The following is a 121,896-nucleotide window of genomic DNA, read 5'->3' on the forward strand; positions in this document are numbered from 1 at the left end:
TTTTTGGTAAATATTTTCTGTATTAAAATCATTTTTGAAAGGCCGCTAGAAAAAATAACACATGTGAAGATAGTCAGTTAATTCGTTAAACGATGTGCTAGTGACATTCTACCATATATATGGGGTCACTGACCCCATATATGTCGTATTAGGTCATTAACACACCATGTAAATAATGTTATACATATTTGTGTGTCTTTGTTTTTCTTTTGTCTGCATACTGATTTCTAACGTTTATGTCAAGATTAGTTAGTAAGATTTATTTCAAATCATAAATGAGCCGTATGGTGAATCAAACCGGAACACATTAGAATGGATATTCCGACGTTATGGTGTCTGGAAAAAAAATAGGATGCAATTTTTTTTATTTTTTGAAGAAAATAATATATGTTTGATGGTATTGCTATTCCACAGAAAATCATTCAGAATACTTCATTCGTTATATTTATAACATTGAGAATGGAAATGGGGAATGTGTCAGACAACAACCCGACCATAGCAAAACAACAGCAGAAGGTCACCAACAGGTCTTCAATGTAACGAGAGAAATTCCCGCACCCGGAGGCGTTCTTCTGCTGCCCCCGAAACAAATATACACTAGTTCAGTGATAATGATTGCCATACTAATTTCCAAATAGTACACAAAAAACTTAAATTAAAATATTACAAGACTTACAAATGCCAGAGGCTCCTGACTTGGGACAGGCGCAAAAATGCGGCGGGGTTAAAAATGTTTATGAGATCTCAACCCTCCCGCCATACCTCTAGCCAATGTAGAAAAGTAAACCAATAACAATATGCACATTTAAAATTCAGTTCAAGAGAAGTCCGAGTCTGATGTCAGAAGATGTAACCAAAGAAAATAAACAAAAAGACAATAATACATAAATAACAACAGATTTCTAGAGGTTAACTGACATGTCAGCTCCAGACTTCAATTAAATTGATTGAAAAGTTATGATTTCATCATATGGGGTTTAGTATCATACCATCATAACATAACTTGAAAATTAAATATAAAACAAAATCATTTTTTCCGCGATAGAAATGTCATTACAAATAGAAAAAAAACATAGCACCCCCTCCTTTTTCATAAACTAAGTTTTACAATAAACTACTTACAAAGTGTCTTGTATTTTTCATACATAGTTATGAGACGGTAACAATCTTTATTAATGCAGTTAGGGAACATATATTTATTCATTCGAGCTTCCCCCAGGCATGCTTGGGGGATGCTTAGAACCTTTTAGAAAAGCTTATTTCATTAAAACACCATTAAAACCCCATAAATGTCAATCAGATTGAGAATCCACGCTGAGTTCAATCAGTAAAAAGCTCATATGAGCCTGTAAAAGATGCTTGTTTATAAATGTGATGTTTAAAAATATATTGGCAATACGTCTTTATTCTGTGTAGTTATTAATATTTTGCAGACATTTCAATGTCTTGGTAAAATGCCTTTTTCAACTTTCTGGATTAATTTACACTGCAAGCTATCAAACTGTGCAATACATTTGGGGGGGGGGGGATATAAAAGAAAACTTTCGATATGTATATGAAATTAAGAAAATTAAATCTATATATTAACTTTATTTAAACCGAATAACAGTTAACATAATTATTCTGTTTTCAATTCTACAACATTTAATGTCCCATGGAATGATGTGCATTTATATTGAGCTTTAATATATATAGGGCAAATAAACTGGTCTTATGAGCTTTTTAGAGAGCATTTGTAAATCTTTATTAGAATATATCGCCATGCATGTTCTATGATATAGCATTTAGCACTTTTTCTTGAATGTATTAAAGTGTACTATGAGTGAACTCTTACCACCGGAATTGTGGTTAATTGTATTTCGGTATTTGGAAGTAGAAGATTTAGTGCGACTTCGTCAAGTTTGTATTTTTTTTAAAAGTGTAACATTAAATCAACATACACTGGGATCTTTTCATTTGAGTAACATTCACATTACGGACATTGATTTGATTAATATTACAGAATCTGTTTACAGATTTTTGGACTTTGATATATTTCATTGTACATCTATAAATGGATCCTTTGCTAATGAAACAGGATTTTGTGAAAAATTCAAGAAACTAGTAAGTCTTAATATAGGCCATACTTCAGTTACTGACACTATTCTAATAAAACTTCTGGATTCTGCAATAAATTTACAATCATTGTACATAAATGATTGCCTGAATATCACTAATAGGTCTTGTTTACAAATATCATCCTTGAAATATTTGCGCAAACTGGTTATTGGATCCATAAACAACTTGATAACAAATGTAGGAATTTTGCAAATAGCAAATGGGTGTAGATGTTTAAGTATGTTAGACATATCAAATGGAATTATTATTTCTGGTGAGGACTTCATAGCAATTCTTTCATACCTGTTGAATCTTGAATACTTTGATGCATCATACTCTGTTATTTCTGATGATGTCCTTATTAATTCTTACAAGACACTGGCAAAATTGACAAACATTAGAATTATTATTTTGTGTTACACACTTGTTACTTCCAATGGAAAAAACTATATAGAAAATAAAATACAGAATGTCAAAGTTCTTATAGATCCGAATACACTTGGGTAAATAATGGATAGTGTATCAAGTGACGATGAAATTGACTGGATGTTCGATAAATCTAACCAAACGCCAGTCAAGCAGTTGGAGGAAGCTACTTCTACAGAAAAATCAACCCCATCTGCTTGGATTTTATCTAGGTCTGGTAATACACCAGACACACCATATAATCTTAAATCAAACACTGTATCATCGCTCAAAGATCAGCGAACTGAACCTGGAAAACGTGGGAGAAAATCGCTAACTTCAATGTTTCCAAATATCGTACCAACTGCAAAAGATTTCATTGAAGAACATGGTTACCAGGCAGATTCGCGTAGACGTTGTGATACAGCCCGATCTTCCGGTGTTACATTAGATCAGATAAAAAATAAACTTGTGGATAAGATTCCAGGTTTAAAGGAAAGAGGAATCCACAAAACCACAGTTCATCATATGTTAGCTCCCCCAGATAAAAGATTAAAATCATCATCGACAGTTTATAAACAAGAGATAGATGCTAAGCTGTGTAGTAAACGAACTTGTGACAATATTAGAAAGGAAGATGCGAATTCTCACTTTTATTCAACCCGTGTGAAATACTCGATGGAATTTGCTTCAAAGTACTCAAATGACTGTGTTTTATTATCTTGTGACAATAAAAATAAAATTCATATAGGAACACTTGCAGTAAGTAGATATCATCAGCTACGTCGGTTTTATCCTTCTGGTGACAGACCAGATTTTCCTGACCATGATTTTCCTTTTCCAGGATATTTAATAACACCATGTGGATATATGTTATTATGTTCAAAATCTTCTGAACAAAACATACAAAATAAATGCCAAGATGAACTGAACAGGGAGCACTATCCCATTTACCGCACCGGACCACTAACTGTAGTGAATAGGGTTTCTCAGTTTCACAAGTCAACTGTTGAAAGTCATACAAATGATCTTATTCCGATTTTAAAAGAACAGTTTTCTTTGGGTAAATCTATATGCATTATCATAAGTGATAATGGCCCAGACTGGACAATGCACTCTTTAACTAATATTTATTTTATGTATAGACTTTGGAAACTTAGTAAATTAGATGCACTAGTATTGAACAGTTACTGTCCTGGTCAATCTGCTTACAATCCAATAGAACATGCATGGTCACCACTTTCTGATGCTCTTGCTGGTGTGATTCTCCCACCAAACATACATGGTGAAGAAAAGGCTCCATGTCAACAAAAGCTTTCTAAAGAGGAGAAGACTCAAAAAGAAGCAGTTGTTTTTGACACTGCAATGAGACGCCTAAATGAATATTGGAATAATCTTAAATTTGACGGTTTTGATGTAAAATCTTTATATCAGCCTTGTTTGGAAGAAGGGGGTCCAACTCGAGATCACTCTCATATACATGAAATACTGTCAAAATCTCCTACAGCTATTAAGAAAAATCCGGAATTATTTGAAGAATTACAGCAATGTATTGGACATATCTATAGACGCATCCATAGCATCACAATTATTAAGTGCACAAAATTAAATTGTATACATTGTACAGAGAACCCAGTGATTAAACAGGAAGCTTGTAGCTTATTAAGAAGATTTAAGGGATTACCTTCTCCAAGACCAGATACTAAGCATGAGGGACATTTTTTTTTAACTTTTATTGATATATGTGACTCAGATGTTACCGAATATGAGGATATACACATGCCGAAGTACCAACAAGCAGAGCTTGGAAAATGTCCTGACTGTCCTCTGTATTGTTTTACAAGTCAGACAGAAAAACAGAAGCACAGAAAGTTATTCCATCAATAGGTAAGTACAAATATCAAACATTAATGTATGGTACAATTTATTCATATGTTGTGTGTGTTTTATTTTTTTTTTGGGGGGGGGTAAACAAATTGTTTGATTCTTAATTTCTTGAAAAAATATTTTGCTTCCTAAGATAAGTGAGAAAGAGATTTTTTGTTCTCCTGTTAATTTAATAGGGAGATATCATATTTAATATCAAGTTAAGTGTAAATAACAAATTATTACTCCTTTTAGTAAAAAAATCATTTATCGAAAAAAATATTGAAATGTATTGTTTGTTCCTAGAAAGAAAAAAATGCCAACACTCCACCACCCAAGATAAAATTTTGGTGCCTTACACAATATTTTATTTTAAACCTTGGTATGAAGCGTGTCATGTAGTGTATTAATTTGAACTTCATTTAAATATTCAAAAAATCTGTTAAAACAACATTAAAAGATCACCGCTAAGACGGTCAAAGGTATTTTTGTGTATTTTGGTTAAGGTAATTAAATGATGACTAAAACTTGTATCAAATAAGATAAATCTTTTCTAGTATAAGCATCAATGAGATTACAACTTTGAAGAATCATAATAGTTCCCACTATACATAATGTCTGTCATCGTGCACCTCGTTTTGACGACTTTCTTCACAGAAACAAAACTATAAATATGTCAGCCATTCTAACTTATCTTAAATCTCTTAATGTTTGTTTTGTTTATCCCAAAACTTTAGTACCATCAGGAATGAATCTGGACGCTTGAAATTGTATTATTATGTATAAATTTATATCGTGACCCTTAAACCCATGCTTTAGAATAAGACTTGTTGTTATTAAGAGTTGGTGTACTGCATTATGTGCTTCACTTAGAAATGGGTAAAAAGTTACAAATTATTTGGTTAGAACCAAAAAGTGATCTTTATGTTAAGAAAAAAATTAAGTACTGGCAACCTGATGACTGATAACCATCATAGCCATAGGTACATGTAACATCAGGGTACCCAAATCGCCCAGTTCGGAGGGTGGTTTTCGACCATTGCAGAGAAAGAGTTGCAACATCATTGTTGATTTTTATTTTGGAACAAGTAGACTACACAATTGTTTTTCACACAAACATTTCGCATGTATACATTTATAAATTTCCTGCATTTTTTCAGGGACCTATATAAGTTATAACTTTGAGTTATACATAGGTCCCTGATTTTGTGTTTCAAAATATTAAAACTACATGTAGTCTATATATTTTTTTATATAATTAGCATGCAGATCCAACAAGTAAATTAAACAGAAGGAGTCAAATGTTTGCATCTTAAACACAATTTAAAAACAAATGAAGACTTTGATGAGGTTCCTGACTTGGGAGAAGAACATGAAATGTGAACCCACTAAAAACTTTTTAGGGAATAACCATCCCCCTTTATAATACCAACTTTACTTCCTTACCCATACTGATTATTTTTTAACAGTTCCATGTATTTTAAATTTGAATGATTTGTTTACATTACTTGTAGGCAAGTCAGTAGAATTTTAAAGAATGCAATTTCAACATGTTCAATGTTGACTTATTTCTTTGGAGAACTTTAATTAAGCACCGATTTTGCCTTACAAACAGCTACAGCCTTTGAACCATGTCATTGATTGTTTTGCATTAGTTACACTCAGTTGGGCTATTAAAGCCTGATTAGGTGTAACTAATTTTACTCCATTATACAAAAATTAATGGTTCAATCTTGATAATTTAGTAGGATGTCTTTAGCTATGCAATATAACCTTAATGCATGATACATGTACATGTAGTCTTTAAATTACATTTAATGGGATCATAGTGAAAAACAAATAATTAAATGATGATAAAATGTGCCCTTCTTATAGTGTAAGACTGCTGACAAAACTACCAACAAACACAGGTGTGTTCCCAAATCATCTAAACAATTAAATAATTATATTATAATTATTTAATATTTACAAATTGCATATTAGTGCAATGACCATTATACTAGTTTTTTCCCCTTTAACATTTTTATATTATATACTGTTGTACAGTACAGTCTAAGAAAGCAGATGACAGGGGGATCTCATATTACTACATTGATTAGTTCCACAGTTTGAATAAAGTAGATCATTAGTCTGACTGACCCCCAGATGTGAGTCATTGATAAAATGATAATAGATGACATGGCATCATTTATACCTGCTGATGGTCTTCATATTAATTATATTTCTAAGAGAGAAAAAAAGAAAAATGTAAACATTGAAAATTTAAATAACTTGCTATAATTTAAGATAAAAAAAAACTTAAAAAGCAGAAAATGACAATAATGCAAAAACATGAAAAAAAATCAAAGAAAAACAAATTATTCACCATGTACAAATTATAAAATGTGTGCATATTAGACAGCATAAAGCAATTTTGAAAAGCAATATTTTGCAAGTAAATGGAGAGATACAAAAAAACATAAAAAGGCAATTACCTACATGTATATATATAATAATAAAACTAAAAATAGCAATATTTGTTGTAATTATATAACTAAGGCTAACTGTATGTTCTCTTGAAAAAATAAAAAAAAAGAAAAGAAGATGTCTAGTAAAATACTACATGTAAAGTTACTATCTGCATCTGACTTGTCTCCCATAGGAATTGCCATGCGTCCTTTTATATTTTGAACTCCATAGAAAATTGACCCTCAGGCTCAAAATACCCCTATGGTAAATTAAACCCCCTGCCCAATGGAAAAATAAACCTTGTGATAAACTGACACTGTATTTTTTCATTCTATATTCTTACTGGAAAATTATATATTATTTAAAAGCTTACTATAGATTGATATTCAGACATCTTAAAAAGTGGTAGGGGGTATGCATGGTATGAGGTGAAAATGCCATAACGCAGAAAAGAAGTAATTCCATATACCTGTACTAATTATTGAAGCAACATACATGTAACTATTAGGGTAAAAAAGTTTAAATTTGTTTTTAAAAATGTTAAATTATTATCAGTAACTTATTTAAACAGTATTTCATGTATACTTTGTTAAACTCACTAGTTGGGGACTTTAAATAAATATACATAACACATATAGTTTGAATTTAGACAGTGAGTCCTTTACTGTTCCCCTTTAAAACTTGGAAAATTACAAAGCTTGGAGAATTTGTGGCATCTTCCTTGACTAAAAATTTAAACCTGATCCTGGACAGAAGGGCTGCCCAGTAAACATAATGCCCCTGTACTATTGGAGGTGGTTCATAAAAATAGTTCATACAAAAATCTAGTTGTCTTGTGGTGTAGAACCACTAATTAGGGCCCGGTAAAAAAGAACCTACCCAAAAGTAGTACATATTTGAGAAAAAAAAGTTCCTATGCATAGCTGTAACTTTGTTAATCTGTAGAATATTTGGTAATTTCTTTGTATCAAATGAAGCTTAAAAACCTGGGATCACTACTGAACCATTTTAGACTGATTATTATGAATATTAAAAAAAAAGATATGTAAATTTTAATTAAGAGGGGTCATTTTGCCCTTTTCTCAGATCTGAAGTACCTGTTTTGGTACTTCCAATGTTCTGGGAACCAGTTCGCTCTTATATACTGGTTTTTTAAGCACCAGTCACAAAAATATACTGCTTTGACAAAAACAGACTGTCACTTTATTTGAACTTAAGATGAATGAGCCACAAAAGCCTAAAGTTGACTCATTTAACATAGAGAGCAAGGGGGATTTAATTAGTGGTTTGTCACCTTTACCAAAGAAACATGGAAAATTAAAAAATCAAAAGTAACAGTCTTACCAAAGAAAATTGGTCTTATTAAATATGTACATTATCATGTTGAATCAACTTTTTAGGCTGAAAATTCTATTGGTGTCAAATAACAACCTCAAATTGCTAAAATATGAATTTTAATAGTGCTTTTTTGGTCATACAGCATGCATTCATTTAAGACTCATTCTGAAGTTTCAGTTTTTGCAGTTTTTGTTACTGAAATCAGTTTAACAATTATATTATGACTTGTCTATAGTTAAAAAAATGGCCTTTGATCAAATTATTTTGTGATTTGTTTACTTTTACTTGTTTTCTTTGTTAACCATTTTGGACTTTGGTATGTACTTGTATAAGAATTTGAATATCTTACTTTTAATGCAAATTCTAACCAAAAAAAGCAACTTGCCTAGGTGCAATCTGTACAAACCGCTCGTGTGTTCCTGTGTGATACAATAAAAGTAGTTTTTTTACCAAAATTCTCTTTTCTAACATAAGGAAAAAAAGGGGGATGGCAAATTTTTGATTTATTTGATATATGAACTTCCTTATATTTATAGAATAATTATTCCTTGGTATAAATATAACAAGCAGGTGGGAACAACACTTTTTAAGTATAAATTAACAAATGGGAAGTGGTCACACAAGAAAAAGTCTCATTTTCTTCACTTGAAATACCCTGCACAGATTTTATTGTACCAATCATATATTACTACAAGTTCAATTTCAGCTTCAATTTAGTAAAAATATGTTTGGACTAAAGGGTTCACATGGTTTTTTATGCTAGGAAAATATCATAGAATAAAATGCACTAAAGCAAAAGTCAATATGGTGAGTTTTGTTCTGTTATAGGTGTTGAACCACTAATTAGGGCCCCGTAAAAAAGAACCTACCCAAAAGTAGTTCATATAAATTGAGAAAAAAAAGTTCCTACGCATAGCTGTAACTTTGTTAATCTGAAGAATATTTGGTAATTTCTTTGTATCAAATGAAGCTTAAAGACCTGGGATCTCTACTGAACCATTTCAGACTGATTATTATGAATATTAAAAAAGATATGTAAATTTTAATTAAGAGGGGTCATTTTGCCCTTTTCTCAGTTCTGAAGTACCTGTTTTGGTACTTCCGATGTTCCGGGAACCAGTTCGCTCTTATATGTCATTAAAGGTATACTGGTTTTTTAAGCACCAGTCACAAAAAGATACTGCTTTGACAAAAACAGACTGTCACTTTATTTGAACTTAAGGTGAAAGAGCCACAAAAGCCTAAAGTTGACTAATTTAACATAGAGAGTAAGAGAGATTTAATTAGTGGTTTGTCACCTTGTGACATGAATAATAATACTGTTGTCAATTTGTTAAACAAAAAGCAATCCTCACACAGTATATGCATATGATTTTATTTTACAAAAAAAGTTTGAAAATTATACACTTTAAAAATAGTAAATTTATGTTAAAATTGCTGAAGATAAAATTTAAAAATTACTTTTTCAATATGAGTTTATTCATTTATAAATAGTTGTATATTAAATATGAAAGAAATTAGTGTCATTTGTGCAGAATTTCAAATATCAGAACAGTATTGTAGATCAAAACATAGTTTACTATGTTAAATCTTGATAATTAATCTAGAATATAAATTATCTTGTTGGGTAATCTTAATGTGTATGTTGCTGATTTTATCAGTGGTGTGTGAGACTGTAACACACAGTGAGAGAAGCACTTATCCTTATCATATAAATTACATTATTTGCATAAAATCAACAAGTGTTTGAATAAATAATATATCAGTAAGTTGTAAATTGGATAATGTTCTGGCTATTTAGCTAATTATGTAACCTAGAATATGTTGTTGATTAACTGTACAGCAATTTAATTATACAAATAGTAGTTTATTACTATTAAATACACTCAGGCACACAATGTGTACAACAAGAGCATTATGATTTAGTATACAATATAAAATAATAAATATTAAAAAAAAAAAGTATGAAAATTAAGAGATACAAAAATGAGATATATTTAGTTTTAATACTTGATTTATAAGATCAAATTATTTCATGGGCATTATGGGGAATGCCTTTAAACAAAAGAAAGAATACATATCGACTTTTTTCTTAAAAACAAATAAACATGCATTTATACAAATTCCAATATATATATGTATGCGTGTCTGTCAACTTTCAAATTAAAAATTGTGAATCTTTGCTGCATAATTAATTTCTCTTTAGGATATTTTTTCCTGAATCTCTCTGTTCTAGTATTAAATGTTCTATTTAATACAAACATAGGTTTATAGATGATAAAAATGTCCACATAGCAACATTTAAATCAATTTTATCCAAAACTATAACCTGGCCTGTTCCTAATTGTGTCCAACATTAATGATACCATTATCATGATGGTGATTTTGATTTGTTCTATAATTTAATACTTTTTTTATTTAAACGAAGTTATCATTATGTCCTGTCCCAGTATAACATTTAAAATTTAAAGAGTGTGAATATTTACATATTTTTTCAAGAGTTTAATTTCTAAGTATTTGCAGGGGAGGTATGAGCTAATGTTTTGTAGAGATATTATTTAAAGGGAACATATATTTATATATATATATATGAATTTCATTTTGTACTAACCCTTTTATTTGAATTAATGAATAATTATTTATGACATCTTGGTGCTCCAAATATATATGAAATCTTATATTAAAATTTTTTAGACCTTGTCGCAAATTAAAATTCAGTTCAAGAGAAGTCTGAGTCTGCTGTCAGAAGATGTAACCAAAGAAAATAAACAAAATGACAATAATACATAAATAACAACAGACTACTAGCAGTTAACTGACATGCCAGCTCCAGACTTCTATTAAACTGACTGAAAGATTATGATTTCATCATATGAACATCAGGCACAATCCTTCCCGTTAGAATATCACCACTTAAAAATTATGGCTTGAAGATGTTATCAGATTATTAATGACTTGAAATTAAAGTTGACCATTTGGAATAAAGATCTGTCTATGTAGCTACTAAAAAATCAAACGAATCTGAGGTTAACATTATTTCAGAGCTTAAATCCCCAAAAGATTCATTTAGCTCAAATTTTATGCTGATTAATAGACTCATTTTTGGTAAATACCTAAACAAATGTTATATTGACCTATAAATCTTTTCCAGTGATTACACAGCTGTGCTAAGTTACATTCCCTGCTAATTTTGTTATATAAAGATAAAATAACAACTCTCCACTCAGGATGTACAAATGTAAAGCAATTAAAGGTAACCATATAGCCTTCATCCCAAAGCAAAAGCCAACTCCACAAAGTGAGCTATAAAGGGCCATAAAATAATCATGATAACCAATTTAAGATAATTAAAAAAAAAAAAAAAAAAACTGATAAATAACTAGAAACTGGCACATATATTATGTGGCAGATTGCAAGTCAAATCCTAACCTGGGACAGTGATGTAACAGTACAGCATGATATAAGAACCCGCTTAACTCATCAGATCAATGAATATCTAACACATACATGTAGACCAGCAAGATAACATGAAATTGTATCACAAGGTTCCATACCACAAAAGGAAGGTTGAGATAAATTCCCCCCCCCCCCCTTCCTGTTTGATAAATTGTAAACGGTTGAGATCCCCACCCCTAAACCATATATATTATTGTAGGGGACAATAAAACAAATCAAATGAAATATAGGGGGGGGGTCACCCCCACCCCTTCCTGTTTGATAACTTGTAAACGGTTGAGATCCCCACCCCTAAACCATATATATTCTTGTAGGGGACAATAAAACAAATCAAATGAAATATAGGGGGAGTCCCCGGGGTCACCCCCACCCCTTCCTGTTTGATAACTTGTAAACGGTTGAGATCCCCACCCCTAAACCATATATATTATCGTATGGGTCAATAAAACAAATCAAATGAAATATATGGGGAGTCCCCGGGGGTCACCCTTACCCCCTCCTGTTTGAGAACTTTTAAACGGTAGAGATCCCCACCCCTAAACCATATATATATATTCTTGTATAGGACAATAAAACAAATCAAATGAAATATAAGGAGTCTCTGGGGTCACACCCTCCCCCCTTTTTTTTTGAAGTCAAGATCCCAACAAAACTCATTAGAAAACACAATCATTTCAAATTTTCATTGTCATCAAATTCTTTATAAGCAAGTGAGATCGGACAGTTATAATGGGAAAATTATAGGGGTAGTACCACAGGGTTTATTATCACAGGGGCTTTGTTTGGGAGACTTTGTAACAGCATCCTGTTACAATTATGTATTTTTTTTAATTTCATTTTATGCGTTTGGGATTTATGGGACTTTATTAGAAAAAGGGGGGGATTTTCAACACTTTGGACAATAACTCAAAAACGCTTTACCAATGTCCATGAAACTTTGGTGAATTGTTTATGTCTATTGATGTAAACTCTTTTTCGTTTTTTTTATTATTTCATTTTATGCGTTTAGGATTTATGGGACTTTATTAAAAAAGGGGGGGGGGGGGGATTTTTCAGTTTTCGGATAGCTCAAATTCCTTTTAACCTTTCCCCACATTTTAATAACACATCATTAGGATTGACAGAAGAAAGCTCCCTTTCAATTTAGAAAAAAAAAATGGCCATGTTGTTTCAGGGTAGTAGTACTTTAACCATTTGAATTAAGGCAATTTTTCACAATTTGTATTTAAGGAAATTATTAATGCCTTCTTTTCCAATTTCTCTATGCCCAATAAGGGTGTATCATGCGCTCTAAGCCCAGCTGTTTATTGATATTTTTGCCCAGTTTTCAAGTTGGTCCAAATCTGGGTCCAAATTAAATTTTGTTGATTTCAACAAAAAAATTGTATTTTTGTGGTTCTTTGATATGCTGAATCTTAACGTGTATTTGGATTTTTAATTTTGGGCCCCATTTTCAAATTGGTCCACATTGAGGTCCAAAGGGTCCAAAATTAAACTTTGTTTGATTTCATCAACAATTGAATTCTTTGTGTTTTTTTTATAAATTATATGCTGATACATACCATGTATATTGGACCATAACAAGTATGTTATGTCATTGATGTTTGTAGACAAAACGCTTGTTGGGTGTGTAAAATTATACCCCTGATATCTTGAAATACTTTTTTATTTGTGTGTCTTGAATGTGTAAATGGGGTCAATCCTGACATTATTGTATTATCTTAAACACTACAATAGAGAAAACAGCAACACATTTCACCTAGATATATGCTACAAATGAGCAAATATAACTGATCATGACTGCAAAAAAGGTGAACATGAATATCAACATAACATTTTGTTAGAAGAGCATTTCATACTGTTAGTAGTCTCTTGCTCTAATGAATTTTAAATGTTTTATATAGTGAAGGAAAAACTTACTTCACATTTGAAATTATTTGCAAAAACTCAGTATATATATACAAGGGACTCTACTCAGTACAAGGGGGAGATATTAATTTTTCCTGCAAGAATAATTGAATGACTTATTTTTTTATTGTATTTCAGGAACTAAGAAAAAGATATCAAATGATGAAGGTGAAGTTGATAATGAACCAATTGCAAAAAAGTCAAACATGACAAACATTATGCAGAACTTGAAGGGAATGCTTCGGATAGTGATGATGAACCTTTGTCAAAATCAAAAATAAGTAACAATGGTGAAACCGGTGGATGTGAAAATTTTATACCTCAACAGCAAAGACAAATCGGTCAATTAAGTCCAACTCAAGAAAATACAAATACATCTGTGTTTGCTGAACAGATAATTTCAGCACAGGAACAAAATGTGAATAATGAAGGTGGAAAACTTGTTCTAAATTCATGTCTATCATCTTACACGGATAATAAAACCACACTGAAGGCCAGGATTCTACAAATGTCTCCATATCAGCCATTAACAGCAGTAATACAACTGATGAAAATACAATTACAACTGTTGTTGCTGAACAGATAATTTCAGCACAGGAACAAAATGTAAATAATAAAGGAGAAGAACTTGTTCTAAATTCGTGTCTAACAACTGACACAGATAAAGTTTACACCACACTGAAGGATTTTACAAATGTCTCCAAATCAGTCAGCAACAGCAGTGATACAACTTTGAAGACACCACTAAAACCTTTGATTTCTCTGTTTCCAAATTTTGATGAAGATCCATCTTTCTATGGATTACAAGATCATGCACAATCTGCACTTGACCATGATTACCATGTTCAAGTGGTAGCAGAACCATATGAGAATATGAATTTCTTTCAATCATCCATGGATTCATGTACATATACCAGCAAAGAGCAAGAAATAATTCAAGATCCTATGCCCAACCTGACCTGTCAAACATTGCAACCACCTGATCAGGAATTTTCAAAACATCAGACATTATCTGAACAGCTTGATTTCATTGAAAAGCAAAATGGAACCAAACTAGAGGCACAGAACATTGCGTTTGAACAAATATCAAATATTTCAATATCTATGGACACTGTACAATCAAATTTACAATATTTAATAAACCTGATCAAATGTAGGAGCACGGTTAAAAGCAGTAATAAACAAACACCTGTGACACCAAGAGGAGATAGAGTTCACCTAGAGAAGACATTAGATATCAACTGTCAGATACCAGTCGTCGTAAGATCAACAATAAACCCAGAGAATATCAGGATAGGCAACTCAAATTTTGAGATGAGCTATGATAAGTACTGCAAAATTTTACAAAGAAACAGTAACCTTCCAACTACATTTGCAGTAAAATTACTTTCTGTTTTGTTCACTGATAACGAACTATTTGAGAGAAATGTCACAGGAAGGGTCATACACGATAATGTCCAGAGGTCAAAACTTAACCCCATAAAGTTAGATGCTATTGAAAACCAACTTCGTTTACAGTTTCCACAATTTATGGATTCTAAGGAGAACAATGACAAAATATGGATTGCAATAAATGGGAAATGCAGAAAAACAACTGCTAAACTTAACAAGACTGTGTTTTCAGATCCAATCTAAAGTTCAATATTTTTCTTAATTAGTTCATGCTTGTTTAACCTCTTGGCAGAGTTTCATATGATCTATTGTAATCATTTTGTTTCAATTTCCAACATGAGCTTTATCTCTGAATTCTTATGGTCAAGTTTAAACATAATTGTCAACTCTGAATTTGCAAGGTCAAGTTTAAACAAAATTGTCAATGTCTGTATTTTAAAGAATCTTAAGAATTAATATTGAAAAAATTCTGGCTTATTTCTATAGGTTCCTGAAACCTCTTATTGGCTGTCCCTCTTTTGATATCTGATCTGAAACACTTGGAGCAATTTGAACTAAAATTATTATTAAATTCCCTGATTGGTTCCCTTGTATTTAAGCACAACTCGTCCTTAACAGCTTGATAGATATTAATGAAACTTTACACAGTTGAAGGACACAACCTGAGAATGTACATGAAGGAAAATAATTCTGGTCTGAAATATTTCAACAGAGACAATTGAACTTACTTATTTTATTAACTATGGGGGGGGGGGGGGGTGGGTATCCTTTAGTTAGTTGACTCACAGTTCTAAATTCCTTTTTTCACATATATATATATAACAAATAAGAAGATGAGATATATATATATATATGGTATGATTTCCAATGAGACAACTTAACTATCAACTAGAGTAGAGACACATTGCATGGATTTGATCAACTTGGGTAACCATAGGACTTTAAACAGTGAGCTATAGATTTTTATTTTATTCAAAATATTAGTAGACACAATAATCTGTAATGGCAGATTCTTGATCCTATGAGTTAAAAGGTACATTGTATTTTATTTGACCTGATGCATAAGAACCCAATATACCAATATACTTCTTTCTTTAATTTAAGAAGCATGTAATGATGGGATGATTCATTAATATTTTGATATTTTTAATGATACTTGTACATGTAATAGTGATTTTAAAGGTAAAAATGTTGGAACATAAGGTAAAATATTTTTTTTTTGTATCACCTTGAAGGAGTCAAAAAGCAAGACATAGGTATATAAAAAAGAAGATTTGGTGTAATTGCCAATGAGACAACTCTTCACAAGAGACCAAATGACATAGAAATTAACAACTATAGGTCACATGCTGTTTATGGCAGCGGTGTCAACAATGTATAAGTTTGGGATTAGGTCTAGTTTATGGTGATTCACTAGTGATAGGTCAATGATATTTGGTACGCAGTTGTCTTAGCTTTGGCACATCTCATTTACATGGAGATTATTTGGCCCTGCCCTCTCAGTTATGGTCTATTGACTCTGAAACGTTTGCTTAAGATACATGTATTAGTTTGTGATTATGTCAGTTTATGATGAACCATTAGTGGTAGGCCAATGTTTATTGGTATTCAGTTGTATAAGCATTAGAACATATCACTTCCATGGAGAATATTTGGCTTCACCCGCTCAGTCATGGTCTATTAACTTTGAAACTTTTGCTTAGTTCACATGTATTTGTTTGTGATTAGATCAGTTTAAGATGAATCGCTAATGTTTAGTCAATGATATTAGGTATGCAAATTTATTGGCATTTGCAAGTCTCTTTTCCATGGTGATTATAATCATGGTTTATCGACTTAGACACTTTTACATAGTTTACAAGTTTATTAATTGTTTAGGTTTGTTTAAAGGCATGGACTTATGATAAGTCAATGGTATTTGGTATGCAATTGAATTAGAATTGGCACATCTTTTATACATCTCATTTCCATGGGGATTGTTAAGCCATGTACCTTCAGTAATGGTACATTGACTTTGAATATTTGAATAACTTACATGTTAAAGTATTGCTATTTTGATTTCAAAATTTGCATTATTAGAATTACAGAAAGGCGAGACATATTTCTGTGTTAACAGTAAGAGAAATGCCAGTTATCAAATATAGCTCATCATACATCTTTGAAGATGGTGAATTATTTCTTTGCTTTTTCTTTTGTACATAAAATATTGAGTAGACTTTTTGTTTGTTTAGCTTTCTTTATTTTATGCATGTCTTTTCTGAAGATTTATGGAATATCCTTTGATATTGTTCAAAATAAAGGCATGTTCAGAATATGTGGATATTTTTAGAGAAATATAAAGTAGCATAATTGTTCAGTAGTTTTGAAGTTTATATCAACAAAATTCTTTATTTTTTGTTTACATTTTTGCTCAGGTGTTTATCATTGTGCAACAACTTGTGTTTAGGAATATTTTTGCAGACATTTCAAAAGAGTTCTTTTTTTCATATTTCCTAAATTAATTCAAATCAAATAGTTATTGAATTACTTCATTGTTTTATGAAGTGAATTACTTCATTGTTTTATGAAGTAACAAATTATACTCAAAAAAGAGAACTTTTCCAGTGTGACAGTACCAGCCATCAACTGGTTGAAAAAGTAAAATCCACATTTAATAGATAGAAAGATATATGTAGTGTGCTATTTTCATTTGCATGTTTCACTTTACTCATTTGGAGTACTTTGAATATATATATATATTCTGAATTCATTCTTGAGATTTTTTAAAATTAAAATATTCATAGTTTTGCAAGTGCATTTGAAGGAGATAGATTTTAGTGGTAGATGTACATTGTTACAGGTGTTGGGTATTATTAGAAGAATTAGTCAAGGTTATTAGATATATGTAATTGATTTTGTTGTTTATTTAAGAATTGAATGCTTCTTTTTGTAAATTTATTGGGGTGTAAAAGCGTTGACCGAAGTACCTTTTGTATGAAGCGCGGAAGCGCTTCATTCTAAAAATGTACTTCAATCAAGGCTTTTACACCCCTATAAAATTACTAAAAGAAGCATTCAATTCTTATAATTACATTTTTTGCTAGAATCATGAGAAAAAACGATTTTATTTAATATTTCTAATATTTGCCTGTGCACTTTTTTGTGTACGCACGTGCTATCATGAATGTTACATCATTGTGCTATGAAGAATGACGCTAGATTGCTGTTAGCCAATCAAATTAGCGGATTATATTGAAATATACATGTAATGTAATTATTCAATAATATATGTTATACATATGTTTTGTTTACATAGATTAGACCGTTGGTTTTCCCGTTTGAATGGTTTTACACTAGTAATTTTGGGGCCCTTTATAGCTTGTTGTTCGGTGTGAGCCAAGGCTCCGTGTTGAAGGCCGTACTTTAACCTATAATGGTTTAATTTTTAAATTGTTATTTGGATGGAGAGTTGTCTCATTGGCACTCACACCACATCTTCCTATATCTATAAACTAAATATGTTCATTTTTATGAAATGCATTTTTAAATAGGAAAGTGAAATTGTCATTTTTTTTTGAATTCACAAAAGAGTAGTTTTTGATGTTTGAATGTGAAAATCTCTGCTATATGTCTGCATTATTATGCCATTATACATTGTATTTGATGGAACTGCTCTTGAAATGATTCAAGGGTATAAATATCAAATAAATACTAACATAAATTTATAAAATTTTGTGAAAATTTCTTACTGACAACAAACATTGAAGCAAATAGTGATTTCAGAAAATGTTAATTTTCAATAATGCTGCTATTTTTTTGTGATGTTGCAATTTTCACAATGATAAAAACATTGCATTAATTTCTGATTTTGCAGTATTGTTTTTTATAAATTGTCAAATGTTTATAATGTAAAACTTTTCAATGCCCCTATTTAAAAACCATTTCTTATCACTAATATCATTAACATCAGTGGAGGTCAGTTGAGGTCAGTAGTCATAAAACTGGCAAATTATCCCATTAATAAAATGTAAAGCACTGTCCACATGTTTTTATCTTTAACACCAAGACGCCATTAAATGTAATCAGATATCCTTCATTTATCATGCTTCACCATATGATAAGGTCAGATTCCTGAAAGACCCCCTTAATTATTAGAAATATATAACTTTGCATCAACCATAATATCTTGGTGTTACTAATTATAATCAGTATGTATTAAAATGACAACTGGTTAGATTGTATCTTCTCTATAGAGTACAGAATATTAAAAAGTAATTTTGATGGTGAAATGTTGTAAAAATGGTTTTTGTAGAGCCTTCGACTTTAGTCGAAAAAGCGAGACTAAGCGATCCTACTTTCCGTCGGCGTCGGCGTCGTCGTCGGCGGCGTCCACAAATATTCACTCTGTGGTTAAAGTTTTTGAAATTTTAATAACTTTCTTAAACTATACTGGATTTCTACCAAACTTGGTCAGAAGCTTGTTTATGATCATAAGATAGTATCCAGAAGTAAATTTTGTAAAAATAAAATTCTATTTTTTCTGTATTTTACTTATAAATGGACTTAGTTTTTTCTGCGGGGAAACATGACATTCACTCTGAGGTTAAAGTTTTTAGAATTTTAATAACTTTCTTAAACTATCCTTGGTTTGTTCCAAACTTGGACAGAAACTTGTTTATCATCATAAGATAGTATCCAGAAGTAAATTTTGTAAACAAATAAATCCATTTTTTCTGTATTTTACTTTTAAATGGACTTAGTTTTTCTGCGGGAAACATAACATTCACTCTGTGGTAAAAGTTTTTAAAATTTTAATAACTTTCTTAAACTATCCTGGGTTTGTACTAAACTTGGACAAAAGCTTATTTATGATCATTAGATAGTATCCAGAAGTAAATTTTGTAAAAAGACAACTCCATTTTTTCTGTATTTTACTTTTAAATGGACTTAGATTTTCTTCCAGTGAACATTACATACAGTCTGCAGTTAAAGTTTTCAAAACATTTATTAGATTCATTAATTATTCTAGATTTTTACCAAACTTGGACAGAAGCTTTTTACAATCATAAGATAGTATCAAGAGGAATATTTTTATTGATTTTTTTTCCTCATTTTTGTTTAGCCTGTGATTTACAGCAAAAGTAGGCGAGACACTGGGTTCCGCGGAACCCTTACAAATTTTTGCAACCTGCTACCCAAATACAAATTTACAAGAAATATATTGATTAATCTAATGGTTTGTACATGGAGTTTATAAGTTAATTGTGAAGAATATAGGTAAGCTGTACAACATGTATTATTATAGAACTGCATGTGATATGAAAAAGCTGAAGTTAAAAAATGAACATGTATATGCTATGATTGTATCTTGGAAATAAACAATGAATATGAACATGAATATCAGTTTTTTATTAACCATTGAAAAAAAAAAAAGCAGTTTGTATAAAAAAGAAGATTTGGTGTAATTGCTAATGAGACAACTCTTCACTAGAGACCAAATGACACAGAAATTAACAACTATAGGTCACCGAACGGCCTTCAACAATGAGCCAAGCCCATACCGCATATATAAGGCCTGAAATGACAAATGTAAAACAATTCAAATGAGAAAACTAACGGCTTAATTAATGTACAAAAATATGAACGAAAAACAAATAATATGTAACACAGCATCAAACGACAACCACTGAATTACAGGCTCCTGACTTGGGACAGGCACATGTATCACTAGCGGATTTAGGGGTGGGGGGGGGGGTTCGGGAAAAACCCCCCGCTTGGAAATCGTAAAAATGTTTTGACCAAAAATTTGTGAACTTACTGTACAATCTTTGTTCAATATCGATTTCCTTCAAACTTTGTATAAATTAAGCTAATTAACAAAGTGGCATGTTATCATAAGACTCTTGTTATATACACAATATCATAATCACATTGACCCCGGGGTATACCTGTTTAATGAGTCCTGGCTACAAATTTAAAGGATTAATGTATGTCATAATTTTTTTTGGTAAAAAAGGGGGTGTTTTTTTTCAAATTTCGTGCCGTATCTCTATTGCTTAAAACTTAACACGTTTATGTTGCGACTGGTTTCCATATACATCTTATATTTTAAAACTTCCTATTGAGCTGTTTATTTTGTTTTTTATGGGTGACGTCTACTCTCTATCAAATTCACATACTGCAGTTTACATTTGTATTTGCTTCTTCTTCATTATCTACTTATAAGAAATGTTTAAAATATTTCGTTATCAAACAATTTTTTTTCTAGCATTTTCCCTAATTTAATTCCATTCTAATATGATTATTTATTTATATGTATGATTGTCGAGAAGGCCATATGTTAAGTTAAATTGTAAGAACTATAACAATCTTTTAATTAGTATTAAATAGAGTAGAGATCGTTTGCACACTATTTTTAATTGCAAGTAACTTTTACAAATTTATCCTGTTGTGATCTTTGATCAAATCATCGTCTGCTAATTTTTGACATGAATTAATACATGTCTAGGTAAACAGTTTACTTAAATTGTATCTCTATCATTTACTGCGGTCAAGCAAAGTTCAATCCTGTATGCATCGCAGCTAGTTGATGAATTACTTTTATTGCTTATGTGGTTTAGATGTGTTAAATGTAAAATCAGCTGCTACTTCATAACTAATCAAAACATTATTAAATGGTATATATATACATGAAATGATTAAAGAATATAAAAACTATTATAAAAAAATTCTACTTGCATGTAACAATAAAAGCGCATTTTAAACTTATTGAATTAGTTATCAAATCTTTGTTTTTGTAATAAATATAACTTGATTGTGCACTAGCATTACATTTTGGAGTGTACGAATCATAAAATATTCTTTGTAAAAATGAACATTTGCAATTTCAAAACAATTCATATGCAGCTTATGTTTACTTAATACTATAAATAACAAGCTTTTTTATGAGCTTATAAAAGCTCTTATAAAAGCTCTTAATAGTAAACTCACAGTTGATTTGCTTTTTGATTGACATTTATTGGATTTTGATTGCTTCTTAATGGAAGAAGCTTCTCTAAAAGGCTCCAGGCATCCCCCGAGCATGCTTGGGGGAAGCTCACTAGAATAAATATATGTTCCCTTACAGGAATATCTTTTCATTGTGTATGGATAATCATTTCTCAGGTTTATATCTAGATTAATAAGTGAGTTTTATTCCATATTCTAAACGAGCCGTAAATTTCGCAAATCTTTGTTTTTATTTTTTTAACGGTTATAAGTCAAGTAATAAAAATTTAAGTTTGTCTCAGGGTGTCATAATTGCCCAAATAAAGACTTTTCTACGGTATCATTTGATAAATCCTGCCACCACTCGGTGTTTCTTTGACCAGGAAAAACCTTAAACTATACATTATCTATAACAAATCTACCGTAAGGTATGGGTTTTCTCATTGTCAAATGTCGCACAGTTCCATATAATTGCTTACATTCACTGTAAATGAATTTTAGTCCATAGTTGTTCTAATTGAAATCATATCACATCACATCTCCTTATTTTCATTTTAAATAGTTTTGCGCGATGTTGATGTCACATATTAAAGTACAATTGTGAGCATTATTTACAGTAATTTGCTGTACGATTTTTTTTTAATTTCTTTTTACTTCAATTACTAATATCAATAATTGGCAGCTAAATTGACTAGGATTTGTCTTCTCAAATTGGAGAAAAATTGTCTGCTTGAAAACATTACCAGAAAACAATTATCATTTGCATGTTAAATAAGAATTAGATTAGAAATAATCTAACTGGATTCATAAACTCCAGGAAATAGTTAAATTAATTTTCAGGTAAACCAATCTCAATAATTACAAATGTAACTTTTTTCATATTATATAATCTGTCTTCAAATATCAGCTTTTAGTTGTAATAAAATACTCTCAATGTTCTCATAGGAGATAATCACGAATACATGTACTCCATCTGGTTTGTATTAGGTAATAACTTAATCTATTGTTCAGTACTTTAGTACTTATAAGTTTGGACCACTCTGGTGAACATTGGCTTCATTGACAATTGTTGTATTAGATCTGTGAGGTATCCTGAATCTGAAATAGATGGATGTACTACACGACGTAGTATTATTTTATCAATAAAACTTTAAAAATGTATGATAACACATATATTATTTCATCAATAAAACTTTAGAAATGTATGATAACACATATAATATTTCAAAAGGAGACATTAAGAAAATAAAGTTGCTCTGTTTCATTTTCATTCAAACAAGTGAAAGAAAGATTTAGCTTTTTTTATTTATACGAACCAGTATCTTGACAATTGTAAACATAACTGCATTACCAAACATCATTCGTTGTCAATCACATATAAAATTAAAGTACATTTTAAAATTATGCGGAAATTTATGGAATAAGATATAACATTGTCAGGAGATTTTTGTTTATTACGACATAACAATTTGAATGAAAACATTTAGTTATAGCTGTACTTTAGTTATAAAAATAGGGACATGTCTTATGATTGCAAAGAGACAACAATCAACTAAACGTCGTATGAAGTGGATTAGAGCAACTATAGGTAAATGACGACCTTCAAGGTGAGAAAAACCAATACCATATAATCGGCTATATAAGATATTGGGTACCATAGACTTATTACTATAACTACCAAAATGTCAAACGCATACCCACCCGAAATTGAGTAATTATCAAAAAAAAATATTGAAATTATAAATATCTAAAGAAATCATTTCTAAAATATTGATGATACACCAAAAAAAGTTAACGGTGGGATTGAAACCTAGTGATCTTTATGTTCAGCCTACTTCATGCTCATATTTATCAATGCTATTAGATGATCAGTGATTGGAATATCATAAGGATAACATTCATCTCCTTTGCCAAATTTACATAACTATCTTGTTTTGATTTAGTTATATTTAGTAGTAAGTTGAATATTATATTACGTGCAACTTTAAAACAAGCTATGGTTTATATGAAAATTCATTTCCATTCAATAAAAAGAAACATAATCATATTTCATGGAATGCATCTCATAATTTTTTACAATAAACAAAATATCATATGTTTATAATATTTTAGAAGATCTTCTTTTCTTGATTTGTCAAGGACGTTTGGCAAGATAAGATAAGAGCTACAGCTGTTTTCATTTTACTTGTATTTCTGCTGCAACTCGGACTTATCAAACGTTTTCAGGGTCAAGACAAACACATAATGAGCCATAATTTTGTTAGACAGCGTCGTGTCCTTTTTCTAAAAATGATTATTGGAAGATATAAAATGTGAAATAATGAAAAAAGGTAAACACTAAGATAAAAAAAATTACTGGACATAGAGTAAAATCAAATCGAAAAGTTCCTAACCAAATGGCAAAATCAAATGAATAAACACACCAAAAACAAAAGCACAACAACTGTCATATTCCTGACTTTGTACATGCATTTTCAAATGTAGAAAATTGCGGATTTAACATGATTGTATAGCGCTAAACCTCCTACTTTGTACGACAGTCCTATCAAATTCCGGTACATTTACAATAATGCGTGAACTAAACAGACATAATAAATAAAATAGTCAAAATATTGGTGCAGCAGTCATCATCATGAAACAAATTTGAAAGAAACAATTTCGCGTGACTGACGTCATGAAATTTATACGTCACATATATTTATCGTTCAACGTACAAACTAAAATTAACCATTTGCAATGTTAGCTTAAAAACAAAATACTACTGGGCTGGTGATATCCTGTTGATAAAGCAGCTGTTGCTCGTACATTATCTTGCCAAACGTCCTTGACAGATCAAGAAAAGAAGATCTTTCAAAATATTATAAACGTATTTTTCATTTTATATTTTATCCAGGGAAGGATATAAAGGCAAGACTTTCTAATGCACGCGCAACATTTGCTAGACTTCATACAATCTGCAAGTCTAACCAGTACAGTTTAAGGACCAAACTGCAAATTTACAACAGCAATGTAAAATCTGTCCTACTGTATGGTTCGGAAACTTGGCGTGTTTTAGTGAGTGATCTTCAAAAAGTAGATGCTTTCCATACTAGCTGCCTAAGGAAAATCAACAAAATATTCTGGTCAAATAAGATCAGCAACAAGAGCCTTTTGAAGAAGTGCAATGCTAAAAGTATAACAGCAGAAATCAAACGACGAAGATTTAGAAGGTTAGGCCATGTACTAAGAATGCCACAACATCGCACACCTAAAACAGCTTTATATTGGACACCACCAGGGAAAAGGAAACCAGGGAGGCCTAGAATTACCTGGCGAAGAACTGTAACAGCAGAATTAGAAGCAATGGGCTACACCTGGGGTTAAGCCTAGTACATGGCTAAGGACAGAGAGAAGTGGAGGCAGTTTGTTGTGGCCTTATGTCCCACTGGGGATGAAGAGGATAAGTAAGTAAGTAATGTTAGCTTACATGGTTAAAAAATCAAAAGTCTGTTAGAATTAATTTTAGAAAAAGACAGAGATTTAAAATGGTCCAAAAGTTCTATAGAATTTATAAGAATCCACAAATGGTTCTTCCACTACGTGCTTAAATAATTTTTACGTTTGTCGTTCCAGGGTAGTTTCTAGTTTATAATAGAAATAAAACATAATGACATATTATAGAACAAAAACATACTGACAGGATTTATTAAAGTACAGACTCACGTTATAAGAACCAACGAAACACAAAAAGTCGCATATATAAAAAACACCAGCAAAATTAAAAAAATGCAATACTTAAAATTGCTTTAGAGGTAGAAAGATGAAATTACTAATCATCGTTTAATTATAATTTGTACGAACGTTCCATGTTGTATTTTTTTAACGAAATCTCTCATTAGACAGTTGGTGTGCATTCGTTTGATGTGTTTAGCCTTTTGAAATTGATATTGTATTAGCGAATTTCCGTTTCAGTACTTGTCTGATTTTATATTTTTCGAAATGACAAGAACCTATTGATATTATAGTTTGTACGAACGTTCCATGTTTTTCTTTAGACAGTTGTTGTGCATTCGTTTGACTTGTTGAGGCTTTTGAATTTGATATTTCAGTAGCGAATTTCCATTTTAAATTTTCTTTGGAGTTAGTTCTTTTGTGATTTTACTGGTTTTTTTCAATGACAAGAACCTATTGATAATTTATGAGGGCATGATTTATTGGTGTATAATCGTACCTAAAAATAGATATATGAATGTCTGTCAATAACACTATAGAACATATTCCCCATTGACAAATACCTGCAGCGATAAAAACGATATTTTATCATTGCTTCTGGAAAGACCATCATGCATATAATTGTCAACACGTTTTTCTGACAATGATGTGAAACGACTAAATATTTGTGTGCTGAGCTTATATTTCTAAAACATTGTGTGACACACTGACATGATTACTGTATTTATTTCTGAAATTAATATCTGCAGTTTTTATATATAATAGCTCTATTCCTATTATCAACATGTGGACAGAGTATTTGTAGACAAGATAGAATAATGAACGCGATGAAAATAAACCATGTAAAATGTATCATCTTTCCTCCTATAGATTTATCGGGATATGATTGGTCAATTGACAACACTTGGAGACTTTGTGTATTTGATATAGGGTGTCCTAAAAATATAGGGTTAGCATCCATACATTGTTAGTTACCATATGGAGTAAGTAAGGAGTTACTTCTCTTTCAAAAAAAAAAGATGCCACAACCCTTCATAACAACACGGTGTGAAGGGAAAATCTGAAACGAATCAACAGACAACGAAATTGATGACAAAAGATTGGAATAAGTTCAAAAAACAGATTTGACGCTAACAAGTTGTTAACAACATTGTTGGCATAACGGAATTACTTCCTTTAAAAAAAAAAAGGAATTTGAAAAGATTCAACAGACGAACAATCGATACATGCTATGAACGAATGAAATAAATTCATAAAACAAATTTAAAGTTAAAACGTTGCTATTTTTGGCATTTGTTATAGACAAATTGAAGCAGGATATCTCAATACTAAGTATTGAGGACTTGATCACTTTGATAGGCCGCATGTGAAGATAGGCAGTAAGATAAATTCGTTACACGGTGCGCTATTGAACTATTATTCGCTCTCACCAAAGATGGAATTTACTGACCTAATATCACCCCATATGGAATTTACTGACCCCATATATATCGAATAAGGTCACGAACACACCATGCAACTAATAATATACAGATTTTGTGTCTTTGTTTTAGTTGTGAATGTACTGATATTATGTCATGGAGATATCTTTTGTTTTTTTAATATGAGTATCCTCATTGGCAAAACAATGATATCCGAAAAAAAGGCAGACGATGTTAAAGATGACTGATATAAACCTTATGTTAAGCTGTATTCGTCAAAATCTCTCAAAAAATTTAGCACTCAATGCTATACAATATCGTTTTAACTTTGTTGGGTCGAACTTCATGATATTTTGATATGAGCGTCACTGGTGAGTCTAATGTACACGAATCGCGCGGCTGGCGTACTTTATTTTAATCCGTGTACCTTTGATAACTATTCACTGAGGCGTTTTTGTAGACCAAACGCGTGTCTAGCATACACAAAAATAAATCAACTATCTTTAATAATATTCCAGCTATGCTGACACTTAAGGTGGAAGCTTCGTTTTGGGACAAAGAACGATAACTCTTTCTAGACGACCCATCGTGTCGTCACTCTCGTTAATCCCGTACGATTTTTTTTAATGGCTGCCAAAATTCTCGTCTCAACGCGATCTTGAAAAAACGGGACAGATCGGAATAATTTCGATGTTAAATACGTCATGAATTTTTATTTGTTTGCAAAAACAAGATTTCAGAAATTTTGGTAACTTGTGTAGTTTATTTAAAATTTATCGTACCACGGAAATTACCGAAGTTAGGACAACAACATCTGACGCCATGTTTCGTCTGCTACAACATTCCATTATCAGTGAGGTCAAAAGAAATCACCTAAATAATCACAGGTACTGCATTTAAAAGTCACAAAATCATAGTAAACGATAACATATTTAGTGTAAAAGTTCCGTCCAGTCATGGGAACACAGTAAAAAACTCTGCAAGTAATACATTTCGGATTTTTTTTTATAATGGCCATGCGGCATGCGGGGTAAACTCCGGTGCACCGGTTGTGGTTGACCATGACTACTTATGTTCACCTGCCACATAATTCCCCATACCAAAGAACAGTGATAATGACGTTGGTTATACTGTTGAATGTGATCACGGTAAGTCATGAAACCACAGACTAATTCAAAACTTATGATTACCCCCCCCCCCCCCATAATTCACAATCTGTCTGTTTTGTTATTTAAAAGTTGGTTAAAAAACTGACAATAAATGTGCAATTTGGGTACTCTCATGTTAGCAACTTCACAGCTACAAATTTATTTTCATGACTTCCTTTGGCAAACTCTCAACAAATCTTTTCACTGATTATGTCACATAGATCCCTTTAATAGATACAGTCCCAGGAGATGGAAACTGTTTTGTTTTCTCTCTCTAAGTTCAAGCATAAAAGGAGACTTGGAAACTTGAGTCTGAGTAGTTCATTTAGGTACAAACTATATATTGTATGCTCTCATATTGTCCAAAATTGGATTTATGGGAAGATGGGAGTTTCATAATATAACCCATGATAATACCATGACTTTGATAGGTATATACATGTACAGGGCATACATTACTTGGGAGATTATCATATTTGTGGGCTACATCCTTAAACATTCAAGTTGCAACAGTCACCTGTATATTTTATGCATCAGTTTAAACCTGATCAAAAAAACATTTTCACTCTACCAAGTACTTTATCACTATATCACTATCAGGTTCACATTTGAACCTATTAAGCAATAAACACTTATGGTTATATAACATTACAGTACCAAAACTGTACTCTGTCTCAGTAACTAAAATTGCACCTATTCACCAAAAAAACCTGGAAATCTTACAATTCTTCTTTGACCATGTGAAGTTATATAATTATCATCTTTTTAAAATGAGTAAATTAAATTTGTTACCAGCATCCTTTTCTTCAAAACATGAAGTTTAAGCATGGTATAATGTCAAATTTATTGAAATATTTGAAGGAATAAAACAAAACATTTGTTTAATTCCAGTTTTAAGGATTTGAAATAAAATGTAATAATGTATGAAATTTGGGTACTGGCCTCATTGCATAATCATGAATTGTTTGGAGGTCAGTTGAAAGCCATTTTTCTATGACTCTGGATGAACTCAAAGTTAAATTGGTGACCGTGTAACTAAATTGTAAACAAGGATAATCTAACAAATAAGCACAGAATAAACTTTTGTCTAGTTCATAGAAAAAGTTGGTGAAAAAAACTCACAATATAGGTGCAAATTGTGTACTCTCATGTTAGCAACTTCACAACAGAACTACAAATTTATTTTCATGACCAAAACAAACAAAAAAGTACAAACCTAAAGGCAATAAAATGCTTTGCCATGCACAGCCTGATACGACCACAGATGTATATTGAGCATATAAATAACACAATTTGTTTTGTCATTTGAAATCAAACATATTTTAATTTTGGATCCTTTAAACTTTAATATGGACTAATTTGAAAACAGGTAGCAGTTAGACCCACATATTTCTATTCAGCAGAAGTCTCTAACTACATAACTCCTTAATTTCATATGATAGTAAGTCCTCCAAAAATATTGAAAATGTGTACATTTAATTTTTTTCTAGCTTCTCTCATGTGAAAGCAGTACCTTTTTGGTCACTATTAATGTGTTGCGTCTAAATAAGAATTGTATCACTTTATAGTGATTGAACAGGTTAAACAAATACTTCTCAAGAAATCAAAAAAAGAAGACAACTTGAAACAGCACAGCCATGCCAGTATATGTATGTATAAAACTCAGATCAGAATAGCATGGACAATATGTTAGTTTTATGTCCTTGTAAATTTATTGTGAGGAAAGTTATCAATAATTCTGCAGATAATGCAATTTATTCAAGTGTTTTGTACATTGCTGTTAAAATTTTCACACAATTATTGAAACATTCAAACAAGCTAAACTGATTTTTTTACTGAAAGTTTCAAACATTGACAAATGTTTTATTTACCAAATAACTCATGTGTTTCTGTGAGAGAAAAAAAATCATGTGCAATTTTTGGAATTAAAGGGAAAGAAGATCCTTTTCTCGCTCTGGTGCATGTCAATTGTGAATATATACTTACGGTTACCAAATATATTTTCTTTATCATGATACTCACATCAACATTATCAAGAAGTACATGTACATCATAGGAAAAATGCACAGACTACAGATAAAATGTTTAAAACACCCTATTTTGAGTGCATCTCCTGCCAAATCTGTACTGGATGAGTATAATTGATATAAATATGATATAATATGAAAGAAAAACCCAAAATAAAAAAATAAAAATACCCCCAATAATGTACTATAACCCCAAAATCAATTCTTATCTTCCTTTTGAGTTTTGTATATGAACCTCCTGGTAAAATTTCATGGAAATCCATTTACTTAACTCAAGTTATTGTATAAACCAAATGTGTTTTTTTTAACATGCTTGTATTTCCCATTTCCATTCTCAATTTTTTTTTGCTGTCATATAAGAACTTGAAAAGTAAGCTACATTATGTACATGTAACAAAAAAAAATGTATGCAAGAAATGACATAAAACCGACTCTGAATTTAATAATACATGATATTGATGTAGAACTCACAAACTGAAGATGATCAGAAATACATTTTTTTTTTATTCGAGTCAGATATTTTTTTACCGAAGCCCTTCAGCGCTATCATTTAAAATTATTTAGTCAAAATTTAACACTAGTATTAAGGTTTATCATAACAAATTGGCAAATTCAGTCTTATTATCACCTAAAAAATGCTGTGTACAGACTGACATGTGCGGTTTGGGAAGTTTTTATGTTTTTAGATATATAAAAGTTAAATTTATTTAGCATATCTGAAAGATAAAATCTTTTTTGGCAAAGATCTGGATTCAAAATTATTTTTTTGTCCTATGCTTTTTTATTCATCAATTTGGGAATCAAAATATTTTTTTCAAATAAAATAGCATTTTCCATCTGAACTTATAATTTTATTTAATACATAAACAAAACGTTATTGTAGCCTTGGACATTCGTTCTGAACATGAATGAAATATTTGCCACTGAACGTTAAACAACCAACAACCAATCAATATCTAGGACATTATAAAGCTGGCATTTAAGGTAGCGCCTTCTTCATATTAAGTGTTATATATTAACACATTGAATTCTTTGTAGTTGATCTTTGTAACTACAATCATTTTTTAAAACGGTGTAAAACAAAGGCAACAGTAGTATGCCGCTCAGTTTAATGTGCTTTGAACTTTTGATATTCCATTTGATTGGGGACTTTCCTTTTTGGATTTCCTCGGAGATTAGTATTTTTGTGAATTTAATTCATACCACTGTTCGAAAGACAAAAATCGATTGAGAAAAAGCAAATCCGGATTACAAACTAAAACTGAGATAAACACATCAACTATAAAAGGAAAACAACGAAACAACAGAAACACTGAAGTGCAACAAAAAACAAAAGCGACAATTCAACAATATTTAAAAATTCGAAAACACCAAGCGTAACCCCGTTATTTACCCTTGTGTCTAGCTCATGTCCTTAACCTCTTCAACAGAAAGCTAATGCATTAAACCAGGTTTAATCCACGATTTTCTTTGAACCAAGTCAGGAATATCACGTTTGTTTTTCATTCGTTTGTCTTTTGTACCTTTAATATCCCGACACTAAGTTATTGTTCTATAATGAAGCCATTGTGTTATTGTTCTATTATAATACTGAAAATACTTTGACCAACAAAATTATTTTATATCTTTTTCTGTGTGACGTAACATTCTCACGTCAAACAAGCGACTATCAACAGAGTTGATATGAATCTTGCAATGCAGTCACGTTTCTGTGTTGATTTTAAATACATATACAAGTAAGCAATGCGTGTGGTTGCTTAATTCTATATAACCCTTTTTGTGCTTATTTGTTTAAATATTTGTGTTTTTTTTTCTGATTGGGATTGTGACACAGTGGTGATTGCTATATTCCTATTTTGACAGTTTTACCTCTTATGTCTGTTGTAAAAATGATGGAATTTGATGCGACTGTCATACAAATGAAAGGTTTTGCGCTATAAAACCAGGTTCAATCCACCGATTTCTACATTTAGAAGTGCCTATACCAAGTCAGGAATATGACAGTTGTTGTCCATTCGTTTGATGTATTTTATCATTTGATTTGCAATTGGATTAAAGACTTTCCGTTTTTTATTTACCCTTGGGTTTGATATTGTTGTAATTTTATTTTCTGATATGTTCAAGCTTTTGAATTTTTTTTAACATTTTATGAAAGACTTTCCGATATGAATTTTCCGTGAAGTGCGGTATTTTTGTTATTTTACTTGTAATGCAGTATAACATGTTATTTTATTTATAGGACAGCAAGCCTACTACAAAAAAACCCACATTAATGTACATTCCTCAACAATAAACAAGTATGAATTCAAGGGGTTTATCTCTATCGAGTGTGTACGCTTATACTTTTACATAACAGAGAAACTATCCATGGTTTGCTGGTTATAATTTCATGCAATGTGATTATACACGAGTTAGATAGATAAACACGTGAATATATCACTGTTCAGAAATGAGAAATTGATGTTATCAAGTTACAAATACTGTTATACAAATAAAACAATTAAAACTTTTAAATAAAATTAAAAAAATGTATAGCACTGATGACACTTTGAACTTTGAATACAAAATGCGCGACTGGTGTTAATTTGATATAATCCATTCTGGTATAAATGATAATTATCATTTCTAAACCTGTTTAATTGAAATCATTATAATTTTTTGTTGATGTTAAATCAAAAACATAAAAACAAGAATTTTTAGTGTATGATTAATACATCATTAATAAGCTACTCTAAATATCAATTTGAATTATTCATTCAAAATACCGTTAGCGATGTAAATGTATACATTTCATCATTAATCTTCTTTGAGCGAGGTCAGGTCAAACTTTAAATGACTGTATATAAGCAATAGAAAGCCATGAAAACAGAAACAGGAAAATAAACACCAGTTAACACAGTAAGTAGATCTTTTATATATGTTTAAATACATTTCTAAATATATTTGGCAATTTCGAAACGAGAAGAACTGTACAAATGTAAGAATGGAAAGTCTAAAAAGTAATGTGCACATTATTTATGTAAAGACATTTTTTCCAAAAGACTGTCCAGTCTTACGGACGTTCGATTCTATGTTTAACACTTTCACGTTCCGCCAAATTGGACGTAAACTTATGGAAAGACACTATCAAAGTTCAATCGCATATAGCATTCGCACTGAGGCTTACATAAAGGTCGTTTTAGGTCCATTTGAGAGATAAATGATAAAATATTTCAAAAAATATAATATATCAGAAATGTTGTCTTTTGAAGTCACGTGTTATCTGTCCAAAAGTCACGTGACTTGCGAAAAAAAAGTAAAAAAATACAAAAGTCTTCCGAAAAAGGTCGTGTGGAGACTTTTATAAGGGCTAATAGGATAAAGTTTAAGTGTCAAAGCAATGTCCTAAGTCTGATAGACACAGGAAAGTTACCATTATGGTATAGTTGGAGGAAATACGTGCTATATGCCCCCCAAACGTGGATGCCCGCAACATGCACAATAACGGTTTTCAGCCGTTTTTTCGTCAAAATCTTATACTTGACACTTTCCAAAATCTTATACTTGACACTTTCCTGTGTCTATCAGACTTGAACATTGCTTTGACACTTAAACTTTATCCTATTAGCCCTTATAAAAGTCTCCACACGACCTTGACACAAATTTAGCTTAAATTATGTTTTTCCAAGCAGCACATGGAATTTTGACTTTGAAAGTAAAGATTCAATGAATTACCAATAATTACTTTGGTGTTTTGGGCCTATGAGGTTTTAGTTTAAGGGGGGGGGGGGGGTGCAATTAGGACACACATTTTTTAAAAACATACAAACATTGTTTTTAAGTTGACTTTTGTATGTATTCATGACCCTCTTTTTGAAATTGAAAGTAAAGTTAAGTTAAGTTTCATTTAAATAGGAAATTATTTTTTCACCTCCGGCTTTGAGGTTCGAACATGCAATCTTCCTGCTATGGGCTAGTGCAGCTTCCCACTGGACCACGGGAATTCCAGTTTAATACTTTGAAATTTTAATACTTAACTCTTTCATAAAGCAACGAAGTGACAGTAAACAAATAATCAGCCTGTTTACTGTTTTCGTTTAGAAATTAAGTCTCGATATAACATAGAATTGTTGTAAAACCCATTATTTTGAGCAAATATAGGATGATATCATACTTTAGTCTGCCATTTTTTTTCTAGACGTTTACCGGTTTCTTTATTTGAACAAAAGTGTTTTCGACATTTCCATAACCAGGCACATCAGAAACAATGTTCTGTTACATCTATTTCAACTTCGAAAAAAAAAATTCATGACTTTTTGTCTTTTTTGTCTTTTTTTCAATTAATTTGGAAAGAAATGACCACAAATTGAGAGTGCATTTCAAGTAAATGATTGCGTTGGTACACTTTCAATAACTTTTTTCACTTGAGTACAAGTTTTAATCATACTTTGAATAGTTTCCCTCAAAAATACACGGCGAAGTTAATAAAAAAAGTCATATTGCCCCTAAAATCAACAGTTTATTTTCCCATACTCGACGGAAATATTAAGTTCAAATCAAAAACAAAAACACGTTTTTTACAGGAGAAAACGTTGTCCGTTAGGGGCGATTTGATACCAAACCGTACTCGGAAGAAGTTTTAGGCACCACTAATCACACAGCTGTGATATAGGGGATTGATTTGAGCCATCAACCACTTCTATACGTCAACAAATGTCAAAGATTCAATACTTTGCGCAAGTTAGTTACCCAAAAATATAGCCCATCGGTACCAGAGTACCGATGGGAACAGGAAGGGGTTAAAAATGAATAGCTTTTCGTAAAACTAGTATATATACTAGAATTGGGATTAATTAAAAAAGCAAAAAAAAAGCCAAATATCTATAGAGGTCAATGTCCTTGTTAACGATATATTAGCTATTGCAATTTTGGCGGGAACATGTTCTGTTAACTTTTCATAGCTTGATCATTGACAGTTAAAATTATCGAAAACTATTAAAAAATAATAAGATTTAACGAGACTTTTACAAATGGCTTAAAATAATACATGCATTGTCAATTAAACCCATGAGAAAAGAAAAATATTTGTACAACGACAGATAACCTAAAATACGTTCAAATTGTATTATCGTAGTGCTTGTGCGTAATTAGAAAAATTGCAGCAAAATATCAAAGTTTTGTTAATAATTTATAATATTTTTCAGCTTATCACATTATGTTTAGATCTACAAGTTTACACGTGTATCTCCTTGTCATACTTGTATGCTATCACTCCTCCAATGCTGCCCGGTGCACAAGTCGTACAACATGTAAATATGTTGATGAACAAATTGCAAAACTGAAAGGCAATCTAGGTGAGTAACACATTTGTTCAAATGTTGGGAATGCTTGTAAAATTTTAAAAGGTTTTGCACAATACAGCTTAGGTGGCAACATGCTAGATTTAAATTTATAAAAACTAGAACACACCCGCGAAATCGCGGGCATTCAGAGCGTATTTGAAAGGATGTAAAGTGTTGTAGGAAGGATTTAGTAAAAGATTTAATGACTTAAGAATTTCAGGAAAAGTATCAAAAGTCATAGTTACTTGGGGACAGGAAAATGGTTTTTTTAACCCTCCTCCTTTTTTTTCCAAAATTGCCATTTTTTTTTCTATTAATTTTATTATGAACATACATTTAGTGTACATGTATTATGAGATTCCAGTCAGGAGCCTGTAATTCAGTGGTTCAGTGATATTTGTTTTTCGCTCTTTTTTTGTACATAAATGATCATAAATAAGGCTGTTAGTTTTCTCATTTGAATTGTTTTACATTGTCATTTCGGGGCCTTTTACATCAGACTATGCAGTATCGGCTTTTTCTTATTGTTGAAGGCCGTAAGGTGACCTTTAAATGTTAATTTCGGTGTCATTTTGGTCTCTTGTGGAGAGCTGTCTCATTGGCATTCATACCACATCTTCTTTTTTTTAAAAACATTTAGTGACTTGAGAATTTCAGAAAAAGTATCAAAAGTCATAGGTAATTTGGGACAGGATAATTGTTTTCTAGCATGCCCCTCCTTTATCCACAAAAATATCCTTTTTTGTTTTGGTGTGTTCTCTATTAATTTTAGCGCGTATCTGTATATTATGAACATTCATTAAAGGGGGGTCGTGGCAGAGGCGGATTTAGGGGACCCGCCCCCCCCCTTTTCTGGAATATAATTGGTTGTTTATATAGGGAATCACTGAAGCATGACCGGAGCGGGCCTCTCTTTTGCAGTCAACGGGCCCCTGCGTATGAAAATTTCTGGATCCGCCAATGCGGAGGGGCCCTGATCCCAATATCCCGGGCTGAAAAACATGAAATCCCGAGGTTCTGAATTCATTATACATATTAAATATCTCGACATCCCGAAATTCGAAAAAAGAAATTCCGGATCCCGAAATTGTCAATCCTGAAATTTCGAACTTAAAAACACCCGTTCCAGACGTCCCGAAATTGTATTTTCTTTTTACAGTCAATTTTCAGTATAATAATTGATCCAGCGGTCATTGATATATTATTCAGACCCTCTCTATTAAATAAAACACGTGACTGCCGTGGATAGTAAACTTGAAAATGATATCAGACAGAAAATACACTTTGTATTTGTTTCAAAGTAAAAAGTAAAAAGACTTAAATTTCGTCCAATGAAGGATATAAGACAGAAAATACACTGTATTCGTAGCATTTAATTAATGTATGTTCAAAGTATACAGAAAAACGCAAACTGGAAGTCTAATCTGACTTAAAATTTCGCCCAATGACGGAAACATATCCGGACGTCTTTTTTCTCGTTTTTCACCCAAAATAACTCAATCTGAATAATCATATGAACGGATGACAAATGCGATTATGCAACGTACCCATAGGACACAGAGGCATCATGATTAATTTATTGTGGAAAGAAGAGAAGCGACACCCAAAATGAGGTCTTCTCGTTTAATAGTATAGATGGCCATATTACAGCTTCTCTAGAAAAGGATGCAAAGCAAACAGTTGATGAACTAGCCTAAAACGTTTGCAAGACAATAACAATCAAAACCCAGGAGTAAACAAAAACTCACAAAACCAACGGACATTAACATCAACAGTTATAAATAAAAAATTTAGAAACAACACGAACTCCACTATAATCCGGGGGTGAAATCATAACAACAGTTAGGTAGTATGTTACAGTCTGAGCGCTTATGAAACACATCAACAAATGACAACTTCGAATAGTCAGTTTTAAACGTTCCCAAAGGAAGGTAAATTCATAAAAGTGGCTATGACAAATGATATTCATAAATTGTTGATTTTTTGTCTGTTATGTCCTGGTGGTCCTTTCCGATGACGGAGCAATACAAGTATATTTAATGTAATCAATAAATAATTGATGTATTGGATATGTTAATCAATATATTATTATCAATCAGGATATGTTGGTTGCTTTGTTGATAAGTTCATAGTGTATATTATTATCCTTTAGCTTATATTTGTTGTTTTGTTGATGAAGCTCATAGTATATAGATATAGGAAGATGTGGTGTGAGTGCCAATGAGACAACTCTCCATCCAAATAACAATTTAAAAAGTAAACCATTATAGGTTAAAGTACGGCCTTCAACACGGAGCCTTGGCTCACACCGAACAACACGCTATAAAGGGCCCCAAAATTACTAGTGAAAAACCATTCAAACGGGAAAACCAACGGTCTAATCTATATAAACAAAACGAGAAACGAGAAACAGGTATATATTACATAAACAAACGACAACTACTGTACATCAGATTCCTGACTTAGGACAGGTGCAAACCTTTGCAGCGGGATTAAACGTTTTAATGGATACAAACCTTCTCCTTTTTTCTGAAACAATAGCATAACATCACAACATAGAAAAACATACGAGAAAATATCAATTGGCAGACTTAACTCAATCAAAAAACGTATGATAACACAATGAACGAATAAATTTGATCTGCGATATCTGAATACAAATGCACAGTTAATTAAATATTAGAGACAAACATTCATGACCAAAACGCTAACAAACAAATTCAAACACAGGACATCACTGAGAAATATTTAACCAATCAATGTTCACTTTAGAAAAAAAACGTTTTTTATAATCTTGAAGTTTATACAAATATTGTAAGAATAAGAGTAAAATTGAAGATATTACAAATAATCAAAGCTGGTGTACAGACAAGATCCAAATAAATAAAAAATAACAAAAAAGCATTATAAACAGTATTAACAGGTCGAATTAACAAGAAAATACGATTTGAGAGTACTTGCAGTTACTGACAGCTAGTTAAAAGCCAAAACCAATTAGTAGTAAAAAATCATGCATCAGAGACTAAAATCGACTAAAACACATCACAGGGATTTAGTATTTTAACGTCATTAATAGTCAAAGAAGACATGACTTGTGCAATGCCAAGAATAAATGTATCGACAGGTAGTAGTATAGTGAAGAGCGACTTCTATAGAAATAAAAGTTAACGTGTCTGTGTCTCTATACATCTCGCCTCATGTTGGTTGTTTTGTTCATGAGTTCATAAATTATATTCTTGTCCTTAAGGATATGTTTGTTGTTTTGTTGATGATAGGATCAGCTCATGGTGTAAATTCTTATCCTTTAGGATATGTTTGTTGTTTTGTTGATGATAGGATCAGCTCATGGTGTATATTTTTAAATCTTTAGGATATGTTGGTTGTTTTGTTGATGAAGCTCATAGTGTAAATTCTTATCCTTAAGGATATGTTTGTTGTTTTGTTGATGAAGCTCATGATTTATATTTTTATCCTTCAGGATATGTTTGTTGTTTTATTGATGAAGCTTATAGTGTATATTCTTATCCTTAAGAATATGTTTGTTGTTTTGTTGATGTAGCTCATGATTTATATTTTTATCCTTCAGGATATGTTTGTTTTTTTGTTGATGAAGCTTATAGTGTATATTCTTATCCTTTATGATATGTTTGTTGTTTCGTTGATGATTGGAAATTAACTCATCATAGATACCATAACTAAATTTAGTATATACGCCAGACGCGCGTTTCGTCTGCAAAAGACTCATCACTGACGCTCGAATCCAAAAAAGTTTACAAAACCAAAGAAAGTTCGAAGTTGGAGAGCATTGAGGACCAAAATTCTTAAAGGAAACGCTCAAAGTGTATATTCTTTTCTTTTAGGATACGTTGGTTGTTTTGTTGATGATAGAAACAGACTCTTCGATACCAAAAAACCTAACAGCAATAATATGACTCTTAAAAGATGTCGGGAGCAATGCCGTGGTTTCATATATGCAGGACTACAGGTTAGTTATGTCGGGAGAAATGTTACAGCTATATGTATGTATGACTACAGATTAGCAATGTCGGGAGATAGGTTGTAGTTATATATATGTAAGACTAACGGTTATGTATGTCGGGAGAAATGTTGCAGCTATATATATATATATGTAGGACTAAATGTAAGTAACGTCGGGAGAATAATCACAACTTCATATATGTAGGTTTTCAGTTAAGTAATGTCGGAAGCAATGTCGCTAGGTCAGTAACGGAATAGACCACAATAAGGAAAACTATACTTGTAGACAATTTAATTTCAATTAATTTTCATGAGATAAAAAACTTTTGTGAATCTGGTATTATTGATGCATTACTTTAGGGGATTTTGTTAGAGTAATATCATATCGATTAAAAATGACAACAGTTAGTTCTTATAAGGATAATACAATTTGTTTACTAACAACTATTGGACTGAGGACAACAATAAAGATAAACGTCTTAAATAGAAAAAAAGAATGTGCCAAAGTGGAAACGCCCAGCCTAATATATCCATACTTTTAATGTTTTTCGGTGTTATAAATTTTCTCATCAGTTTAATCATGTTATTTTACAAATATATATTCAGATATATGAATTGTTAACTAAACACAACGTTTGAAAATATTAGAATACATGTATATTCATCCATAGATTCACATATTTGTTGCCATTTATCCTCTTTTGCAACTGCACATATTTAGGAATGTTCTGATGTGTTCAATGTGTTTGAGAGGTGAGCGATAGAATTATTGTATCTATGAGTATGAACAGGTTATTTTTCATAGTGCGTAAAGTGTCACAAAACGTTGATAATTTAATGATATAACATTAATTTTAATGGTTTGTAATTCAAAGTGTAATTGAATTATTTTCATAATCTGCTCTAAATTATTTCAAAGGCTACTAGAGAATGTTTCTGTGGCAACCAACTGAATGTCAACAGGTATCCACCTAAACAAGAATCGGAATGCAATCGTGCATGTCCCGGAGAAAGTACCAGAAAGTGTGGAGGACATTGGAGGATGTCTATCTATACAGGTAAAGACCCTTTTCTATTTACATGTACTGAATTTGTTTTGTTTTCAACTTTATGTGTTAAAAATAGAAAAAAAACTGGATGTATCATTATTTGATTATGGACTTTTGTTGACGCACAATTTTAAATTATGAAAAAAAAGCATAAAAGAGTCGACAGACCATTAACGAAAAGACAAATCCCATTCGAAAAAAAGGCAAAAGTATTATACAGCTGTTCGAAAGTCATAAATCAATTGAGAGAATAAAACTCTGGGTTTCAAACTAACATTGAGGGAAACACATGAACTTTAAGAGGAAAAAACGGAACAACAGAAACACTGAAGTGCAACAAAAAACCAAACGACATTGCAACACTCGACGAAACTATAGGGTTAACAACTGCTAAGTTCCTGACTTGGTAAAATACATTTATGAGTTAGCAATGCACGTTGTTGTGTAATATGATATATGCTTTTTGTGCTTCTTTTTTGAATATTTGTTTGTTTTTTGTTTTAATTGAGATTGTGACTCAGTGATGACTGCTGTACCACTTTTTTGAAATTTATTGCTACTGGCATAATATATAAATATATATAAAGGAAGATGTGGTATGATTGCCAATGAGACAACTATCCACAAAAGACCAACATGACACAAACATTAACAACTATAGGTCACCGTACGGCCTTCAACAATGACGTATGTTTTGTTCACGCATCTTTTTAATATAACAGAATGTAATACGAATGTCAAACAAGTGAGAGGTTCAACGCTATAAAACCAATATCAATACATTCTACGTTTGAAAATGATTGTACCAAGTCTGGAATATGACGGTTGCTGTCCATTTGTTTGATGTGTTTTATCATTTAATTTGACTATCTGATTAGGGACTTTCCGTTTTGAATTTTTGTCGGAGATCAGTATTTTTGTGATTTTTTATTTTCACTGATACTTTAAGTGGTAGTTTAAAGGGGCACTAGCTACGAGATATATAAAACAAAATAAAGTACGATTTGTTTGGTTCAATCAATAATGAAAGTGAAATAGTGAAATAATAATTCGCTTTTAGCAGCCAAAATTTTGTCAAATTAAGCGAAGAAACATTGATAAATAGTCCACCTCATTAAATGCGTATTCATATGAACTTCGATTTAACTCCTTGCTAGAGATTGACAGCGGATACCTTGTACGTGTACTGTTTTTTTTTCTAAAGAAAAAGAATGTCAACAATGAAAGTGAAACTACATAGAATCATTTGATCACTGATTCATTCTTATATGGTTAAAAACAATGAGAAACATATATTTGTAATCTATAAAATAAACTCAAACAGACCTAAAAAAAAATTCCAATTGCACGTGTTGGTTTTGGGCTTTTTATATCTTTATTCATGTTTACATCGCTTATATGGTAATTTGAGGTCAAATCGATAGTTAATTAGATGGCGTCTGGACTAAAATACACACGAAACGAACCTACATATTATGAACCCCATGCTCTGTAAACTGTTTATTTTAGACTTTTTTGACAGCTAGTGTCCCTTTAAGTATCAAGTTAAGGTACTATTTTATGTATAATATCTTGCTATTTTTAATTTCAGTGAATGTCTAATTTTACAGAAACCAAAGGAAACATCCTGCAGTTCAAGATCTGTTTACAGACTGTGCTGCACATGTTCAAATTCTTTGTAAATACAATACTGATTAAAACAAGACATCATTCAAAGTTGATTTTACTTTTTGATTTGTTAGATATGAAACATAAGATGTGGTAACAACTATAGGTCGTCGTACGGCCTTCAACAATGAACAAAGACCATACCGCATAGTCAGCTTTAAAAGGCCCAGATAAGACAATGTAAAGACAATTTAAACGAGAACACTAACGGCCTCATTTATATAAAACAAAATGAACGAAAAACAAATATGTAACACATAAACAAACGACAACCACTGAATTACAGGCTCCTCACTTGGGACAGACACATACATAAATAATGTGACGGGGTTAAACATGTTAGCGGGATCCCAGCCCCCAATCCCGGGACAGTGGTATAACAGTACAACATAAGAACGATCTATAAAAATCAGTTTCACTCATCAGGTCAAAAATACAAGTGGATGATTTTGTTTCAAAGTAGTGAGTTCGAAAGACCATAGTTTGCCTCGATTATTAAGAATGATGTTAACAGATAGGAAAAAAAGTTTACGTTGAAGAAAAGACATATAAGAAAATTAAATAGAACTATCTTGATAAAATTTTTCTTTTCTGTCCAAAATTTGCCAAAAATAAAAAAAATTACGAAAATTATCAGAGTAATCATGATTTTAACCAGATTTAGGCATAACGAACATTCTGAGTTTTAAATGGAAATGAACTGTTTCCCTCTTCTCGTCGACTTGTTCTCTTATTCCTACGAGACATACTAGACATTGGATGTCTCACTTGCAATGTTACATACAATGAAATCCACGAATAGAATATGCTCTTCCTATCCCTCCGAAGAATCTGAGATCGCCAACGGTTTTTCATGAGGTTCATACTGGTCAGTTAAATGGTTTTTGAAGTAGTAGTAAAAGGACAGTTGAACGCTAACTTTTTTCGTTTATTGTGGTTTTATCTTAATCTCATGTTTTAGTTGTAAAAAGCACAACGTAAGGGGTTACTGCAATTATTATAAAGGGTTTGAATACAATCGGTGTTTAGCACAATATTTTCAGGAATTGAATGGGAACTTCGACGCTCAAAAATTGTATTGAGAAAATTAACAGACTTGGTATGCTATTGAGTCCGTCTTGTAACTCAGCCAATGATACAACCACGTAATAGAATAATTGCGAGATAAAATTAGACGTGGTTAATTTTTGAAAGAGGTAAGCATACGAGGTCGTTGTTTCATATCAAAATTGTATCACTGAGATGACTTATCTACATTTAAACGTTACGCCATGGAATATGCTTTCCAAAGATCCATAGACATTCCTAGGAGTAAAACATGTGCTCCTATCAGTATACGTGTTGATGTTTACATGGGTTTCGTTCCTTTTGAAATTCATAGGCAAATTTCTGTTTGGTTTTTAGTTTGATTTGTCTCTATGTAAAACATTAACGTGATTTCAATATCAACACACTACAGTATTTCATTTTTGGTCTAGTTTTACGGTAAGAAAATATAGATGATTTGCGAATTTGGACGTAAGTTGAAAAAGAAACGATAACCAATCCGCTGTCACATATATTATTTAACAGAGATACACGACGGTTGTCACATCTAAAACAAGATCTAATTACCCTTCAGGAACACCTTAGATCAACACCGTTTTGGTAGAGTTCGAGTTTGTCTTTTTGTTGTCTTTTGTATTTGTTCACCTCGTGTTTTTGTTAGTCCTGTCTAATGAACTTTGCATGTCTTTCCATAGGTTAACAACTGAACAAATATGGATACAAACGTTCCTGTTGTCGATATCTATTAATTAACAAACGTCGGAGTTTCATAACAGAATAAGTATTTGTTGTGTTCGTAACGACGGTAGTATTTACTAGGAAGAAACGGTTCACCCCCAGGAAACCTAATAACAACCCTGAAAATTAAATGAGAATTTCATATATGTTTAACTCCACCACATTATGTAGGGGCTTATTACAAGGCAAGAGCCTGTGATTCCGTGGTTGTCGTTTGATTCTGTTTATCATATGTGTTTGTCGTTAGTTTTTGTTTAAATTTAGAATGCTTTTAGTTTTCCCGTCTAAATTTTGCATTTCACAACCACAATTAAACAGTAAATAATACTCTTGTTTGAAAGCACCCCTTCGTAAATTTTACCGACTCCATCACAAGTTGGTTGATCGTTATGGAATTACCGCTTTACGTATGATATCGGATATGTTCCTAACGTCGTAACTAAAATCTCATGCCCTTTCAAATATGTGACCTACCGAATTAGACTATTTACCGGATTTGATATCACATAAGCAACACGACGAGTGTCACATGTGGAGCAGGATCTGCTTACCCTTCCGGAACACCTGATATCACGCCTAGTTTTTGGTGGGGTTCGTGTTGTTTATTCTTTGGTTTTCTATGCTTTGTAATGTGTACTTTTGTTTGTATATTTGTCTTTTTTTTCATTTTCAGCCATGGCGTTGTCAGTTTGTATCAAATTTAGGAGTTTGACTGTTCCTTTGGTATCTTTCGTCCCTCTTTTACTGATTAAAACACGTGACTTTTAATTTCGTTTAAAAACTATTCACGTTGACATATTAGTAATAAAAATGCGTAAGCCTTAATCTAAAACGGGATTACCCATAATCAAATTAGATTTAAACTTGATCAATATGAACAATCATTTATCAATTATTTGAAATATAAAAAAATCAAAAACAATAAATTAACAAAAATTGAGACATTTATATTCAATATTTTCTTTATGTATTTACCTGTAAAATGAATACACACAAATGTAATAAAAAGCTGCGCGAAAATTTTCTTTTTTTAATACCCAAATGAGTGTAAACGTAATGCACCCCTCAATTAATATATAATTTTTGAATGTAGATTTAAACAACCGTGTAATTATAAGCATTACTAGAACACACCCGTGATATCGCGGGTCCGTGACTGAGTTAAAGTTTATAACTATGCGCAAGACTTATTTTTGTATTAGTATTGTCATCTGATAAAGTCATGCCGATTATAAGATAGTTATCACAGTTTTCTCTGCTTTCAAATCTTTCTGTTTGAACCCGCCTAACTGGAACTTATCAATTATTGGTAATATTAATTATTTGGAAAACAAAAGGTCCTGGGATGGAGTATTTTTTTAATAAACAGCATTGTCCCATATTAGTTATAAATAAAGTTGAATTCTTTGATTCGTTGTTTTACGTCATGCCCGCTAACAAATTGAAAACTGTACCTATACGCCTCATTTTAGTATTCGTATTGTTATCTTATAAAGTCTTACTGATTAAAATACTACAATAAGTTACAATTTGACAATTTAGTAGTGTCAACCCTGTGATTATGACCCGTGTATATAGCATATCCTGAATACACCGTTTGGTGGTGCGCCTGGTCAAATGCGGAACGTACAGATAAGGTAACAGGTAACAGATGAATATACTATTGGTATCGGTATCGGACTCGACCCGGAACTTCTTAATTGTTGGCAATATTAATTACGTGGAAAACAAAAGGGCCTGGAGTGGTGTAATTTTTAATCTACACCTTTGTACTATATTAGTTATATATAAAGTTGAATTCTTTGATTCGTCGTTTTTATGTGATGACGGCTGACAAATTGGACCTCGTAATTTTAGTATTATAGATGCATGTTTTAAAAACAAAAAATAGCAACACACGTTTTTTAGGACAAGAAATCTGTTTTTCTTACTACAATTCTAAAATTCAAATACAGTAAAACATTACAAGCAAGAGAAATCAATATTGTTGACGTGTCAATGATCAACTGTTACAAATATTAGAAACGATCTGTTACACAGGTCACAGTGGTACATTTCTTTCAAGTAAGTTTTCAATCATAATATACAGAAATCTTGGTAAGTGTATCGTCTAAGACGTATGTCGTTTTAATTAGTTGTTGATGGCTTTGGATTACGAAAATGTATCTGTCAGTAACTGCGGGTACTCTCAGATCTTTACTCACTGCATTCTGTTGTTAGAATATACAAGTACCCGTCCACGGTCAGTCTGTGTTTTTGAAAGATGTATTTCTATTTGTATTCATCTGAGGAGTTCAGTCTTTTTCAACTGATTTGTAAGATTTGTTCCTATGTAACATCACTGTCCCCGGTATTTGGGTGGGATCCAGTTTAATAAGGCTGTTTGTTTTCTCGTTTGATTTTTTTTACATTGTCATTTAGAGGCGTTTAACAGCTGACTATGTGGTATGGGTTTTGCTCATTGTTGAAGGCGGTACGGTGACCTAGAATTGATAATTGCTTTGGCATTTTGGTCTGTTGTGGAGAGTTGACTTATTGGCAATCATACCACGTCTTTGTTTTATAGAAAGGTAGCTATATCAATCAAATGTGGCATAAAAGCTTATTATTATATGTATTCAAGTCCGTGAAACATGAAGCGCCATTATATCTTAGTGAACTTGTAAATTTATACAGGCCATCAAGATCATTAAGGTCTGAAAACAACTTAACACTCGTAACTCCTATTGTGCGAACCAAAACCTACGGCAATAGAAGATTTGATCAAGCTGCGGCCATCCTTTGGAATGCATTACCAAAAGAACTTCAAAATGCAAAGTCGGTGCCTGTATTCAAAAAGAACTTAAAAACTCATTTTTTTCGACAAGCATTTTTAATCCCTTAAATTCGTTTCTGTGATACATTGTGCCATAGACGTTAGCCTGCTTTTGATTTATCGAACCTTTCTTTTAACTGGAGATATGTTTCATTTATAATATGTACATTGTATGTTTTAGTAGCACACATATGTTTTCATTTCAGTAATTATATTTTTACGTGGTAATATTCCTTTTTCATCTTTTGAATAAGTTTTCAAATTTTTAACTTGTATTTGATAATTTTTAATAGCAATCTTATTTTAGACTTTTTTGGCTATTTTATTTTACCAACTTTATTCAGTATAATTTTATTTTGATTCATTGATATATATATTCCACTTTTTTGTAAAAATTTCCACATTATTAATCCTTTTATCTAGAAAAGTTTTAACACTTAAATATTTATTTTGTGTGTTCATGTTTTATATTTTTATCACTGTCTGTGTGTATGTTTCGTTTAACATGTGATGTAAAGCGCTTTGAGTAATATTGTTTTAGATTTAGCGCTATAGAAAAATTGTAATAATAATAATATATAATAATAATAATAATTATTATAATTCTATTTTGCAAGTACCTGTGTTTTTTTTAAGTATTAAAATTACATATTCAAAATATGCAGGCAAAATACAACCGCAAAACTATAATATTTTTTAATTTACCAGCACAACAAGTACCCACTTGTTTATCAAGTCGTATCAAATTGATGAAAACGTTGTCTTTTTGTACCAATAATTGAAGTGCTTTTTTCATAATTTAGTTTTATAAACTTATTCATTTTACCATTTGTTACCGAGGAATCCTCGCTATCGAGGTAGGTGGAACTGTTTAGGGTCAAAAGGTTAAGTTCGTGACGTTTTAGAAAATTTCTATTCGGTCAATTTCCGGGCATAGTAAACAACATTTCCGTTAAATTGAGGATGTTCTATCTATACCGTTGCATTACGTTTTTGCGCATTTCCGATAAATTTTCGCGCTTGAATCAATATGTTTGCGTGCATTTATTTGACAGGTAAACTCATGTAAACTCAGGTAAATACAGGTAAAACCACTCATCTATCTATTGATGTATTCACTCATTTACAAATTAGCTTTCCGTTAGTCAAAGTAGAAACATTTAGAAAAGGTTTTAAGTAATTTGTGGTAAAAGTTAATTAAATCCAGCAAAAAGTCATATGCTATAGCAATGTTCGTTTTTCCGGCGCTGGAAATATCGTGAACTATTATGTTGTCGCTTTCTTTGTTAAGAGATAATTTTAATATTTACTTTTGAAAAGAACTATGAAAATGAACATTTTATTTATCAACACAAACCAATCATATCATTAATCTTATAGTTCAAATTATTCTTATTAATTTTTTGAAGGGTTTGAAGAGTTTGCTCGACTTGTAAGTTATTCTTCGATTTAAATGTCTTGCGCGCGGGCGTAGTAACGTAAACAATTTCTCCCAAGTAACCCGAGTTAATAAAATCGAAAGGACCCGCAGTGTTCTACTCGTGTAACCAATGCATGTTTATCAATACCATAGCATTACAGAAGTTACTGCATATACTCTTACTCTTTTTGTTTTACAGTACTTTGTAAATCCCCACTAGGTAACTATATTAATCAGAGCTGGCACAAAAATAGTAATAGGAAGATGTGGTGTGAGTGCCAATGAGACAACTCTCCATCCAAATAACAATTTAAAAAGTAAACAATTATAGGTTAAAGTAAAAAAGCTTATTTTACAATGTTGTCTGTACCTTATTTTATTCAAAAATATAAAAATTCTAGTTTCAAATTATGTCGATGCAAGCAAAATATGAATATGCTACTTGCCTAAGGTACTTAGACCACAGCCGACAAAATGTCGTATCTTCTAGTTTTCCAGCAACGAGTAAATACCCACTGTTTTATCAACTCGTACCCAATCGATGAATACTTGTTCTTTTTGTCTCAATAACTGAGCTGCTTTTTTCAAATTTTGGTTTTATGAACTTTTCATTTTTACCATTTGTTATCGAGGTATCCTCGCCATCGAGGTAGGTGGAACACGTTTCGGATCAAAAGGTTAAGTGGATGACGTTTTAGAAAAACTCTACTCGTTCAGTTTCCGGGCATAGTGAACAACATTTCCGTAAAAACAGATGCGCCCAATGACATCTCATCATACAACTTTCAACAATGACTAAAAAAAACTCTTGTTAAACACATTGTGAAATAATTGGAAAATGAAGACCATCAGACGGATTTTGGTTCAAAGATAAACGAAACAAAAGTATGATAGACATCAACCAAAGACCAACAGTGGATTACAAAACATTTCCTGGCTTGTTTTCAAAAGGTTTACTGATACAAGTTTTCTTGTAGACAGTTGTCTTCTTGCCCATCATACCACATCGTCTTTTTTATATTCAACTGCAAGTATCCATATATCAGTACATTGAGTGACAGTAGCAAACCAAGACAACATAAAAATAATATGTAAAAATCACTCGGAACGGACTTGACTATCAATCCGACACGAACCACAAAAAAGAAAAACACAAAACAAAATACGATCTAAAATATAGATCTACAAATGCTTGCAGTGGAAACCATTTTTAGATCACCTGGCCCAATAGTAGTCAATTTCTGTGTCATTTGGTCTCTTGTGAAGAGTTGTCTCATTGGCAATTACACCACATCTATTTTTATATCTACAAATAGGTTCATACCGTAGAAATTGTCAGCCAACTCCTTGTTAAAGTTATTTCACTTTGATGTTGATTTTTACCAATTTTTAGCGTTTTTGACTTAAATCTTAAACATTATAATAGACAGATTGAAAGTTAAATAAGCAAACATTATCAATAAGACAAGATCTGCAATTACGACAATATATTGGAAATAAATCATCCGACATATCCTTGGAAGTATTATTCTTAAATGTTGATTTTTTTTTTATCATTTTTTATTTCCATGATAAGAATTATAACAGATAGATAGACGCTTTACATCACAAAACAAATCATCAAGGTATGATCTATTAACAAGTTACATTTCATTGATACATGTAGTAGGCTGTCACTCTTTATATGAGTGGTTGCCCAGTGGCTGTCCATAAACAGGATGAGCATTTAGTCTCTTTCTTTTTGTTTTGAGCAAAAACTAATGCAGATAAAGAAAATCTAAGCAGACCAAATGCTCAGCAATACTAGATCCACAAAATAGAATTTTTTGTCATAAATACCAAAAATACGGAAATTCAAAACGGAAAGTCCCTTATCAAGCGAGCAACATAGACCTAGTAAAATATGTCCTTTAACCCAACACAACCTAATTATTTAGCCTATATTGATGCCAATTCTACAAGAAAATCGTCAAGCACTGCACTCGCACCCGGTTGCAATCCTTTGGGAATTCTTGCAATTCGCTTAGAACATTTTAAGCCAAAAAGGTTTGTATCTTCTTAATGGATGTTTAAAATTGAATATCGGTACACTTGCCTAAAATGGTGATTTGATATCGATCGAAGCATTTAGCATTGCGTATTAACTCATTAAAGAAACCAGGTTTACACTTCTGTAAGCCATACACGCGTTTCGTCTACAAAAATAAACATAAGTGAGGCTAGTATCAAAAGCGTTAAAATGCAGAAAATTAAAGTATGAAGTTGAAGACCATTATAGACCCTAAATATCAAATAAGGTAATATTTTTCTGTACTTAAACATCCGTAATGTATTATATGTATCAAGTCACACGAATTAACCGAGAAAAAAGACTTTTTAATAATATGTAATTTAATTAAAATGAAAAAAGAACAATGACACACTTAATAATTATGAAACATTTCTCAAGCAAAGCATGGTTCATCTTACTGATAAATACGTCTTGCTCGTTTTTTCTTTTTCGGTAGGTTTTCTGTAGGTTTTACCATATCGACCTGTTGTGTCTCATCCTGACGTGTTACTACTATTGTCTTTGTAAATTTCTTTTTTGATTTATAATTACGCGATAACTTCAGCCTGTCTTTTGTTGTGGTATTATTTGATGCAATAAAATGACCAACAGCTTCTCTCCAGAAGCTTGCTACTATGTTAACGATGCCATATGTGGATCGCACCGACTTTTTCCTAACTATTGTAATACCTACGTTTAATGTTGCATTCATCATCGTCATTAAAATCCACAACAAAAACAAAACAAAGAAGAAGTAATAGGCTCTTCCCAGAACCGGCTCCACAGAAAACAGATCTTTGATGCTGTTTTTACCAATTATAGCGTTAACCAATGTCGTTGATGACACAAATAAGTTTTTGTATGTTTCTAGATGCCTGCCAAAAATTAAATGTCCAAAAGTTACAAACGCTACGTACACCATAACAAACATTACAAAACATCCACAAAGATCACGGCTCACGTGAGCAAGTACCTTGCCAAATTGGTTTATTCTTTCATTGTAGCTGAGAACTCGCATGATTCGAAATGTTGTTAGAAATATAATAAATGCCAAGAAAATGTTAAACAGTTCGTCCCATGACGCAATATGACTAAAGTTAACGAATTTATTCTTATGATTTTGCCATTCTTTCATTGCCTTATTAATCATTATCCATCTTCCAATATACATTATGGTAGCAACAAAGAATAACATTATGATAAATATGTCAAGAACATGCCATAATTCTTTCCACATCTTCTTACCGTATCTCCGAAACCAAATAAATTTATGAACAGAAAATACAATTATTCCAATCAGTACAATAATTTCACAAATAAAGATAAACAAACCAAGACTTCCGACATGTTGGTATGGTCGAAACGGTTTGATTGATGTACTTACAATGACCCCACTTGTTTCCGGAAATTCTGTCAAAAACGAAATGAAAACAAAAACATTATCATCTACGTTGTACAAGGTGAATTCTGTAAATATGGCTCTCGTTTTACGATCTATCCATGTGTATTTATACAAATCATTGAGAACTAGACGTGATATGTTGTAGTTGACAATGAATTCTGCTATGTATCCACCCCCGCCATAGGTAGAATGTAGTCCTGTGACCGGAAGTCCCCAAATATCAGCAGACGACACAAAATTCCAGGCAGCATATGTCATATTATAAACAGCTTGACCTCTGACGCAGGGTCGAGTCTCCCATGCTACACAATAGTTCCCATTCTCTTCTCCGGAAATAGAATACTCATCATAACAGGTAAAGTTATCCCATAACTGTGTCCTACATGGCTCTGAAAAAGGCAATAACAACTTTCAATAAATAATTTTCACCTTCAGGTGAACATGACAACTACCAAATGCATTGCAACATCTCAGTTTAAAACATTTGATGGCTTACTAATTACAATAGTTTTGCATTTCGTAATCAAGTTGCGTTTTGAGTTGGTATCTTATATTAGCTCGGGAATAATATTCTGAATTATGTTAAGCCTGTCAACACTCATGTTCATGTCTCGTAGAATCATACACTTAAGTATACGTTTAATGTCTAGGTTAGAGCATTCCTGGTAGAGGTAAATATAAAAAAGGCTTTAGATGCAACCAAATAAACTCATCATAGACACTAGGATTGAAAATTTATATTAACGCCAGACGCGCGTTTTGTCTACAAAAGACTCATCGGTGACGCTCGAATAAAAAAATGTTGAAAAGGCCAGTAAAGTACGAAGTTGAAGAGTATTGAGGAACAAAAATTCCTGACAGTTTTGCCCAAATACAGCTTAATTAATTTATTCCTGAGGTAGAAAAGCCTTAGTATTTCAAAAATTCAAAGTTTTGTTAACAGTTAATTTATAATTATGAATTTATCAATGATAACTCAAATCAACACAGAAGTACTGACTACTGGGTTGGTGATACCCTCTGGGAATTAAAACTCCATCAGCAGTGGCATCGACCGCGTGGTTGTAAATAAACTCATCATAGATACTAGGATTGACATTTTATATTAACGCCAGACGCGCTTTTCGTCTACAAAAGACTCATCAGTAATGCTCGAATCAAAACAGTGTTAAAATGGCCAAATAAGGGACGAAGTTGAAGAGAATTATGTCATATTAAGTTTATTAATGGGATTACTAATATTATTTGAGTGAAATTTGCCAAAACATTCAGGAACAGACACAATTAAGATGTAAGCTGCAATCTTGAATTTCATCAGTGAGAACTGGTAATTAATTCATCACAGTAGTAATACAAATAAAGATGCTTGTATAATTAACCGTACCTTGAACTGCTCTTAGTTGTCTTAGTCTCATTGGACCAACACGAAAGTTAACTTGGTCATGTACATATAATCTTCTATTGACTTTCAGTTGATCTCCATTGGAATGGTACCGTGGAAACAGAAACGGAATAAGAGTATCGTCGATCCATGTATATAAGCTAGCTGAACTTGTAACCTGTAAAATATTGTTATAGTTTATGATATATGACAGAAGTTATCGAGTGAATTTTCTATATTGTGGCTAACGTAAAGATATTGAATTATTACAGATTATACGAGCTACAGATAAATGACATATATATTTGCTTTGTAACTCAAAACAAATGACGAATAGTTATCAAATATACCAGCCTTATAATTTAATACGTCAGACGTACGTTTCGTCTACATAAGACTAATCAATGACGTTCAGATGAAAATAGTTATACATCCAAAGATGTAAAAAGTTATTGAGGATCCAAAATTCCAAAAAAGTTGTGCCAAATACGGCTAGGGTTATCTATGCCTGGGATAAGAAAATGCTTAGATTTTGGAAAAAAATTATAATTTTGTAAACAGGAAATTTATAAAAACTACCATATAATTGATATTCATGACAACACCGAAGGGCTTACTTCTTGGCTGGTGATACCCTCAGGAACGAAACGTCCACCAGCAGTGGCATCGACCCAGTGGTGTAAATAGTTATCAAAGGTACCAGGCTTATAATTGTATACCAATTTAATAATCGTAAAATTAAACGTAATGATAGGCAAACAGCAAAGATAAAAACTCAAATTTGTTTTTTTAAATTCTGAAATTATTTTGTCCAATATTTTTAACTGAATAAAGTCCTATAATTCTGGCAGGATCAAGTTGGAAATGGGTAAAATTTCGACAATAAGGTATTAATGTTTGAACACAGTTGGACAATTGTATTATATTATAATACGCCCAGTTTAAGGCTGGCATATAACGAAGGTAATATTATAAGATTGATCAGTATCTATAAAAAGATATTTATATGGTACGTCAGTGACAGATTTTCACTTGATGAGATTTTTCAGTTGCACTAAAAGTTTTACGGTCGGTTATTTCGATCAAAACATAACAAATTTATAACATTAAAAAAGGTGAGCCAAACCTAAACATACCTTTGGCAACTATGTTTATAGTTAAAAACAAAAATAATAGCTATACAAAAATGTTTCGCCGCGCATAATGCGAACCTTTACATACGCTGATTTTAGTATCACAAATGAGATTTATACTGTCGATAAATCTCATATAATCTTACGATTTTGTGACACTAATTTACATCTGTTGTGTTTATGTACTTTGTATTTTGGGATAGTTTTGTATAAAGATGTCACTATTAAGAAATAGATCTCAACATCACCTTATTCGTTACGTTCGTCGCGACATAACCTTTTGTGCTGAAGTAGCGTTACGCAAACTTGTCTCTTGTCACAACCTTAACTCATTACATTATAGAAGTGTAAATAACTTCTTTGCTGCAAACCCATGCCTCATCATAGGATATCTCACTAGGTGTATGGGTGTTTATATGGAATTATTTGCGCTTCGTCCAAGATTAATCCATGTCATGCACATACATTACACTGTACTTGAAGATGTACCTGGTTGCATTCTCCTCTTAATATGTTTCCCCATTTTTTATATTCCAGATTAAAAGGTACTGTGGATTCATTATTGTTCGTTTAATACCAATTGTCGTTGGTTTCGTGGGACAAGAGAACCACGAATTGAAATGTACAACGAATTGCACAAAACATAGTCTGTGTTTACCGATATTGCCAAAAACACGAAATCAAATATCAACGAAAGAGCCAGTTTCCTTCAAGGCACGAACATTGATGCGCAAGACATTTTATAAATTCACAGTATGGGCTTTACTCATTGTTGAAGGCCATACGGTGACCTATAGTTGTTAATTTCTGTGTCATTTTGGTCTTTTTTTGACAGTTGTCTCATTGGCAATCATACCACATCTTCTTTTCTTCTATCCACAGTACTTGAAACAGGAAAGACAACTAACCTGATCATATTTCAATGTTGAACCTCCAACTGAGATGCTATTCGATGTAACAAGCTGCTGTTCTAGATGATTTTTTACATTATACCATCTCGGATCCCTGTTACTAAAACTGACACAATACAAAACAGCAAGGAATATCATATATAAAACTAGCTCTATAAATATCTCTTGCATTTTAAGGCGCTGCTGTCTTTTTTCTTTTAATCTAGCAACTGTCACGGATGTCAATGGAGCTTGCGTGGCTTTAAACACACCTTAAAAGACATAACAAATCAAAATTATGAAAAGTAATATATCATTCTGACATTTGATATTATAAGGTTTTATTGACTTTCCACTTTCTGTTATATACCTGTTAGTTCAGTATTTGTGTTACTAATTACAAGTAATAGTAAAATATAAGATTTTCCAGAATTAAACGTAGTCAAACTAAAACCCAAACACTGTTCTTAGGTAGACTTTTTGTAATTCGGGTACTTATAACAAATTCCTCTACTTTCCGAAGATTTTCTTATATATAGTTTTTTCCCTAATGATCTATGTTGTCATTTCGGGGAGAATTTATGCGCCTGTCATACAAATGAGTGGTTTAGCTAGCTATAAATCCAGCTTTAATCCACCATTTTCTACATGGGGATATGCTTGTACCAAGTCAGGAATACGCTTGTTTTCAATTCGATCGATGTGTTTTTACTTTTTATTTTGCAATTTGAAAAGGGACCTATTGATTTGAACTTCACTTTAAAGCTCGGTACTTTTGTTATTTTACTGTTTTAAAACCACATTAGGATAACTTATATATATATATGTATAACCTTTTTTCATTCGGCCATTACAAGGATGTATCATTTTACAGAAATAAATTCTTTTTAGTACACCAAATGCTTATCGATTCCAAAAATACTATTAAAAGAGGGCCGAAAGATACCAGAGGGGCAGTCAAACTCATAAATCGAAAATAAACTGAAAACGCCATGGCTAAAAATAAAAAAAAACCAAACAATAGTACACATGACACAACATAGAAAACTAAAGAATAAGCAAGACGAACCCCACCAACAACTTGGGGTGAACTCAGGTGCTCCGGAAGGGTAAGCAGTTCCTGATCAACATGTGGCACCCGTCGTGTTGAATATGTTATAACAAATCCGGTAAATATTCTAAAATTCTTAAAACTGCATGAAATAAACAGCTCTGGTTAAAGATTAAGATCTGGGAAGGCATACAGGCGAGTAGTTAAAAGTAATGGAACAAAGCGTTGGTCATAGATGTTTGATACATTTTGGAAACACCACATCAAAGATACTATTTCGTTCATGTATCTAGATGTTTTATCATCATGTGTTGTTGCATAGTTTACTCGGTATACACCTCAAATTTCATTGCTAGGGTTAATTTCAGACTTCTGTACAGATTTTGTCTTGCTCATGTTGCATGCTTGATAATATTTTCTTTATCTATTTCTGTATACATTATTTCTACTAAAGAGTAAAGAAAACAACTGTGTTAAAAGTTAGTCTATGAATTGATTTATGTTGTTTTTATATTAATTACATGTTTCTTTTAATTGATGATACGCTCTAGAGTTTTACCTCAGTATTTCAAACGAAGATGGATGATATCGGAAACCATAAGCTTGATCAATATATATTTCTTCAATATTCATAGTTCAATATAAACAACGGTTACCTAAAAGATATGACAATGGACTTGCTGCACGTCTTTTGGTCTCTAGAAGAAGCTTCTCTTGGTCGTATTTCACAGTTTTCTCCTTATAACTCTTTACAATCCAAGAGAATATGACTGACATCAATATAATCTAAACAAAGAAAAACATCCTGATATTTCAATATGAAGGTACATGTATACCTTTTATTTGAAAGAATATATACAAAAAACGTAGAGGTGTCAGAACGACATTAATGGCCCCGTCTCAAAAAGTTAAAAAAACACGTGTAGATACAATAAAATTGAGAATGGAAATTGGGAATGTGTCAAAGAGACAACAACCCGACCAAATAAAAAACAACAGCAGACGGTCACCAACAGGTCTTCAATGTAGCAAGAAATTCCCGCACCCGGAGGCGTCCTTCAGCTGGCCCCTAAACAAATATATACTAGTTCAGTGATAATGAACGCCATACTAATTTCCAAATTGTACACAAGAAACTAAAATTAAAATAATACAAGACTAACAAAGGCCAGAGGCTCCTGACTTGGGACAGGCGCAAAAATGCAGCGGGGTTAAACATGTTTGTGAGATCTCAACCCTCCCCTATACCTCTAACCAATGTAGAAAAGTAAACGCATAACAATACGCACATTAAAATTCAGTTCAAGAGAAGTCCGAGTCTGATGTCAGAAGATGTAACCAAAGAAAATAAACAAAATGACAATAATACATAAATAACAACAGACTACTAGCAGTTAACTGATATGCCAGCTCCAGACTTCAATTAAACTGACTGAAAGATTATGATTTCATCATATGAACATCAGGCACAATCCTTCCCGTTAGGGGTTTAGTACCATACCATCATAACATATATGAGAAGAACATAACCCGTGTCATGCCAACAACTGTTTTTAGAATAAATGTGTTTAGTTCCGACGCAAAGACCTTATCAGTGACTCAATATTAACGCCAAAAATTGCAATCTTTAATGACTTGACAACAGTATCGTAATTATATCCTTTCTTAATAAGTCTATTCAAAGGTTTTGTAAGTTTCTGAGGTGAATACTGACACCTTTGTGCTTTATACAGAATATTTCCATAAAAAATTGGATGTGAAATACCTGAACGTATAAGAAGTCTGCATGTTGAGTTATATTTACGAATGATGACTTTATACCGATGATAAAATTTAGTAAATGTTTTGACTAGTTTGTGATATCGAAAACCCTGGTGTAATAATTTATAAGTAATACATAAATTTCTCTCGTTAAAATCTAAAACATTGTTACATACACGACCGAATCGTACAAGTTGAGATATATAAACACCGTAGGATGGTGACAAGGGAACGTCACAATCTAAAAACGGATAATTAACAATAGGAAATGAAAAATCATCCCTTTTATCATAAATTTTAGTTAGTGATATAGATATCAAGATCGAGGAAAGGGCAGTGGTCATTGTTAGTATTAGCTTTATTTAAAGTAAGTTCAGCAGGATAAATTTCATTAATATACAAACTGAAGTCGTCATTATTGAGAGCCAAAATATCATCCAAATATCTAAAAGTATTATTAAATTTGTTTATCAGATGTTGTTTTGATGGGTCTTTGCTTATTTTTGTCATAAATTGTAACTCATAACAATACAAAAAGAGGTCCGCAATAAGTGTTGCACAGTTAGTCCTCATTGGAATTCCGATAATCTGACGATATACGGAATCCCCAAAGCGAACAAAAATGTTATCTAGTAAAAATTCAAGGGCATATATAGTATCAAAGCATGTCCAATTAACATAGTTTTTTTGTTTATTGCTACTAAAAAATGACCTAAAAGAGTTTGAACATATATATTCACATTCTGATTTTTTGAATGCCCATTTAATTAGGTGTGTGAATTTTTTCCTAATGAGAATGTGAGGCAATGTGGTATACAGGGTAGTAAAATCAAAACTTTGAACAGATTCAAAATCACCAATATAAGCATGCAATTTATCAAGTACTTCCAACGAGTTCTTGACACTCCAAAAGTAATTTATTCCACTATTTTCGAAGGCCTTATTTGAACAATTTATTATAAGGTTTTTAATTGTACCAAGTGTGCTGGTAAGAAGAATAGACAATTCAGTAGTTGAACAATGGCTTGAAGACGAAATAAATCTATATTTGTAAGGGGTTTTGTGTAGCTTTGGAAGCCAATACATAGTTGGGACTTTCATTGTATTTGGCTCTGCCTGTAAAGCGGTGGCTAAAAGTTTATGTTTGTTACAGATTTCGTTTTCTGAAAATGGAGTCAGTTGGAATGTTGGTGAATTGGTGATTTCCTTTTTCAGAACCTCAATGTAAAATTTACGTCAAACAATAATAATATGATTAGCAGCTTTATCGGCCGGGACAAAAACAAATTCCTTGGCTAGTTCTTTTAGTTTATGTTTGATACGAGAAATAGGTTTATTGTGGTTATTGTTAATAGTAAAATGTTCTTTAAAATGTTGAATACGTATATCAACTATCTTCATTACTGAATTAAAAAAAGAGTCCAAAGATTTTTTGTCAGCTTTTTCCCGTTTTATCCATTTCATACAGTAAGTATGGAGTGAGTCGTGGATGATATTACGACACTCATTCCAATTAATAATAGACGGGGGACGATATTTAGGTCCTCTACTGAGGAATGATTTTAACTCTTGGTCTTGAACGATGTTAAGATCTCCTGTTATAACATGGGAAATGGGTCCATAAATATATTCGGAATTACTACAATTACATGAAGTAGGTGTAGTTTCACTGATATTAACATCTTTACACAATTGACTATAATTAAACACAAATTTCCGGGTAGATTTCTTGTAAATATAACAAATAAGAGGTAGCTCAGTATTGTCAAAATATCCAGGAATTTGTTCTTTAACAGAATGGTCGTTAAATATACCGGCAATATTTACAAAATCAAAGCCTTTATTGACATACTTTATTTTAATAAAATGTTTTTTATAATCTTTAGGGCGATCAATTTTTGGAAATAATTTGGAATAACAATATGCCATAATAATTTGAACAATTTCATACTTAGGACTGCTATATGATGGTAGTCTCACATACCAAAAATCAGCCCAATATCTTCAGGCGTTTAAAAACATTTCTGTATAACTGTGGTTTTCAACAATTTATCAAGGTCCAAAGCCCGTTATTGTAGCAAAAACTAGTTGAGCGGAACGAAACTTTAGCTCAAACTGTAACTTATCATGTGTAACTCACAAACCAAAAAAAACAGCCCAATATCTGAGTCCAGCCAGATATATATTGCATTCGTAACCTATTTGTTTTAACTGACATGAAGTGTTACTTCTGACGTATAAAATAGAATAACAAAAATAGAGAGGTCCAATGAAAATGTTATAGTCCATAAGCAACTGGCAAAACCCAAAGATCAAGCACACCAAACGAGTGGATAACAACTGTCATATTCCTTACTTGCATTGGAGCAGGCATTTTCATTTATAGGACAGTGTTTTTGTAACTCCTTACCAAGGAAGTACGAAGTATTGCTGACTATTAACATGTATAGTGAAACCTAGATTTTCTTACCTAAAGGGGATCAACTAAGAGTATTGATTCGATGAATGACATAAAGAAACATAGCAGCCATTCCTCTGACTTTGTCTTTCCCCATTCCATGCTATACAGAATTAGAAAAAATCCTGATGTCAAGACGGCTAATGTAATTATTCCCCATGCAGCATATCTACACCAAAACGGAAGTGAAAATTCTGAATCGTCTGTAGCATCTGCGTTAATGTCTTCCTGTTCGGATTTTAGTGTCATTTCAGGATTGTCTTTAGTATTTGTAAAAGTTTTCTTCTCATTTCTTGAACGAGGTTTGGATCTTCTGAACATATAAGATACTAACAATATTGGAGGTGCAGCAATAATTGCACTGACAATTGAAATATATATCCCAGAAAGTGGTAATTTGATGGGTCCTATTATAAAGCGACTTCCTGTGTTTTGTCCATAAAACATTGCATTTGAGATCATAGTAAGAAACAGCAATGTCAAACAACAAGCCAATCTTTCTAACCTTGTAAAGTTGCTGTCTTCAGGTCGAATGGCAACCGATAACCATAAATGATTGTCTGTTGTGTTTTGTCTAGTTTGTTCGTTAAATAAAAATGAGAATTTGTGTTTATCCAACTTATCAGAAACAGGAATGGCACAATCGACGCAGCCATCATCGTGGTCCAAAGAAAGCCATTGATCACATATAAACAGATACCTGTCAATTAAAAGAAAGAAAAAGGAAGATAAAGCTATTATCTGTACTTTTAATTTGAAATTATAAAGCTTTTATGATCTACCAAATAACGGCATACAGATGATTACAAGATATTAGCATGTAAAATATAAGTATTTTTGATTATTAAAATATGGTCTGAAATATTTGTATTTCAGCTTAAAACCAAGCATTTCCTGCAAAACTTTCTTCTCAATTTTTTCATCGATATTTACTTATGTTTTTAAAGAATTTATAACAAAACAAGGCTGCGTGATGTATTTCACAAATATGTTAATTTGTTTAGAACATCTTTTTGAGTGATACCTTAGCTTTCATTTTGTCTATAAAAAGCTATTTGTCAAATGACTATAAGAGCCAATATATGTCAATTTAACATGGTAATGACATCATAGTGTTATTCCTTTCAAACTATATGGGCTTAATTTTTCATCTTATTACATCCATGATCATTCAATAATATGAACAAATAATATCTGATAGGCTTAAATAATTTTACTATTTTGCAACTTTTATGGCCCACAAATGTTCTCTTTTCATTACTTCATCAGCATATCAATACAAAACAGAACAAACCAGAATATGTTTCTACGCAGCTTATTACTCATGCAAGGAGATAAATAATTAAGTTTGTAAAAGAGGGGCGAAAGATTTCACAGGGAAGTCAAACTCATAGATCGGAATTAAACTGAAAACGTCATGGCTAAACAATTAAAAGACAAACAGACAAAAATAGTACAGAAGACTCAATATAGATAACTAAAGACTAAACAACACAAGCCCCAACAAAAAATGGGGTAGATCTCAGATGATCCGGACGGGTAAGCAGATCCTGGTCCACCAGTGGCACCCGTCGTGTTGTTCATGTGATTACAAACCCGGTAATAATATAATTCGATAGGTAACATTGTAAGCTTTACCTTCCACCAGTTTGTACATCCTCCAGTATGATTTTATTAAGATACCATGATGCTGAGTGTCCTTGTCCACTATTATCATGCCAAATTTTTAATACTGTTGGGTCATGTATTGGTTTAGCAACGCTCATGACAAATTTTCGGATGCTACCAACATCAAAACCCTATAATATAAGCAAACTCACTTGGTTAACCCCTTCAAATAATCATTTGTCTGTCCGTAGCCTCGTCAATCGTTAGTTTGTGTCACATGTCATGTTTTCTATTGTTTGAAAAAATTGCGGTGTTCATGGCAGACCTTTGCATTGCTTCCATTAAGATTTGTAAACATTCGTCAATGACTATAGACGGTTAATATATAGCAACATATAAATATATATGTCCATTGTTGATAACTGAATGCTGCCCTCTAGATGTTTTATCTTATAGTTTTTCGGTTGTTTTTTCATTAACATATACTAATAACTTAATTTAAGTCATAGCAAACAAAAATATTTTTGAATTTAAAACTGACATTTGGTAACTAAAACACTATATAGAACACTATATCAGAACCTTAAACTTATCATTTATGGGTTTCATTTCTAACAATACATTTTCTAACGATGTCATTAACTGGCGTGTCCTATCATTAAAGTAAGTAAGGTGTTGATTTTTACCAATTAGAAAATTATTTGTCGTATATCTGATCATAGTTATTGAATCCGTCTTACGATGTACATGCATATGAATTTAACTTTTAAAAAAATATTAATTTTCGTTTTACCGTTTATGATGCACTTTTTTATCATAATTTTAATCAATAGTGTTAACTGTGAATCCGTGCTGCTCAGGAAATACACATGCTCTTTTTGGCATCTGTAGCGCTATGTTTAGTATTATTTTTTTTTAATCGTGAATGAACTGTATTGTTAACCTCTGTTTATGTTTTGTGGTTACATAAGCAATCGTTCCACATTATGTTTTAAAACAACTATATTTAAAAAAAAGAAGTAAAAGACGTCTTTTAAAAGGTTCAATTTTATTCCTACATATGCATCATATGAATCATAAGAACGGATTGTTTAAAACAAAAAGCAGTTAATACTCACTCGATGTGTTTCGTCATCTAGTAGTCGTACATCTGGTTCATAAAAATGGCTTTTCTTTGGTTTGCCATCAATTATCATAAAACCTATTCTGGATTTTGTTCCAGCATATCTGTGTAGTCCTGTGAACACCGTCAGAATGTACAAGTAATCATCGTGAGCACCGTTGTCACTTAGGTATGATAATGCCCACTGCAAGATTTAAATTACAACTTACAAGAAAGGTTAATATGATTTTTTCCGATTTTGATAAAGAAGCTACCCGTTTGTTTATTTTTAATAAATAGACCGTTATACAGTTTGATTAATTGATTTTTGGTTGCATTTCCAGTGGAAAATGTTATATGCATTGTGATGAGTCTTATGTAGACGAAACGCGCGTCTGGCGTATAAAATTATAATCCTGGTACTTTTGATAACTATATGCATGTCCAGAACAAAAACAAATAAAAAAGGCAAAAGAAAGGTCCTATAATTAAGGTCGTCCGGGATGAAGGTCAGGGAATTCGGACTGTCGAAGGAAAATGATGATATATTGGATATGGACAGAACTTTGGCCGTACAACAGGTCACCATTAGACCCTTTAAAGAATTGTTTCAATGGTTCCTACAATCAACCTGCAGAAAGTGTGGCACTTTCCCGACACGAGGCATCGGATTAAACGTCAACATTTAGACAGGACGTGGCTGAGTTCATCACGCACAGCCAAACGAACGATCCACTGCGGTTTGCTGTCGGTTGTAAGAATACCATAGTGACCATATGTATATATATATATTAGTCAGCTCTATGGGGTACATTAAGATGTAATTGTTATAAGTTGTTGACCTATGACGACGTCTTTCCTATTTCCATGACAAATTTTCGTTGTCCCAACAGATAAAGCCTCTAATAATATTGTCTTCATATGTAAAAACCATTATTTGCAATGTCTCACAACAGAGCTTGGAATAAATAGAACAACTGGTAATCCAACATATTCCTTAACATCATTTACCAAGGACGAGATTTTACAAAATCACAAATCTGTCCTTCTTTCTTTTGAAATCAACATCAAAGAAAACGATGAAAATTTACCATCATTATACTGGATACCAAATCTACACAAAACTCCATATGAAGAACGATACATAGCTGGATCGTCAAAATGTTCGACTAAACACCTTTCTTAAATACTGACTCCTATTCTTTCTAAAGTTAAAGATAGGCTTCAAAATATTGTGATAAGAAGTATTCTACCAGTGGTGTTAACCAGATGTGGATTCTCAAAAATTCGAAAGATCTACTGCTTAATCTTCGACCACAATCTTTGCAATTTTGCAGCAACATGAAGACTTTTGTTTTTTCGACCCTTTACACTACTATTCCCCATGCTCAGTTGAAAGATCACATTCAACAGAGCTTTTTCTATAAAAATGGGAATCGTAGACACAAATTTCTTTTTTTGGTTTAAAATAGTTCATATTTTGTGAAGAACCACACTGAATCTACCAGAAAATATACTGAAGATGATATTATCAAAATGCTGGACTTTTTTTTATCGACAATACATTTGTTGAGTTTGGAGGATTCATATTTCGGTATTCCAATGGGTACTAATTGTGCATCCCTACTAGCCGATTTGTTTTTTTACTCATATGTAGCAGAATTCATTCAAACCCTTCTTAAAGACAAACAGAAAAAACGCGTTACGAATTCATTAATTTCACTTTCCGATATATTTATGATGTCCTATCACTGAATAACCCATATTGCAGCCAATACTTGCATCTCATATATCCCAGTGAACTTGAAATTAAAGATACTTATGATACAAGAAATACTGCTTCATACCTTGATCTTTTCCTCAGTATTGACACAGATGGACGACTTCACACGAAAATCTATGATAAACGATTTCAACTTCCCAATAATCAATTTCCCATTTCTCAGCAGTAGCCCCTTTGGATGATGTTTACATATCTCAATAATACGTTATTCTTGTGCATGTTCACACTATACGGACTTCATATACAGGAGTGTGCTCCTAACTCAGAAACTGCACCAACAAAGTTATAAGGATGACAGATTAAAAATGACACTCCGTAAATTTTACGGACACCATCATGAATTGGTTGATCCATACGATGTATCTTTGTCCAAACTCTAACTATGGACATTTTTACCACATGTTAGATTGTGGTTTGTCATTACGTCGTCTGATCTTTTTATTACCGAACGTGAGTTATTCCCGAATGTGACCTGTTTGCTGGGTGTGAATTCGTATTGCTTTAAGGGCATATCCAACACTTTATTTATGACGGTGAAAATGTTTTCCCTTCAAGATATTCGTTCTTCAATTGACAGAGAATCAAATTTTGCCAAAAGATATTAGTCGTCGATTTCGTTTTTGCAAAAAATACTGCTGAAAATTGAACATTTTTGCAAGTTTGGAAAAAAACGTTTTTTATTTAAAAAAATTAATTATGATTTTTCAATCAACATATACTTAAATAATGGATCTCAAATTAAAGCAAATAATCCAAGATGGTTAGAAAAATCTAACTTTACCATTTAAAGCATTAATTCTTAATCAAATAAAGCCAAAAACCTTATGGTGGACCCAAACAACGGCAAGAGATGAACATTTGAAATGCACATTTTTGATTTATTAAAATATTTCTAACGGTGTCGATTTGGCCAAAGTAAGAGATGTTATTCTTTAAAAAAATGGAACGTCATAACTTTTTGAAAAAGATTTGTTCACCGTACACGTTTTTGAGAAAAATCGAGAAATATGATATTGTTTACTAGATCCCTTCCATAAGCCTCACAAATTGCGCCAAAAATTAAGACCTTTCGGGAAATAACTTTATACTTCCCCGCTAATTTTTCAAAGGCAGTGCGACGGAGTGGCAGACAAATGTATTTATACACTGTGACTTTGTTGGATAGTTGTCTCGATAGCACTCATATATCTCATATCGCATCTTCTTATTTATAATAAACTAGTATATGGAAGAGATGACAATTTAGTTAGTTTTACTATTGTGTTCGTCAAAATTGTGAAACCCGGGGGTGAAACATGCAAACCGTGGAATTACAAACTATTAAAATAGTCCCTCTGGTATCTTTTATCCGTCTTGATTTTAAAACAAAAGTATTACACAATAGAAATCCGTTTCTGTGTGTCGGTCTATAGTTTAAGCAGGGTTAATTTTCATATTATATTTCCATTTGATGTTTTTGTTCTGAATATTCATTTAATATTCCGCTTGACGCCCGTCACCCATAATCATTATTTATTTTACCGTTACTTTACAATGAAGTGTTTTTCTTACACTGATTTATATTACACCGTCTGTAATTTCACATATCGAAATTAATAAAGAGCTCGTGAAATTTTGTAACCAAACAATTGTCTAAAAAACACTGACTCCGTATTATGTATTTATGTTGCAGATTTGGGCTTTTTATTCTGTAAAGGCTTCTAGCTTTAACAAAAATATGTATGTTGCCTCTTAGTGTTTTGAATTAAATGTGTCGTTCAGTTGCTGTCGTATTAATGTATACATTTAAAATCTTTTTCAAAACAAAAGGATTTATTGGGTATAGAAATATTCACATATCTGGACTTCTCACGTCCGTCCAACAGTATATTTTTGATATAATTGGGTGCGGTCGTTTAGCTGCTCGGATGTATAAATTTGCAACCTCGTTTAGTCGAGAAAAAATGTCGTATATCCGATGCATAGTGTAGTGAGGGTTTCGCGCTATCTATACGTTTACAAACCATCTAAATAAATGGTTCAAGGGATATCTGAACTTCGAATAAAATCTCTTAACAACAAAGTTCACATGAATCTTCAAATAATTTCAACACATCTGTTGCGCCTTTTGCAGTTGTAGATGAAAAAACCTTTAATTTACAAAGCAGGTCAGTAAGACAATAACTTGAGAATAAACTCCACCTAGTTTGGCTGCATACAATGTAACCACTGATGAAGACTACTATATTATTATTGATTATTCAAACAAATAAATTCAAAGAGAAAGATAGGGAAAGAAATTCTAAAATTTTCGTTTAAAAATAAAATAATATAGATAAAAAAAAATATATACCAAAACTGGAAAACTGTTTGAGACAATTATCAGTTCAGAACTAATGATTATGCATCACTATATGCAATGGATAAACTGATTGCTCCAATGTTCCACATATTTACGACGAGGCGAAAGTGGATCTGAATAAATGATTGATACATTATTAAGATAAAGAGTTTGCTAGCGGTAAAACGTTTGCCGTTATAGAATCAAGTTGAATAATGATCAAAATCTTGAGTTAAGCTATTAGCCTCCCCCCACCCGCCCCATTTTCCTATTATAGACCCACCTGCTGGTTTTAAGAAGGGATTGGTAACTAGTCAAGCCTTACATTAAGACCTACACTGTTGTTATTTTTGTTAAATTATATTTATTTCCTCATACATTATAAGTAAAAACTAAAATCGTCACATGTTTTCTACTTGTTTGTCAGTGTATAAATGACAATGTTTTCCTATTTCAATTTTTTCTATTACGGTGCCATTTTTCATTTAAATAGCTACAGTATATAAGTATTTCAAATCAAAGCTAGATATTAGATGCTAGATGCAATGATAAATGTTAGTTTATGTCGTATTTTATTTTTCTCAAGAGATCATTTTTTTTAAATCTTTTAAGTAAAATCAAACTTTTGAGTTTTCTATTCTCAATGACAAAATCGCGGAAAAGTTTGGTAAAGAAAAAATTACAATTTGTGTTGCATTCTAATGCAATAATAAATCATTACGCATTTTTCTCGTTGTTCTCTACTGTATTGAAGATAATTTTAATAAAACGGAAACTTAAGTGAGTATGGTCTATAATTATCAAGATAATTGCAGTTCTTTTTATAATGGACCAAGAGACGTGGCAGGGAAAGATTAACAGTTAAGCTTTGTTTTATCTATGTTTGCATGTTTTGCTATTCACTGTATTTGATTTCATTTTTCTAGAACCAATGCTATCATTTACTTTAAATATTGTGAATTCTGCCAATCACATATATTTTTCTTTTCGACAAAAAATATATACTTTGTCAAATGTTTTATAGATAAGCCAATCTCATTACCCGTGTTGGATCTTTTCTGTCCTGTCTGAATGCCCATACACATAAAAAAATATACAACAGTACAAGTGATACAACTGTGGCAAACACCGCTGCATTGTTTTTCAAATCAAACTTTTCAAAAACATTTCCAAAATCGATCGTGTTGGGAGGCACATAGAAAGTTGTGGCAAAACTATTTCCGGGTGGACTGGTACATTCACAAACAGTTTCACTGATGGTTGATGCAGCAGAGAGCTAAAAAAAACAGGAAAAAAATAGTGTATAAAGTATCATTAATTGAAACTATGAGTCTAAACCTGACAGAAGCAGCTGAAATCATACTCGTTTTTATAATGTTTGTATTGCTCCTTTATTAGTTTTCTGTGTCACAGGTGTGCTGTAGACTGTTGTTTGTCTATTTGTAATTTTATGTTGTGTTTGCCTCTTCTGTTGTTTTTCCCCCGAATTTGAAATTTGTTTATGCGTTTTGTTTACTATTGTTTCTTTCTTACATAACGTTAAAAATATAACGTATTGTAAACAAAAAAATACAAATTCAATGCCTCCGAAGCGCTTTTTTGGATTTAACTTCACCCGGAACGCAGAAACCCATTAATTTAAAAGCAGTGAATGTAATAATTCACGAAGAGTTACACACCGATTGCATAAACCAACACGAGATCAACTTTGTCTTTGGAAGGTCAAACTTTATATTTATAATTTCTTTACTGTTCATCAGTAAATCAAAGCAATGTATATACTTAATTAAATCTATGAAATGGTTAGTAGTTATAAATCTACTTCGTTGAAGTGTTAGAATTGTTATCATCAAGTTTCAGACAATTATATCGATCTATGAAAATGAGATAAGAACAAAGAACATGCCATGATGTCTGCGACAAAAATGATAACGGTGGTTTCTTGTTAATATTTATAAACGATACGTCCATTTCATTCGTAATGATATACAATAAAACCACCCGCTGAATGAACCTCCTTGTCTATAAAATATATCTTTGTAAATGAAAAGTCCAACATATCATTTCGATACATTTTGTTTATAGACCCTTTCAGGAGAAATCAGGGCATGGGTTTGGAGTGCATCCAATAAGGAATAACTATGTAATGGACTGAATACCTGATTGAAATAGGACACATCAATCATAATAGAACAAGGGTTCACCATAATCATACCTGACATGATGTTTTGTCCCATTTCTGCTTTACAGTATCCCATACTCTACAACCAACCGTAGCACCAATAATTTCATATTCAACAATGGTAGTACTCAATGATGGTCTTCGAATGGTTGATGTAGCGGTTGACAATTTTTCTGTCAATTAAAAATCCAGTTTTATTATCCCAGGAATAGATTACCTTAGCCGTATTTGGCACACATTTTTGGAATTTTGGGTCCTCAATGCTCTTCAACTTTGTACTTGTTTGGTTTTACAACTATTTTGATCTGAGCGTCACTGATGAGTCTTATTTAGACGAAACGCGCGTCTGGCGTATTAAATTATAATCCTGGTACCTTTGATAACTATTATTATATATAAACCAAACAACGAAAAACAAATTATAATGAGCGTAATTTTGAAAGAAATATTTATTTTTTATCCAAGTGTATGTTTTATTGTACTCATGTAGATCTGCGCGGTGTTGTGCACATTTTGTTTGAGTTTTTCAATATAGTATTATTAACTTGAAAACATGAAAATATGTATGATTGGGAATTAGACAACTATCCACTGGAGACCAATTTTGTAGAAGTATATGGCTACGTAGGATCCAAGACAATATGAGCAGAACCTATAACATATGGTAAATTACAAAAGCATTGCATAATGTTTCATATTTGACTTAGGAGGTTAATTTGTATAATGCAATACTTCCTCTGTACTTGTCGTTTCAAATGTTCCAGTTATTGATTTGTAAACGTTTGCATTTTCTCTGTTTTTGTGAGTTATCATTGGGATTAAATGAAGAATCAACATTCAATTCAGTCTGATGAAAACAAGAAATGACTTAAATAACCTCATTGATTACAAATAAATGCAAACTCTTACACGTGTGTTTGGATTGTTTTTTTTATCTATTCCCAAAAGTTAAATATATATACCTTTTTGAACAAGGACTCCAATATACACATTTGTTGGGGTGGTGTATAGTTCACCGTCAAGTATTAATTTTATTTCGCTGGTGGATAACCAGTCGCTGGATTCTATAACTTTATTCCAGTCATATTCGTCTTCCGTTGGAGGTGCTGTCTTCCGAATGTAAATCGTGTGATTGAGAAGGTTTATTGCGTTATTTATACTGATTATCAAACTGTCCGTAGGTGTCTTCCAGTACATTTTGTACACTAGCACCTGTGAAGTGGTCTCATTTTTATCAACTGGGATGGCTACTTTGACAGTTTTTGCTGTTGGTACTAAACCAGTATTCTGAAGTTTAATTTTCGATGGTATTGCTGAGTTTGTTGTATTGCCTTCTCCCACTAACACAGTAACGGTCTTAGATGATATGAACTTAGACTCTTCATCCCACGAAAATGGTGTGTGGTCATATAATGTTACCTTTCAAGAAAAAATACAATCTTTAGTTATATAGAAAAGTAGGTTATACACTTAAGTGATCCATATTAACTCGTGGATATAAAAAAGAAGATTTGGTATGATTGGCAGTGAGACAACTCTCCACAAAAGACCAAATGACACAGAAAGTAAAACAACGATAGGTCACCATACGACCCTTCTGCAACTATATCCTTTTTTGTGCTTTCATTTATAGGTTTTGTTGATAGTACTACATTTGTATCAATGAATAACAGTAGTAGATCTCTATACAATTTGGCATATAGTAAACACGTTTCGATACTTTGTATCAAGCTATAAATCTCCTTGAACTCACTTAGATTGTTAATATTATGAACAGGCATGACAGAATCGAAAAATATCTTTTTAACACAATAAGGATGATTTTTTTTTCACGTTTCTCTTTCTTTTGTTTCGACATATAGTATTGACCAATCATAACAATTACTGTTTAAAGTCTCTATTTAATGTGTTTACCTGTATGGCTTGCTCTTGTGTAGACTGGGAAGTTGATTCTGCAAAACTTAAATCTACTTCATTGATTTGAAATCCTTTCTGAATCAATTCTCCAATCAGTTTCTTGTCTTCTGTGGAATTGATGTGTCCATTTTGAACGTAAACAGGCATCTGTTTACGATAGTTCAGCATCTGAAGCACGTGGCCTAAGTAGGAAATACTGTCCAATAGTACTTGAACCTCGTTTTGTACCTACGAATAGAGTTTGTCCAGCATATATCGACAAAATAAAATACATTCACCTTAAACGTTGATTTGTAAAAGCAAAAGGTAAGAAGGAGTATCAGTCCGCTTTATATGATGTCAGAAAAAAGTCGAAAAGAAAAGGAGAACAATTGGTTCAAATAAGAATGCCAATTGTTTGTTAAAAACACACCTCCAAAACGTAACGACTATGTGTATACAAGTGTCACTAAAAATACATCACTGTGTGTGCCGTTGATCTATGTATGTGATGCGCAGTTCTTCTGTTGTGGTGTCCTTGTGTACTGTTGTTATGTCATTGGTGGTTTCCAATGCAATTATGTGTGTACATGTTTTTAAGTTATATATGTAGCACGCCTACTAGGAATTAACTAATTTGATTCACGAAAAGCGTAGCTTTGAGTGTATTAAATATGTTAATGACTAAGCCGTGTCTATATATGATTTGTAACATTAATGGGTTATGACACAAGTTAAAGTTTGCATTTCTATAAATATTGACAATGCAATTTCCCATAGGAACTCCTTTTACGGCCCAAACTGTACCACTTTTACTATGAAGTTTTGAAAAACATCTTATCCTAGAATTGAAAATTCATTTGCACCACACTTTTTTTCAAAGGTCAAAATATAGGGCTGTGCGGCATATTTTCAACGTTTATTTGCCCTTAACTTCTCAGAGTTTAAACTAACACTAATTTTCTTAACTACCCCTACCTCGAATGAAAGGTTACAACAGATCTCAATGTAAACAATATGATAACACAGAGAGCATAACTTGGAACCAGTATGTAAACAAAATTAATTTCCTATGAATATTCAATATCTCCCCAAAAGAGGCGTGTTTTGAGAAACAGCTGTATTTACAAAGTGCAACCTATACAAACATTTATTCAAATAGAAAACTCTCTAAAATCAGTTTTTCTCACATAGTACTCATTTATCAGAATTATAGCCTTAAAGAATTCACTGCCTATACTCTAAATTGTTCTTACTGTACATTTTATACCCCCTCCCCTGTTTCAATTTTTTTAAGAATTTGAAAACAAGACTTTAATTATTGCCAGCTTACCCTATTTGCATATTTTCTGATAAAAAATGCCTAGAACCTGTTTATAACTGTATTGATAACATATTGAAAGTATATTAGAATACTATAAATGTTATGTTTAGCAGTCAATCATTACAACATTCAAGATTACTAGTATATAAAGTATTCAATCCAGCATCTGTGTCCAGTCCACATCTAACTGTATGCCTATTTGTCAATTAAAGTAAACAATTTCTGCATCAAATGGTCAATTAAGAGTTCTTGTCACAACAGTATCACCTGTAACCATATATCTGACACAATTTAGCTAATATATATACAAGAAGTGTTCACACAAAGCCATATTTTCAATAGTTGTATGTATGCAGATACCAGTCTGAGATATAAATTCATTTGAAATGTTATAAAGATGACTGCCAACATCTGATTTTTGCATAACTTCCAAGCATAGTTATTGGTTTCCATATCAAGAACTTTAAAAACATAAAATCATAGCATTTACAACTTAAATTATTTGTTTTATGACCCAGGGGGTAGGCAATTTTCTCTATTTTTTGCCCCTGGAGCCTCAAATTTTCTTAATCATTCTGCTGTTTCTAGCAATTTGGAATATTTAGTACATATTTAGGATAGAACACAATATTGTAAGTTTTATTGAGATATTTTTGTCTTTCTAGCTTGTATTTATTTTGCCGTGGTGATAAAAAAAAGCAGATTTGGGTGTTGCGGCTTACTTTTGGGTTATCGAAAGGACACACACACCCCATAAATAATACTCAGGAAGGATCTATGGATTTCAATGACTGCGAAAAGTAAATATAAGCACTTCTGAACAATCTAACTTACAAATATGCAAATATTATGAATCAATTTTGTATCCAGCACTTTAAGTAAACTAAGGATTCTATCAATCTTCATTAAATGTTTATAAAACTTCATATTTGAGTTAATTTCTTTAAAATCTGTGAAATAAAGCAAATTTGGTTAAATTCTGAATGTTCCCCTTTTCACCCTATGAAGGTTGCATTTCTGTAAATATTGACAATGCAATTTCCCATAGGAACTCCTTTTATGACTCAAACTGTACCACTTTTGCTATGAAGTTTTGAAAAAAATCTTATCCTAGAATTGAAAGTTCATTTGCACCACAATTTTTTTCAAAGGTCAAAATATAGGGCTGTGCGGCATATTTTCAACGTTTATATGCCCTGAACTTCTCAGAGTTAAAACTAACATTAATTTTCTTAACTACCCCTACCTCGAATGAAAGGTTACCACAGATCTCAATGTAATCAATATGCACATGTAAATGTACTGGTAACATTCCCAAGTTATGTCTATGTGAGATGAACCACAAAAAGCATAACTGGGAATCAGCATGTAAACGAAATTAATTTTCTATGAATATTCAAGATCTCCCCAAAAGAGGCGTGTTTTGAGAAACAGCTGTATTTACAAAGTGCAACCTAAAGGTTAAACCCTAACAAATAAAACATTTCTGCACTTTTAAGTACTACATCAATCAAATAGTGGCGTGATACTATATCTGATTTCAGAAAAAAATATTTGTTTGTCCGAAAAAGGTACGTTTAAAATTCGTTGCCGTTTGAATCAAACTCGATAGTCATTTTTTTTTTCTTCTCAAAAGTTCTTGAAAAAGGGGGTGTGGTAGGGAGAGAAACTAGAGGCTCTCAAGAGCCTGTGTCACTCACCTTGCATATTAAACAATAGACACAGATAAATTCATGACAAAATTGTGTTTTGGTGATCATGATGTGTTTGTAGATCTTACTTTACTGGACATTCTTCTTGCTACAATTATCTCTATCTATAATGAACTTGGCCCAGTAATAACAGTGGAAAATTATATATTCTAAGAATTTACAAAAATTTACAAAAAATTATGAAAATTGTAAAATAAAGGGCAATAACTCCTTGAGGGGTAAAATGACAATTTTGGTCATGTTGGCGTATTTGCAGATCTTACTTTGCTGAACATTATTGCTGTTTACAGTTTATCTCTATCTATAATAATATTCAAGATAATAAGCAAAAACTGCAAAATTTCCTTAAAATTACTTATTCAGGGGCAGCAACCCAACAACGGGTTGTCCGATTTGTCTGAAAATTTCAGGGCAGATAGATCTTGACCTAATAAATTATTTTACCCCATGTTAGATTTGCTCTAAATGCCTTGTTTTTTTTAGTTATAAGCCAAATTCTACATTTTACCCCTATGTTTTATTTTTAGCCATGGCAGCCATCTTGGTTGGTTTTCAGGGTCACGCCACACACTTCTTAAACTAGATACCCCAATGATGATTATGGCCAAGTTTGGATTATTTTAGCCCAGTAGTTTCAGAGGACAAGATGGTGAGCTAAAAAGGGGGGGACGGGGTAATGCAAAAATGTATTCTATGATTATTTGCCATCAAAACATAAAAAAAAAAGACATGTAGTTTCACGGGACGTTGCGATATAAAGGAAACATATCCCTAATACCAATTATGAAGGTAAATCAAAATGTTCATTCGTACCCTAAAAATGGGGACGATCGGTTAATTGATTGCGTGTTGAATTCATGTAAGGTCGAGGGACAAATGTTTGAAGCTTGTTCAATGCACGAAAATCCAACTGTATGTGTGTGTGTGTGTGGGGGGGGGGGTATGTTTCCTATTCTTCTAAAAAGATATTCTGATCCCCAATTTGATGAAAAGTTCTTTTTTTATTCTGGTCAAGCAGATCACAAAAAATAAATTCTGAATCCAGATTTTCCCCATACCTTATAGAGTGGAATATTGTAACAAAATTCCGACTGAGACAAAAAACATAGTCCCCTTGAAGTTCAAATGGTTACTCCCTAATTACTTCCTCAAGGAGGCGGAGTTAGACTGTGCATTAACAACTTCAAAGTGCAACCTAAAGGTTAAACCTTAACAAATAAAACATTTCTGCACTTTTAAGTACATCAATCAAACAGTGGCGTGATACTATATCTGAATTCAGAAAAAGATGTTGGATTTGTTTGTCCGAAAAAGGTACGTTTAAAATTCGTTGCCGTTTGATTCCAACTCGATAGTAATTTTTTTTTCTTCTCAAAAGTTCTTGAAAAAGGGGGTGTGATAGGGAGAGAAACTAGAGGCTCTCAATAGTCTATGTCACTCAGCTTGCATATTAAACAATAGACACAGATAAATTCATGACAAAATTGTGTTTTGGTGATCATGATGTGTTTGTAGATCTTACTTTACTGGACATTCTTCTTGCTACAATTATCTCTATCTATAATGAACTTGGCCCAGTAATAACAGTGGAAAATTATATATTCTAAACATTTACAAAAATTTACAAAAAATTATGAAAATTGTAAAATAAAGGGCAATAGCTCCTTGAGGGGTAAAATGAAAATTTTGGTCATGTTGACGTATTTGTAGATCTTACTTTGAAGAACATTATGGCTGTTTACAGTTTATCTCTATCTATAATAATATTCAAGATAATAAGCAAAAACTGCAAAATTTCCTTAAAATTACTTATTCAGAGGCAGCAACCCAACAACGGGTTGTCCGATTTGTCTGAAAATTTCAGGGCAGATAGATCTTGACCTAATACATTATTTTACCCCATGTTAGATTTGCTCTAAATGCTTTGTTGTTTTTTTTAGTTATAAGCCAAATTCTACATTTTACCCCTATGTTTTATTTTTAGCCATGGCAGCCATCTTGGTTGGTTTTCAGGGTCACGCCACACATTTTTTAAACAAGATACCCCAATGATGATTATGGCCAAGTTTGGATTATTTTGGCCCAGCAGTTTCAGAGGAGAAGATGGTGAGCTAATAAGGGGGACGGGGTAATGCAAAAATGTATTCTATGATTATTTGCCTTCAAAACACAAAAAAAAAGACTTGTAGTTTCAAAGGACGTTGCGATATAAAGGAAACATATCCCTAATACCAATTATGAAGGTAAATCAAAATGTTCATTCGTTCCCCAAAATTGGGGGCGATCGGTTAATTGATTGCGTGTTGAATTCATGTAAGGTCGAGGGACAAATGTTTGAAGCTTGTTCAATGCACGAAAATCGAACTTTATGTGTGTGTGTGGGGGGGGGGGGGGGGTATGTTTTTCTATTCTTCTAAAAAGATATTCTGATCCCCAATTAAATGAAAAGTGTTTTTTTATTCTGGTCAAGCAGATGACAAAAAATAAATTCTGAATCCAGATTTTCCCCATACCTCATAGTGTGGAATATTGAAAAAAATTTCCGACTGAGACAAAAAACATAGTCCCCTTGAAGTTCAAATGGTTACTCCCTAATTACTACCTCAAGGAGGCGGAGCTAAACTGTGCATTAACAACTTCTGAGAAGGAAGTAAATGTACTGGATTAGTCTGGTTAAAGCTCCTCCCATTCTTTGCTTTTCAAACGAGAAGTTCTCTACGGCGGAATTGGAGAGTGAAATAACTAAACAAATAATTCAGTTAACGCACTCTGCTAAAAATAACCGAGTTTACTCACCAGATGATCAAAGGAAATTTAACCATTAATGTTACAATGTACAGATATATCATTTTGTTTTGTATGTCTCTATCCAGATTGTTCTTGCGTATATTTGTACTGTATTCCTGTCACGTGGTGTTGTCATATTGGCAGTATTGTTTACATTGCCATATAGGTGGGCGATTTCTCTAGCCATACAACCAGGTTTAACCAATTATTTTTGTTCCTGTACCAGGAATATGGCAAATGTTATCAAATATTCCGTTTCTATGTATTTTGTCATTTGTTATTGTTGCAGTTTAGACTACTCACACATTTGATGTGTTTCCCTATGTTTTAGTTCGTAACACGGATTTGTTTTCATTTTATCGATTTATGACTATTAAACAGAGTTTTACTACTGTTGGCTTTATTTATTTTTTGCTTGTTTTTCAAAATGTGTTTTACCAGACGTGTGATTATCCAAAATTAGTCAGTTAAATGTTTTCCAAATGAACTTTTATTGCAATTATTAGTTTACATAAAAAAATTATACAAAAGTACCAATACTATATGCTGATTTGTGGTTGTGGTGGTCAATTTCTTATAAAACATCTAAGCTTTGTAAAATAAAGCTGCTTTAATTGTAAAATCTACTTACATCGTCATTTTTTATATCCGCCTAAAGTTCATTCTTCATAGCGATCTTTGAAGCAATAAATGCTCTTTCTACAGAAGTAAGATCAGCATTGTTTGGTTCCGATAACTCCTGTCTGCTGGAGATATCTGACATTATGGTATATATATCCAATATTGTTGGTGTATCCACTGATGTTTTCGGTAATATGGCTTCCAAAGCATTGTTCAGGACCCTTAGCATACCTGAATAGATTTGCCACTATTATGTGGTTGGAGTGAGTAATTTTGCTACTGAATGTTTAGAAAATAACAAAGCATGTTCGATATTTGTAACTTGAGGGTGTATATCATTTGTTTTAGAAGTGATAACGTACTGTATAAATAGGTTCATGAATAAGGAGAAATTTTTGATAATTATCAAGAAATCTTATGAAACTCTTATTTTTTATATATTCCTTCCTATATTTCTAAACAAATTCTAACAAATATTCAGATCAATTGCAAACTGTCTATATTTCTTCACTTACGATTTGCCAAATTCGTTTGTGTAAATATTGATCATACAAATGAGAGGATTAGCTAGCATTTAAACCAGGTTTATTCATTTTCTACACAATAAAATGCCTATAATAATGGTAGATGTTTATCATTCGTTGGTGTGTGAGACCTTTAGATTTTTCCATTCTATAATACAAAGGTCTTTCTGTTCTGGATTTTTTTTTTGGATTTCATTATATCATACATCATATATAGATATAAATAGATGTGGTATGAGTGCTAATAAGGCAACTCTCCATCGAGATCACAATTTATAAAAATCATATTTAGTTTTAAGATATTACCTTGACACGTAGAAATGTAGTCTTCATACTTGGGATATGTCTCATTACTGGTCAATTTTACAAGTTTTTCCAATAGACCTTTATTTCCTTCAAATGCCTTGGACTACAACATGTACAAATATAACCAATCTATTATCTATATAATATACCCCATACTGCTACAGTTTACCGCTGTACAAAAGTCATCAGTCTATTGAGAGATAAAACAATTAGGTTAAAAACTTAAACCGAGGGAAACACATCAGAACAACAGAAACACTGGAGTGCTACAAAGAGATGCCAACATACGAACTGTTTGGTAATTTTTTTTATATTCTTTACTTTGTACAGAAGGTCTTATGACAAAATTGTGAGTTCAAAAAAAGAGGGACGAACCCTGGTCGTATTGCTAGCCAAACCTCCGTTATATATGACTTGTTAACAAAATATCGCTAAAATGAGAAAACTACCTGACAAGTATACAGTACAAACAAAAGCAAGAATAATTAACATAGAGACACGTATTCTATTGCCAGTGCGACAATTCTCCACAAGAAACCAAATATTTTACTCTCTTGCCAGTGTGTTTTTTTTTAAACATTTATCGATACCTTTTACACTATTAAACTACCAAATATACGCAATTCTATAGGTGTATACTATTGCATCTTTATTAAAAGAAAATATTCAAGAGCCGGCAAAAGAGAGAAATCAGAAAATTGTGGAATATATATATTTTTACGCGGTTCCAGATCCCAAAGAGAAAACATTTTACCACCATACGAAATATGATAAATTTCTATGTACTAAGTGACTTGAAGTATTTGTTTTAACGATCGTACAAATTCAATGTTCCCATCTGATTCTTGCTTCATGCAATTATAGAAATATTTTAAACATAAATGACCAAGGAAAACTAACGTTTATATACCAGAAAATGCTTGTACCAAGTCAGGAATATTACCGTTAATGCCATTCGTTTTATGTGTTCGAGCTTTTGATTTGCAATTTGATTATGGATTTACCGTTTTGAATTTTCTTCGGGGCTCAGTATGTGTGTTATTTTAATTTTTATATCTTGATAAGTGAGTTTAATTCACTCAAAAAAAATAGCAGTTAAGAGTTCTTAAAATCATTAAAAAAAAGAATGTCCCTCTTGAAATTGGTCGGGATAATGTTGTACAACTTTCTTCAAATCTTGCATATAATGGATGTTTTTATTTTTCCTTGTCGTTTGATACAGATAGGGGTTTAAACCCATGGTGAAGGTCTTCTCCTCGGCAAACCCGATATCCCATTGTATGTAAAATAACAAACAAGCAGTAAAACTACATTGTCTATAATATCATGTTTTTTTATTACATTTTGTCTCAAATCGTATGTTTGATGAACTGACCCAAATAAGTTATTCACTAAATCACTTAATACTAGTAGTTGTTAACTATTCGGTTGATGTGTTTACGCTTTTGGTTTTACCAACCCATAAAACACTTTTCTTCTGCGCTCGGCATTATTGTGATTTTACTTTTTTTTTAAACGTGACAGAATTTGATACTTTGCATGTTGCAAATTTCGGGTAATATTCGACTTACTACCCATATCCTGATATCTTGTGGTAGTATTTCTTGAACATCTTCAGATGTCAGAAAATTGAAAGAATTAACGAAGCTGTCTAAATCCTGATTTGAAAATTTTATCTGAGTTGGAGTTAACATGACGAGTGATGCATCCATAAAAAAAGCTTTGCACTTATAATGCACCAGCCATTCGCCGTCTTTTAATGATTTCTGGGATTCCTAGTTTTGCTTTAGAGTCATTTTTATCTTTCTAAGAATAAGAAATTAAACATACTGCTGAAGAATTTGCAGTGAATATCTTGTTTCCAATAATTGTACCAATACTATTAGCAACCTGGTCTAAATTCACAGTGGATGTTCCATCAACTGCATTAGATGTTTCAGCCAGTATCGTGGAAAAAGTTGTCAATTGCTAAAATAAATTGGAGCATTTATAAGCTATAGTGAAGCTATTGAAATGCGAGTTACGAGTTTAGGATTAAAACATTGCATATCTAGAAGTGGGACAAAAGATTCCAGAGAGACAGTCAAACTCATAAAACAAACTGACAACGCCATGGCTAAAAATGAAAAGGACAAAAAGAAACACAATAGTACACATGACACAACATAGAAAACTAAAGAAAAAGTAACCACTGTGCTTAAACGGCCGTGGGTAACTTAAGTTACCCACAGCCCAAGATGGAGCCGTCTGGCATCGGATAGGAAGTTTGCTCCTATATAATGACAATACCATGAATACAAAAGAAATGTCCAGTAAATAAAAAGTTATATAAATCTTTTAGGGAAACTCTGCAATGTAAAACGTGTTTACTACAAAATAAACGATTACAGCACGATTTTCCAAAACACTTATGATGTCCGTAACTTCAAAACAACTTGTCCGTAACTTTTTTTCTTATACAAATAGGGATGTCCGTAACTTTAGAATGATGTCAGTAGCTTTCAACGAATGACATGCAGGTTATAATTTTTTAAATCTCACCATTTCCAATTGAGAAATTACATTAATTGTGAACATATCAACATCACCTTAGGAGAACAAGTTCGGAGGTCGATCCTTAGCAGAAATACATAGATGAATGAGTCCAAACCTCTAACGAAGATATGTGATTTGATACCCGATCTTATTGAATCCCTGAGGTCAATGAAACTTTTAGAAGATTTTAAATCTACTTTTGTCGTTACATGTATGATAAACTGACACCTGTTCAACACTATAGCCTTTTATCTACTCCTAGATATTTGCATTTTATTTTTCTCACAATCAACAACACACCACACTATATATAGTGAAGAGACCATACTTTTCAGTTTGGCTAACAATTCAGAAATTATTTAAAGGAAAGGATATCATTGTTTTCCAAGGCATCATCAGTTAACAAGAATGTTAGATAATTTTTGCCATACCGTAAGATCCCGTTTTATCCTGGGAATAATTTTTAAAAATTAAACGGAAATTCGTGACACTCTGGCTTGCTTTTTTCTCTTGTTTAGTTTGAAGCATATCGTTATTGTATAAATCTATGTAATAGTTAAGGAGTTTGATAGTGTTAATTGTCCTTTAAGTTTTGAAATTGTTAATCTTACAATTTTGAAAAAAAGTTACCCACATCCGAAAATAAAGTTACGGACAGTCTGATTATTTTTGACTTATAAGTTACGAACATCTTATGCATTTTTTTAAAGTTGGCCTTGCGCTAAAGTGAAGTCAAAATTAACAAATTTGTAGTGATGGTAAGTGGTTTCTTTATTCAAAACTCCTATCAATATTTACATTGATCATGAAAAACGTTGCAAACAGTAGATTTCGTATTAATTATAATCTCAATGAGTTTAGAGTCCGCCATCTTGGGCTGTGGGTAACTTAAGTTACCCACGGCCGTTTAAGCACAGTGGTAACACGAACCCCACCAAAAACTAGGGGTGATATCCAGGTGCTCCAGAAGGGTAAGCAGATCCTGCTCCACATGTGGCACCCGTCGTGTTGCTCATGTTATAACAAATCCAGTAAATAGTTCAATTCGGTAGATCACATTCATGAAAGGGAAGCGGGTAGTAGTTACGATGTAAGGAACATATCCGATATCATAATTTTTTATGTGAAACAGTTATTCCATAGATGTATATATTCAAATACGTCTATAAATAACGATACCAAAATATGTTATTTGATGCAATAAACACAATAGGTAATTATATAACCGCTTTGTAATTCATTTTATGTCGTTTGATAAAGGTAATTCCTGTTGTTATTATCAATTATCCCCCCACCCCTAAAAAAATTCTCTATTTGAAAAATTGTGGATAATTTCTGCAGGAGAAGCACATGAGATGTAAGGGATAATACAAAAACCCAACAACAACCATCAGTTGAAATACTGTTGAGGAAAAGGTTCATGAACACATAATAAAATGCAAAACTAACACATGAATATCCGAAAAAAGGCATACCCATCTGTCAAAAAAAAAAAGAAAATAATTTGACTCATAGACATGTAGCATGTACCACCTTTATATCTTTTAAAAGAAAAGAGTAATTGGCCAATTGTTAGAAAAGTCTAAAAATGATAATAAAATTAAAAGCGTACATAGATGTAAAGAAGTCAAATCGACAAAAACAGAGTCTCACATAATCTTTTTTACAGTCATTAGATAAAAAATTTCTGTTTGAAATAATGTTTAAGTAGGATTTGTTATCAATTCTCAGCACCTGAGGTCTTCCATGTTTTCAGTAGGCTGTCAGGGTCGCTGTTTTTAGTTTTTGTGTACTATTGTTGTCATTCGTATGCTTTATTTTTGCAACTCAGTTAAATTCTCTTCCACTTATGAGTATAAAATGTCCCTTTGGTATTCTTAACCAATGTTTGAAAAATTATCACACATAGTTTTCAACAGAACGTTGAATGTTCTACCTATTTTAATGCTACAACACGTTATAAAAATATGTCAAATTGATTGACTGCTATTAGAAGTTGATAAGGGTTGATTTAACTCAAATATGTCAACCTCTGTAGACAATTAAGATTCTTAAAGAACAGTATCAGAAATCAAGAAGCATTTTGAAGCTTGAAAATAAATAATGATATTGAAATTGATTTGAACAAAGTCAATGTTCTTTAAAGCTCAACACAATTACCTCTATTATATCAGTTTGTGTGTTGACTTCTCCAAAATCAGGATGTTGATACATATTCCACAGTTCATCAAATGTTTTTGTGATACTTGAACCATCAGACAGTATTTCTACACCTATATTCAACCATTGTCCAGGTTCAGTATCAATTATTGTCGTAGTTGTATTCTAAAGTAAATTGTCATTGTAGAAACGAGCTAATTTTTTTAGATTTAGTATTACTTCTCTGCATATATTATACCTATTGGATATATATGTTGATGATTTTGTATACTTGTATATTATATTCTACTGGTTATCAGATTTGCATATTAATTTTGCCTACTAACTGTTTTGTTTCGAGATCCAGACTTAACCATTTGTAATTCTATATATATGATAAGTTTTGATACTACAAATTGCAAACACATACATATCAGTCAATACAGAAGTTCGACGTAGGCTGAAAATACAAGTTCTAATATTGTGAACAAAAATTCTCTGTGATCGTTAAATAAAAACAAAATCAAATTGCTCATTGATTATGATGTTAGAAAAATAACATACCAAATCCATGACGGGTGTTCCGGCAACCTCTGCATTCATGGCAACTTGTTTTACATTTCCTGCTTTCCAGTAATAGTCCACGCTTTTCGCTGATAAATTTAAGAATGACGATACACTATTTTGGTCTGATGTGGTATAATTGGGTAAAACCTAAAACGTGCATAACTGTTATTGATATGTAAAGTGTTGCTCATTTTTTGATTATAAAACGAAATTGGTTTTGCGTAGATAATTTATAAAACCCTCAACGAATGTTATGGTAAGGTTATAGATTAAAAACAATATGAGAGACAACTCTCCGTCCAAGTCTCAATTTGTTAAAGGAAACTACTATACGTTTAGTATGGCCTTCAACACAAAGCTATATTTTTATTTTCCTATTTTTGAAATATTTGTGTATTTAGAAAAGTTAACATATGCATTAGAGAATTTATAAGAAGTAATGGACTCGTTAAACAATAATCAAACAGCGACGTTAGTATTAAGTTGATTATTGTTCAGAATCCACAACTTTTTATATGTTCTCTAGATTTACCCATTTACAGTGAAATGTTTGGTTGTTTCTCAATATATTCAGCATTTAATGTCACTATTATTCGATAAGATTTTGAATAAAAGAAATTGAAAAAAATGGTAAATGAGTCAACAGTTTTCAGATGTTAAGATTCCATAAATCCTTTCATATAGCAATGAAAAAAAATCTGGGAAATTTGCATGATTTCGAAAGAAAGTCAACCTAGGTGGTCAAACGTGAAAGTCAGGAATATGAAAATGACAATTGTTTTCAATCGTTTAATTTCATTGAGCTTTTGATTTTAACAATTTATAAAGGCCTTTTCGTTTATCTTGGAGTCCGGTATTTTTATTAATTTTACTTGATTTTTTCCAGTCGTATATTGTTTATATAAATACTGAATAAGGAACAATAGATTCATAAACTAATTCGAAGTCTTCTAAATTCAAATAATTCGACTAAGTGAATATCGCAATGATAGGGACTCGCATTCTGATATCCGGTACATTTCACTGTATGTAGATATTTCAAAAATTGCAATAATAAATCTCTCATATGTATACATTTTTAGGAAATTACAATTATAAAATGCAGTCAGGAAAATGATAGTTGTTATCCATCCGTTTGATGTGTTCGAACTTTTGATTTTGACATTTAAAAAGGGATTTTCCGTTTTGAATTTTCATCGAATTGCATTATTTTTGTTAGTTTACTTTTTGAACAACTAATAAAGATACTGTATGTTTTGTGTTTTCTGATTAAAAGAGGGACGAAAGATACCAAAGGGATAGTCAAACTCATAAATCTAAAACAAACTGAAAGCCAAGGTTAAAAATGAAAAAGAAAAATAGAAAAACAATGGTACACACGACACAACATAGAAAACTAAAGAATAAACAACACGAACCCCACCAAAAACTAGGGGTGATCTCAGGTGCTCCGGAAGGGTAAGCAGATCCTGCTCCACATGTGGCACCCGTCGTGTTGCTTATGTGATTAAAAATCCGGTAAATAGTCTAATTCGGTAGGTCACATTCATGAAAGGGAAGGGGATTGTAGTTACGACGTAAGGAACATATCCGATATCATTTGTGAAACGGTTATTCCATTTGTGAAACGATTAAACGTAGACCTCTATTTTTATATATATTTGTGCTCATACTGGTCTCACTTATTTTGCTGATTGTTATTTTTGCTTTTTTCTTAACATAAGTATATTTATAAATATATATATCTGCTGATAGTTTGTTACATGTTATAGATAAATATGAGGGTTATATCTTATTATTTGTAATATGCGCTTCTGTATTTTTGTTTTGTTTATTGCTATGCATCCTTACCTGTACAATAAGTTTGGTACACTCTGTATAATCGATGACATACCTGTACAATAAGTTTGGTACACTCTGTATAATCGATGACATACCTGTACAATAAGTTTGGTACACTCTGTATAATCGATGACATACCTGTCCAATATGTTTGGTACATTCTGTATAATCGATGACATACCTGTACAATAAGTTTAATACATTCTGTATAATCGATGACATACCTGTCCAATATGTTTGGTACATTCTGTATAATCGATGACATACCTGTCCAATATGTTTGGTACATTCTGTATAATCGATGACATACCTGTACAATAAGTTTGGTACACTCTGTATAATCGATGACATACCTGTCCAATATGTTTGGTACATTCTGTATAATCGATGACATACCTGTACAATAAGTTTGGTACATTCTGTATAATCGATGACATACCTGTCCAATATGTTTGGTACATTCTGTATAATCGATGACATACCTGTACAATATGTTGGGTACATTCTGTATAATCGATGACATACCTGTACAATAAGTTTGGTACACTCTGGATAATCGATGACATACCTGTACAATAAGTTTGGTACACTCTGTATAATCGATGACATACCTGTCCAATATGTTGGGTACATTCTGTATAATCGATGACATACCTGTCCAATATGTTGGGTACATTCTGTATAATCGATGACATACCTGTCCAATATGTTTGGTACATTCTGTATAATCGATGACATACCTGTACAATAAGTTTGGTACACTCTGTATAATCGATGACATACCTGTCCAATATGTTTGGTACATTCTGTATAATCGATGACATACCTGTACAATAAGTTTGGTACATTCTGTATAATCGATGACATACCTGTCCAATATGTTTGGTACATTCTGTATAATCGATGACATACCTGTACAATAAGTTTGGTACATTCTGTATAATCGATGACATACCTGTACAATAAGTTTGGTACATTCTGTATAATCGATGACATACCTGTACAATAAGTTTGGTACATTCTGTATAATCGATGACATACCTGTCCAATATGTTTGGTACATTCTGTATAATCGATGACATACCTGTACAATATGTTTGGTACATTCTGTATAATCGATGACATACCTGTCCAATATGTTGGGTACATTCTGTATAATCGATGACATACCTGTACAATAAGTTTGGTACATTCTGTATAATCGATGACATACCTGTCCAATATGTTTGGTACATTCTGTATAATCGATGACATACCTGTCCAATAAGTTTGGTACATTCTGTATAATCGATGACATACCTGTCCAATATGTTTGGTACATTCTGTATAATCAATAAAGATATCATAGATCTGTATCTTTATTGTAACATTGTAACCATCTGTCTCAATACCAGGCTTTACTTTGATATAGTTCTCTGTCTCTGCTGTAATTATATATTCGAGGGACATTAGCTATCATAAGGAAAACAAAAAAATACTGTTTCAAACATTGTGCTAGAAATAACGGCGGTAAAATACTATAACCTACTCTTTGCAGAAGCTATGTTAATTCATAAACAGTGATCAGTTTGGTTCAATTCTGCAAAAATAAGCTATATATATCGGTTTTTATGAGAAATATAATGTTAAAAAAAACATCAGACCTTATTTGGGTCCGTATTAATGGAACTTATAAGTTAGCCTTTAAATAGAGATTGGTTTTGATTGTTCTCAGCATGTTCTGCTGGTAAAAAAAGAATGTCCAATTGAAAAAATTAAAAATTAAATCATACCAGAATTTTAACACATTTGTCCCACAAAAACATTTATAAGGGTAAAACGATGATTTACATATTTATCTTAAAATCCGGACATGTAAATTTGATACCTCATTTTTATAAGATTGCATATGTTTGTCTATCTTTTAGAGTGTTTGTATATAGCTAATCACGTGTACAAAAGAGTATGAAATTGTTTTTTTTTAGTACTTGCTATTTAATATGTTGTAACTCAAATGTCAGAGTATGGAGTTAATCTGGTGGCAATAAATTTGGTTATATTAATCACACAACTGACAGTCTCTTTGACATTTTAATCTATTTCTTAACAGGGAATGGTTCTGATATCTTATATTGTGAAAATGAAATTTGTAACTTGATATCGTTTTAGGCCCATTTTTTTGTTCCTCATCCTCATCCTTTAATTATTCTGTCTCTGTCGTTTTATTTTTTGTAACTGTGTTATCTGTCTCAATTTATTACAATTTTTTTATTCGTAGCAAACACAGTGTTTAATTTTTACTCGATTGAGATCTATTCACAACTCTATCTGAAAATATATTCTAACATATGGAAAGATATTTAAAACCTTAATACTTTAAACATAATCAACACGATGACATTATTCCAAACTTAATGTATATGTAACGTACAACCGTAATACAGAAGTGTTTCCTTTCCTTCGGAATTCGTCTGAACTATTCGATACATCAGCTGCTCTTTCCAGTCATAACTGGTATCATTTGAGGTTCGAAACCCTTCGTCATTCCATCCATTTGTTGTTACTTTCTTTTCCCCTAAACCTAATTAGTTTTAATCAATGATGTTAGTTAAAATTGACAATTCAATAAGTTATAAATCATTTTATTGACGTATTTCGTTATAAAAATCAGTTAAATTTTTATTAATTAAATGTCTCATCATTTATGACTCAACCACATACGATTATGTGGTTGAGGTAGAGTGCTCACATCATCTAGAACGGAGTGGCTAGATCTTCAGTTTGGTTAAACCAAAACCTTGAAAATAATATTTGCTTCTTCTTTTGATGCACGTGCAATTTGTACCAATCTATACTATTAAACGAGAAGACCTAATTTTGTGTGTCGCGTCTCTTCCTTCAGCAATAAATTAATCATTATGCCTCTGTGTCTTATAGGTACCATTCATAGTCGCATGTGTCATCCATTCTTATGATTTTTCAGTTTGGGTTATTTTGGGAGAAAACCGAAAAAAATAGTCGTCCAGATATTGTTTCCGTCGTCTGACCGACTTTTTATTAATTGACAAGACTTCCGGCTGTAAACTTTTAAACTAAATCATAATTTAACAGGACCCCTTGTGTTGTTTCAATCTTATTTACACAAACATAGTGCCAATCAGCGGGTGGCCAGTTAAAAATCACAATTACTCGGGGATGGGACAATTATTTTCGCGTTATTCTGCATGTATTCTATGATTATACTCCTATTATATATAGAGACTCTATTTATAATATAGCAGGAGAAGAAGAGTTATCAAAGGTACCAGGATTATAATTTAATACGTCAGACGCGCGTTCCGTCTACATATGAGGACTCATCAGTGACGCTCAGAAAAAAATTAGTTATAAAGCCAAACAAGTACAAAGTTGAAGAACATTGAGGACCCAAAATTCCAAAAAGTTGTGCCAAATAAGGATAAGGTAATCAATTCCTGGGAAAAGAAAATCCTTAGTTTTCGAAAAATTCAAAGTTTTCAAACAGGACATTTATAAAAAAAAAAAAAAAAAAAACCCAAATAACATATAATTGATATCCATGTCCACACCGAAATGCTGACTACTGGGCTGGTGATACCCTCAGGGACGAAACATCCACCATCAGTGGCATCGACCCAGTGGTGTGAATATTTATCAAAGATACCAGGATTGTAATTCAATACGCCAGACGCGCGTTTCGTCTACACAAGAATCATCAGTGACGCTAAGATGAAAAAAGTTATAAAGCTAAACAAGTACAAAGTTGAAGAGCATTGAGGACCCAAAAGTTGTGCCAAATACGGCTAAGGTAATCTATTCCTGGGATAAGAAAATCCTTAATTTTTCGAAAAAAATCAAAGTTTTAAAACAGAAACTTGGAATTGATAGTTAATAGCAAATACACTTTATTTATAATATACGTATGTTCATAGCATACAGAAATGCGAAAATCATGAAATTTAACAAAGAAAAAAAAACGGACTTTGGAAAAAAAGGAGAGGGCTCAAAATAATTGTCCTGTACCCAAGTACCTATGACTTTTGATACCTTTTCTGAAATTCTTCATACATATAATCTTTTACAAAAAATCATCCTTAAACAGTTTACATACTTTCAAACAAGATCTATTATGATGCCCGCGAAGTCGATGTTGTGCTCTTTTATTTGTTGTTAACTAGAAAGTAAATAATCCGGCTGATCATGTTGGTCTTATACAAACAATGGTTCATATTTTGTGAAACCAACTTGTTTGCGTCCTAGATATTCATTTAACTCGCATAAGGATGCTTTGCAAAAAAACTACAAACGGGTATTTTACCAAACGAATTCGAAGCCGCTTCACATAATACTTTTTGGGGTATGTTACAAAATGAAAAACAACTCTCACTTCGTACGCTGCGAATATAACTATATAGTAGTATATAAAAATGTCTGAGTCTTAAAAAACCTAGAAATCATACCTATCTAATTTACGATAAGAGCAGATGAATTGAGGAAAAGGCTACCATTACGAAGTAATAAGCTCCTTTATAAAACCCGTCTCTTTTAAATTATAGAAGAAGTGGACAAGAAGAACTTCACAGTGGGTTTCCATTATAATGTCCATTTTATTTGTTTAATAAAGGTTCCTCTAACTTTGAAAATATGTTTTCAATGGAGAAATAATGCATCTTGATAAAAAAAAGTGTCAATATAAAATGTATGGAGAATTTAGAAAGAATCATCTCTCGCCAATCCTTAAATAGCTTATACATCGAACACAAGGACACTGACCCTTCTATGTTTTGATATTTTTGAGTTCCTTTATTATATATACTTTAAATTTCTGACAGCCTTTATTTAGCTTGTTATTTTATATCAGTAGCAAAAATTCACAAGAACATTAACAATAATGAATGAAGGTGATGTAGTGATAAGCTGTCAAAATATAAAGTTAAGGAAAACAATGCATTCTGTCAGCAAGAAAGTCTATCCCAGCCAGCTTACCCCAGATGTCATCCTCAATTTCACAAGATCCTCCATACGGTAGTATGTTTGTATTGACGATCCAAATACTTATGCTCTTCTCCCCTGTTGCAAGCTGCATATGCGCCTCTATAAGGTATCCAGCACTAGCATTTAAAACGTTGGCTTGCATAACAAATGCATTAGTATCTGCTTCTGAGAATGCAATGACATAAATCATTTAAATTTGTTATTAACGATTGATTTATGAATGATTTGTTTATAAGGATTTTATCTAAACATCGTCATGAATTTAACGTTATTGGTAGTATATAAATTAGACTCAGATCGACACTATGTCTAATTGGCATCCATTCATAAAATCGACGTCCATATATAACGTCACGTTCTCAAATCGCGACGGCTTATACAAAAGAGGGGTGACAGATACCAGAGAGACATTCATAAATCAAATATAAACTGACAATGCCATGGCTAATAAAGAAAAAGACAAACAGAAAAATAATAGTACACAAGATACAGCTTAGACTAATCTTAACCTCAAACTCACCAATAAAATTGAAAAAAACTATCATACACTTGACTTGGAAGAGGTATTTCGATAAAATATTGGAACTAGATGATTAAACCTGGATTTATAAGGGTAAGTAAACCTCTCACTTGTATGAAAGTCGCATAAAATTATATTATTTTCACAACAATGTGAGAAAAACACTGACATAATAGGTAAAAATGTCACAAATGTATTCAAAGTGTTATGTAACAAGATGTGACATCAGACGTCTTTTATCAAAGGGTCAACGTGAATTGACTACCCGCAGATTTTTATTAAAATGGCAACTAACAAAAAGTGACTTTCTGATGGATTGGATTAAATTACGTATCATTTAACAAGAAATTACTGCCCGACGGATTTCATTATAGATTGTGATTTGCAAATAGACCTTTTCAACATCAATCGGCACCGACTAATGACACCTACAGTTTACAGGTAAAATTGAAGGGTCGTCTCAAAGACAAAAAACCATCATGATTATCTTTGCGTACCATATTGGATTGGATTAGGATTGGATTGGTTTTATACTGTTTTCACTATATAGTTTAAGAAAATATATCAACCAAATAAATAAATAAATATATATATGTATGGTGGCCGTTTGCGGTCATTTATTTCACCTTTTCGCGTTTTTGTGACTTCTCCTTTCATTATGCAAACGCGAAATTGGGAATTCGAGAAATCGAGAAAGTAAAATCTAGAAATTGAGCATTCGGGAAATCGGAAAATCGAGAAATAGGGAAATCAAGAACTGGAAAATAGATGAGATCGAAAAATCGAGAAATCGAGAAATCAAGAAAGCAAAAACGCATAAAACACGAAAGAGAAAACACGAAAATGCGAAATGAATTCTCGATTTTGCGTTTTTGCTTTCTCTATTTCTAGATTTCCCAATTTCTTGATTTCTCGATTTCCCGGTTTCTCAAATTCTAGCTTTCGCTTTCTCGCTTTCTGGATTTCCCCGAAAACACGAAAAGGGGAAACGTCCGCATCCGTCCGCCATACATATGTCTCTGTCACATAATATTCTTATTTCGTAAGTATTTGCACGACATTTCATGTTGAATTAATTAAATAGATATTCCAATAATTCTGAATCCTACCCCATTTTCTCTTCACTTTTGTTATTATGTGCGTCTTTTATCAAATACTTGCCGCATGCCAATAACTATTTAATTTGTTGGTGTAAAAGCTTTTATGATTTTTTTCAAAAATGAAAAAGAATACTGGACAGTCCGTCCGTATCACACTTGAGAACACGAACAACTTGGTGTTTTTCAACCGATCGTCACCTTAGTTGATGTACATATTCAATTTCTGGAGGGATAATAACATTTTGATTTTTTAGGTCGAAGGAAAATATCCCGTTTTTTTTTTTTTGGTTTTTGTTTTTCCTTTATATCAACGACGGTCTTCTCCGCTTCAAGATGTCTTGTTCGAGTAAAAGTTTTTCCTTAATGAATTTGAAAAAAAAGTATAATTGACCCTCGTTTCAATGTTACAACATTTGAGCAGTGATTGGGGAATGCAGAATTCAAGTGGAACACCAAATTGGTGAATTGAAATGATACAAAGTATATATTGAGTACATATATCTAAGGCCAAAACTAACAGACATGTGTCAACCGAAATAATCATTGTTTAATTAAATATCAACTACAGTAAAATATGATTTGTTCCTTTAGTTTGCCAAATTTAAACAGGACAGCTAGAAGCACAACATCTATAAGATGAAATTGTGACTTAAAGTCTATCATTTTCTTTAAAATAAATTGAAAAAAAACATGTCATTTGGACTCTGTAGGAAAGTTTTATCATTGTCGTAATTGAAAGCCATACTATCAATAATGATCTCATTTTTTTTTTGAGACGACCCTTCACATTTTACCTGTCGTAGTCGTTCTCAACTGTAGGTGTCGAGAGATGTTGAAGAGGTTTAATAGTGACTGTCTTACATATTTAATCAAAGTGACATCCTGTAAGAAATAATTTTGCTATCAATGAATAAATCAAATTGCTTATACTATTACCAGATAACATCCACGATTGCCAGTAATCATTTGTTGTTGATATTCTACTAAAGATATCAAAATCTTTGACTTTCCACCAAAATTTAAATCTTTTTTGCTGTTCAAACGTACAAAAGGGACATGTAGCTTTTAAGGACATCATAGAAGTCAAAGCAGTCTTCTTCATGCAATTCAACCTGCATCTACAAAAGAGAACATTTTGAAGTCCGACATTATGTTAGAATTTAATGTATCGGTTAGGGATTAGTAATGTTTACATTTGTTGATCATGTTTGATTGATCAGCTGTTCAACGACTTTATAAGTTACGACATTTTTAAATACTTTGGCCTCCAGTATCATTGAAGAGACATAATTTGTCAGAATGCACATCATGCGAGGACGAATTGATACAGTTTTTGTTGTACACCTGGTCCTTAATGTCGAAAAATGTTTCCTAAATATTCTATATATGATGCACTCAGAAAGCTATTGCTATAAAAAACGTTAAACAAAAATGTTTTTTTAGAAGGAATTTTTTATTGATTTGGAATAACAATTAATTTTTATCTTTGATAATAATCAAGATAATAATCGATGCATAAAATTCCACAGAATGACCACTTCAGAGGCAGCAACCAAACAACTGGTTGCCTGACTCGTCTTAAATTTCAGGATGAATATATCTAAGCCTGATCAATATTTTCATACGTGTCAGATTTTTCATATATCCCTATTTGAATTTTGAGCCAAGTCGGTCATATAGGGAGGCGGGGTCATCGGACCCATTTCTAAAACTAGATCCCTTAATTAAGTAGTTTAAAGGAGGGTCGGGGGTCTTAATCTTTTTTTACTTAATATAGGATTTCGCTATATTTTTCTATAAATGAACTTTATCTTATACTTTTAAAATACTTAAAACCAAAAACTTGGGGTCACCGTTCATTTACGCTTACAATCTGCCTTCGTAAGAAACATACATTTTTTTAAAAGTACTTTTTTTTCTGTTGAACTTATACGAGAAAAAGAGGTAATATCGAAAAAAAGAACTATATAACAGAAATCGCTAAAAAATTACAATAGTTTAGTTTAAGTACAGTTTAATAGAAAACAATGATAAAAAGTATAGGTCACCGATGATTTAAAAGAGATATTTGAATTTTAATGCAGAAAACATTGACATTTTTGCAACAAAATTTGAGCTTTTTCAATGATATTTTCATTTAAAAATCGTCCGGGCCCAAACTGTATTGATGTATTTGATCTAATTTTGTACCATATGATAAAGTAACCACTAAGAAAGTAATAAATAAAATTTGAAAAGAAAAAAAAATGTTTAATTTTTTTCTGAAATTTTCTTACTCTCAAGCCACCTTGTACAATGTATAAGATTTTTGTAAAAGCTAACGGACGACGAACTCCACGAGATGAGAAAAGGTCACTTGTTTTGGTTCATTCTAATCGCAGATTTTAGTTCAAGTTCAATTCTTAATTTTCAAAGCATAGAATGTTTTAGAGTACGTATACGCATTAATAGCCAAATGACCAAAAGAGACCTAACAAAAAGATCACCTGAAGGTCGACTTTAGGGGGATTTTTAAATTAAAACTTCTGGGATAAAAGAACATTCATCAGATTTTTTTCTCTCAATATCTTCATGCACTAATTGTTTTAAAGAGGAACTTAGAACTGTACTCACTCTATTTCCAGTACGGGAGGATTCCCAGGAACTGATTGTGCATGTTGTATAAAGTAACTAATAGACTCCTCAAATTCCACCCTTAAATACACTAAAAATCCCATTCCCTCTGCTACATCTTGAGAGGTAACTGTCAGATTTCCGGTTCCATCTGCGAGTCCGTTGAACAATTTACAAGCACTAGAGGTGAACAGATCATCCTTTAGCCAGCTCAAGTAATACTTTTCTTGCTGTTCCATTTTATGCCAATTAAATGAGTTAATCTTAGCAAATCCGTTAAAAATGTTTACTAGATAATTCATTAAACATTGTCCAGAGTCATCAACGAAAAGTTTTAAGTATCCTTCAATTCCTATTAATTTCACTAACTCAGTTGCATTTTTGATGTATGATTGAACATATTTAAAGCTATCCAACAAATCACGCAGGTCGTAAGCAACTTGTTTCGATTCATTTGCGTTTTGAAGCCATGACTGTAAATTATCAAAAAATGTAGCATTGACACTTGCAGGCAACACAGAAAGTTCACGTAGTTGATACAAACTATCAAGAGTCAACGAACTGTCAGATAACCTTTGAAAAAAATCGTCTGTATCCTGTAGAAAGGCTTCAGATTCTTCATTATATAAATCGTTTAAAAATTCTACCATTTCATTTAAAACAAGACTGTTATTATCTGGACGTATGACAAATGTTATGTTGTCCAATTCGGATAGAGGATTTGACTGCATTTCATACATAAATTCAATTTCAAAAAATCGTGTCAGAGCTATTAGATCATAAAGAGGCCCGGGAGTAGTTGTCTCCTTTGTTTTTGATTTTGCCTCCATTGTTGTCATAGTAATATTCTTGTATGCTTCTGTTGTTTCGTCTTTCTGTTCTCTGGTTGGGGGATATTTATTAAGTATAGCTTTGACGTAAAATTCACTTCCATTCATGCATGTGGAATTAGAATTTTGCAAGCTATCTATAACGGTGTAAAGTGTAGAGGCATAGATAAACGCGACATTGTTTTCTATATATCGAACAAAGTTAGTTTCGTACCATTTCTTTTTATAGTCACCTGTATCCTTAAAAGCTGATACTGGTGTAATATTAACTTGCAGAAGATTATAGATATCATTTGTGACAAAATTAAGACATTTCCAAGAAAAAATAAGACCAGAAGGATCACCGGGGCCTTTAGTTAAACTATACGACACAGAACGAGCATCAAATTCTGCGAGTCCTTCACCAATAGTCCTGCCGGCTCCACCTTTTATAAATGCATGTGGTGGGGGTTGTTCTATTTTTACAAACATTGATTCTTCCATCCAGTCTGTCATGTTTGCAGGATATCCTATTCTTGCATACAAACGATAATATCCTATTTCATGTTGTCCTCGGTTGAACTTGAACTTTACACCGATTTCATTTCCTCCAATCTGCACTTCTGTATTATCAGTTATATTAGTTATTTTGTATAATGCAAAATAATTGTGAAAAATAGTTCCCGTTGTAAACTTGTTTTTCGTCAGAAGGTATATATCTACTTGTGCTGAGGTATAGATTGACATAGCATTTTCTATTTTGAGAAATTTGTCGCTAAAGATTTGAGATGAAATACTTTCAGGCACTTCTGCAAATTATAGCAAAGATACATTAAAAGGTATTAAAAACAAAAATAGGCAAAGGAGAATAGAAATATAGCAAAAAGGTAAACACAAGTATCGATTTCCAAAGTAAATTAGAGAGAGAAAAGAGGGACGATGTATATTTTCTGTCCTTCAATCACGATTGACTCAACTTGTAAAATTACTTGTTAACTTTAATTTTCGTCCTGAATCCACATGAGCTATCTGCCATTTGGCGTTAATAAAATAAAACAGATAAATAACAATCGAATGCTAACCTCATTGGTTGATATCTTTGGCGGAAGTACATGTGATACATCCTCATTCTTTCAATATCCAAGCTGTGGGAAGGTCGTGCTCCACGTGTTGTCGGCAAAGTAACTATATTTTTTAACTTTTCTTACATTTGCCTTGGTGGCTTTAAGACCTTGGTGGTCATTTATATATGCCTTGGTGGCAAAAGACCTAGGTGGTCATTTATATATGCCTTGGTGGCAATAGACCTAGGTGGTCATTTTTATATGCCTTGGTGGCAATAGACCTAGGTGGTCATTTTTATGATTTTTTACATTTGCCTTGATGGTAGCAATGAATTAAAAATACTAGCCTTGGGGGCGTCAAGACCTTGGTGGTCATTTATATTTGCCTTGGCGGCTTCTTGATAGAACTAGATGGTAATGTTTGACCTTGGTGGCAAAAATGTTTTGGGATTTAGACCTTAATAGGTAGTTATTATCAACCCAGGTGGTCAGATATTTGTTATGCCGTGCGCCGGTTAAACGCAGGGCAAAGTGCTATCGCTATATAAAATATATGTGGAAGTGGGGGCTCTGGCCATTTTGGAAAATTGTAGTTGAAAGGAGAATAATAAATTGTTTATAGGGTAAATAGTTTCTTTTGTTACTTTTGACTGTGTTGTGGACTTTTCATTTATTTTTACATCGTACATACTGATAGAGATGCTATTTAAAGACTTTGTTAGAAAAGAATAGAATTATTGAGAAAGTGGAATAATTTAGTGTGACATGTCACTTGATATTCATGTTTTTTATCGGAGTGATGTGTATTGAATTATAAGGTGTCTTCGTCGAGGTCCGCGTTCAGCGGTCTGTTTGATTGTTCATAGAATTGAATAGAATGTTTTTGTTTTCAGATGGTGTTACCTACAGCTTTGACAGGGTGACGAATGAAGGAGAAGTAATATGACATTGCACGATGATTCATGTCAATGAATTCGAACAACCTTTTTAAAAGGAAAGGATTTTTTCTAATCAGAATATGGTGAGAACAAATTACAATTGAAGTAATGTTTTGATTTCTGAAAATAGGAAAATAATGAATGGGAAAAATATTGATACTACACTTAATTATGTATGTCTGTGTTGAGAAAGGCAGAAGATGCCAATATGGCACGGTACTAAAAAAAAAAAATCTGTGATGGAAGCAGCTTTATGTTCAAATGAACCTATTTAAAAGTAATGCTAATATTTTTTCCGTAATTTCATGATGTTTTCTATTGATTGTGTATTTAATTTCATTGATGTGTTGAAATATGTCACAAAAATCTGTTTGTCATGGGAGATTAAATAATGGTTGCAATATTTTTGTTTTGTTTTGTTTTATCTAAATTAATAGATAAATATAATGTTGAATGATTTTGTATACTAGTACAAATGTATACTTAAATTTTATGTATGGTTAAATTTTTTAATTTAAATTTCTTTGTCTACAGTTCGAGGGACACTGATTCCCTAGTGGTTTTCCACGTGGATTGTAGGCAAAGGGATTTTTCCTTTTCAAAGTGTGACTAATGCTGTCTTTAGTACAAATAAACATTTTGTTATTGGTTAATATATTTTCAGCAGACATGTGAAGAATCGAGTGGAAATACAATTGTCAATGTTCCTGATTATGAAGTAAAGAGTGTGTTTGATTCAACAACAGTAAAGAAAGAGACAAGCCAGCATAGTTTACACTTGGAGGTTAAGTCCCTTTGCTTACAAGCTTTCCACATGCTGAAGATGTTATTAGAATAATGACAATGTTCATTTTGATATGAGTTCATTGCCTTAACTCAACTTTTAAAAGTCCGTATGTGGTCAAATTCATGAGAATTTATTGAATTATGAACGATTTATAAAGAACTGTTTACATGCATCTTTAAATGTTTAGAAGTGTTTTAACGTAATTTTAAAAGGAATAATATTTAATAAAAGTGTTGAATTTGTTTTGAGTATTGGGAATACTATTCCTTAAGGGAAAGCCTTGCTAGTGGTGTATTTTGAGATTGGCCTGCAAATATGCTGTATAGACTATAGAGTTTTCTATGCCCATAACTTAACATGAACTGGATGCAAGATTATATCAATCACTGAGGATATGTGTATAACCTCATTGGTTGATATCTTTGGCGGAAGTACATGTGATACATCCTCATTCTTTCAATATCCAAGTGGTGGTTGGTTTAAGGGCTATGTTTGGTCAGGCAATACATATTGCCTGTTTGGGTTGATGAGGTTCTTGATAAGTTCCCCCCTCTCCCACCCATAAGTACCAAAATGTGGATATGTTTTTATATTTATATTTCAATATTGGTATTACATGTATGCATTTTGGGTTGATGAGCACGAGACAACATTAGAAAAACATGAGCATTACCATGGGATCATGTTGACAAAACAAACCTTCGCTTTATCGATTTTCAAGGGAAAGGTTAATTAGGGCAAGTGTATTGGCATGTTTGTGTTTGCTTTTTCGTTACAATGGTAAAAATAAGATTATATATCTCTGATGACAAAAATTTTGATTATAATGCTTCATTTATGAGCTCCAGAGTAGTTTTATAACTGAAAAACAACTGTGCACTATATCTAGTGAGCTCTTCTGCATTGCATTGTGCATTGTAGTCCACATTTTGGTTTCTGAAACGTTAAGATATTATCTTGTATTCGGTTCTTTCCTCTAGAGTTTTCTATGCCCATAACTTAACATGAACTGGATGCAAGATTATATCAATCACTGAGGATATGTGTAATTCGTCGGAAGTTCAGGTAGTGTTTTTTTACAGTACGATAACAACGTACGGAATATTTCAGACTTTTATAACATGAATGAACAATAATGCCAAATATTTATACCCTCTGTTATTATTTCAAATCAATATTATTTTTAGAAAAATTCTGATTAATTATGAAATCAACATTTTCCTATATAAATGGAATGTCGCTAGGTAAACTCAATTTGCGACAGTAAAATCTACGTTTTACGAAGGCCAAGCTTAAAATACAATACAGTTAACTCCATTCTAATGCCACATATTAAATTAAATTTCATTTAAAAAATATTTTGGCTTAAAAATGCCATAAATGAAAAAGTCCGCGAAACTGTTGCATCGTCTTTAGCATCTAAACAATGTGACGTCATATACTCTGGATGTCAAACATGAATACTAAACGTATTTTTACTTTTCGTACGCTTCAGAATGGTTTCAATATAGACAAATAGAAGATTTTGAGGCTAAAAATGTGACAATCTTGTTTATTTTTTGAGAAAATATATACCCCAAAAAAATCGGAATTCAAAATGGTGGCTTTCTTAGTTACGGACTGGTAGAACGTGGAATCTAACCCCTCAAAATATTTGTCAACGTCAAATGAAATTTATCGTTACAAACTTATTGCATTAGAATGGAATGTCCATGGCCACAGATCGTTCATTGATTAGTAGATTATGGATGAATCATGAAAAAACAGGCGATGCACACCCTCTTTTTATAATTCGGTATATATTACCTGTGTTGTTGTGACTTGTTGCTTTTGTATTGTTTTAATCTAGGTTTTTTTCTGAATGAATTTATCACATCTGAATATATGTCTCAAATTTTCACAACAATAAATCAAGCAATGCAATATATTCTCCACAGTTCTCTCCTTATCAAAATCTTATTTACTAATTTTCAGAGGGTATTTGTTATGCAACTATACAAACATAACGTGTTTTTTTAATGTGTCAGGAACCTAGGGTACAGGCAAATAATTAGTTATGAAGACGCAATATTGATTGACATAGAACCTCATTGTAAGTTCATTTCTGTTAGTACTAGTATTCCTACCTCTGCAATTTCCCTCAGTTTGATTTTGTCCGTTGCAATAAGGGCCTCCACATATATTAACTGGATTGTCACATTTTCGTGAGCGTAGATAAATACCATTTCCGTACTTGCCAGAATTAGGTGTTATACACTCACTCCAAGCTCCCCATTCTCCCCATTGTCCCGCTATAGGTTCTAGAAGGTAAAAAACATAAAATGCAGTTTATATTTTACTTTTATTGCATGATCATTGCTAATTTTGGTTCCTAGCAGTGAATGTTGAATTTGCTTTATTTAAAAAAAACCGGTGTTTTCAAATTGGATCTTGTTTTTGTTGGAAAATTTACATGTTCCGCTGTCTCATGTATTTTTGTGATGACTTAGGATTGTAAATGAGACCTAAATTATCTACTATTATACAATGTTTTGGATTGGAAATACATGTGAAAGTTGTAGAAAAGTCATATTTTTTTAATATAAAATTGTAACATAAAAGAGTCCTTAGATTTCATCAGTTCATGTACCATAAAAGATCTTTGATTTTTTCCAGTATCCATATCTGATTCATAGCACCTCTAGAACATGTGGTTATACAGAAATTGAAATTTTAAGAAAACATTGAAAAGACCTGAAAATAGTCAGAATGTCTCCTTGGTAATTTGGTGAGTGCTGACTTATACTGATAATTCCTTATTAAAAAGGGACGAAAGATACCAAAGGGACAGTCAAACTCATAAATCGAATATAAACTGACAACGCCATGGCTTAAAATGAAAAAGACAAACAGACAAACAATAGTACACATGACACAACATAGAAAACTAAAGAATAAACAACACGAACCCCACCAAAAACTAGAGGTGATCTCAGGTGCTCCTGAAGTGTAAGCAGATCCTGCTCCATATGTGGCATCCGTCGTGTTGCTTATGTGATAAAAAATCCGGTAAATAGACTAATTCGTTAGGTCACATTCATTAAAGGGAAGGGGATTGTAGTTACGACGTAAGGAACATATCCGATAACATTGTTATTATCAAAGACAATATTATATAACTCTTTGATTAGTATTAACCTTGATCTATCAATAGGGATGAGTAGATGACTTAGAAACCAAGAAATAAAAGAATATTTACAAATGCATTAAGTCACCACTTTTTGTTTAGGGGGGGGGGGGGAGGGGGTGATTTCAGACTTAAAATAAATTAAAAATATTTAGATGTTATATTATTACAATTTATTAACCAACTAAGTGCATTATTGCCAAACGTGACTTTATTAAAAATTACTTATTTTCTGTAATGGCCCTGTTTTTCTGTAATGGCCCTGCTTTTTTCTGTAATGGCCCTGTTTTTTTCTGTAATGGCCCTTTTTTTTATGTAATGGCCCTGTTTTTTCTGTAATGGCCCTATTTTTCTGTAATGGCCTCGTTTTTTTCTGTAATGGTCCTGTTTTTCTGTAATGGCCCTGTATTAATGCCAAGTTTGTCTGTATTAAGCCCTGTTAGGGTTTTTAATGAAGTTAATAAAACTAAGTTGTAAAGAGTATAATACCTTTTTGTATTTTATTTAATTTAGTAACCAGCAACCAACATTAAAGAACCATATAAAGGAATCACTGTTCATCCTGTTTTTTAACACACATCTCTTTCAACTCAATATCTTGGATATTTGGTATATTTAATGCTTTATAATGGTGAAGTACAAATTATTTTGTTCAAACTAAACTTAATTAAAAGACTAAATTAGTACATCAAGTTAGCAGCAACACATACACTTTTGGTCAGTTGGTTAATAAATGTATTAAGCAATGGGTGTTTGTATAATGGCCCTGTTATATGTCCTCGGTCAGTAATAATGGCCTTGGATGTCTGTAATAGCCCTCGGCATTGCCTCGGGCCATAACAGACTTCCTCGACCATTATTACATACCTTGGACATATAACAGGGCCATTATAAAAACACCCATTCATTAATACTATATAAATGCTCCAACGAAAAAACTTTTATTTCAATCGAAAATAACAAAGGCTGATCAGTATACTTTTTTTGATAAAGAAGAAAAGTATGCACATTATTTTCTATACTATTCATATTTGACCAGATTTTGTCAGGAAACTTATGATCTCTTCAACAGTAGTTTAAAACCACACTATTTGTTTTTATGTAAAACAATATCTTATAAAATATCTGTAAATATATTGTTATCTACAAGTCATATTATGGATCCGAGCAGAGCACACACATCATTGATGTCTGCAATATTTTCGAAGATGAGGTTAACAAGTGGACTCGAATATATATAAATTATTATGTCCAATGTTTCAATTACAGAATACTGACAAAAACTATTCTTATTACAGGGCACTTTTACATTTGTATACGTTTTTAACTTGAATCAGCTGATTATTTACCTTTATATTGAATTGGACTCTTAGACAACTTTATTACTAGCAAATAGATACATGGATATACGAAGATGTGGTATGAGTGCGAATGAGACAACTCTCTGTTGAAGTTACGCGGACAAATCATGAATGATCTGAGGTAAGTACCAGCATTTATGACAAATGAGACGACTGTTATTTGGAAAGTATCAATTTCCACAACCTTAGAAGCAAGATACAAACTGCAACTGCATATTGGATATACATTTCCCAACTTTTTCAGTATTCAAGAGCTTATAGCTGCTACTTCAACCTTGTACAATGTCACCAGTGTCTGAATGTTGATGTACCAGGGGTATTTGAAACATATCGTTCTTTTTCTAAAAATGGTCGTCGGAAGGTACCAAGACCTTAGTGGTAAATATTCCGTATCAACGTAAAATAAATACACAATGGTCTTGATATATAAATTATGGGTACTGACGTTGTTACCATCTTATTAACGTGTTAGCATTCTTTTATTTGTCTTTTGGAATATTACTTTTACTGTTTCTATTTATTAAACAAAAAGGTTGTGGTAAACTATCTAATCACATTGCTTCGGCACCTCAATGATTTAAAACATAACTCTCTTTAATTCACCGTTATTAAAACAAGTGTCATATAAAGAATAATGTTTATACATTTTTAGGGTAAACCTTTGTTGGATTAGAAAATCTTAAAAAATCTTGTTCTCCTTTGATCAGATTTATCTTCATAGCATTGTGGATAAAGGTTTAAAATATTCAACGAAAGATCTGTTTTCCATAAATACTTACTGCATATTTTTCTGACTGTGTCTACTCCAAGATTATCAATATGTAGTTTCACAAAAACGAAGAAATCCGGCTTTGATTGCTTATAGCATTAATTTTAAATTTAAAGGTGGTCTGTGAAGCACTAGGAAGATACAGCAATATAATGTTGTTTGTCAGGACCATCGTGTAGTTTATGTACTTTTTACAGTAAAGGAAGATCCAGTTATTTAAATTATCCAGGATGTCATTTTGGTATCTTGGTAACTTGGTAAGTGCTGTGAGGGTATATGTTGAATAAACCAACTATATTTAAGAACTAATTTGATTAAGAGTGATCTGATTTGAGCAAATGATATCTTATATCATACAACGGCATTATCGGAATCTATACTCTATACATATTAAAGTTCAAAATAAACTTGATCGCTGAATATGATATATTAGAAAAAAAATTGAAGAAATCTGTTCTAAAAGAAAGTTCGATTAAAAGTACAGTTTGTTTTCTAATAAATAAGATTATACGGAAATAAACTTATACTGAGAATTCATGATTAATAAATACAACATAATATAACTCTTTAATTAGTATTAAACAAACTCATCATAGATGCCAGGATTAAAATTTTATATCCACGCCAAACGCGCGTTTCGTCTACAAAAGATTCATCAGTGACTCTCGAATCTAAAAAAGTTAAAAAGGCCAAATAAAGTACGAAATGGAAGAGCATTGAGAACCAACAATTCCTAAAAGTTTTGCCAAACATATATAAATCAATGGGGATGAATAGATGACTTAAAATTCACAATTTTATGAATGGAATATCTGAATGAAAATAAATTATAAATTTTCAAATAAAAAATTATTACAATATATTGTTCAAACGAAAAAGCTTCAATTACAACGAAACAAAAACAAAATCTAATCAGTATAAGTTGTGAATATAAAGAAAAGTATGCACATTATTTTCTATATTATTCCAAGGATTTTTATAGTTAGATCTTACTATACAAATCCTTGATTATTCATATTTGACCAGATTATTTCAAGAAACTTCAACAGAATTTTTTTTTTAATTGAATGACAATATCTTATATAATATCTGTAATTATATTGTTATCTACAAGTCACATTATGGGTCCGAGGAGAGCATACAAATCATTGATGTCTGCAGTATTTTCGAAGATGAAGTGAATAAGAGTAGACACCAATATATATAAATCAGTATGTCCAATGTTATTTTCAATTTTAAAGAAATGTTGACAATTATTAATAAGTCTTATTATAGGACACTTAAATATGTGTAAAAGTTTTTAATTTAAATCTGCTGATTATTTCTCTTTATTATCAGTGGCGTTTGACTTGGTACATTAAGATAAACTAACACTCTTAGACAACTATGAAAATAGCAATTAAATATGCTCAGATGTGGTTTGAGTGTCAATAAGACAACCCAATCCAAGTCATAATTTGTAATCGTCAACCATTATAGGATAAAGTACTGTTTTCAACACGGAACTTTTGCTCACACCAAACTATGAATGGCCCACAAAATGACTAGTATAAAACCGTTCAAACAGAAAAAAACAACGGTCTTATCTATTTTAAATACTAGAACGAGAAACACTTATGAACCCATCAGAAAACGACAACCAGGTTCCTTTGATAAATAAATCATATTACATATTCCTTTGATCTTAATTCATTTAGGATTTGCACAACATGACTACTGCCCTTTTGATATAATTACTTCATTTAGTTATAGATTTTAAAATTAAATTATATTGTAGCTGCTACTTAGACATTGGAAACGTCACCAGTGTCATTAGAAAGTTGATGAAACAGTATGTAAATGAAAATCTCGTGCTTGTTCGAAAAAGGTTCTTTGGAAGGTACTAAAAGTCCGTGTTGATAGATACTTACTGCATTGTTTTGTGAGTTCGTCTACTCCAATATTAACAGTACAATGTATACCACCATTGCATGGTGTGGGATTATGACACTTTCGTCTTCTGAATGTTTGTTTTAAACATTTTTGAGAGCAATCATCCCATTCACTCCAATCTGTGTAACCGCCATTAATTGTATCTAAATAATGAATTACACTAATTATTTGTAAATAGCATCATCCCTCATTCTATTAAATTAAGGATAATAATATTAGTATTGCTGACGTAAGTATCGGTATAATAGATATGTAGGACTCTAAAGTGCGATGGTACTCTAAATTGCGATTATCACGCTTAAGTTCGATGGTCTATGCTAAAATACGATGGTGTCTCACGCTAAAGTGCGATGGTATATCTCGCTAAAGTGCGATGGACCAAAAGGGTAAGATTTTAGGGATTAAAACATCGAGGTTAAAAAATAGTCTTTTTACAAAAGATAATTGGTGTAGATTGCCGTTTACACAGTCTATCATTAATTATCACAAAATTAGATTATTGTTGGAACACTCTTTTTAAGCGTTTATGTAAACGAGAGAGAAAGAGGCGATGTTCGCTGACTTTTCTTCTTTGTAAAGTGACCACACAAACATGTTGTTCACGCATGAAAACAAGTACTTTTATTTTACCGACGTTACTATCCAATAAAATCGACAATATTTAAACGTGAACTGCAAAGTAAACTGCAACATAAACAATTATTTAAACGTATATCTGTTCGCTTCCAGCAGTAAACATGATATTCATGCGAATACACGTTTGTATCGATATACTAGTAGTGAAATGGTCACGAAAAACACCAAACATTTGCCTCAGCCGACAAAGCACGATCAGGTTTAAATTAATTCAGCCAATGGCATTTGGTTTTGAAGGTGTTTATAAAATATTTGTAATTTATCTTCCAATGTGTTCAAGTTTTAGTTTGTATAAACGACTGTTAACATCATAATCAAACTACGTTTTTGCGTCTATATTTTCCCGGACCATTGCACTTTAGAGTATAAAAGCATCGTAGTTTAGCGTAGACCATTGTACTTTAGCGAGACCATCGTACTTTTGTGTCTCCATCGTACTTTAGTCCTACATATATACATTAGACGTTTTATTCAGTACGGAATTACCAAAACTGTTGAAAGGGACACAACTTGTATTTCCCAACAATCTTGTTTCAATGCATACAATGGGAGGCATCTCTAATTGTACCCATTTGATCACGTCTTGTTCTAGATTTCCGACCCCTTGTTACTTCATCCGGTTTTTGATAAGCATTTGGTTGAAGCAGATAGCATGTTCCCCCAACATTTTGTTACATTTTGGGTTTTCTTTTCTTTATCATTTTTACTAGTATAGGGTTCAGGTGCTTCGTATTGACACTTTGTTAATTGTAGCTTATTGATACCGTGTTTAGTATAACTGTATTTTAGTGCATTATTATAATTAAGCACCTATTGCTAAACACTATATGTCGTCAATTCTAACGTATATCTTTTGATTTTTTTTAAGTCGTTTTAGTGTCGTTCTGTATTAGAATAGTGAAAGTAAAAATGTTTTTTTGGACTTTTTGTATAAAACAATTCGCTTATCAGAAAAGACCCTAAAATCCATTTCATGAAAGAAGGAAAAAATCATAACAAATATTCATGTATAAACTTTGGACTGATTAACTTAATTTTGTTAGATTATATTGATATAAGTTAAAGAAGATCATATTTTCAATGTGTTTGTTATTATGTATTTTATCATTGACATACCTATATGATCAAAACAGAGTTAAGGCACTTTAAAAGTGTACATACTAGTAAAAGTATTTATAAGTTCACATATCCAATAAAATTTTCAACCCACTATTTAGAAGATTATTTCGTTTATTTCTTCAGAACAAATGTCCACCATTTTTTCATGTTCATGAAATAAAATAGACACACGATTTGATATGTACCTGTCATTTCAACAAGGCAACTTCAAATTGTCTAGATCTAATTATCATACAAGAAGACATAAAATACCCGCAGAAAGTTTTGGGGAGATTTGTGTTGTTCATACTATTTTTTTTAATGCAGTGTTAAATAGACATTCAAGTTTTGTTTTCTTCATTGTTATGTCGATCTATCCTCACCTTGTGTGTTATAATTGTTCCTTTTGTATCGTGATTTACTTTTTACAGCGACTTACCGTTTGTTAGCAAACATTGTCTTGTATCTAGATCGTTACTGCGAGTAATCGTTCCAGTTGTCGTGTCGTTTGTTACATTTTGTCTTGTCTGTATTCCGTGGCAGTTTTGATCCGGACTTGAACTATCTTTATTACACAATGACCAAGGGGTCCATGTAAATATTATTTCAGCTTCAGAGATAACTATTAGATCTACAAATAAAAGATATAGTAACTGTTGTTTGTGTGTAAATTCGATATGCTACCGTTGATAGTAGAAATAGGTCAAAGCAACGATCGTAATTCATAAATATAAGACCGATGGACGACAACACCAAGGACAAATATAAGACTAAGAGAATAAACCTCTACAAGACTCCACACAATACTGCACAGAATCTTACGATTCAGCAACACAAGTTTAAATTGAGGTATGTATTTATTAATGCTAGATCAAGTTCGATAACGACCAATCAAGGAACATGTATCTAAGACTATCATCTTTCCTTGTGTGAAAGAGGGACGAAAGATACCAAAGGGACAGTCAAACTCATCAATCTAAAACAAACTGACAACCCATGGCTAAAAATGAAAAGGACAAACAAACAACAGCACGCATGACACAACATAAAAAATTAAAGAATTAACAACACGAACCCCACCAAAAAACTAGGGGTGATCTCAGGTGCTCCGGAAGGGTACGCAGATCCTGCTCCACATGTGGCACCCGTCGTGTTGCTTATATGATAACAAATTCGGTAAATAGTCTAATTTGGTAGGTCACATTCATGAAAGGGAAGGGGATTGTAGTTACGACGTAAGGAACATATCCGATATCATTTGTGAAACGTTCCATAACGGTCAACCAACTCATGATGGCGTCCGTAAAATTTACGAAGGGATGATTTCAACTTCACCGTTTGGAACTCTTGGTTTAATAGCTTCCTTGTGAGCAGCAACCCTCTATCAAGAAAATCATGATAGGAAATGCAATCAATTGGGAGATATATACCCCGTATGCAGGTGCTGCTGGAATGTTGCTACTTAGAAATGGAAAATTCACAATTGGAAAGCTGAAATCATCTCTTTTGTTGTAAAGTTTGTCAATTTTTAGATGTAAGTCAAGATGTATGGCCTACTTAACTGTATCTGAAGTATCCTTTATCTCTAGCTCGATTGGATAGATGCGTTCCACATAGTCACCAAATTTTGAATTATGTAGTGAAAGAACATCATCTTTGTAGTAAAAGTAGAGTTACAGAAGTTCCTGCATAAAGTCAGCCTCATAATAATAAAGGAACAAGTCGGCAAGTACATGTAGAGGGGCACATTTTGTGCCAATTGGAATGCCGACAGTCTGTTGAAAAACACGTCCTCCGAACGTAACAAATATGTTGTCAATCAAGAAATCAAGCATCTTGATAATATCAGTTTCAGAGAATTTTTTCAATGAAACATTTACGGTATGAGACTTATCTTAATAGGAGAAACACGACGAGAGTCACTTAAAGAGCAGGATCTGCTTATCTTTTCTAATCACCGTCAATTATATTGAGAAATGAATGTTTATAATTCGTTTAAAATAATGGTTTTATTAAGTTTATTTATAAATCTTCTTTACAGATAAGGAGATGTGGTATGATTACAAATGAAAAACTATTCACTAGAGCTGACATGCCTTTGATGTAAGCAATGTTATTCCTCCTTATGGTCGTTATCAATGAGAACAATTCATATCGTATGGAAACTCATTTATTTTTATTTTTTTAACTTTTTATACTTAGGAATTTCGACCATATTTTAAGTATGTCAAAATAAAATTTGTCTAAAGAAGTTTTACAAACCTATTTGATATCATATTCTCTAACCCACACTTTTGTCTCTCGTATTCAAGTAATTATTTTTAGATAACTGGAATAAAAAGCAAAACGGACGAGTTTTACTGTCCCTCTGGTATCTTACGTCCCTACGTCAAATATCACTTCAAATTATATATACTGGTGTGCAATCATTGTCTGCAGTTGTAAACAGGGTAATTTTTTAAATTATTTATAGCCTAAACATTGACACACAGATTACATTATTTGTGATTAAATGAATTACAGATAAAACCGTACATATCAGTGTTTCCCTGTGAATAATCCAAATATATGAACATATCCTGTTGTACCACAAGCAATCAGTACTGGAACAGGGTAAAGTGTAAGCATAAATGATTCGTTCTAGGTCAGGTGTTGAAAAAAGACTTGCCCTAAATTAAAGTTTTATGGCCAGATATTCTGTGAGACAAATTTAAGTTGTTTTTTGTCTCATAGATGTATACCAAACACCTATTATTTATATATGACTTAAAATAAATGAAATTTAAGTGCCTTTATCTTTATCCCGTATAAACTTCACAAATAATACATGATGGTCTTGATGTATAGATTCTACGTACTGACGTTGTTTATTATCTTAACAACGTGCTATATTTTTCTTTCATTTGTCTTTGTTCTATTATTAATATAGCTTTGGCTGTTTGGATTGTTTTCTTTGATGTCCGTTTGACGTGGCTCATGTTATGATATTGAACTATTATATTTATTTATGTTGGCCTAATTTATGATTTCAGCTTTCAAATTGTGAACTTTCCATTTCTAAGTAGCAACATTCCAGCAGCATCTGCATACGGGGTATATATCTCCCAATTGATACGATATTCCCGTGCTTGCATTTTCTATCATGATTTTCTTGATAAGGGTTGCTGCTCACTAGGAAGCTATTAAACCAAGAGTTTAAAATGGTGAAGCTGAAATCATCCCTTCGAAAATTTTACGGACGCCATCACGAGTTGGTTGACCGTTATGGAATAACCGTTTCACAAATGATATCGGATATGTTCCTTACGTCGTAATTACAATCCCCTTTCCTTTCATGAATGTGACCTACCGAATTAGACTATTTACCGGATTTGTTATCACATAAGCAACACGACGGGTGCACATGTGGAGCAGGATCTGCTTACCCTTCCGGAGCACCTGAGATCACCCTTAGTTTTTTGATGGGGTTCGAGTTGTTTATTCTTTAGTTTTCTATGATGTGTCATGTGTGCTGTTGTTTGTTTGTCTTTTTCATTTTTAGCCTTGGCGTCGTCAGTTTGTTTTAGATTTATAAGTTTGACTGTCCCTTTGGTATCTTTCGTCCCTCTTCTGTGTTGTGTGGCTTGATAGTTGTTTACAAAATAATCTTATAACTGAGCAGTTTAGAAATCACTGGAACAATCACAGAATGATTGGAACTTTCCATGCATTTGAGTTACATAATGGTTTTAGAACGTTCCTAATAAAAGATGCGCTATTTAAACTTCTACATTTTACTAGAAACTTCCGTTGTGACTTTCTATGACGTTCTATTTCTAGAGTGTTCTAGACATTTCCGTAACATCTATATATATATATACAGACACTCAAGTTCTCTCAGACTTAGACATCGATAGACATTAGTATTCACAGCATTTGGATTGGCACTTTTATTCTACAAACAACATCATACTGGATTGTGACCTTATTAGTGAACGTAATATTCAGATTGGCTTCCGTGAAGATTTCCGGATACAGATAAAGATAAAAGATTGGACTCATATTTTGACAGTTAAGTTGACAGTAATATTTGTGTTATACTTCTTATAAACTTTTGTATAATAAATCTTGTTAAATTCTGTAATTGATTTGTGTCTTTTGTTGGCTACAATTTAAAGGTGATTTCGGACGTAACACTCGGTACTTACACATCTCATCAGTGTGTTTGTATTGTCTTTCGTTTGTGTTTGTGAGTTTGTATTGTCTTTCGTTTGTGTTTGTGTGTTTGTATTGTCTTTCGTTTGTGCTTGTGTGTTTTGTATATGTTAGTTTTTGTGTTTCTTTGGTTCTTAAAACGTGACTCTGTACTTTAAAAGACCCCGTCATTATGCTACTATAGTTCTATTATAAATTAGAAAATACTTTGAACAACAAACGTCAAAATTATTTTAATCGCGTAATGGTATTAACTATCTGTGGATTCTTAAGAATTTTAAAGAACTTCTATATTTTTTTAAATGTCGGTCTATTTCTGATATTAATTCTAACAAACTGTTGATATTGTATGCCAACAATTAAAGATTTGTATTCATTTAACTTTGAACGACACAATGTTTCCTATGTGACGTATACATTTCCTGACGTCAGACGGCGAAACAAGGAATGTGTTTTTAATTTGATAGATGCTTTTGTGCTTTTTGTAAAATTGTTTGTTTTAAGATTGTGACACAGTGATGACTGCTGTACCCATATTTTGACTGTTTTATTTATTATGTTTGTTTTGTTCACGCATCGTTGTAACTTTAACGGAATTTTATGAGACTGTCGTACAAGTGAGACGTTTAGCGCTATAAAACCAGGTTCAATCCACCATTTTCTACATTTGAAAATGCTTGTACTAAGTCAGGAGTATGATAGTTTTTGTCCATTCGTTTGATGTTTTTTTTTAATTTATTTTGTCTTGTGATTAGGGACTTTTCAATTGAATTTTTCTCGGAGTTCAGTATTTTTGTGATTTATTTTTTTAAGCATTTACTGAACAATCGATGAAAATTAAAGATAAAAAAAGAAAGATGTGTTGTGTTTGCTAGTGAGGCAATACTCCACCAGATACCAACTGACATACATGTAGAAGGTAACAACTATTTGTCATCGTACAACCTTAAATATTAAGCAAAGGACATAGTAACCTATAAAAGGACACGAAATGAAGACAATATAATATAAAAACTATTTATAAATCAGTAAGAAGAATTCTTATAAAAACACATTGAGCAGACCGACAGTATTTCGTAAGTAACAGGACGAGAACAAATTGACATCCAATACAATAGGTAGGTCTTATTACAGAGGTCATCCGAGAAAATGCTCGGGAAAATTTGGACTGCCACTGGAAAATGAGGATATATGGGATAGAAACCAAAATTATAAAGGCCACTTACGGACTCCTTAAAGAGTTGTTGCATGGGTTCTTAACGTGCAAAGAGTGTTGCATTCTCTATACACGTGGCATCGGATTCAACGTCCCCATTCTGACCGAACGTGGCTACAAACTTGTACATCCCGGCCAACCAAATAAACTCATCATAGATACCAGGATTAAAATTTTATATTTACTCCAAACGCGCGTTTCGTCTATAAAAGACTCATCAGTGCGCTCGAATCATATATGTTTAAAAGGCCAAATAGAGTACAAAGTTGAAGGCATTGAGGACCAAAAAATCCTAAAAATTGGACACCACAATTTGGCAAGCGTTTTACTGCCGGTCGGAAGAAGACCGAGTGACCATATTGTATTCCCCAGTTACCATTAGGGGTATTTGGTAGTGAATATTTGTTTTGAACAAAAAATGCAAATTTAAATAATCGCAACATTCTCTCAACAAAACTGATTTAACTGTGTAGCGAACTACTATTAAGATATATTATATTAAAATTACAGAAATTTCTATAAACTGTAACTAAATGAAAGAACAATATTATATTAAGCGGATCCATTTTGCAGTTTGACAGATTCCGACATACCAATTTTTGACCTTTTCAAACTAGACAAAATTATTACTTTACCTACAAATTCATACTCCAAATTGTTTATACATTTTATTTTACCCCTAGTTAATATAATATGTATCTATATAAAGTAATAAATTTGAAGAGTGTCTATAAAAAAAGTATGCAAATAATAAACAGTCCTCACCATTTGATTTAAACCAAAGCAGGAATGACATACAGTTAAAGAAATATGACATTTATATAGTTGAGTATGTAGATAGATCTTTCACAAGCAAATACACCTGTCTATAGAATATCAGCGCATACAAAACATGGCAGTAGTCACTTTCTTCTGCATCCTCACAGCTCAAGTAACAACGAATGAATATTTTGAATTGTGTTTAGTGTCGGAATACTAACGTTCAACAGCAGTAAGCAGTTTGTGATGACCACATTCCTGAATGGATAAATAATAAGTTACACATAGATTTATCGGAGCATAACCTCACTTCCTCCACGGGACTAAATAATAATTCGGGTAAAAGATAAAGCTTATAAACTTATCATATATAGCAGCATAACAATTGTTTACGGCCAGACACGTGTTGTGTCTACAAAATGTTTTCAAACACACTCGAATAAAAAATAAATAAAAATACTATGGTACAAAATTCAGATTGGCTATGGAAAATATAGCTAGGATAATGTCTTCATAAAACAAGGTACAGAAAAAAACTTAAACTTAAAAAAAATAATATCAAGAATATAAAACCAAATATCGTCTTTTTTTCTGTAAATTCACAAAACAAATTTTTAAGAAGGAAAACCGTAATTAAATAAGGAAATTGTATAACACAAATAGACACCATAAATAAATGCTAACGATGTGTAGGTGACAAGTGAAATCTATAAACTAAAAATGGTTAGAAATGTTTCTTATTGGCATTGTCAGCTCTTTTAAGACGAAGCAATATATCTTAACGACGTTTTTGGTATTTTTCTGTTCATTTCAGATTTATTCACTGCGGTAGTTCATTACTGATCAAATATTTGTTGTTTTTTTTTGGGATTTTTGTTTGTTTTTATAATGATTAAGATAATAACACAATAATCAAAATACCATGTGTCTGTATTACTAATGGTTTGCCAGTTACAAATACATTTCAATTATATCAAATATAGAAGGAGAAATTACTCTCATATTGAATCTCAATATCGCTCTGGTATCTTTCGTCCCTCTTTGGTATCATATTTTCTAACCCACCCTTTTGTCTCGCGGGGAAATAACTCTCATATGGAATCTCTATACCGCTTATGTCGAAATTAAACAAAACATCATGAGGACAAAACGAGCAATTTTGGAAAATAAATGTGTCGGTTTCTTCAATGGTGTCGAAGTATTAGATAAATAGTCATCGAAACGTGCGTCCGGCGCATTAGATTATACTTTTGATTTTTTTTAACCCGATATGCTAACATTGCCTATGTAAATTTTAGAATTATTTACGTGCACATTGAATGACAAATTTATGTGACGTATAAAATTTTCTAACGTCAGACACACAAATCAATGAATGTGTTTGAAGATAGATGTTTTTGTGTTCTGTTAAATTGTCCCTTTTAAAATTGTTATACGATGATGACTGATGTAACCATATTTTGACTATTTATTTTTTGTGTCTGTTTAGTTAACGCATCAATGTAAATATAACGGAATTTGATAAGACTGCCAGAGGGTTAGCGCTATAAAACCAGGTTTAATCCACAATTTTCTACATTTGAAAATGCCTGTAACAAGTCAGGAATATGACAGTTCTTGTCCACTTGTTTTTGATGCGTTTTGTTATTTGAAATTGCCATGTGATTATGGACTTTTCAAATTGATTTTCCTCTAAGTTCAGTATTTTTGTGATTTTACTTTTTATAATTCTGGTAACATTTTACACCACTGGGTCGATGCCACTGCTGGTGGACGTTTTCTCCCTGAGGGTATCACCAGTTCAGAAGTCAGCACTTCGGTGTTGACATGAATTTCAATTATGTGGTCATTTTATAAATTTCATATAAACAAAAGTATGAATTATTCAAAATACTAAGGATTTTAATATCCCATGCATAGATTACCTTAGCCGCATTTGGCACTTTTTTTAAATGATATTTTGATTTTCAATGCTCTTCAACTTTGTACCTGTTAATCTAATAATTTCGATTTGAGCGTCAATAGTAAGGCTTATGTAGACATAATGTGCGTCTGGCTTATTAAAATTATAAATATGGTACCTTTGATGATAGCTATTCTAAGAGAAAAAGGAAAAACATTTAAATATTTATAACAAAATCAACAGGTCTTACAACGGTAGAGTTGTAAGACCTAATAATACAAAAGCAATCAAAATTTGATAGATATGTTTTTGAAGAACATTATGGTTGACTGAAGTTCAGAATTTTAAAGTGTTTGAATCTTCAAGAGGAAGTACATCTATTATCAGCGATTAATTAACGTTGTGGAGTGTTTTAATCATCCTATCGTTAAATCTACGCTTTTTATGCACTGTATTTATGAGTGTTATTTAAATTATCTGATTTTAATAATTGTATCAGTTTAATTACTCTACACGCTTTTGTGTCCTTTTAAAATTTAACATCCATATACTGTGGCTACGAAAATGCATATGCACACCATTACACCCGTTTATTGAGGAGTAATATGTTTTATTACGATAATGGCTTTTTATGTACATTGTAAAGTGGAATGTTAATATTTGTTTTGACATAATTTTCATGTTGCAAACATGCGCAAACTTACTTTAAATGTATGTAGAAATTCATTGCTTCCGTTATTAATATATCGATCTAAATACATATCGAGGGTTGATGTTACAGAGGAGACACGATCTAAATACATACCGAGGGTTGATGTTACAGAGGAGACAAGATCTCAATACGTACCGAGGGTTTTTGTTACAGAGGAGACAATTGATCATAATGATGATAGTACATCTTATATAGTTGTAGAATCATTGAACTTTGTTCATCATTTTATTTCTCTTAAATTTTGAAAAAAATTACAATGTTAGAGTGTTTCGGCCCTATATATATTATCGTTTTGATTAACGTTTTCTGTACAAGTATTAGGTCACAACTACATCTGCTGATTGATATACAACAGGAATTTTTCTTCAAAATATAGTACTCTTTTACTGTAATATTAAATATAATTAATTTGTTAGAATCTAAGAATCTGCACTTTATGGCAGAAGATACAAGATTTGTGTGATTTTTTTCTTCCATTATACAAAGTTGTTTTTTTCTACATATTTGCCTTTTTATGCTTAATAAATTATTTATATATTAATTCAAAACTGTTCCAAATCGGCATGTGGTATGAGTACTAAATGAGACAACTCTTCATCGAAGTCCCATTTTGTAAAAGTAAACACTTATAGGTCAAGCACGGTCTGTAACACGTAGCCTCCTTTAAAAACAAAACGGAAGTAATTTGATAGAATTTATGTGTACATTACACATATAATGCAAAGATTTATTTCAACGATACCTTCCTGATTTCAGGATAACCATTGCATTATGTATATATATATTCTAATAAATTAATTTCCTTCGTGAAATAATGGATCCTTACAGTTTAACCTAGTGACACAGCCAATATGTTCGTGTAATGTGCAGTAAAGTAATATCTAAAGGAAAGATGAAGATCTGGTATGATACCTAATGAGAGAACTCTCAACCACAGACCAATTGACGTGGTCATTATTTTATAAACAAATTACTTGAACTTTACTCTTATTAATTGCCAGAAGGACATTCAAACTCATAATTCCGACGAATAAATTGACAGCCCAATGACTAAAAAGAAAAAGACAAACAAGCAAAACAATACACAAAGCACAACACAAAAAAAGACTGAGCAACACAAACTTGGGGTAATCTCAATTGTTCAGAAAGAGTAAGGAGATACTCTCCAAATGTGTCACCCGTACTCATGTTAGTATAACCCCGATAATAAGTCTAATTCAGAAGGTCACTTTCGGGAAAAGCAGACGACACTATAATTTAAAGTTACGATATTAAGAATATATCCGCTATTATCTGTGAAAAGGATATTCAATAATGGTCAATCAACTCGTAATTGCGTCTAAAAATTTTACAATGCGATGATTTGACAACTTGGTAAAATAGTTTCTTTGGGAGCAGCAATCTTTTATCAAGGAAATCATGAGAGAAAATACAAGCCCTGGAATATTGTATCAACGTGAAGATATATACTCCGTAAAGATATATATAACTGCATTTAGGTTCTGCTCATATGAAATTGTATGATGTTACTTAGCATTTCGTCTTTGCAACCAGTGATATGGATAAGATTTTCCCCAGCATTCAAATTTGACATCAAGTTAAAACAACTTGTTTTGTAAGTTATCAAAGAAGCTGACATGAAAAAAAACGTGATTAGTTTATGGTTAAAATAACTACCAAAAACACAACCAGGCAGGCAAAAATGAATGACATGCTTAATGTCTGTTGTTGCTGTGTTATATATTTGTTTTTCGGTCATTTTTTTGTATACATAAATCAGGCCGTTAGTTTTCTCGTTTGAAAGGTAAATACATTTTGTATCATTTCGGTGCCTTTTTACAGCTGATTTGGCGGTTTGGAATTTGTGCATAGTTGATGTATGTTCGGTGACAAACAGTTTTAAAAGTCTGTGTAATTTGGTCTCATGTGAAGAGATGCCTCATTTGCAATCATACCACATCTTCTTTTTTATAATTGATTACAGTTACTGACTTGGTAAGCAAATACTTCAAAATAAATCTGGTTTTCCATATGGTCAATTACTAAAATTTGATGGTGACTGTAAAAGCAAAATAACATTCTGGAAAACATCTGTTGATAAGTTGGAAAGGTATTAGGAGAGCAACTACTGTCAAATTATAAAACATTACAAAATCTAATACAGTTTCAATTTAAAATGACTGGAAATACTCAATATAAATTACACATTAATGTTTAATAATGTTATTCATTATTCCATTTTTTTGGTGCTCAATATGTATAAAAATTTCGTAAAATATAGATATTTGTCGATCAAAATAAAAACGTAAATTAGATGAAATATCTTAAAATCAAAACTATTAGTGAAAATACAGATATATTTATCGATATTTTGCATAACTAATACATTCGATCAATTTAAGCTATTAAAATATTTGTCAAATATTGTAAATTTAAGTCTAGATACAATCATGCAATCAACTACAGAACTTAAATTCAAATTTATATTTACTATCTAAATGCTTTCTGTCAGGCAGTCTTGTTTTTTGTTAATTATTTTGCTTTAAACCTGACTATTAGCATACTTTACAATTTATTTTATGGTGTTTGTTCACATAAGTCTGAATAGTTCTCTATAGCTTCTGACACCCGACTCCATGTGATTACCGGGGATATTTGCCTCATTAATCATTACGTTTATGAATAAAATATGCTGTAAAAAGTAAAATTATAAAAAGACGAAGCTCCTGGGAAATTCTAAACGGAAAGTCCCTAATCAAATTGCAAAATCAAAATCTCAAAACACATCAAACGAATTGATAATAGCTGTCATGATCCTGACTTGGTAAAGACATTTTTTCTGAACTAGACTTGATTGAGCTTAACAAAAACCCAATCAAATAAGGTAATAGGGTGAGAATTCATCCAAGCTCTTACGTTAGAAAAAAAAACGAGACACAATGTAAAGAATGGAAGTTAGGAAAATCAACAGTCCACAAAACACGTAATCAAAAAGATTTTGATACGGATTGAATTATCATAAATTTTTACAGTTTAAACGCATCAAACATACTAGTAATTTTTTATGTGTTTAGTTTGAATGTTTAAAATAAACAGCTAGTTAACAGAACATGGCAAAATCAACTATATTTCATTCCAGCATGGAAGCTTTTACTAATTTGTTAGTATCCATCAAGAACTAAACGTACGATAGAAGGTGTGGCACTCAAACATCGATAGAAGAATGGCATAAAAAATAAACAATTGGTTACTTTATAGATTCATATCAAATCCACCGTCTGCGCTTGAATCAAAACAGAAGAAGGCAAAATTAAGTAAAAAAATATAAAAACATGAATACTACAAATTCATTATTTTTTACCAGATATAAAAGATTTTTATAGCCGACATCGTAGACGTGTTCTTTTTGTACAATATATGTTTCTATTATACTGCTATCAGTTTGCAGGCTAGAACATTTGTCACGTAAATGTGTCACTTTACAAACGGTTGTGACAATTCAATGGTTTAACTGTAAAACTTTTGAGGGTGTAAAGAAACTCATCATAGATACCAGGACTAAATTTAGTATATACGCCAGACGCGCGCCTTGTCCACACACGACAAACCAGTGACGCTCAGATATAAAAGTTCGAAAGTCAAAAAGGGGGTACAAAGTTGTACAGCTCTGAGGATCAAAAGTTGAAAAAGGTTGTGCCAAATACGGTTATGCTTGTGATGAGAACAACCTTATTATATAGAACAATTTATGCTATTGCAAACAGTAAATTTTATCAAATGAATATAAAAGATTTACAAGATAAAACTGACGTCTTAAATAATTACAGAAAACAAAACCCGAATAAATAATACATTGAAGACCAACACAGAAAATAGACAAACCCGACCCAGTCCAGGCCTGAACACAAAAAGTCATAACAATGACGTCACATACGTAGTGGTGAAAAGGCACAATATTACGTCACGCAGACATTTGAATTTCTGAAACAGCACAAAAATGACGCCATATTTGAAAAATTATAGCTAAAAAATAAGATAGAAATAGGATTGCTTTAAGATTATAATAGAACTAAATACTGCTATTACATTTAAGCTCAATGCACATTGCAATCTTAATTAATAGCAATTGACTATATTATATATAGATGTCCGGTTTGTTTTAAATCTAACTTCAAACAAACAAAAATCGTACAGATTACGTTGAACAAAATCAAAACTAATATGATGAGGGCGGTGATTAATTTTCTTTACCATAACATATGAATTTAATAATAAAGACGTCAAGCAATTTGACAAAATCCGATGAAAATTAAAAATATAACCACAAACTAATTACATGAATTTGGGATAGATAAGTACCGTAACACGTCTTATAGTAATGCGAGTTCACACTCAGCAAAACAGTCACTATCGGGAATAAAACTTGTTCGGTACTTAAAAGATTAGACGACGTAATGACAAACCACAATCTACCATTTGGTAAAAACGTCCTTAGCTAGTTTGGTCAAAGACACATAATATGGATCAACTAATTCGTGATGGTGTTCATAAAATTTACGGAGTGTCATTTTTAATCTGTCCTCCTCATAACTTTGTTGAAGCAGTTTCTGTGTAAGGAGCACACTTCTGTATATAGTGTGAACATGCACGAGAATAACGTATCAATTGTGATATGTAAACACCATACGAAGGGGCAGAGGGTATGTTACTGCTGAGAAATGGGAAATTGATAATTGTGAAGTTGAAATCGTCCCGTTTATCATAGATTTTCGTGTGAAGTCGTCCATCTGCGTAAATATTAGAGGAAAAGATCAACGTATGAAGCAGTCCTTTTAGTATCAGTAGTATCCTTAATTTCAAGTTCGCTGGGATATATGACATGTAAGTATTGGTTGAAATAAGGGTTATTCAATGATAGAAAATCATCAATATATCGGAAAGTAAAAATAAAGAATTTCGAACAAAGCGTACATATATACTTTTAAAATCACATTAAAAAATTACGATTTTTTCCATTTTTTCCTGAAATGTAGACCTATTTTTTTTTTACATATTTTACTTTTATAATTTTATTATGTGTTTTTCAATTTTGATGCACTTGCAAATGACACTTTGATATAATAAATTATTATCTTTTTTATCTAATTAGTCAAATATGAAAGTGTATTAAAAGTCGACATTGTTGTACTCTTATATTAAATTTATATCCAAGTTATGATAAAACTAACTCACCTGTCAGCAGATACAGCAGTAAAAAGATTTTCCTCATTTTAAATCTTTATTTAAGGTCCAGTAAAAGTTAATACTGAAACTCAAATAACGCAGCTCTCACTTTATATATTAGGTATAGTAAGTCGTATGCTATGAATATTTGAATTCATTTCCAATTAACTTTTAAATGAATATTGAATTTTAAGGCGAACCAATAGCTCTCTTGTGCAAGTAATAAGCTATTTAATTATTGAAACAAAAATTACAAACATAGTAAACACATGTTTTAAATATCAGTTACATTTGATTTTAATCACACTTTTCGAAATTAAAAAAATTGATATTTGATTTTTAAAGCATATTTTGTTGATGACTGGTAACTTAAGGATGAATTCTTCTGACGTGTCAGTCTCGTTGAAATCTCGTCATTGAATTATTTCAAAAACTTGTGATACAAGTGGAAAATATAAATGAATTTAATAAATATCATAATCAAACTTAACACTGTGAATAAATGTATTAA

General features: G+C 32.0%; 3 protein-coding genes and 1 long non-coding RNA gene across 4 annotated transcripts; 2 read left to right on the forward strand and 2 right to left on the reverse strand.

Moving 5' to 3' along the window:
- The first annotated feature begins 33,009 nt into the window (after positions 1-33,009).
- Positions 33,010-42,247, forward strand: LOC139489814 (sialate:O-sulfotransferase 2-like). Its single transcript, XM_071276660.1, has 5 exons — positions 33,010-33,081; positions 35,367-35,516; positions 39,365-39,489; positions 40,402-40,540; positions 42,123-42,247. The coding sequence occupies exons 2-5, from the start codon at positions 35,378-35,380 to the stop codon at positions 42,131-42,133; spliced, it is 414 nt and encodes a 137-aa protein (XP_071132761.1). The 5' UTR covers positions 33,010-33,081; positions 35,367-35,377; the 3' UTR covers positions 42,134-42,247.
- An 8,345-nt stretch (positions 42,248-50,592) lies between these two features.
- On the reverse strand, positions 50,593-71,425 carry LOC139487447 (polycystin-1-like protein 2). The gene is made up of 11 exons (XM_071272231.1): positions 71,255-71,425; positions 70,303-70,759; positions 69,374-69,513; positions 68,201-68,434; positions 63,072-63,260; positions 61,984-62,144; positions 60,358-61,045; positions 56,783-56,912; positions 55,094-55,347; positions 53,056-53,230; positions 50,593-52,060 (listed from the first exon to the last, which is right to left on the reverse strand). Exons 1-7 carry the CDS (start codon positions 71,423-71,425, stop codon positions 60,358-60,360), a joined length of 2,040 nt encoding a protein of 679 aa, XP_071128332.1. The 3' UTR covers positions 50,593-52,060; positions 53,056-53,230; positions 55,094-55,347; positions 56,783-56,912.
- LOC139487446 (uncharacterized) lies at positions 71,345-121,547 on the reverse strand. Its single transcript, XM_071272230.1, has 15 exons — positions 121,395-121,547; positions 107,818-108,009; positions 105,623-105,787; positions 100,543-100,716; positions 94,819-96,436; positions 93,142-93,323; positions 90,577-90,750; positions 88,004-88,153; positions 86,893-87,017; positions 83,749-83,898; positions 83,206-83,370; positions 80,341-80,478; positions 78,511-78,613; positions 77,691-77,911; positions 71,345-71,485 (listed from the first exon to the last, which is right to left on the reverse strand). The coding sequence occupies exons 1-14, from the start codon at positions 121,429-121,431 to the stop codon at positions 77,712-77,714; spliced, it is 3,573 nt and encodes a 1,190-aa protein (XP_071128331.1). The 5' UTR covers positions 121,432-121,547; the 3' UTR covers positions 71,345-71,485; positions 77,691-77,711.
- Positions 96,716-98,659, forward strand: LOC139487445 (uncharacterized). The gene is made up of 3 exons (XR_011655825.1): positions 96,716-96,808; positions 97,585-97,712; positions 98,294-98,659. It is a non-coding gene; the product is annotated as an uncharacterized lncRNA (long non-coding RNA).
- Positions 121,548-121,896: the final 349 nt, after the last annotated feature.

The sequence above is a fragment of the Mytilus edulis genome, chromosome 9 (assembly GCF_963676685.1).
Source record: "Mytilus edulis chromosome 9, xbMytEdul2.2, whole genome shotgun sequence".
NCBI classification, from domain to species: Eukaryota; Metazoa; Mollusca; class Bivalvia; order Mytilida; family Mytilidae; genus Mytilus; species Mytilus edulis.

Coding starts and splice junctions, on each gene's coding strand:
- LOC139489814 (XM_071276660.1), top strand. CDS start 35,378: ATGTTTAGATCTACAAGTTTACACGTGTATCTCCTTGTCATACTTGTA. Junction 35,517..39,364: donor AAAACTGAAAGGCAATCTAG/GTGAGTAACACA, acceptor CTTTTCTTTTAG/GATACGTTGGTTGTTTTGTT. Junction 39,490..40,401: donor TCATATATGCAGGACTACAG/GTTAGTTATGTC, acceptor ATTATTTCAAAG/GCTACTAGAGAATGTTTCTG.
- LOC139487447 (XM_071272231.1), bottom strand. CDS start 71,425: ATGCTGAACTATCGTAAACAGATGCCTGTTTACGTTCAAAATGGACAC. Junction 70,760..71,254: donor CACAAGAGCAAGCCATACAG/GTAAACACATTA, acceptor TTTTCTTGAAAG/GTAACATTATATGACCACAC. Junction 61,046..61,983: donor GATGTACAAACTGGTGGAAG/GTAAAGCTTACA, acceptor TTTAATTGACAG/GTATCTGTTTATATGTGATC.
- LOC139487446 (XM_071272230.1), bottom strand. CDS start 121,431: ATGAGGAAAATCTTTTTACTGCTGTATCTGCTGACAG. Junction 100,717..105,622: donor CGAACTCACAAAACAATGCA/GTAAGTATCTAT, acceptor TTTACCTTCTAG/AACCTATAGCGGGACAATGG. Junction 88,154..90,576: donor AATTGAGGATGACATCTGGG/GTAAGCTGGCTG, acceptor AAAACTAATTAG/GTTTAGGGGAAAAGAAAGTA.